The 144,179-nt window shown below is 44.1% G+C and overlaps 3 protein-coding genes and 1 long non-coding RNA gene across 4 annotated transcripts; 1 reads left to right on the plus strand and 3 right to left on the minus strand.

The window, feature by feature from the left end:
* Positions 1 to 29,173: 29,173 nt before the first annotated feature.
* Positions 29,174 to 32,033, minus strand: LOC142477432 (uncharacterized). The gene is made up of 2 exons (XR_012792383.1): positions 29,504 to 32,033; positions 29,174 to 29,402 (listed from the first exon to the last, which is right to left on the minus strand). It is a non-coding gene; the product is annotated as an uncharacterized LOC142477432 (long non-coding RNA).
* Positions 32,034 to 42,752: 10,719 nt separating this feature from the next.
* On the minus strand, positions 42,753 to 83,948 carry LOC142477434 (HEAT repeat-containing protein 5B-like; the record flags this gene model as incomplete). Its single annotated transcript, XM_075582260.1, has 16 exons — positions 42,753 to 46,089; positions 46,425 to 46,530; positions 48,121 to 48,296; positions 49,088 to 49,251; positions 49,633 to 49,742; positions 52,586 to 52,685; positions 53,469 to 53,621; positions 54,254 to 54,365; positions 58,364 to 58,614; positions 59,351 to 59,506; positions 65,262 to 65,511; positions 68,485 to 68,642; positions 69,040 to 69,211; positions 75,685 to 75,834; positions 77,250 to 77,358; positions 83,650 to 83,948. Coding segments are annotated over 16 exons (2,580 nt in total), but the record flags the coding sequence as incomplete, so codon positions are not given.
* Positions 83,949 to 85,129: 1,181 nt separating this feature from the next.
* LOC142477433 (HEAT repeat-containing protein 5B-like) lies at positions 85,130 to 91,785 on the minus strand. Its single transcript, XM_075582259.1, has 2 exons — positions 91,651 to 91,785; positions 85,130 to 85,505 (listed from the first exon to the last, which is right to left on the minus strand). The coding sequence occupies exons 1-2, from the start codon at positions 91,774 to 91,776 to the stop codon at positions 85,365 to 85,367; spliced, it is 267 nt and encodes an 88-aa protein (XP_075438374.1). The 5' UTR covers positions 91,777 to 91,785; the 3' UTR covers positions 85,130 to 85,364.
* Positions 91,786 to 92,774: 989 nt separating this feature from the next.
* On the plus strand, positions 92,775 to 113,249 carry LOC142477435 (protein CEBPZOS-like; the record flags this gene model as incomplete). The annotated part of the gene is made up of 5 exons (XM_075582262.1): positions 92,775 to 92,796; positions 105,356 to 105,478; positions 111,747 to 111,791; positions 112,914 to 112,995; positions 113,075 to 113,249. Coding segments are annotated over 5 exons (273 nt in total), but the record flags the coding sequence as incomplete, so codon positions are not given.
* Between the last annotated feature and the right edge of the window lie 30,930 nt (positions 113,250 to 144,179).

Genomic DNA, 144,179 nt, shown 5'->3' on the forward strand with positions numbered 1-144,179 from the left:
CAATCCCACCTTCCAAAGGTCCAAGCTGTGCTTGACGCAGTCCGGTCTGCTGGACTAACTGCTAACCCCGCTAAATGCATTATTGGTCTGGAGGAGGCCAAGTATCTGGGATATTCTATTGGCAGAGGTTTACTCAAACCCCAAACACTCAAAGTGGAGGCGATACAAAATTGGCCAAGGCCAGTTACAAAAAAACAAGTAAGGACCTTTTTGGGGTTAATTGGGTACTATAGAAGGTTTATTCCCAATTTTGCAACTAAGGCAACCCCACTAACTGACCTCACAAAAGCAAGAGGACCGCTAATGGTAAAGTGGTCCCCCGAAACCGAACAGGCCTTTAGAAGCCTGAAAGAAGCTCTCTGTGCCCAACCAGTGTTGGTCACACCTGACTTCTCCAAAGAGTTCGTAGTCCAAACCGACGCATCTGAGGTAGGGCTGGGGGCGGTACTCTCCCAGGAGTCTCAAGGTGAGGAGCACCCCATCCTTTATTTAAGTAGGAAATTAAATCCCCAGGAGAAAAATTACTCCATAGTAGAGAAAGAGTGTCTCGCAATAAAGTGGGCTGTAGAGACGCTCAAATACTACCTGTTGGGGAGAAAATTCCGGTTGGTCACAGATCATGCACCCCTTACCTGGATGTGTCAAAACAGGGAAAAGAATGCTAGAGTGACCAGGTGGTTCCTAAGCCTACAACCCTTTAAATTTTCTGTGGAACACAGGTCAGGGCACAAACATGGCAATGCTGATGGGTTGTCAAGGATGCACTCCCTAATATCCATGGTCGCTCATCCCTCGAGGTCTGAGCTGGGGGGGAGGATATGTGACAGAAACCAGGGGATGGTAATAAATTCCGTATATAGGGCTCCCAGGATACTAGACAGTTTCTATCCTGTTTGGCCTGGGAGTGCAGCCGTATAATACATACACTCCATCCCAGTTTGGCAAGCGCTGGAACTGAGGGATGAGAGATCCAGACCAGAGTTTGTCTGCTGCCTGATTTGTCACCTGTCATGCTAATTAGGAATCAGGTATGAAAGACTGATTTCCTGTTTGCTCTGGTCTCCCCACAAGAGCCAGGAGGCTGGAAGGCTGCTGAACTACAGAGGGGAGAAGCCTCTTCCCCAAACAGGTTCAATCTTTCTGTTCATTTGTGTAAGACTGCAAAAGTACCGTGTTTTGATGTTGGAAGTGGAAAAGCCACTTCCAACCCTGAGTCAGGGATATCTAAGTTAAGTTATCGCTCAGGTGAGCAGCTTTTGTTTTTGATCTGTTTTCTGTTGTATGCACTGTGGCAGTCTCAGTGCCTGGGACGGAATAAACCAGGCATAGCCTGTTTAAAGGAACAGTACATGACGCCTCATCATTTAACCTACCCTAAAAGACCGTGTTCTAAACAGTCCCGGACAAACGACGGAGCCCCAGAGTAAGCCGTTTGTCACAACACACACACACACACACATGCACACACGCACACACACACGCACACACACACGCACACACATGCATACACATTGCACACAATGCACATGCACACACACATACACATACACATACACACACACAATGCAAACACACACACACACATATATGCACACACAGACACACACACACACATGCATACACACACACACACAAGTCACACAATGCACACACAGACACACACACAGGAGACAGGGACCGGAGCAGAAGGGGGGCAGGGACTGGGGCAGAAGGGGGGCAGGGACCGGAGCAGAAGGGAGACAGCGATTGGGGCAGAAGGGGGGCAGGGACCGGAGCAGAAGGGAGGCAGCGATCGGGGCATCACCCTCTCCCCCCCCTCCTACACACACACACATACAGACAACACACACAACACACACAACACACAACTCCTTCTGCCTGGTAATGGCGGCTCTGTAGGGAACCAGCTGCAGCCCCATTGGATGGGAGCGGTCACGTGACCGCTCCTCCGCTTCCCCGAGCACCAAATATCAGGTTGGCGCTCGGGGAAGAGTTTCTCCTCCTCAGCGCGCATCAGCAGGGAGAAACTATAGCCGCGCTGATAGCAGATGCAGGGGCGTTCTGCATCTGTTCAGCGCGGCTAAGCACGCCTGAGTGCTCTATGGCACGGGCCTAACACTGCATATAAAAAAAGGTCACTGCTTAAACAGTAATTAAAAAGTCCCCAATTCATACACAGAGTACGCACACTGCATGTACTAAAGCAGCGGTGCGCAAACTGGGGGGCGCAAGATTGTTTAGGGGGGGCGCAGGAAGCAGCGGCGATTTTGCCAGGAGCAGAGGGAAAAAAGCCGTCTGCAGCTGCAATTTTTCTTTTGGCCATTAGGTGGCGCTGTGCTGCGCTGCGCTGTGCTACAGTACACAGCAGCATCTCGTTGCTTCCTGCTTCCTGCGTGTGTGACATGGGGAGAGGGGGTGAGTGAGTGAGACTGGGACATGGGGGGGGGGGAGTGAGTGAGACTGGGACATGGGGGGGGGGATTGAGTGAGACTGGGACATGGGGGGGGGAGTGAGACTGGGACATGGGGGGGGGAGTGAGTGAGACTGGGACATGGGGGGGGTGAGTGAGACTGGGACATGGGGGGGGGGGTGAGTGAGACTGGGACATGGGGGGGGGGGGGGGTGAGTGAGACTGGGACATGGGGGGGGTGAGTGAGACTGGGACATGGGGGGGGGGTGAGTGAGACTGGGACATGGGGGGGGGTGAGTGAGACTGGGACATGGGGGGGGGGGTGAGTGAGACTGGGACATGGGGGGGGGGGGTGAGTGAGACTGGGACATGGGGGGGGGTGAGTGAGACTGGGACATGGGGGGGGTGAGTGAGACTGGGACATGGGGGGGGGGGTGAGTGAGACTGGGACATGGGGGGGGGGTGAGTGAGACTGGGACATGGGGGGGGGTGAGTGAGACTGGGACATGGGGGGGGGTGAGTGAGACTGGGACATGGGGGGGGGTGAGTGAGACTGGGACATGGGGGGGGAGTGAGACTGGGACATGGGGGGGGAGTGAGACTGGGACGGGGGGGAGTGAGACTGGGACATGGGGGGGGGGGTGAGTGAGACTGGGACATGGGGGGGGTGAGACTGGCACATGGGGGGGGAGTGAGACTGGCACATGGGGGGGGAGTGAGACTGGCACATGGGGGGGGAGTGAGACTGGCACATGGGGGGGGGAGTGAGACTGGGACATGGGGGGGAGTGAGACTGGGACATGGGGGGGGGACTGGGACATGTGGGGGGAGTGAGACTGGGACATGGGGGGGGAGTGAAACTGGGACATGGGGGGGGGAGTGAGACTGGGACATGGGGGGGGTGGGAGAGTGAGACTGGGACATGGGGGAGTGAGTGTGAGACTGGGACATGGGGGAGTGAGTGTGAGACTGAGGCATGGGGAGGGTGTGAGTGACATGAGGGGGGTGAGAGTGTGAGATGGGGAGGGGGGTGAGAGTGAGTGTGACATGGGGAGGGGGGGTGAAAGAGCTACATGGGGATGGGGATGAGAGAGACATTGGTGGGAGGGAGGGAGACACTGGCAGGAGGGAGAGAGACACACAATGGCTGGAGGGAGAGTGTGAGAGAGACACCGGGTGGAGGGAGAAACAATAGCTGGTTGGAGAGTGCAAGAGAGACACTGGGGGGAGGGAGAGGCAATGGCTGGAAGGAGAGTGAGAGACAATGGAGGGAGGGGGACACTAGGGGGAGGGAGAAAGAAAGAGAGACACACGGGGGGAGGGAAAGAGAGTGGGGGGAGACACTGAGGGGAGGGATAGAGAGGGACTGGAGGGGGAGTGAGAAATACAGGGAGTTGGAGAGACTGGAAGAGGAGTGTGAGACTGGAAGAGGGGAGAGAGTGAGAGACAATGGGGGGAGGGAGAGAGTGAGAGACAATGGGGGGAGGGAGAAAGAGACACACACTGGGGGGAGGGAAAGAGAGTGGGGGGGAGGGGGAGACACTGAGGGGAGGAATAGAGAGGGACTGGAGGGGGGGTGAGAAATACAGGGAGAGACTGGAAGAGGTTAGAGAGGTCCTGAGGTGTTCTAATGTGGCGGGAAGAGAGAGATTAATAATACAGCAGAAATGGGAACGCTATTAGACAAATATTATAATATTTATTTTTAAGTTATGTAATTTGTGCTATAAATACTTTTTTTGTAGACGCGTGGCGGGGGCGTTACAAAGCTGGTTCGCCCTCAATGGCTGAACCAGCTCACGTGCGCTCACGTCATGTGATTTTGATTACATCAGGCAGGGGGGGCCCGAGAAATTTCATGGATGAAAAGGGGGGCTCGGCATAAAAAGTTTGCTCACCCCTGTACTAAAGTATGTACAGCAACTGCGATTTATGAATTGTTTGACAAATGCAAGCACCATTTTAAGAACTTGCTTCACTTTAGGTTATATGCAAATGTTTAACATTGGTATGAATGCCAATTTATAACCCATGAAAAATGTAACCCCCATTTCAGTTAAGAAAATTAAAGGACCACGAAAGTAGGTATTTATGCTTTATTTTTTACCTTCTATGAACCAGATGGTCTTCCATAGCTGAACTGTGACTTTTGTCAGTGTTTCCAAAGCAAAGATGCTAGTAGGGTCAACCAATCGAAAGCTGTAATATCGTCCTCGCTTTTTATTGGCTGCCAGAGTGAGCCCAGTGGCCATATTGTTCCTCCAGAGGGATCCAATTTGTTTTTTTGGATCCCTGTAGCTAATGGAATTCAGCTGCAAGTAATCCCTTTAAAAAATAAATAAATATATATATATAACAACCTTGAGAAAGGTCCCACTGGGGGGACCGAAACGTCGGTTTTTGTGTCTTCTATCAAATATAGAAAATGTATGATTTACTTTACCTGCGTGCTGTCCCTTGATGTCGGGTTGCAACCGGTATCGTATGGTCTATTGTTGCTTTATGGGATAAGCACCAAAACTTATTTACTTGCAAATGGTGTGCCGGCTGTGCATTGGAAGAGAGAGAGAGACAGAGAGACAGAGAGACAGAGAGACAGAGAGACAGAGAGACAGAGAGACAGAGAGACAGAGAGACAGAGAGACAGAGAGACAGAGACAGAGACAGAGACAGAGACAGAGACAGAGACAGAGACAGAGACAGAGACAGAGACAGAGACAGAGACAGAGACAGAGACAGAGACAGAGACAGAGACAGAGAGAGAAAAGAAAAAGAAAATAAACCAAGCAGCCCAGGTTACTGCCTTAAAGCTCTGAGACTGATTTTAATGAAAATATGAACAACATGAACAACATGAAGTTCATCCATATTTGACTCTTAAGATTATGGGGGAGATGTATCATAGCAGATTTGGAGCGAAAAAGATGCATAATGCATCATTTTCATCTTGCATCTCTTTGCTTTAAAGTACCAAGATTCAATTTTAACTTTATCTAATGTGTGCCAAAATTATCAAATAGTAACACAACAGAAATGGATCCTAACGCACCAAAGGCAAATTAAATACTACATTTTTTATTTTTGCACACAAAAAACTTGCAGATGGATCACTATAATTTTGGCAGAATGGTTTTTTTTTTTTTACAACAGAGGATTTAAAATCTGGTGCTCTATTTAAGCAATTTTTCAAGTGACAGTGCAGAGCGATTTATATTAATACAGTTTTCCATACACAATTAGTAGACCCTCTAAAATGAACTTATCCCATTAGTGACCCTATTCTATAAACACATCTGCCTTGTGCTGGGGAGAGCTCTGCTTCACTCAATTGATTCACAGCATATTGAAAAGGAGCCTCTTCAGTAAACTGTAATGATGGCTTTTGGGGGTGGGGGGTGAGAAGCCTGTTTTTTGCATTTTACCCTATTTGTTAAGTTCTTATTGCAAATCCAAAATGTGCAAAAACGTCAAACACGTCTTTAGACGCTATTCGTTTCTAACTATTGAATTCTATGCGATAAGCAAATACGAATGGGGTAAACTCCCCAAATTATACATTAATTGACTATTTATTAAGCTGTGAGTTTGCATATTGCCGAAAAAAAATCATGAACATAAATCACATGGGGAGATGGAAGACATCTGGAGACACACCTCAGAGAGATAGGTACCTGGGAAATATGCAAAGAAGGGATTTGAAAATTTTCTTTGACATTTTTTATTAGCCTTATTTTTAGTTTTCATATTTCCCAGGTGTCTCGCATGTGTCTAGGTATTGTTCATCTCCCCATGTGGAGTAGTGAGTAATGTCCTGGGAGGTATATGCGCCCTATACTATATGAGCCTCTCTCTTTATCTCACATTCACTAAACTCCATCCATTTAACGCTATGTTAACTTGATGGTAATGATAAAGATGTACTCACTAAAAAATGTAACATAGCGTTAACATGTTTATGTCACATTAAAGGCATAACTATACAAACAAATAATGTATGCAGGTTGTATGCAAATGAGCCTCAAACATGTCGGTATCTCTCACTTTCCCTCCCTCTTTCTCTCCCTGAGGAAGAAGAGATTTCTGGTTCGGACTTTCCAGATGGTATTGCAGTGAATCGGGTGAAAACGAGATGTATAACCATAGGATTTTTATGCATAGATAATTCTTAATGAAAAAGTAGTTTCGCATTGAGTCAAATAATGTGTCATTTCCGGGCAGTTTAACTATGTCTTCATTCTGCCAACATAACTTAAACCAATTAAAAAATAATAAGGGATAAGTTGATTACATACAGTTAGGTCCGGAAATAATTGGACACTGATACAAGTTTTGTTATTTCGGCTGTGTACCAAAATAAATTCAAGTTACAGTTAAATAGTGAATATGGGCTTAAAGTGCAGTCTATCAGCTTTAATTTGAGGGCATTCACATCCAAATTAGAGGATGAGTTTAGGAATTACATCTCTTTAATATGTAGCACCCTCTTTTTCAAGGGACCAAATGTAATTGGACAATTGACTCAAAAGCTGTTTCATGGACAGGTGTGGACTATTCCTTCGTTATTTCATCATCAATTAAGCAAGTAAAAGGTCTAGAGTTGATTCCAGGTGTGGAATTCACATTTGGAAGCTGTTGTTGTGAACCCACAACATGCGGTCAAAGGAGCTCTCTATGCAAGTGAAACAGGGCACCCTTAGGCTGCAAAAAAAAAAGAAAATCCATCAGAGAGATAGCAGGAACATTAGGAGTGTCCAAATCAACAGTTTGGTACATTCTGAGATAAAAAGAACGCACTGGTGAGCTCTGCAACACAAAAAGGCCTGGACGTCCACGGAAGACAACAGTGGTGGATGATCATATGATCCTTTCCATGGTAAAGAAAAACCCCTTCACAACATCCAGCCAAGTGAAGAACACTCTCCAGGAGGTAAGCCTATCATTATCCAAGTCTACCATAAAGAGGAGACTTCACGAGAGCAAATACAGAGGGTTCACCACAAGATGCAAACCATTCATAAGCCTCAAGAATAGAAAGGCCAGATTAGACTTTGCCACACAATGTCTAAAAAAAGCCAGCCCAGTTGTGGAACAGCATTCTTTGGACAGATGAAACTAAGATCCAGAATGTACCAGAATGATGGGAAGAAAAAAGTATGGAGAAGGCTTGGAACGGCTCATGATCCGAAGCATACCACATCAGCTGTAAAACATGGTGGAGGCAGTGTGATGGCATGGGCATGCATGGCTTCCAATGGCACTGGGTCACTAGTGTTTATTGATGATGTGACAGAAGACAGAAGCAGCCGGATGAATTCTGAAGTGTATAAGGATATATTGTTTGCTCAGATTCAGCCAAATTCAGCGAAGTTGATTGGACGGTGCTTCACTTTACAGATGGACAATGACCCAAAACATACTGTGAAAGCAACCCAGGAGTTTTTTAAGGCAAAGAAGTGGAATATTCTGCAATGGCCGAGTCAATCACCTGATCTCAACCCGATCGAGCATGCATTTCACTTGCTGAAGACAAAACTTAAGGCAGAAAGACCCATGAACAAACAACAACTGAAGACAGCTGCAGAAAAGGCCTGGCAAAGCATCACAAAGGAGGAAACCCAGCGTTTGGTGATGTCCATGCATTCCAGACTTCAAGCAGTCATTGCCTGCAAAGGATTCTCGACAAAGTATTAAAAATGAACATTTTATTTATGATTGTGTTAATTTGTCCAATTACACTTGAGCCCCTGAAATAAGGGGACGGTGTATGAAAATGGTTGCAATTCCTAAACGTTTCATACGATATTTTTGTTCAACCCCTTAAATTAAAGCTGAAAGTCTGCACTTCTATTGCATCTCAGTTGTTTCATTTCAAATCCATTGTGGTGGCGTACAGAGCCAAAATGATGAAAATTGTGTCAGATTCGGAAATAATTGGACACTAACTGTACAATGTTGGCCAAGAACAGTCACTCAGTATATGCTAGGCAACTTCATTCTCCACCTTCAAATCAAATCTGAAAACACAGCTTTTGTTCTAAGCATTTAATAGCCTCTATCCATGACCACTTCTCTGTACACCCGCAGGGGCACTACTAACCAACCATTGGGTTCAAGCACTCAAATCAGTTGTGCTTTCACCTTACCCTGCTGCCTCTGTAAGCTTCCAAAGTACCATATAGATTGTCAGCTCTCGAGACAGGTATTCCCTTAACTATTCGTTATTTTCATTTTTGTTGTAGTTATTTTATTACAATTACAGTCTCCTTTTGTTTATTTTATAAAGTGCTGCGTACATTGTTGGCACTGGTGATGGTTGAAACTGGTGATGGCAAGAGATGGGCAAAACTGTAAAAATATGTTTCCCAAGCTTTCCATTCAAAATCCGTTCTGTGGTGTAAAATCCATCGATGGATTGTTCCAGTTTGAATCCGTGCAATGTTTTTTTTATCACTCTCAATCCAATCTGTAGATCCCGCAATGAGTTGGAGGAGTTTAAGAATCCAATCCGTGGATTGCGCAAATCCGCCGATTGGATTCTTAAAATCCTCCAATTTATTGCGGGATCCACAGATTGGATTGACAGTGATGAAAAAAAATCTGGAAAGAAAAGACTAATTACCCTTTTTGAGACTGATTCGTGGAAATCCACCAACCAAAGGAAATAGCCAATGGAGGTGGATCCAAATTCTCACCAAAAAAATCTCCCAATTCTCTAATGATGACCTCATCAAGTGCATACTGCTGCGGCCAAGTTTATTCGAGCATTTGCCCGTTCTTGGCCGCAGCAGTAGCCTGGCGTGCGCCCGAGAGTGACGGGAGCGCGCCGAAGCAGCGGAAGAGCGCCCTCCGATCGGGGCGCTCTCCCTACCGCTGCCGGGTCCGCCGGGTCCCCCGGAACCCCCTGCCGCTGTCCCGCGATCGCGGGACACCAGAGCTCCCTCGGGGAGCCCCTGGACGCGCGTGCAGGGGGCGTACGCTCCCGAAGACGCGTGACCGCGCGTCTATGACGCGCGGCACGCCGAGGGGCGGCCACTAGCAAGCCGGGAAATCTCCCGGCTTGCGGATCTGGCCGCAGTGCGATAAACTGTGTCGCCACTGTAGTTACAAAATGGTGTTTAGTGAAGAAGATAAGCACGTTATAAAGTGCTTAAGACAAATCAAGAATTACGTCCCAAAACGCTTACATTAAATGTTTCCTGATAAAGGATGGTCACTAGAAGGACTGAAAAAAACAATTTGTATCATTCAGAAAGGGGAACTGGATCAACGGGTTGTCGATTATGCAATCAGACAGTGGCGTTTCCGCTTTTGGGTGTGCATTTCAGCAGGAGGAGGACATTTTGAACACATACTTTGAACTCAAACGTTATAGTAATCTTAGTTTTTCAGATTAAATGACAACAGTTGAACACATTTACAAGCTACGAAGGAAAAACTCCTATTTCTCGGTCAATGAACATGAACCCACCGCAGTGCATCTGGTACTTGTTAACTAAATTGATGTCACTGTATTGTCTACTTTGTACTTCTTTTATAGTGTTAATCTATATAACAGACCCACAATTGTGCACATTTTCATGGGGATTGAGCGAGAAATATATAGGCTATGATGAAAAATGAAAAAGTTCCCTTATTTCCTGAACACAGTGTACATACATATACAAAATGCAAAAGGTACAGTAAAAGGCAAGGCAGCATAACATTTCATCAACCCTTCCAAACAAACAATAAATCACAGTCATCTTTTACCTAGAGAATTGTCCCCATAGGAATAATGGTAAAATGAATTGTAATCCATTGCAGACCCTGAATTCAAATATCAGATTTCTGAATACATACAGTACTTACTCTGCCTAATAACAATCACTCATGTAATGCCAAGTCAGACTGGGTTTGAAATACTGAAAAATGTTTATGGACGTTTTAATACAGTATAAAAATGGTTCCAGTTTTGCTCTGATGTTTTGGACATTTCACGGATAGTTATTTAAAATATCTGATGGTCTTTGTATTCCAATACAAGTGAAAACCTTGCTCGTTGTTTTTCTAATGTCACTCATCCCCACAAGATAAAAATATTAAGTGGCACCTTATCACTCATCCAGAATTGATTTCAAAGCTTTTATGCATTTTTTTAATACAGGGTGTCTGAAAGCTACTAAATATTAGCCCTGATACTCATCAGGCATAGATCATTAAATTTCTGGTAAAATTCTGACAAATGAACTACATTCTGAAAGCTTTCTGGGTATATTCATAACAAAGTTGAATATGCATTAAGCTTTTAGTAGATTGTTTCCAGGCATGCACTTACTGTAGTTTATCGAAGGATCAAAGGCAGAAATAGACAGGTTGAAACTTATCTCTGTGTCATTCCTAATGTAGAACGAAATGTTAATTATATTGCAATCATTTATCTAACGTAGTCCGGTTGCAAATATGATCTATAGTCCTTTCAAGAAAAAATTAATTGGAATATTTAAGAGTGATGGCACCTACCCTCTTAAGTTGTATTCTGTTGCTTTCAGGTATCAACAAATTGATTAAGGGCAGTGATTTATTGGGTCTGTGAATAAGAGTAGAGTTGCAGCACCCGTTATTGCACTCGTTAATGCAATGCGAGGCTTTAATGCTACCACATTATTTATCACAATAAATACCACAGCTCCATTGAAAACAATGCAGAAAATATCTACCATTTCCATTGAAATGATACCTACTCTACCTGTATGTATAGTATTACATACTGTACATAATGTATTTATTTTTAAATATTTTGAATAGGAACATTACATTATGCATCGTGTTTGCATGTTTGTATACGGAACCATAGGATAGAGAGGATACTGTGCAGATTTGTGTTACATTTTATATTAATTAAAGCAGCAATACTACATTCTCCCTTTTCCCCCCGTGTCTTATTTGAATATGTAAAGCATCCGACAATGTACAATTCTACATTCTTACCTAAGCTGGTAATCGTTTGGTGCTCCTGTTATATAAATCTCCTAAAATCCTGATTGTGTGACTAACATAATGGCCACCTTTCAGTTTCAATTAATCCTTCAGTCAGTGTAACTCAGCAGCTACAGTATTTACAGTTTGCAGCTCAAACTGCTGGGAACATTGTCAACAAATTATCACAAATAGGAAAGTTCTATGAAGATGTTGTACTGAAGGGGAGGTGGACTAAAACCTGCTATAGAAATCAAAGCATGCTCAATATATTAAAACTAATGAAAAATGGCATTAAGAATCGAATTTAAAAAAAAACAGTCACTATTGTCTAATATGACGTAACTGATTTATTTAAAAAAAAAAAAAACCCATAAGATATCACATGTTTTTCTGCTTTAAGCACATGATTATAGAAGTGAATGTACATTTAAAAAATAGATTTACTCTGAAACCAACTGGATTTACACAGGGAAAGTGATATTGACTATTTAACTTGTGGGATGATTTCAACTTTGGCCTACGACTGAAATACCTCATTATGTAATAATAACTGTTGAGTGCTAAGATTACTTGTGTGCTTCTCAACATGCCCTGAAGAAACTTGCCCACTGACAAAAGAAAGCGCATTAAGTGGTAAAAATAGCTATTGAGTTAAAAAGCCATTGGTGATGCCTATTATGTGAAATTGGCATCTGTGGAATAACCCAACGAAAATACCTTTGTATATTTGCTGCAATTCCCCTTTAAAATTGTAGACCTAATTTATTAGCAATGCCTTTGTCAGCTACAGTAAAGAATCAAGTGTCTTTTATGTGGTCATAATAGAAGTAGTGGTAATAAAAATTTTTCACATCTCTACTTTTGAAGCCCAATTTATTAATCTCTCCCTTTTCTAAGTTACATCCATCCTAATACTAATAACTGTGTACCTGAATTGTTAAGTGACAGTACAGATCTCATCAGTTTAATTACTGCCACTCAACATCCACATAGTGGGCTTTTATTTTATGTTGCAATATACATACTAGAGTCAAACTGTATCAAACATGTTTGTGATAGACACAAGGGAACCCTATAAGGGTATATCTTGTACAATCTATCATTTTATTTTATATACCACATCTGGTGAGCCAAATGACCCGTATCTGTTGTTAATATTTCTATGATGTGCAGGACTTTGAAAATACACCTTTGAGGTTTTTAATGTGTACCACAATAGTCAAATAGACCAGTGAGATTTTGAAAGGTCTGCGCTAAATTTTCTTTATGTATTAAATCTCTACAATAAATGTTCTTAATTTTGTACAGGCATACCCCGGTTTAAGGACACTCACTTTAAGTACACTCGCGAGTAAGTACATCTCGTTTAATAGGCAAACAGCAGCTCATGCATGCGCCTGTCAGCATGTCCTGAACAGCAATACCGGCTCCCTACCTGTACCGAAGCTGTGCGCAAGCGGGGAAACTATAGAGCCTGTTACACATGTGTTATTTACATCAGTTATGATTGCAGTACAGTACATGCATCGATAAGTGGGGAAAAGGTAGTGCTTCACTTTAAGTACATTTTCACTTTACATACATGCTCCGGTCCCTTTGCGTACGTTAATGCGCGGTATGCCTGTATTACTAATTACCAGAACCTAAAACAAATCTACACTTCTTCAGTGCAAATATCGCTAACAGAACTTTGCACTCTAAGTATTTGGTACTGTACACCCAAAGATAATGCTTTAGTTTATGTAACTTCTTTATAAAAGAAGGATATGTGGTATCTTACAAGTGGAAGAAGAGTGATGGCAATAGGTAGAAGGAATTTAATTGCAATTGGAGGCTGAAGGTGAAGAAAAAAAAGAAGTTAACTGAAAGAGCACTATGAACAATTTTTTTTAAAATATTATGTTTGGTAGGATTGCAACTTAAATTTTATTTTTATTTTTTATTAACTCATTAACCTTTCAAGTATATGTGAAACTTTTCCACCTTAGTTGTAGCAGATGTCATCACAATTTATCTTAATGGCAAATGGCAGAGGTCCTTTATACGTATTATGTATCTGTGTATGCATGTCCGAATGTGTATATATCACTGATTATCTTCACTTTACAGACGTAATTCAGGAATATAGAACCCAAATAGTGAAACTGCATTAAAAAAAATAAATAATGAATAACGATGTAAGGAACAGAGATGAGGAAAAGAAGAGAAAATGGAGTTGAATAAACATACTGCAAGGGGTGAACGCAGAGCTGATAGAGCAGGCTTTATCAGAAGTTGAAAAATATATATAATAAATAAATAAAAACTAGAAAAAAGAGACAAAGACGTACATGCAAGTGACAGGCCTATGGGATGATATATTACTAAATAACGAGCACCAAACCAAGAGAATATAACAGAAAAAGTTGTGATCGTTCCCCCTACCCTTTCACGCACATGTATGTTGATGAACGGAAACTGTAAACTTAAATATAATTTGTATAACCAAATATGTATTATTATTTTTTAAACACCAAGGCAAATGTATACAAGATGCATGTGACTCAAATAAAAGTATTTGTGGAAAAAAACAAAAAACACTGGGAGAATGGAGCCCTACTTCAATTTTTTTTGAAGTGGTATGTAAATAGACTTAAAGTGACTGTGGAAGTAGGAGTAAATTAATGAATTCATAGAGCACATCATAGATGGAAGACAAAATATCTGGTATGTGTATCTCATAAAAATTCTTAATTCTCCCCTTAATTGTTTTCAAATCTTAAGGATTGAGGAGCTTAACAAGCAGTGTGTGACAGAGCTTAGAACCAAGTGAAATATGCCAATGCATGTGTGTCAGGAACGCCATGCCTGTGTGCACGTGTCTGTGCATATCAAAGAGGTTAAAACAACCAGCAATCCAACAGACTCACTCACCTCCTGAGGGTTATCTCCCCAAAATCCGTCACACTACACCTCAATATGCTACCACCATGGATAATTTACGGTCCTCAGGAGTTCTTGGTCCCGTTTACTGGAAAAATATGTAATTAACACAAAAACCCAATTTAGTTAAATGTGTTAAAAAATGCAGTTAATCTCTTCAAAAAGTTATTAGGTTCTATTAGAGCACAAAGACGTCCTTATCCAATTTTAGAGTTAATATACGAAAACTGAACAGTGCTTGTTTACTGAGGAACAGGTAAATAAACGTCAAAAGGAGGTGACACCGGGAATTGAACTAGGTTTCCCTGATTCAAAGTCAGTGTTATTGTTTACAGTCAGTGTCTTCACTTGCTAAACAGCTCCTTCAGACACCATGACCAGGAGACAGAGAATAATTTTTATTAAAATGAAAGTTAACCCCTTGGTTGCTGTATTTGTTGACATACCTTAACATATTTGTCAATAGGGTGACAATACAGTATGCCTGTTCCAATTTTGTTGAAATGGTGGGTTTTTATAACTAAATCTATGTGGGCTATAGTATTGGACAGCTTTCACTGTTATGTTGATCTTTATGAATTTCTATATTCTGGTACATTCTACCTGATTAATACTTAAGCTGACTCCAATTTAGACAAGCAAGGATATGTAGATACTATTCTCGTAGCTGATAGGTCACCATTTATAGTTGATTTATATTTAGTATAAGGAGTGGTTCAGTGAGTAAAGACACTGAGTTTGCAGCTGGGGAACATGGTTCTTGTGACCTTGGGCAAGTCACTTTATCACCCTGTGCCGCAGGCACCAAAAATAGATTGTAAGCTCCATGGGGCAGGGACTTGTGCCTGTAAAATGTCTCTGTAAAGTGCTACGTAAAACTAGCAACACTATACAAGAACATATTATTATTATTAGTATCAATAATTGCCACAGCCATTTCTCTCCCAGTATCCTAATTCCTAAGTTTATTGCCTCTCCCTTCCAAGTGAGGACAGTGTCATCATCAGACTAGAATTTCAGTTTATTTCATTCTATTCTGCTACGTTCCACTATCCTATTTCCTCTTCCTGAAGGTAAAAAAAGCAATAATTATTATGCAGTTGTTTCTTAAAGGGGATAGCACCTTTATGGTTATCCTTTCCAATGTGTCATAGCAAAAATTCCAAAGCTGTGACATTGTGTAGCAATACATGTTCATTGTGTAAATGTAATATTCATTGATTTATTGATGTTTAGAAAATGTAAAAAAATTATGCTAAATGGCCAAATACTAAAAAGTATACTTCAATACAGTTGCAGGAAAAAACATATAGGCCAGGATTCACCAGCATTAACGGTCATTGAAGTCCATGGCAGTTAATGCCAGAGTGGTGTGCAGTTTCCAACATTGGAGCTTGAAGAATAGCCCCATAGTTCAATAATTCTACTTACAGTAATACTAGAATTATGTGATCAATCTACGAATAACTAAATCAAAGTTGCAAAATCTCTCTTAAAAAAAAGAGGGAAATTCCAAAAATGGCTATTACGGTATGCATTTAGGTAATGGCTAAAATATATGTTTTTTGTAATAATAGGAATTGGTGCACCGGTACTAAAAACTGTAAGCATCGGAGGGAAGGGGGAAGGGTACGAGTCAGTCAGTTGCTGCAGAGGGTACATCACTTCATAGAGTCCTGTCATCAATTTAGGGAATAGTTTACGAAGAGAAGTTCAGCATGCAAGCAGTGTCTGATCTAATTAAGTATTGTGCTAAGTTGGAAGACAAGATTGGATTTCCCAGCCTTGCAATGGACTTTACCAGTATACTGTTTCCATGATGCACTGGGGTTCTGAATAAAGTGATTTGCCTGTGGTATTGGGTTAAGCTGGTGAAGCAGTTCTGCAAGCTGTTTAGAAATAAAAGTGGCTATTGTTTTTATAATGCAGTCCTTGTAGGAAGCAGTGTGTGTGGAGGAGGGGATTGGCAGCATTGAAATCCATGGTGCCTTGCTCAGCTTGCTGTGTATTACTACTACTTGAGGTGCAGCAAAATCAATCTAAAATCTTCCCTAGAGTATTTATTCTAAGTGCCAATGTCTGGTATCATATTCTGATCCGATCTTAACTGCTATGGAAGTCAATGGCAGTTAATGTGGAATCGAGGTGTGTTACTGACATTGGGTCTTTGAATACCGCCATTTAAAACTTATATAGTGTATTGCTGCTATTTTATCTAATGAGTAATTTCTATCATTCCATTAGGGAACCATCTCAATAGTGAATAACAAAAAAGCACATTTATTAAATAAAAAACCTATAATAGGCAATGTATGTGTACATAGATTTTTTAAGGCATTTTAAACTGTTTTGGTTTCCATAAGTATCTGGTACTTTTCTACAGTAGATCCCTATTCAAGAGGCATTTTCCATGCTAGAGATAATTTGCTAAATTCCTCTAGCACAGAAAAATACAGATCTTTCTGTGATGTCTATTAAAATAACGTCAAATCATCTTCATAATGTAATTTTCCAGAACCACGTGAGCACAATTGTGGAAAGTTATTTGTTAAAAGCACTTTTGCATTAACCAAAGAAACATATTGTACTTAGATTGCCAAGTATACTCTTCAAATGTAACTCATTCTAATCAACTTTTTCTGTTGTCCAATGAGGAAAATGCTTCTAGGATTATGTTATGTTTAACCCTTTATTAAGCATATATTTATTATGTTTAACATTATTCAACTCTACGTAACCCTACCGTTCCCTTTGTAATATACATATGTTGTGATTATAATAATAGCTAGAAATATTCTAACACTGGAAACTAAAAACGTTCTCTGTATTAATACTGAAACAGGCTATATATAGCACGGTGTATACTATAAGCACTAAATAAAAAGTAATATCACTATTATTTTCAAGCCAATTTGCCTATAATTTCTGTAATTTTTTTGTTATAAAGATAAGCTGGCTACCTTCGCTGCTTTTATTTATCATAAACTCCTATAACTCTTTAAAACATATTTGCTTAGGATTCAGGAACTCGTGCAAAAGCACTACACACAAAAATGTTTTATATATATATATATATATATATATATATATATATATATACAGGCATACCCCGTTTTACATACACCCACTTTACGTACACTCGCAAGTACGTACATTTTTTTTTAGTTACACCATACCCCTGTGTACGTACACGTGCTTCGCGAGTACGGACACCAGGGGGCGGCGTGCGTGCGTGCGCACCTCCAATACAGCAACCTCCTTCATTGTGGTCCCTAACTGAGTGGGAGTGCAGGTAAAGGGGAACGGGGAACGGGGCCGGATGGCAGGGGGAAGGGGGAGATCGGGCGCGCCATCAATCAGCTGCTATAGCAGTGATTCCGCCCGCAATGCAGCTCCTGGCTTTTCTCCCTCCGTTCTCCTCCTCCCTCCTCCCTCCTCCCTCCTCAAAGCTCGATCTGGCCTGCTGCTGCTGAACGGAACTTTGCATGTGAGTTACAGGCTACGGGGGAGGAGGAGGTCCTCTTCTACTGCATTCTGTGCTTGTGTGTGTGTGTGTGTGTGTGTGTGTCTGTCTGAGTGTGTGTGTGTGTGTGTGTGTGTGTGTGTCTGTCTGAGTGTGTGTGTGTGTGTGTGTATCTGAGTGTGTGTGTGTGTCTGTCTGAGTGTGTGTGTGTCTGAGTGTCTGAGTGTGTGTGTGTGTGTGTGTCTGTCTGTCTGTCTGTCTGTCTGAGTGTGTGTGTGTGTGTGTCTGTCTGTCTGAGTGTGTGTGTGTGTGTGTGTGTGTGTCTGTCTGAGTGTGTGTGTGTGTGTATCTGAGTGTGTGTGTGTGTGTGTGTCTGTCTGAGTGTGTGTGTGTGTGTGTGTGTGTGTGTGTGTGTGTGTGTGTGTGTGTGTCTGAGTGTGTGTGTGTGTCTGAGTGTGTGTGTGTGTCTGAGTGTGTGTGTGTGTCTGAGTGTGTGTGTGTGTCTGAGTGTGTGTGTCTGTCTGAGTGTGTGTGTCTGTCTGAGTGTGTGTGTGTGTGTGTGTCTGTCTGAGTGTGTGTGCGTGTGTGTCTGTCTGAGTGTGTGTCTGCGTGTGTGTCTGCGTGTGTCTGCGTGTGCGTGACTGAGTGCCTGTGCGTGACTGAGTGCGTGTGCGTAACTAAGTGCGTGTGCGTGCGTGATTGTGTGACTGAGGGAGTGCGTGAGAGATTGTGTGACTGAGGGAGTGCGTGAGAGATTGTGTGACTGAGGGAGTGCGTGAGAGATTGTGTGACTGAGGGAGTGCGTGAGAGATTGTGTGACTGAGGGAGTGCGTGAGAGATTGTGTGACTGAGGGAGTGCGTGAGAGATTGTGTGACTGAGGGAGTGCGTGAGAGATTGTGTGACTGAGGGAGTGCGTGAGAGATTGTGTGACAGGGAGTGCGTGAGAGATTGTGTGACTGAGGAAGTGCGTGAGAGATTGTGTGACAGGGAGTGCGTGAGAGATTGTGTGACTGAGGGAGTGCGTGCGTGTAAGCCAAGCTGATCAAGGACCTGAGTAAGGCCGTGCGTATAGTGCCGGCGATGCCGCCCAAAAACAAACACATTGCCACCGCCGCCGCCGCGTGCGCTTATAGTAAGCGCGAGAGCGGCAATGTGACGGAGCGGACTTTGGAAGCCGGGAATATTTGATTTTCAAGGGCTGTCACACCTCATGTGACAGCCCCTGAACAAATCAAATGTCCGGGAGTCTGCGATGCCGCCGCAAAGCGAAATATAACTTTCGCTAGCGGGGATGGGTGATGTCGCCGGTCGCGGGCACTATACGCACGGCCTAAGGAAGCACAGCATTGTAAAACACTGTACAGTATTGTACTGTACTGTTTTCACCAAAGTCACAAAAAATAAGTCCCAAAAATATATCAGTCAGTCAAATAAATGCACCTCACCTTCATGCCCTTTCAGTAAAAATACTGTACAGTAGAAGATATGCCCTCTCCTTCATCCTTCCTACATATTTTTAAAATAATTTTCCATTCATCCATGTTGTATCTGTCAGCACATAAGAAAAATCAGCTGACATTAAAGATTTTATTTCAATAAAGCCTACTGTATTTATTTTGGTTACAAATGCGTTATTACATCAGTTATGCACGTATATGAGGATTGCAGTACAGTACATGCATTGTAAAGTGGAAAAAAGGTAGTGCTTCACTTTAAGTACATTTTCACTTTACATACATGCTCCGGTCCCATTGCGTATGTTAAAGCGGGGTATGCCTGTATAGCAAATGGAAATATTACTCTATGCTCATTTGCATGTCTTAGACAGGTCTGCAACCCTAGCTTTCACCATTATCACCATTATCACCATTATCACCATTATCACCCAGCACACAGCACTTCCACTGCAGCAAGAGATTCTGGGAAATGACACGCAAATGAGCACACAGTGCCACCTTTTGCTTCAAAACCATTAACATGGTTCCCTATAGGCTAAAGCTTGCAGCATGGTTATGTTAAGGACCCTTTACCCTTCAAGTGAAGAAACTCCTGTGAATGTGTCTCTGACTAGGGAGTGACTATCATTGTTCATTTAACTGTGTGTACCATTCCAATTGTTGCTGGACTTACATGCTGGACTCATATGTTGTACTCAAGTGGTAATCTCTATGCGTTTGAATACATATATGATCAGATGACCGCAGTTCAATGCTAAATCCTCCATACAGTAATTTTAAACTCACATGGTCAAGGCTTGCATAAGGGTTCCTTTCTGCTTCTTGTTCACTTTACTTTACTGGATTAAAGAAAGTATTCCGGATTTATATCAGTGGATTTCTTTCTCTATAGTGATTCTCATATATTTGAGCCCCAGTTGTTTCCCCTACCTAGGGTAATCTAATGCTTAAAACATAGCGTAGACTCCCTTCACGTGTCCGCAAGAGACTTCAAAGATGCACAAGCCAACAACAAAGGCATATAAATACTCAGTATATAAATGCATGTAATAGGTAGATAAGAGTAATAATACTCAATAGTAAGTTTACACATGAAAGAATGGCAAGAGCAAGCGCCAGAGTGGGTGATGTGAACGAGCTCAGAGGGAAACCCGGGCTTCTTTGGTTGTCATGGGATGCGTCACCACGTTGGTAACTCCTTTAGCGGACGACGTCACTCACGATTTGAGATGGAAGGTGAAGGAGATCGGAGCAACATCTGATGCATATTAAACTAGCTGATTGTTCCCGTTTTGGCGCGAAGCTTTTCTTTTAAAAATTGCATGTCGCTCTAGCTGCCTTACCACTCCAAGTTTAAGACAAGGGTCGAAACATGTAGGAGTGGGAGCGCCTGGTGGGACCCCCTGCTTCTCTCTTCTTTGAGAGCACGTAGCTATACCCCATGTGACTTTGATGCTATGCACCCTCAAGATTGAGATGGTTATAATTGCAAGACTGTTATTTTGCCTGAATACTCTTACTGTGTTTATTTGACATCTTTTGACTGTGACTTTTTCCATTTATGGCCAGTCATTACTTACATTGTCAGCGTGACCTTAATTATTTCATTATGGCACATATATGCTAGCTTTAGTATGAAGAGCAGTGTATTTCACCACAGTGTGGATAAGACATAATACACTTCATAATGTTCATTTTCTTACATCCATTTGTCTCTGTTACGTGTCACTATACACCACAATAGTGTCAGGTTAGGATCGCTCCTTTATTTACTACCTATTTGCAGCAAATAGTTGGCTATCAGCCTTGCCATTCTTTCATATGTAAACTTGCTATTGAGTATCATTACTCTTATCTACCTATTACATGCGTTTACATATTGAGTATTTATATGCCTTTGTTGTTGGCTTGTGCATCTTTGAAGTCTCTTGCGGACACGTGAAGCAATTTTTCCGTATTGTGTTCTTATGTCATATGTGATACTTAATACATTTTGGTTACTTTGGTAAACCTGAGTGCTTCTTTAGGGACTCTTTCTCTGTTGCCACACATATATCAATATATATATATATATATATATATATATATATATATATATGAACAAAAAACAAACAAAAGCGCAAGCTCCATAGCACGTAACTGAGTAAAAAATAAGGTACATTTATTTAAAAAATCAGCAACCCATAAGAATGTGCACTTACAGGATTTCAAACAGAACCATTCGTGGGAGAGAAATCTCTATTGTGGTCATCTGCGGTGGTATGGTGAGTCCCAGGTTTACAGAGTGGATGTAAACAGCCCAGGTTCACCATGAATTGGCAGCAAGATATAAAGGCATCCAATGCCTGCACGTCCTTTGCTCCCTCATACAATGATTGCTAACACTTGAAATTACCGCCAGCCGGAGCGCAGGGAAGCCAGGGACTCCAAATACACCAATACAATCGCGATGACGTCACAGCTCTACGCGTTTCGTCACACTGCAGACATGCATGCATGGAACTATTGCAACTAGTTTGGACTGACTCTTTAGCTTTATCCGATATATTTAGTATCTGATTGTGCGCCTGATTGCCAAGGTGCAATTAACTACATTATCTGCCAATTAAGTCTTATACAGTGACCAATCTACTATGTGTGCCATTTCTGTTATGCATGGTCTGGCTCTTACCTAATGAAGCCACACCAGTCAGGTCATTAGTTTGTATGATGATTTATTTATGGATATTTTTTAATTAAGCCAGAGCATCTCAGTATATATATGTTCACATTTATGGGTATCACTGTACTGCATTTTATTATGGGTGTTGTTGTTTGTGCCACATTTTTCATGCTTGTTTTATTGTAATGACCAGCCTATGATGCCATTGGCCAATGTTGCTAGCATTGACACTGTATTTTACCCTTATACAGCATTAGGCATTTACACATGCCTTTATTCAGCCTGTTTAGGCTTATTCCCCCTCTTCCTTGATTAAAGCTAGTTGCTACACACAGTTTAACAACTGTTTATGAGTTATCACATTAGTTAGCAAGCAACATGATCACCATTCATGCCCTGAGACGCTCAGATCGCGAAGGACCACTTCGCCTGCAGTTGCGCTTATTATTTATTTAATTCCCGTGGTTCGCGCATGCGCAATGGTTATCCTGTCAGCTCCACACGCATTACACTCTCCCTTCACCAGCTCGCGGCTCGCGCATGTGCAGACATGCGTTTCATTGGTTACATGCGCCCCCTCTGGCTCTGAGACACGCGACGGAGATGATTTGACTTATAGCCTATAACCCTTGACCCCTGCATGCGCAGTGAGTGCGTTTCACGGGAGGGGTGCATCATTGCGTTTCAGTTAACGCCTGATGGTTTGGTTGCAATGGGAGGGTCCCGCATTTAGCATGTAAGTTATTGTTTGAATTAAATTATGTGTTGCACCTGTTTGTCATGGTTTGGTAGGGTATTTATATGTGTTCTATTGCACTCTGTATGTACATAACCTTCAGAAAGGTCCCATGTGTAGGACCAAAATGTTGGATATGATGTCTCACTAAATACAAATGTTTTTTGACTACCTCGTGGAGTGCTGCCTCTGATATTCGCTCATACGGTATCGTATTGCCTATATATATATATATATATATTTATTATATATATATATATATTATAAAAGAATACAGTGCTTTAGATTACAGAAAAAGATCATTACAAGAACATACAATTACAGTAAATGCAGTACAGTTTCTTAAAATAACAGGATAAAACATAAAACAGAAATCCCAATACATTACGTTACCATATGTCAGGGTTTTCTCCAGAGAGGTCACTGGTGTAGAAAAATGGAAATCCAAGTGTTTCATCCCAAAACATCCATCATACCTCTGTTGAATTCTGATTTTCATAATACCCTGCTAAGACTTATGTACTATGTTTTTCCCCATTGAAACCACATAAACCCACCCCTGTCATAAATCAGCTGCTAAATTGATGGTTTTACGATAGAGAAAAAAAACCTGCTCTAAAGCGGCATTGAGAATCTTGCCTCAAGATTTAAATGCTCATAGCTTAATTTCCCCCAATACTTAGACAGACGTGAGCCATATCAATAGATTCAGGCGATTATGATGGCTGTAACAAGCTTAATTTTGAATGACAAATGGATGTCTGTCTTTGGCACCTCTTTCTCATGTCATATGTGGTCTCATTGCATGCGTCTCTTTATAATATTCAGATATCTGTAATCGTTGCACTGTAGCGTAGAGGTTATCACCGAATATCCTAATTTCCAATAAAGTCCTCCAACTAAGGCGTGACCTGTGGGTCACCTCTCTCTGGGATTCACCAGTAATCATTCAAGAACGTTTATTTTTCTTTAATGCTGAGAGCATAGTATCTGTCTATCATGTATTGCCTTCTAAATGACACGTGTCACTTTTAGTGATGCCCCCCCCAAATTAAGTCCTGTTGACCTGCCATGACCCCAATATATTGTATTTTTAAAACTGTACAGATGCAGTCACCAGTATCTGACCACTTGCCTTGGAAAATCTGGGGCAATCTCCCAGAAAACTGCAACATTTCGGTGAGATTTCTGCAGCCAGATGAATGGCCCATTGAATTAACATCGTGGGGGTCCCTGAAGGTCCCATTCAAACTGAGACCCCCGCTGTGTTAATCCGATGGGCCATTAGTCTGGCTGCAGAATCTCACAGAAATGTTGCAGCATTTACTGTGAGATTGCCACAGTATTTTCCCAGACAAATAGTCAAATACTGGTGGCTGCATCTGTAGCTACATTAAACCCTGAAGCACAAGATTGACTAAAAGACTTAATATAAAATACTGTAAGCTGCAGAAATTTAGACGTGCATAGACATTCTCATCATCATTTTAAAATATGTAATATTCATGGGATAATAAATATCTAATCCCCTGAATGTACAGAGACGTTGAAGTGTATACCATATCATCCTCTTCACCCCTAGTCGATCCACTGCTGGATGAAGGCCTCCCCAATAATCTTCCAGGTAATGTGGTTGCAAGACACTCTTCTCCAAGTTGCTCCAACAAATATATACTGTTAATTTTCCCATCTCACTTTTGGTCATCGTCTTAGTCTTTTACTTTAACTTGGAATCCAGGTGAGTAATATTATTGTCCAACAATGGTAATTTGTTCTTGAAATATGTCCTGCCACTGCCATTACAAAACGTTTACCCTTGTAATAGTGTCACAGACTTTTGTTTGGTTTTGAACCCATTCTATCATTCTCATGTCTCTTCAGGTAATACCCAGAATACATCACTCCATACTTCTTTGAGTTGTATGAAACTTCTGAATGATCTTTGCATTTAGGGTCCAAGTTTCACGTATGTACGTGAGAACATGCAGAACACATTGGTCAAAACTTTTCTCTGCAGGCACATAGGAAAATCTTTCAAGGGAACTTTCCAGTTTGTTCCAAATTCATTTAATCCCATCTTCATTCTCATGTTGAGTTCATTCAATAGGTTCCCATTCATTGTTACTTGCCAGTCATGTAGACATAGGCCCTTATTCTGTAAAATGTGATAGTGCTGATGAAAAGCCCCATTAAAGTCAATGGGACTTTTCATGTGATAGCACGTTATCTGCACTTATCACACCTTCCAACGTCTTCTACTTCTATTCCATTTATTTTGCTTTTTTCAGAGTTTACACATTTGTTGCATATCCCTTGGTCTTGTTGAGATTCATGTGGAGTCCCACTTTCTTACTTGCTTCGGTAAGTTCTCTGATTTATTGCTTGAGGTCTTCGGAGCTTTTGGCAAAAATAAAAATCTCATTTGCAAATCATAGGTGGCATGAGAATTAACCGTTGATTGTGAATACTTTTTCTTCCAAATCCAATCTCCTGTCTTGAATAATTTTTCAAGTGTTGCTGTAAAAGGCGTTGGTGACAGTGGGGCCGATTCACTAAGCTACGTTAATTAGCGCTGAAATGGGTTACATCACTCGGGCGAAAAAGGGTGAAGCCATAAGCGCTATTCACTAAGGCTGTTTGCCGCGTTTTTGGCCTGCCTTGCCCAAAAGGGCCATATCACGCGATCACCTTCTTCCCCCCCTGATATCGTGCTTAAAGTTAGATAGCATGATAACTATTATAAACAAAGCAGCCTGTAAGAACTGTATGGAGACGCTGCGTCTCAATGCACGGCTCTTACAGGCGATCGTGCTGTACAAATATGATTTTTAATACTAGTGTACATGAGCAGGGGGTCTCCTGAGCTGAACCGCATTGGTTTCAGGTTTGGGGACCCCCTACTTCAGGAGATATAGGCCCCGTTATGGGGTGCCGGTATCCCCTGCAGAATGTAAATGTCACGTGACGCGGGAGCTTTACAAGTGCAGGGGATACCGGCACCCCATAACGGGGCCTGTATCTCCTGAAGTAGGGGGTCCCCGAGGCTTAAGTCAACCTGCTTCAGTTTAGGAGAGGTCCTGCTCCCGTGCAGTGTGATTACAATCCATATATTATTATTGCTAATATAAGTGAACTGAATTAAGTTCTTACAATTGTGTCCCGTAAAGTTCGTGTATGTTCATTTTTTTCAACGGTGTGTGACAGTCTATGGAAGGACTCAACCACTTCACTATAATTGTGTTTTTACTTCTTTTAGATATGTTTTAGTTCACAGCATAGCTATGGTACTGTAGGGGTTAAGTGCTGAACTGTTGATCTGGTGAAATGATGAACTGATTAAATGAGGGAAGCACACGTGAGAATTTATAATTACACTTTGGCGGGATCATTTCTAATACACCCTATAAAAGCCGCCCGACAACATGTGGTCTGCAGCCCCTGAGGCTGCTGGGACTTGCAGTTCCCAGCGGATCTATGGGTGTAATGGTCGCCGCTGGCATTATACTGCGCATGCACCTGGTGTACAAAGATGGCTGCCGTAACTCTAGATACTATCTGCGCATGCGCGAGACTTCTCTGCACATGCACGCGCACACATAAAATGGCGGCGCCCTCTGCGGAGCACCGGCGACCCGCTCGCCAGTTCACAATCTCCCTGCAGCAACCACACAACCATCCCACTCATGCAGCCTGGAGGTAACAGGGGGACCTGGCAACATACTATATGTATCAGGATAACTATAACATTGCTCAATTGCTCTGGAATATTCCTGTTCTTCCACCAGCATCTAAAGAGTTTATGCAAGGATTTTCTCTTCTTCTTTCCTAGATTCTTTCAATATTTCAGTAATTCCATTTCCCCCATGATCCTTCCCATTCTTCATGGATTTTATTGCTTTTGTATTGTATTGTATGTCTTTATTTATATAGCGCCATTAATGTACATAGCGTTCACAGTTGTAATACATGTGGTAATCAAATAATTAACAGAAAATATAAATAACAGATCATGGGAATAAGTGCTTCAGACATAAAAGTAACATTAAGGAAGAGGAGTCCCTGCCCCAAGGAGCTTACAGTCTAATTGTTAGGTAGGGAGAACATACAGAGACAGTAGGAGGGAGTTCTGGTAAGTGCGTCTGCAGGGGGCCAAGCTTTATGTATCGTGTTCAGAATATCCACAGTGCTATTCATATGCTTCTTTAAGCAAGTGTGTCTTAAGGTGGGTCTTAAAGGTGGATAGAGAGGGTGCTCGTCAGGTACTGAGGGGAAGGGCATTCCAGAGGTTTGGGGCAGTCAGTGAAAAAGGTTTAAGGCGGGAGAGGGCTTTAGATACAAAGGGAAAGAAGACTTCCTTGAGAAGAACGCAAGAGTCTGGATGGTGCATAACGAGAAATTAGGGCTGAGATGTAAGGAGGGGCAGAAGAGTGTAAAGCTTTAAAAGTGAGAAGAATGGAGTGTGGGATGCGGGATTTGATCAGAAGCCAGGAGAGGAATTTCATGAGGGGAGATGCTGAGACAGATCTAGGAAAGAGTAGAGTGATTCTGGCAGTAGTGTTTAGGATATATTGTAGGGGAGACAGGTGAGAGGCAGGAAGGCCGGACAGCAGGAAGTTACAGTAATCAAGACGGGAGAGAATGAGGGCCTGAGTCAGAGTTTTAGCAGTCGAGCAACAGAGGAAAGGGCGTATCTTTGTGATATTGCGGAGGAAAAAGCGACAGGTTTTAGAAATGTTTTGAATGTGAGGAGGAGTCGAGTGTGACCCCTAGGCAGCGTGCTTGGGCTACTGGGTGAATGATCGTAGTTCCAACAGTAATGTGGAAGGAGGTAGTAGGGCCAGGTTTGGGAGGAAGTATGAGGAGCTCTGTTTTAGCCATATTGAGTTTAAGGCGATGGAGGGCCATCCAGGATGATATAGCAGAGAGTTTTGCCACTTCTTCTGGAAGTACGCATGGTACATCATTCATGGTTTATTTTCACACATCGTCTGTTAGTTAAAACAGGGTATAATCTGTGTTCTCATACAATTTCATGTTCTGTGTTCTCGTACAATTTCATGTCCTCAACGCATTTATGATAAGCACACTGTCTTTTATTGTTAATCCATCATCTTGTTTGAATGCAGTGATATGATTGGGAAGAAGCAAAAGTCGCTGCTTTGTCTTATTTAAGCTTTTATTATCTTCGATAATCTTCTTCACTGTATCGCAGTAAAATTTTGTTACATCTTCCATTATATTTTTGCGGATTATTTTACACAAATATGCATATTCAATTCTTGTTCTTGCATGTTGGAATTGTTTTATTTCATGTTGTCTCCTCTGTAGTTGAATGTGCAGAAAGCAATTACCATCTTCATAAATTCGTCATAATTGTTTGTTAAAGCGTCCCCATATATTTTGTGTAAAATTAAATCATTTTTCAATTCTAGATTAAATTCTCTGCTATTGTTCATGAGGTTATTGATGTTGATTGGTTTTGTCTTCTTTTTAAACAGTTTTCGTCTTTCCTTCTTTGGATTCAGATGTAATTTGCAGCTAACCAATCTGTGATCACTCCTTCTGTCAAAACTATTAAGCATTTTGCAGTCTTTAATCACGTGTTTCTTGTCAGCTAGGAAATAAGCAATTTCATTCTTGATCCCATTGGGTCTATTCCATGTCCATTTTCTATTTGGATTCTTCTTGAACTATGAATTCATGATGTAAAAGTTTTCACATTGTGCAAATTCTACCAATCTGTCTCCACGTTCATTCCTTTTACTTTATACTTACCAACTGATGCTTCATCTTTCTGCTGGGCACCCACCCATCTTTGCATTGAAATCTCCCATAAATAACTTGAGGTGATAATTTCCTTTGTTGCTAAAGTGGTTGATTTCTTAGTAAAAAGATTCCCCTTCATAGCCTGTGTGACGTGATGCTGGGGCATACGCTTGGAAACCTGTATGTCTTTGTCAACTGAATGAGGATTGTGGCTTCTCTTTCTCATTAGCTTTCATACTCCACAGTTGTTCTCGTGTTAATGATGAAGCTTACTACACAAATTCTTCCATTTTTTTACTTCTGTAATAGAATAGGTGTCTGCATTTGAGCTGAATGCAGCCTTCATCTTTTATTCGTACTTTAGTAAAGCCAGGAATATCCCATTTCATCTTTTCAACTTTGTCTTCCAGTTCATGCAGCACTGCTTCACTGGAGAGATTCCGGCAGTTGCCGGTTGTCAGATTTAGGTTTGAATGACAGCTTTTGTTTAACTTCTGGGGATTCTTAGCACTTTTTGCCTTCATGCCTTGTTCCTTAATGCTGTCAGGCCCAGGGACAATCCAGCCTCAGGAAAATGAGGGCCATTGATTTTCGGTAACTTCCATATTTGGTGGTTGTGGCCTTACCGTTCTTGGCAGCCATCCTTATTTGAATGTATATAAATACCTTTCCAACTTTATGCCAAGTATATTTTTCAAGTTTTCATAGTATGGTTAAACCTACCTACACAAGTGCCACTATACTTCTTCTTGAACACCTATTGCCAACTTCCCATCACTTAGAGATGTTAGATAAGCATTTGAGAGAAGAACACCATTTATATACAGTATGTTACAAGATATATAAATACAAAAATAGACATAAACCTGGCGCATGTGTAAATACAGTGAAATGATGTGAAATGATATTAAAGTCCAAATATACAGACTATTGTTCCCAATCTTGAGTGGTCATCTGGTGATATATGGTATCAAAATCACAGTTCACAGAGCAAAGAGTGAACAGTCCTCCTCACGATATATTCAACCTGCAGATGTATGACATAGAGCAGAGAAACAGGACATTGCGCAGTATATCTAGTTGCCAAATGTGCCCTTATGATCAAAGCTCAATGAAATGCCTACTTACTAGAAGTAGATAGGATGCATGCAGGGGAGAGAATCTGTACTTGGAGCCTTCTGAGTCCTGGTCGCCTCTGGTGTAACACGAACCCCTCGTGGTATCCTCTGCTTCCGTGGACGTCAGGCAGGTCTCCCTTTCAGGAACGTAGTTTCCTGGATCTGCTTCAGGGTTCCTTCAGCCTCTTATTTCCTCCAGTGGGGACAAAAGAGGGCAAAGGATTGCGCAATAATAAAAAACTTTAATGACGCCTACCTCTAACAAATAAAATACTCACAAAAGACGGTGAGTGTAAAAACAAAGAAGTGCCCGACCCAGCACAACACAAACGCTGCACTCAGTCTTTGAATGTCCTCCTCGGTGCCGCGTGTACCTCGCGGGATTCCGGCGCGGTTTGGATGACGTCACCGTCTCCTCTTCAATGACTAGCAGCTTGAGTGTGTGGGGCAGTAGCTCTTAGGCTCCTCCCTACGCGTTTCGTGACGGGGAACGTCACTTCGTCAGGGGATTGTGGAGCCTCATCAATCCCGTGTGCAATATATAGCCCCAGTTTAACCCCTCGTATACAGGAGCCACTTTGGGCCAAAAACTAACAGGGTGATTCCACTTGCTGATAATTACCATCAGATGGGTATGAGCTTAATCACCTCTGAAGCGACTCCCTGACTCAATTAGGATTCATGGGATCACTTAATGCAAATACAGTAAAAATGTATAAAACCATGTATAAAAACATATGAAATTACATTGGATGAGAAAATAAATGATTGGTTCCAGTGCATCAAAGGAATGATGCTAAATCAAAATCGATGTTTAACCCTTTCGGGGAGAGGGTCTTGAGAGTATAGATCCAGAAGGTTTCTTGCTGTGAAACCCTCTGTAGTCTATCACCCCCTCTGATACCCACCTTGGGGCAATCTATGCCGATACATGTGAGCCCCTCTGGTGATTGATTATGGTGCAATTTAAAATGGTTGGAAACACTGTGTGTTTCCAAACCATTTTTAATATTGTACACATGTTCGACAAATCTTCGTTTCAGTGGTCTCCCCGTCCTGCCCACATATTGTAATTTACAGGGACATTCTAAAAGGTAAACACAGAAATTAGATTTGCAATTAATAAATGAACGGATTTCAAAACTTTTACCAGTTACATTGGATTTGAATTCTTTACATTTTGATCCATAACTACAACCAATGCACTTCTTACAGGGAAAATAATCTTTAAGTTCTTTTAACCACATTGTTTGTACCAATCCTTGATGTTTCTTAGGGCAACTAGGGGCCAGCTGGGATTTTAAGTTTTGAGCTTTTTTATACACAATTTGCGGTTTGTCAGGTAATATGGATTGTAGAATAGGATCTCTTTGTAGGATCCCCCAGTGTTTATTAAACACTTTGGATATCTCCCTAGACATACCGTTAAATTGTGTGATGAAAGGGAGAAATACTTTATTTGCATTGGCAGCTACTTTTTTAACCGGATGGATCAAGGAAGCCCTTTCTGTGTTGTTAGCTTGCTCAATAGCATTTTTAACAACTTTCCCATTGTATTTCCTATCTTTAAACTTATTACCCATGTCCTCAATTTGTTCCTTATACACTTCCAATTGTGAACAGTTTCTTTTTACCCTAAGCGCTTGTCATTTTGGGATATTTTTTAACCAATGGGGATGGTGGTGGCTGGATGCCAAGACATAGGAGTTGGCATTCACCTCTTTGTAATAAGTTTTTGTGTGTATCTCATTATTAACAGTGTAGAGGGTTAGATCCAGGAAGTTTATAGACTGTGGACTAGTACTAAACGTGAATTGTATATTATAGTCGTTTGTATTAAGATGTTCTTTGAAGGCCTCTAAATCTTCTTTAGTGCCCTTCCAGACGCATAGCACATCATCGATGTAGCGTTTCCAGAGTACCAGGTTTGCACCATATGGGTTGTGGTTAAGGATGTAATTTTCTTCCCACATGCCCATAAAAATGTTAGCATAACTTGGTGCAAACCTGGTACCCATCGCGGTGCCACACGTCTGGAGGTAATAGTAGCCATCATGAGAGAAATAATTGTGGGTGAGTATATACCTGATGGCTTCTATAATGAATATTTTAACTGAAGATTCCATGTTGGTATCTTTATTCAAAACCCACTCTATGGCCTTCAGACCCTTTTCATGGTCTATAATAGTGTAAAGGGACACCACGTCGCATGTGACCCAAATCAGATCTTCTTCCCATGTTAGATCTTCAATGGTTCGTAACACATGCGACGTGTCCTTGAGATGTGATGGTATTTCTACCACATACTGCACCGACACACTTTATTCGAGCAAATACCCAGTATGTACCTGGCAGATACCTGGAATGCGCCGCTCCTCACCTCTGACAAGCCCCGTTGTGTTTGCCTTCCCAGCCTGGGTTCATGCCTGGCTGACGGGCGGCTGATCAGTTAAATGATAATGATTAGGATTTAATAGGCTGCAATGCTTCGCGTGTCTACCAGATGGCATAAATTCATGAATTGTAATGCAGTATATATATATATATATATATATATATACTGTGCAGTATTGCAGCCAGCGGGAATAAAATGCTTCAATCCCTGCCTGGAAAATACCTCAATGCACTCGGGCAGAAAACAGTCACAAACCTCAATACACCCGGGTATACCCGAATTCGTGGGACTAGCTGAGCTCGAATAAAGTGTGTCGCCAGTGTACTTCTGTAATAGATGATCCACAAATTGAGATAGGTTGGATGTTAGGGACCCTACCCCTGAGATGATAGGTCTACCTGGGGGTTTCAAGGGATTTTTGTGGATCTTCGGGATAAAATAGAAGAGTGGTGTTTTAGGTTGTTCTATCAATAAGGACTCCAACTCTTTTTTACTGATAATACCCGTATCATACCCTTTTGCCAGCCATTCTGATAACTGAATACCATATTCCTTTGTGGGGTTATTTTTAAGTGTTTGATAGGTTTCCCCATCACTTAATATTCGTTGGGATTCTTCCTGATAGTAGTCCCTGTTCATGACTACTATCCCACCACCTTTATCAGCTGGCTTGATCACTATCTGATGATTATTTGATAATGATTTTACTGCTTCCTTCTCATTTGTGGTCATATTTTGTTTTTTACATTTGAAGTCTTGGCTCAAGTTTTCTAAGTCTCCTATGACCATGTCCGCAAAGGTGTCTATAAACTTCCCTTTACACATCTTAGGGTAAAATGTTGAACTTTTCTTAAATGCAGTCAATGGGGACTTCACTGCGTTTGTACTTGCTGTGTCCATGTTAACAGCTCTAGTGACTGCATCTTTGATAAAATACTTCTTTAGTGTTAACTTCCTAACATATTTATGTACATCAATAAATGTTTTAAACATGTTAGGTCCCTGGACTTGAGCAAAAGTGAGTCCCTTTTCTAATACTTTTGTCTCAACACCTGAAAGTTTGTGATCACTAAGATTAAAGATATTCTGTTTTTTTTACCAATCTCTGCCTGCATTTGTTCTTTTTCTGTTTTCTTGTTCCTCCTCTCTTTCCTCTGAGACGTCTGCTCGTGATCTTTTTCTTTCTAACTCCCTGGGTCCTTGCCACTCTCTCCTGCTCTCTCTCCTGGCTTCGTGAAAGGGCTTGTGACTTCTGCGTTGCTCTAAAAAAGGAGGAACAAATCTTTTATTACTTTCTCCATCTCTATCTTCTCTTTCATTTGATCTCCATAGTGGTGATCTCTCCCTATATTTTCTACAAGTTTGATCTCCCTCAGATGTCTGTGATCTAAATGATTCATATCTTGTATGACTGTTTTCTGGGTTCTTCAGATCTTTTGTATCTTTTTTATCTGTCTTTGTCTCATTCTTCTTACTTTGAGCATGTTTAGAATTGGAGTTTTTATGAGACACTTTACTTGTTTTAATTACCGGTGGTGCTGTATTAATTACTCCTTCTACATTATCTGTTGGGACTGTCACCTGTTCTCTTTTCCAGTTACGTTGTTTATTTTCGTCATAATCTTTTTTGTCTCTTGCAAATTTAATTTGCTTATTCAATTTGGTTTCTCTATCCAATTTTTCTATTCTTAAAATCACTTTGTCCTCTAGTTCCTTATATTCCTTTAGTTCCATAAAGGGTTCCAGATTCTCCTTAATCTGATTAATCTCACTGTCAATGATCTCCAAAGTAGAGGCTCTTTGTTTGATCACTAACTGTATGAGATTAACCGAACATTGGTCCAGATAGAAATTCCACTCCTCCATGAAACTTTCTTTATCTTGATCTAACGTGGGGACTTTTAAAACTCTTAAGCCCCATGGGATTCTCTTGCACTCCAGATATTTTTTAAGAGCGTAAGAGTCCCAAGTTTGCTTAACTTCCTGATGTAATAGTTTCTCTAATTTTGAGAACTGCGTTTCTAGATTTTCTATTTCCAGATCCATACAGTCTGGATTTTCATCAAAGACCCCATCAAAATTGCAACCTCTAAGTGCTCTATTAGTGAAAAGAGCCATACTAATGACAAAGGTGAAAAGGGTATTATGTGAGGTGAGCAGCTATACAGTGTGAGATAACAACAATAAAAATACAAAATATACTGTGACAAGCGCTATACCTAAATTAAAACTATGCAGTGCACATGTGAATTAATAAGTGCACTGCACAACTAAAGCAGCCTGGTAATCTACTGAGGAATATCCCAAAATAAACCTCAAAGCAAGAATATAAATACAAAAATAGACATAAACCTGGCGCATGTGTAAATACTGTGAAATGATGTGAAATGATATTAAAGTCCAAATATACAGACTATTGTTCCCAATCTTGAGTGGTCATCTGGTGATATATGGTATCAAAATCACAGTTCACAGAGCAAAGAGTGAACAGTCCTCCTCACGATATATTCAACCTGCAGATGTATGACATAGAGCAGAGAAACAGGACATTGCGCTGTAAATCTAGTTGCCAAATGTGCCCTTATGATCAAAGCTCAATGAAATGCCTACTTACTAGAAGTAGATAGGATGCATGCAGGGGAGAGAATCTGTACTTGGAGCCTTCTGAGTCCTGGTCGCCTCCGGTGTAACACGAACAACTCGTGGTATCCTCTGCTTCCGTGGACGTCAGGCAGGTCTCCCTTTCAGGAACGTAGTTTCCTGGATCTGCTTCAGGGTTCCTTCAGCCTCTTATTTCCTCCAGTGGGGACACTGAAGCAGATCCAGGAAACTACGTTCCTGAAAGGGAGATACGAGAGGAAATCCGGTCTGTGCACGAGTTCCGGAAGACCCCCCTGCTGTTAACTGCATCCTCGCATTACCATCTTACCAGCTGGAACAGAATCCACAAGAGACAACCAAATATTCTGGAGGATGATCTGTGGAGTCTGGAGACACCTCCTCTCTATGCCATTATTTATTGGCCGCTTGTTAGATTTCAATCTCTTTTTAATTTGTTGTTAATAAACAGTGTTATACATTGTTTCCCTTCTCTTCCCTATTTTGAGGTATCATCAAGAGGTCCCCCCCATCCCCATTTGAAGATTTGTTGTTCAAATGTAAGTGTGTTCTCTATAGAACTTCATACGTTTATTATTGTCTCTTAACCACCCCTGATTGTGGTCCCTCTCTTTATTTTACTTTGCATGTGTCCCGGAATCACAAGTGGAACCACGCGCCGGAGGATCCCCCCCTTTTTTTGACAAAATTGTTATAGACTGCACAAAAAAAACCTTTTTTTTGGTTTCTTTTTCAACCTAATGCAGTTTGGAAGTAAAACAATATTTTATACTGCTGCGGCGCATCTGAGTCTAACACATCACCGGTTTTTCCCTGGCTTTTTCCTGGAATTGGACACACTTCACCTGGAGCATGCCGCATTCATTTTGCGTTCTCAGCCACAGGTCATGTGCGGTTGACGCGCGGTTGATGCGTTTATTGAGAATGGTTCGGATTTAATAGGTTGCAATTCTTCGCGTGTCCACCAGATGGCAGATATTCATGAATTGTAATGCGCATGCGCTTCAGTAATGTGTCGACTTGCAGGTGTTTCATTTAAAAAAGATACCACACTGTGCTATTGTAACTTGGCCTTGAGACTGAAGGAAGAGGTTGCAAAAATGTATCAATTTAGGCTTTTCATATTAAAGAAAGATAAAGACCAGTTTCGGTTACAGTATTCTCCAGAGACCCGCCCGCCATGAGTGTTCAAGTGCAGCCCGTTTTCCAAAAACCCGACAGAAGTTACGCGTATTTGATATGGGCCGCGATTAATGCAACAGATGATAAGATGGCAACAGTTGTTAAAATTTATCAGTATTTTATCGAAAACTATGACTTTTACAAATTTTCGCCAACTCCTCATACATGGAAGCGTGCAATAAGGAAAAGGTTACACTGGCGACACACTTTATTCGAGCTCGGCTAGTCCCACGAATTCGGGTATACCCGGGTGTATTGAGGTTTGTGACTGTTTTCTGCCCGAGTGCATTGAGGTATTTTCCAGGCAGGGATTGAAGCATTTTATTCAAGCTGGCTGCAATACTGCACAGTATATATATATAAACTGCATTACAATTCATGAATTTATGCCATCTGGTAGACACGCGAAGCATTGCAGCCTATTAAATCCTAATCATTATCATTTAACAAATCAGCCGCCCATCAGCCAGGCATGAACCCAGGCTGGGAAGGCAAATGCAACGGGGCTTGTCAGAGGTGAGGAGCGGCGCATTCCAGGTATCTGCCAGGTACATACCGGGTATTTGCTCGAATAAAGTGTGTCGGTGCAGTTATGTAGCGATCCCTGTTTTTATCATATTGAGCCATAATTTGTTGGAGGGTATTGGTGTGTATCACCGGCTTTTTCCTGTATCTATGATCAAGCAGACGGCAAAAGGCGAAGGGCCGTGTTAAAACCAACTAAGAAACGACAGTCGCTGCCAAGCAATGCACCAGCACCGGCTTCCAATGACGGTCCCGCCGTCAGTGACAACCCTGAGCCTGAGCCGGATTTCGCGTGCAGTTTCAATCAAGCTTGCATGTACCTAAGCAATTTCCAGCCGCATCAGCTGACTACAGGTGGACTAGTCCCGCTGCAAACTATCGACGTGGATGATCAAGAACACTGGACTGGCAGTGGACCGCCGCCGGCGCCAGCTGAATGTGAAATTCTGTGGTGAGTATTGTTGCCGTATTATTTTCTGTGTTTTTTTTATTTTGACAATACAGTATCAATATCGGTGCGATTCAAAAGTCAAGCGATTCTCCTGTAAGCAATATGATTGGCTGAGCGGCTTCTACAGTACTGTACTGCAGATACTGAACTATTGGTGGAACGCTAGGCGCATGCGCAAAGGAACCTTCTTGAAACGCATACAGTTTGAGTGTCATTACATCAACGGTAGGCGCATGCGCATGTGAACAGGAGATTCTCCCCGAGAAAATTATTGGTGGGACAGGCTGGGAACTTCTTTAGACCATTACAGTAAAACTTTTATTTTTGTTTTTCCTCAGAAAAGAAAACGGCTAATGGAGGGAGTTCAATGGATAATATCACTTTGTGTATCAATGCCTGCACATTACTGAATCAGATTTAAAAACCCACGTACCGGAGTCTACAGTTTAGTGGCTGGTGTATACTATGCTGATGTTTTGCGGCCGTACAGTATACAATACTTTTTTATAAACCGTATACTGTGTAATAAACCCGGAAAAAAAACTATGCATTTATTCTACATGTATTACAGTACTGTACATACAGTATGTGTCTTCTATACAGTGCTAGTACATACAGTACAGTACAGTATTGTATGTGTCTTCTATTATTTTTTTTAATACTCATGTACTGAGCATGCCTACAGTATACAGTACAGTGTGCCTGGACAGTAGTGTACATTCTAGAAACACTGTATTTTGTTACAGTAGCAAAGGAGCCAATGGAACAATGTAAAACAAATCAACATGTTTTTTTATTGGTGGAGTAAGTACAAAAACCTTTATTTACAAATACTGTACAATGTAGAAACATTTTAAGTGCACAGCAATTCAAAACATCAACAGGTGTATGGTTTACTGCTACAGTTGTGAAAACATTTATGTATAGAAAGTAAAAACATTTACAGTCAGTCAGTATGGTTTACAGTCACGTTTTAAAAACAAATTCTTTATTCAAAATGCAACATCTCCTTTATTAAACAACGGCAAGTCAAAACATATACAGTGGGATGGTGTGCAAAACAGTCTGCACCAGTACAGTCCTCGAGGGCAGCAGACAGGCCCGGTTTTCAGGACAAGCTTGAAAACAGTGCCTGTTTGCGGCCCTCAGGGACTGGAATTGTGCAGGTCCTGTGTGTGTGTACAGCAAGTTAAAACATTTCTGTATAAATACAAGTTAAAAAACACACAACAACATCTTCTTTATTTAAGTACAGCAGGTCAAAACATGTACAATACAGTTCAGCACAACAGTATGGTCTTACCTGTGATTAAAAAAAATTCTTTATTCATAAAATACAGTATACAAAACGCAACATCTACTTTATTAAAGAAACATACAGTATACAGTACAGTGGGATGGTGTGCAGGATTGCATCTTCACTGACGAGTCTACTGTGTCGCTGGAGAGATTTGCAAGCTTTGCATTCCACAAAAAAGGCCACATATCTTTGAAACCGCGGCCAAAACACCCCGTGAAGCTGCATGTGTGGGGTGCCATCTCTAGGCGTGGACCAGGATGCATTGTCATCTTTCAAGGTAAACTATATGAAATATAAGGTAGCCTTATGCACTGTACTTTACTAATGTAGCCTTACTGTATGCACTGTACTGTACTATTGCGCAGTTTTTTGAGCACTTTTCTTTTCTTTATATAGGAATCATGAATAAAGCTTTCTTCCAAGACAACATTGTCCCTGAGATAGTGCAATACATCACACGTGAGTTCCCGAATGGTCACCGCTTCTACCAGGACAACGATCCGAAGCACACCGCGTCAACAGCGCATATCCTTGAGCGCGGTATCAACTGGATCAAGACGCTAGCAGAGTAAGTGCGGTAACCGTGTCTCATTTTTCCCCCACAGTTTTTACTGTGTACTGTATCTCTTAAACTAATTGTCCTTTTTTTCCAATGACAGATCGCCAGACTTCAATCCGATCGAAATGGTCTGGCATCAGCTGAAAGACCATATCCGGAAAGTGGCGAAACCCTCCAAAAAGGACGAGTTGTTGAAAGGCATAATGAGTTTTTGGAACGATGTACCCATCGTGGAACGCTGCAATAAATATATAGAACATATTTCCACTGTGTTGCCCATTGTGATCGCGCGTAATGGGCAAGCATCAGGAAAGTAGTACTGTGCTGTAGTATTGTAAGTACAGTATGATACAGGTAAGTATGGCACAGATTTTTTCTTTCCAGATAGTCAGAGTATACAGTAGTTACAGTTTTTTCTTTACAGAGAGCAGCACCAGCCATCAGGTTACAGTACATAGTATTTAACAGTAGTCAGAGTATACAGTAGTTCCAGTATAGACTAGTTTGACAGTACTACAGTAACTGCCTACTAACTGCTCAATTTTTTTCTTTCCATACAAAGCTGCACCAGCCATCTATAGTAGTACTACACATCACACAATGCCATAATACAGTACGCACATAACTGCACTAATTTTTTGTTTTCTTGTCGTTTCAGGGAAAAAAGGGTGGCCTGGGGGCAGGTGGGGTTTTGTGTCCAGTCTAATCTGTTTGTACAGTAAAATGTACAGTATATAAACAGCAGTAATGATGTACACAAAACCTCTCCTCTTTCAATGAACTACTGTACTGTACACAGAATGAGGAACAAGATAAAGACGGAAAAAATAATATTACTATATATATATATATATATAATACATTACAGTATATATTATTAAATAATATTCTTATAAATGTGCATTATTCATGTTTCCCCATGTTTTAGAAATGTTTTCTAAATGTTTATCCAATTTCAATCTGCCAAAATAACTTAATAAAGACTGCATTATGTATTATTCATGATTATTTTTATATTTGTATTTTTTGGTTCCTGATAAAATAAATATTTATTCACATTCCTGCTAGTCATAATCATTTACAACAACCACAACCCTTTCCCCCACCCCTACAGTACACCAATGAATCAGTTAATGGTTTTTTTAACTCTCAATTCTCACAATGCTGTGCAAATCGGATTTACATTTCAAAATCGAGAAGGGATTTTCCAAAGCGTTACCGTAAACAAAGCCTCAAAGGGTGGGGGGGGGGGGGGGTGATTACACGCAGGCGCACTGAGGCTTTGTAGCTCGGCTATGGATGGATTAAGAACACAATGGCAATATTCAGAAAATTAACGACTCTGTGAAGAGAGGGGGTTGGGTGACTCAGGCGCAGTAAGCAGCAAGCTCCCATCTCTAAAAGGATTAGAGTACACGCAGGCGCAGTGAGGCGATTGACGCCCGGCTAGAGATGGATTAAAAACACAATGACTAACTAACTTCAGAAAATGAATGACTCTGTAGAGGTGTCTGTCGATAAGAGTTTGTGTGTGCGTGGGGGAGGGATGAAGGATTAGTTGTGCAGCAGTTCAAAGAAATAACATACTGTACTGTAGAGTACAGTAATTTCAAAAGGCAGTTCATCATAATACTGTAATTTGATCCATACACCCCCCAAATACAGTACACAAAAAGCACACAAATAAACCATGTGCAGGCAAATGCACAGATTTAATATCGTAATATCAAGATTGTTTTTGCAGGCTTGTGGATAAAATAATTTTTTGGGGGGCACTCAAGCAAGCAGTGGTGGGTAATGTTACAGGCGCATCTCAAAGAGAATTACACGCAGGCGCAGTGAGGCTTTGTAGGTCGGCTATGGACGGATTCAGAACACAATGGCAAGATTCAGTAAATTAACGACTCTGTGGAGAGGGGGGGGGGTTGGGTGACTCATGCGCAGTTAGCAGCTAGCTCCCATCTCTAAAAGGATTACACGCAGGCGCAGTGAGGCTTTGTAGGTCGGCTATGGACGGATTAAGAACACAATGGCAAGATTCAGAAAATTAATGACTCCGTGGAGAGGGGGGGGAGGTTGGGTGACTCATGCGCAGTAAGCAGCTAGCTCCCATCTCTTAAAGGATTACACACAGGTGCAGTGAGGCTTTGTAGGTCGGCTATGGATGGATTAAGAACACAATGGCAAGATTCAGAAAATTAACGACTCCGTGGAATTTCAAATCCTTGAGCTAGCGTTCGTGGGGGAGGGGGCTGCAGGGTACAGCTGCATGAAGTTCAAAGCTAAAGACATACTTTGATTCCAAAAGGCAATTCATCATAATAATACACCCCCAAATACAGTACGTAAAAAGCACACAAATCAACCAAGTGCAGTCAAACGCACAGGGTCGCAGTCAAAAGCACAGATTGAATATCATAATACAGTAAGATAGGTTTTGCAGGCTTGTGGAGAAAAAAAAATTACAATAATTTTTTTTTTAATTTTTAATTTTTTTTTTGGTCACTCACTCACTCAGGCAAGCAAGCAGTGGTGGGCGAAGTTGCAGGCACATGCGCAGTAAATTCCTGCTGTCAAGCAGGGATGTGATTGAAACCAGACACACGTTCAAAGGAATGGTGTGGGAGAGATGTACTGCATTGCACAGAAGATAAGAAGTTGAAATACCCTGCAGTTTAGTTAATTATCCTGAGCGAGGGGAGAGCGCTGTATATGCCGAAATGTGACACTGTTACAGTACTGTACACACCTATGCGTTTCAACAATTTTCAAATGTGACATACCATACAGCAGCACAGCACTGCAAATGCATGTATACTTTAAATATGCAAATTTACAATTACTGCGCGCGCACACAGACTGTGTACTGACGTATGTTGAACCGCAAAGGTATTAGACTTCCAAGACAACAGCTCCCCTGAGTTTTTACACGGCATTGCAGTATTGCTAATATTACAAGCGCGAAAATAACGCAGTTCACTCCGGGTGAAAATGACAAAAAAACGCACCTAACCGGGATAATCTGAGAGCCGCTGATCTAGCCATTTTAGACTCAGATCGGCCGCCACTGTATTTATAGCACAGAATACAGATATGAGCAATATAGAAAAGGCTTAACCATGTGCTAAAACTATTGGTTGTAACATATTAAAAATGCACTTCCTTTGCTATGTTTACAAAATTACTCACATCACAAATGTATGGTGTAAATGAGCTGAAGTCTCTGTGGCAATCTCAGTACCACTCCTAAACCATAGTGTATGTTGGCTCTGACTCCTGGAGTTATTATTAGCTGACTTTTGTGTTATTGCAGTGACCTATTGTATTTTTTTTTTTTATAAGTGACTATGTCTTCCTTTGTTTATGGCAAATAATGTCCCTCCTTTTAGATACTATAACTATATTGCTCTTAATTACTTTTTTTAGGCCCAATGCCAGCTTTGTATGACCTTGAACATGTGACTTTAGCTTCCTACTCTTGTGGTGTTAAAAAATGAATTGAATGCATTGAAAACTCTTTGTCTAGAACAGGGGTGCGCAAACTGGGGGGGGGGGGCGCGGGATTTTTTTGGGGGGCGCAGAGGGTTGCAGAGGCCCCACGCTCTTCCCCTAGGCTTTTAAATTAAAGGCCTCTGCAACTTAAATTTACCGGGATTCAGCTGGCTTCTGGACGAATCGCCATGGCAATGCGGCATCAAATGACGCAGCGGGGTCACGTGACGTAATGTCACATGACCCGTCATTTGACGCCGGTTCACACGAAAGGGGGGAGGGGGCAAGTGCCGGGGCTGGGAGGCAGGGGGGCGCAGCGCAGAAACTTTGCGCACCCCTGGTCTAGAACAAGTGCTGTATTTTTCAGTGTGTGCAATTTGAATTAAAGTACATTGGTACCACTAGATATCATAAACTAATAATTATTTGAGTTTCTTATATGTAAATTTGGAATGTATACTGTTATCAAGTATTAGTCAGAAATGTTTTTCTTGCGTAAAGTTCCTAAATATAGTCAGTATAATAATTCAATATATCTGAGCAGGGAGTTTAAACTATGGGGATCTGCAAATCATTTACTAATGAATCAGACAGATTGTGTAATTTCTCCATTGTCAAAAATCAACTAAAAAAAATGCCCATATTAAAGACCATCATTTTTTACATCTCGACATAACCAAAGCTTTAACATAACAATGTAAAAAAAACTAAAAATCATAAGGTCAAAACCCACTGATTTAATTTACAATTTTATTTCACATTGTGTATGTTTTATGTATTTAATTTGAGTAAACTTGAATGCAGATTGCTGGGAAACATCAATAAAGTATATTTATGCCAGGGTGCCAAAGGTAGAACACAATGATCATAAAACGATTCATTAGATTGGTGGGGAAAAACATACTACCCTTTCCCATAAATAAATAAATAAATAAATAAATGTATGTACAGTATTTGAAGCACATGGAAATACATGGAGGAGCAGTATAGGAAGCACATGGAGGTACAGTATATGACGCACATGGGAGGTGCTGTAAGGAATCACATGGAGTTACAGTATAGGAACCACATGGAGGTACAGCATATAAAGCATATGGATGTACTGCACTGTATTATTTTATTTATAAAATGTTTTACCAGGAAGTAATACATTGAGAGTTACCTCTCGTTTTCAAGTATGTCCTGGACATAGTTAATATGACAAATAATACATGGTTACAAATACAGTTACATAAATGAACAGGGTATACATTATATACTGTACAATAGATTGCATGCACAGTTAGAGAAGATGTATATTATAAGCTTATGTAACAGTTACAGACCAGATTAAAATGTGAGACAGCCTTAGTTTTGAAAGAACTTAGACTGGTGGCGGATGTGAGAGTCTCCAGTATGTTTTTCCAGTTTTGGGGTGCACGGTAAGAGAAGGAGGTGCGGCCGGATACTTTGTTGAGCCTTGGGACCATGAACAGTCTTTTGGAGTCTGATCTCAGATGATAAGTGCTGCATGTGGTAGGGGTGAGGAGCTTGTTCACACAGATAGCTTGACCAGAAAGTATTTGAAGGCAAGACAGAAAAGGTGAACTTTGCACCTAGACTCGAGTGATGACCAATCTAGTTCTTTGTGCATTTCGCAGTGATGTGTGTTGTAGTTGCATTGGAGAACGAAATGACAAATTGAATTGTAGAGGGTGTCAAGTTTGCTAAGGTGGGTTTGGGGCATATAAAGCACATGGAAATACAGTATAGGAAGTACATGCAGGAGCGGTACAGGAAGCACATGGAGGTACAGTATATGAAGAACATGGAGGTACAGTATAGGAAGTACATGTTGGTACAGTATACTAAGCACATGGAGGTACAGTATAGGAAGCATATGGAGGTACACTATAGGAAGCACGTAAAGTACAATATTGGAATCACTTGAAGGTACCGTATGGGAAGCACAATGAGATACTGTATAGAATCAGAAGCCCATGGAGGTATAATTATTAAGTACATGGAGATACAGTATATGAAGCATATGGAGATACAGTATATGAAGATCATGAAGGCACAGTATATGACACACATTGAGGTACAGTATAGGAAGCATATGGAGATACAGTATATCAAGCAAATGGAGATACATTATATGCCACCACAGAACTGGCAGAAAAACTTTCTTGTGAAAGTTGGTGTCAAGATGCTTTCTAAGTAAGATATTCATAATTGATGCTTGATGAATTTCAAAAATCCTCCAACTTTCACATATTTCTACTTCTTATCTTCTCTCAATCACATACGCTGATAAAGGTAAAGCAAAATAAGTTCACAATAACGAGATACTAATATAGTTCCCAGGCATAATGAATTCCAGACTCAAACACCTCATATGATGCATGTCTATGCCGTCTAGAGAACATAAACAATAACATATATTTAAAAAGTTGACAAAAAACAGAATAACTATTTGAATTACTCTTCACTTTGCTGGAGATTGGTACAGCTCACCAGATACTTGATATCACATGTGCTGAAAGGATAATTTGAATTCTTTATGGTATCACAGGTCTAATTTGAGTTAATTTAGGCTGTAGTTGAAAACAAAAGTACATACTAATGTATCTTTCAGGTAGCGCACATACAGTAAAAGTAAGCTATTCAAAATTAAATTACCATGCAAACCGCAACTTGCCTCTTGCAATGTTACATATATTTCCATAAACTCTTCTTGATACCGTAACCGGTTGAGATAACTTTTTTAATAGAGCAGGCTTTATTATTTAAGTTACAATTCCCATTTCCCAAGGCCTTAGTGTATCTTCAAACTGCAATATTGTTGCTTTCATTTTTATCTAGAATATGGGCAAACTACTAATGTACCATATGCAAACCAGCCAAAAAATATTAATGATCTCTATGCTGAAAATTGTGCTTTAACAGTTCAGGCAAGGAGCAGTGCAGATTCATAGTAGTATAATGCTCATGGTCATACCAAACTAACCTTACCCACTTGCAGTGCAAATATGACGATGTTACTCTGTATTTCTCAGATGGGAAAAAAACCTTACAAACCGATCTCTCGTATACAGTATATTTTCTCAATTGGATGGACCAAAAGCAGGGAGCCCTGACAAAGTATCATCTCATAATTCAATACATTTGAACTTTATTACTACATTTTTTGTTGCTTCCGCTAAAATTTCTAACGTCATCTGTAAAAATGTGTGCGTTGTTCATCTAGGATCTTGTCATCCTGTTAAAAAATCCACCCAGGTTAGAACAGATGTAGAAGATTTAATTGCTCCTGCTGATAACATATCACACTATAACGCAGAATATCCCACTTTAATGCAATAAACTTTACTACATCTGTATATACTAAGGATGGACACGGTCCAAATGGAATTTTTGTCAAACCAAAACACGAAAATATTTTACAACCAAAACAAAAATCAAAACATAATTTTTTTTAGCTCTTGACATTTTGACAATAAATATCATGTGATATTTGTAGCAACCGGACATCCACTGACAATGCGCATTGTAACCTGTTGAGAAGTTTCTTGATCGATTTTAAGGATGCATGAATACATTTCTCTTTTATGCTATTCAGCACAGTTGTCACAGCCTAGTGGAAAAATTCTGAAATCCTTTGTGATGTACTCATGAGGAAACAATTTTTTTACTGTCTGAGAAATACAGAGTGCCGCCCTATCTTTGTCCTACATGTGGGTAAGGTATGTTTCAATATAATCAATAACAATTAAACTGGTATCATGTTAGTAAAAATAGTAATTTTAAATTAGCCAATTTTACTGCATGTAATGTTACAATATAATCATTGTGTCAGTACGAGTTTAAATTATTGTGATAACGAAATATCTATCCATTTGTTCATCTGTTGTACAGATGTAGCCAGACTGTCGCCAGAGCCGGACGAAGAAAAGCAAAATGCTGTTGCTCCATAAAAGCTATGGCTCTCTGTGTGTGGGGGGAGGGTGGTGGTAACTTTTTTGTTTTTGATGGATCCCCCATGGAGAGATTTCCTGCTGCCGGGTGATGTTACACTGGCTACTTCTGTAGGCCTGTAAAAAAGATTGAAAATAATTTGGAACTTAAAAAAATACACTGCTCCCTCATTATTCCTGTGGATTGTGCAGAGGAGTGTTCCATTTACGTTCAAGACCCTTCCTGTTTGTATGTTGATCTAGAATGGGAGCTTAACCTAGGGGTATCACTGATTGCCACTAAAAGTGAAATAAAATGTATAGATTGAAAGTATGTAGACGATACACAGGTTATGAGCTGTAAGCCTCAAAGAAAACCTTACATTCTTGAAATATCCTCTGTGCATCACAGAGAGAGGTGATAAACATATGTACATTTTACATGTTATTTATCTGTATGGTATTGTCCCTACCTTTAGTGCACTAAGCACAGCTGTGAAAATATTCAGCTGCACAGCCTGCTGGCGAACTCCTTTAGCTTGCTTGACACATTCAGCAAAATGATCCAACATTTGCAGCCTGTAATAAACACAAAAACACAACAGCAACTTGTTGCAATGGGTCTTACACAGCAAAATTCGACACTAAACAGACCATTCATTTCATATCCATCATTTATTATTACTACCCGTAGGCACAATGAGAAAGCAGGAATTGCAGCAGCAGCTGAACAAAATGGCCAAGTAATGAAAAAGGAGACCACATTATACAGATGTAGCAAGAGTAATTGTTTCCCGGCACCGGGGCAAGCTGAAGTTGTGCGTACCACCTCGTCACCAGTCGATTACATCAGGGGGAGTGACGGCGCCTGTGCATTGGAGTGGAAACCTCACAGCTGTGTCTGTAGTTGCATCAACTCCAATGCACAGGCCCCGTCACGCCCCCTAACTTAATCGACTGGTGACTAGGTGGTCTGAATCGACAGAGCGTGCTGTGTGACCAGAGACTACTTACCATTCGAACAAGCGGCGTCAGCCGACATGGAGCAGATTGCTGTATTGGGATGTTGCTCACAGCGCTATTTTACTCTGCCAGATTGTAAGTGGCATTTTATTTTTGGGTAGTAAACCTTTTTTTTACAGTACTTCACCATATTGTGCTATTATTAATTTTCAGGACCGGTTTTCTTCTCTGTTCATTGAATTGGACATTCACCTCGACTTAGTAGAATAGTCTTCATTTTCCCTTATTACTATTTATTTAGTATGTATATCTTTTTCCTAGTTATTTGCGCTTCTGTCATTTCTCTTTATATTTCTCTCTTGAGGATCTTGTGGGACCTTAGATAATAAGCAGCACCTACTAGGAGCACTATTACATGTTATATTATTCTCACGTGTAATTTGGAGGTGTTACAGGTGTGCACACCAATTCTTTTGAGAAATATATATATATATATTTAGTAACTGGGCTTTGTTTTATAAATGCCAATGTTAAGAGTTACATAGCTGAACGCAAAGTAGGAGCAAATTTGAACGTGTCAACATTGCAGGAAAAAAAAACCTGCAAAAGGTATTGTTTAAAAACAAAACAAAAACACAGAACATTAAAATAAAACAATATTAAAATTCAACGGCAAGAGAGATTTTTTTTTGAAATACAACAAGAAATTATGTTTTTAAATTGATGCTCTAAATGTTCTTCCAGAACGGAGAATAGGCCTGATCTCCCCCCCTGCTCGCGCCCCCCCACCCTCCTCCCACTCGGCTCCGGCATCAAATGACGAAGCAGAGTCATGTGACGTCATGTTGCCATAGCAACACAACGTCACGTGACCCCACAGCGTCATTTGACGCCGGGTTGCCATCGAGTCATATTGCTGGAAGCCAAATCAAGGTAAGGGAATTTACAGAGGCCTTGTGCGGCCCCCTAGCATTTAATTTAAATGCATTCGGGGAAGCACTGGGCCTGTGTAAACACGACGTCCCCCCTAGGGGGCGCACCCCCCAGTTTGCGCACCCCTGGTTTAGAGCTTGAACTAGCATCACATTTTGCTAGGACGTCTCCTTTGCAGAAACTCTGCCTTCAGTAACACTCACCTGAAAGTGACCCAGTTGCTTTAGCAACTGCTTCCCAATTTGCTGCCGCAAATTGAAATGCCACACTGACCTGTGCTTGGATGACACGTGAGGGAACACCACCCCAAAGAGAGCCACAGAAGCATCGATCACAGACACTCCTAGCGGGAGGGGGCCAGGCACAGCTTCTCCGGCTGGGATGCGCAGATATATTGAGGAAGGGTCATGTTCTAAAGCCCCACTTCCAGATGCACTGTTGGGCTGCAGCTGCACAACATGCAAATATCAATTAATAAAAGCAGCAACAGAATAAAACATCTGTGTCACAATCCCCCATAAACCCTCTCTGCCCCCTCCCCCCCCTTGAAGGTTGCGAGTACTGTACCAACCAATGAGAAAACAATTCTCTGGTCTTAAGATGGAAGCTGTACAGCCAACTGGGAAAAATAAGACTGCCCTTACAAGAAACAAGCCAAAGACAAGTCTTAGGCCTTGTCCAGGGTGGCGCTGAGCGGGCGCTCCCGCTGGCCGCGATGAAACACATTGCTGCAATGTGTGTGGCCAGCGTGAGCAAGCGTGGCGCTTACCTGCTTGGCGAGACAACCAAATTTGATATAGCTGCTCACTGATGCGTCACGTGAGCAGCTCGCCCAATGAGGGCGAAAGAATAGGAATAATTATAAAGAATTCTAAAATACGAACGCTGAAAGGGGGATGACCCAATCTGGTCTGTTCCATCACAGGGGTAAAATAACCAGAATTATACATGCCCACTGAATCAAATGACAAACTGGGAAACTGGAAATGTAAGCAGAAATAAGGGTAGTAAACCCCATCATACACTTCCAGCGACAGTGCCTTTTCACAATAAGCTTACAAAAATAATTTAACACTCATTTCGGTACGATTGTTTTGTGAAGGCATCACCCAGCTTTAACTTGGTTCGTTCAATTTGGGACCACACTGATCATGCAACAATCAAGATCATTCGCTACCTTTTGTAGGGGGAGGGGAGGGGGGTGAGAAATATTGTTTGTCACTCCACATCAATCCCATACCTGATCTTCAATGGATTTGTGGTCAGTCTCCTGCAGCCACGAGCCAAGCAGCACACTGTCATCATAGTGACACAGAGAGCGGAGGAGGGATGTGGTGGTATTGGAAGAGTTGTCGGTTAAGGTGAACTCTGCCACTAGCTCACGAAGAAGCACGTTGAAGTTTCCTATACAAAAGAATGGATATTTAGGTATACATGAATATTTAGAAGAGATAAGAAAACTGTTAATAAATAAAAACAAAATACCATTGCAGATACAAATTAGAGGCTCATTCTATGTTCCTATCACACAGGATGTGAGAACTGGGGGGGGGGGGGGGGGGAGAGGAGAGGGGTAGGGACCTTTATTCGTGAATACCAAGGTCAAAAACAAGAAGTTGAGAATGACAATTCCAATACGAGAATCTTGTCACATTTTATTGTTTCTTCCTGAGGCTCAAAAACATTGTTGTTCCCAGTTAAGATCCTGGAGCTAGAAGTCCACCAAGTTTTCTATATTAACTTAGCCATTCTTAAAAAAAGAGAACATTAAGAGGTTATCTTTACCTTCATACGTCTTGGGGGGCAACAAAGCCAAAATGTCATACAGCCTCAGACGGACCATTGCAGCACTTGCCTTTAGATGTGTCCCATGTGCTTTAATTACAGAAAGGATGCTATAGAGTTAAATCAAGAGGGGAAATAAAAAGTTTGCATTAAACACAATAAATGATTTCAGAAGGACAGTTTATACCGAACTAGGCTCTCTTATTGCAACTAAAAATAAAAAAAAATCTAAACTATCTTGAATAGTCAACAGGTTTATTAGATGTTTGAGCACAGCTTCAACAGTTTCATTCATTGGTTCGTAACTCTGTCTTCAAGGCACCGTAGCTGGACCAAGCTTCCAGTAGCATCAGATTATATTCTAATAATATTTACACCAAATTCATTCAGATGTGACTGGCACAATCGGGTTAAAAAAAAACAAAACAAAAAAAAACAGTGTACTGGTCCCTTGGAGCAGCTGTTCCAGGGACCATACAGCGGTGGCAAGTGTGAGCAGGTGGTTTCTTTGGCGTCTCAGATTGCTAATCTGAAGAGGCAATTTGCAACATTGAGGGCCATTGACAATCTTTAACAGAGTTTAGTGCTCACAAAGCAAGCCCTAGCTGGGACTAGTGTTGCAGATGGTGGAGCTGTGAGTGAGGAACAGGTAGGTAGCTGGGTAACAGAAGAAGAAGCAGGGGCAATAGGGAGAGGCAGGCCAGTTCTGAGTTGACAGATCCCAATAGATTTGCCAGATTGAGTGAAGATATTAGGTGTGTCATGGCAGGAATGGCAAGGCTGGGGAAACCGATTCCTTTAGCAGCCCGGGGAATTGTTCATCCAGCACAGAGGACAGGATACTCAGAACAAAAAAGTCTGTGGTGGTAGGTGACTCCATTATTAAGAGGGTAGGTAGAAATCTGTTGTTGTGAACACATGAACAGAACCAACTAGTCTTCCGCATGGCAGAAAACTAGTTAGTAAATATATCTGTTGTATCTGTGGTTCCTTAGGGATACAGTATGGCTGTGAACTACTGGTTTAACCTAACCCATTTTTTCCAAACGCCTAAAAACACTTTGCAGGACACACAGTACGAACAAGAATACTTTTCTCTTCTAACCAATTATATGCGGATGTGGCAAAATAATATATTCTATAAAATAATAGTGGAGCACACCTGTGTGCCTCTGGTAACACATGTGTATTGTGATACCACATGTCAGATGTAAACAAACATTGGTGACATCACAGTATTATCAGCCACACAGGTCATTTCAAAACTACTTTTGTCATTTAGAAAAGAATAGAAGGGGGAAAAAAAAATGACACTAACTTGTGATTGGTGCCAATAATTTAATTAAAATAATCTCCTAAAAGCTTTTTTCACCCAGTTTAGTAGTGTGAATAGACCTATATTTTCCGATAGCAATGTAACTTCAGTTTCAGGGACAATATATATTTGGAATGGTCTGCAGTTCAAAAATTGCTCATTAATATATTTACTTTATAATGTTACAGGCGGTGATCAATAAAAACAGAATGGTATATTCTATATTCAAGCAGTGTGAGAGGGTAGCATTTATAATAAAATGCAATCTAGTCCAGGGGGGCGCAAACTTTTTTCCCTGCGCCCCCCTGACGGCTGTCCCCTCACTCCCGCGTCCCCCCCAACCCCAACTTACCCGCGCTCCGGCGTAATGACGTCACGTTGCCATAGCAACGTGACGTCACATGACCCCGCAGCGTCATTTTGACGCCGCGTTGCCATGGCGCTGCAGGGAGGAAGCCGCCGGAGCCACGGTAAGTTAGGTTTACAGAGGCCCTGCAGCTCCCCCGGCACTTAATTTAAGTGCCTTCGGGAAGCGCGCGGGGCCTCTGTAAACCCCGCGCCCCCCGTCGGCAGTGTCGCGCCCCCCCTGGGGGTCGCGCCCCACAGTTTGCGCACCGCTGATCTAGTCAGTAGTTCTGACATCAGTGAAACACTCCACTATTTGGAAAACAGAGTTTCATTAGCTTGTTACACTGAAGTATAGATGCAGCGGCCGTTATTCGAACAAATCTCGAAATGGATTTCGAGATCTCACCGTGATCCGCACAAGTTTTGCCGGGCAGACTATAATGGCCCATCGGATTAACACAGCAGGGGTCCCTGCTGTGTGAGTCCTACCGGGGTCTGCCTTTCTGTAATAGACGCACAGTAAGAGATAGGCTGAATCAGTCACACTCACAGTGCGCGCCTCTCACAGGCGATCGCGGGGGGTTTATTTAATTTTAAACATGACAGTAATGTAGCAGGGGGTCTCTGGAGCTGAACCGCATTGATTTCAAGTCCGGGGACACCCTACTTCCCAAGATACAGGCCCGTTATGGGGTGCCGGTATCTCTTATGCATGTAAATGTCTCGCGTCACGTGATCGGGACATTTCCATGCATAGGAGATACCGGCACCCTATAACGGGGCCTGTATCTCGGGAAGCAGGGGATCCCCGGACTTGAAACCAATGCGTTTCAGCTCCGGAGACCCCCTGCTACGATACTGTAATGTTTACAATTAAATAAACCCCCCCGTGATCGCCTATGAGAGGTGCGCAGTTAGTGACTGATTCAGCCTCTTACTGCGCGTCTATTACAGAGAGGCAGATCCCGGCAGGATTCACACAGCAGGGACCCCTGCTGTGTTTATCCGATGGGCCGTTTGCAGCGGCAAAACTTGTGAATATATCGCAGCCTACACGCGGCACAACACAAAATGTACCCAGGTAAATGTTCGGATAATGGCCGCTGCATCTGTAGTAGTTACCAACTATTTGTCTTTTCCACCAAATTTCCCTGGTTCCAATTACAAGCACGCAAAAAAATAAATACAGATTCAATGGTGCAGGTTCCTGATTTAAATGAGATTTAGATGTAAAGACTAATTAAACTGCATAACTTAAGCATTTTATCCAGCCATGCCCCAATTACTTACTGTGACATCATGGTCAAGGCACATTCAATGGGTGTCATCAACTTCCTGATCACATCCTCAGTGAGCAGCTCAGGGCAGTGAGCAACAAAACTCCGCATAGCTTGAAAAAAAGTCAATGTTTCATCAAAATATATTAACATAGATGATTCATGATTTAGTCTGCTGTACAAATGGAAAACATTTAATTAATGGCATTTATAGATCCAACTGAAACATTACTGAAATTAAAAAAACGTGTGTATAATACACAAAACAATGTGTATACTATACATTTATACACACATATATACATACATATACACATATATATACACATATATATATATATATATATATATACACATACATATATACACACACACATGCATACATCTTTATAGCGCCCATCCAAGTACATAGCGCTTTGCAGTAGTAATACACCTGACATCATAATAAGATACATGATAGGAATAAAAGTAGACATTAGGAAAAGGAGTCCTTTCCCCGAACAGCTTAAAATGCTTACATATTTAAATACAGGTCTATTTTTTTATTTATTTTTTATTACTCAGACTAGACCCATATTAGGCTGTGATACCTTTTAGCGGACAAAGAGTTTTTCATAGATTAAGTTAGTGTACAGAGGTTTAATTTTCATTGTACACTAGAAAAATAAACTTTTGAAGTTTCGAAAGCTCTGTACACTATAATTTCATCTATGGAGGACTCTTTTTTTCCACTAAAAAAGGTATCACAGCCTACAACACATTTACACTTCTCCAGCACCAATGCGGCTACTAAAACGTTGAACTATAGAATTACCCAATTAAACATCAATTCATTTTTATTCCTAAATCGGACTGCACCAATAAGGAAATCGGGGGTGTACCATCCTGCTTCTTACCACAGAGAGCTCCAGCGCGACCTTCCAGAGTCACCTGCCAAGTAAAAGAGTCTCCTCTGGCTTTCTCTGCCTCCAACTCTTTTAAGGAACGAGGAAACACATTTCGCCAAAGCAGAAGCATCTTAGGGAGATGGTATCGCACAACTGAGGGGCCTGTGTAAGTTTGAGACAAGAAATTGGTGAGAAGCCATAGGGACTATAGCAATGGACTGTGAACGGAAAGGATGTGAGCAGACAAGACTTGTCTCCATGTATGTTTGGCAAGGATATGACAAGCTTTTACTACAGAGAAGAACAAAAACAAACAAGTACTCACAACACTCACATTTATTTGTAAAAATGCGGGGACTATGGGGAGCTATATAAGAGGGAGCTTCAGACGGTATAACCAGTGCAGTACTCAGCTTACAGCAGCCCATCTATTCAGGTTCTGAGAGAGAGTGTTAGCTTGATGATAAATCCAAAGGAAGTAGGTTTATGGATCAGGCACCACATTATATTATCACTAACCCAACTACTCTGTTCCCAAAAAGCGCCTATGAGCGATGCACACTTTTCCATTATCCTTTTCTATTATTCCAAGTTACAGAAATTCAACTTTTGCCATAGAAATGAGTTACATAGCAAGACAGGGATTCATCCGGCTGTGATGCAATTACCAACGGATTGGGGTGCGATACCCCGATGAACCCCAGCCAAAGGCAGGTATTCCTTGTGCTTGGTTTCTACTTTGTGCATCTCTCAAACAAGAAGGGTACAGAGAAGATGCAGAGCAGCGTACGTACCTAATGTCATTAGAGCTCCAAGCAATAGCCATCCAGCCTGCGTGCGTTGTAACGATAGTCTGCTATTTTGTGAAGCAGTGCGTAACAAGTCTTCGGCTATGCTGACAACCATCTGCAACAACAAAATCAAAATAATGAGACGGACTTCATACAGTATACAGATTGGCAACAGTAATACTCAGGAACCAGAATAACCTTCACTAAACTGCTGCAGTGCATAATAGCATGTGTTGGATTGCTTAGCATGGGTTTAGTTGCCATGGAAGTGAAGAGACCTAGAGCATGAGCACAAAGTAGATTGCATTTGAGAAATAACTTGGAAATTAGGTCAGAAAGGTGAGGAAGGGATGTAGATTGGCAATATTGCAGAAATGGAAACAAAATTTGGCGAGGTACTGATTGTGAGGGGTGAGGGAGGAGTACAAAAATGACACCCGTGCATCTAGCTTGGAGTCTACAAAGTATAGTGGAGACTTACAATTCAATTGAGAAATTAGGTACAGATGTAGGGTTAGAAGGAAGGGAACTGATAAGCTCTGTTTTTGACATGTTAGGTTAGAGATGATAATGGGACATCCACGAGCAAATAGCAGAAAAACAGTTACACACAATTGGAATGAAAGAGGAGAGGTCAGGAGATGAGAGGATTGAGAGAGAAAATTGTAGAGGGGGGGTGAGGGGAGAAGATGGGAGACTTTCTCCTTGGTAACTGGTGTGGATGTGGCTTGACAAAGTCGTGTCGAATAGCGTTGATTTCATCTCTAAAGTGGTTAGCTAGATCTTGAGCTATAAGGCCAGAAGTGGGACCTTGGGTGGAAGGACAAAGAGAGTTGAAAGTTGAAAACAGACATTGTGAATTGGTGGATAGTAGATATGTGAGAGTAAAAGTAGTTTTGTTTAGAAAGGATTTGGGCAGAATTACAGGCAAAGAGAATTAATTTGCGGTGCATAAATCAGCTTTAGAGAGTGATTTCCTCCATTGACATTTAGTGAGGGAACAGAGACAACAGAACATAATATTAAGCAAGTAACCATCACAATGTGAAGCAGAGCTGGACAACCGCTCAGAGACCAAAGAATGAGGTCAAAGAGGAAATAAGAGGAAGCTGGAGTATTAGGGTTATCAATAGGAATATTAAAGTCTGCTAGAATGAGTGAGGAAGTCAGGAATGAGCAGGTGTGGAAGCCAGGCAACAAAATTGTCTGCAATACGGAGAGACAGGGGAGTGTTTTTTTCAAATGAGGGTAACGAGAGGGAAGGACAAGGGGGTATTACTTGGAAAGTGCATCAATGAGAGAGAAGAAGGCCTCCTCCACCATGTCTGCTCCCTGGTCAGGGGTATGACTAAAGGAAAGGCCACTGTAAGACAGTGCAGCAGGTGAGATAGTAACAGGTGGCGTTAGCCAAGTTTCAGTAATGTCTATTAGGCTGAACACATATAAATACAGGCATACCCCGTTTTACGTACACCCGCTTTACGTAAACTCGCAAGTACGTACATTTATTTTTAGTTACACCATACCCCTTTGTACGTACGCATGCTTCGTGAGTACGGACACCAGGGGGCGGCGTGCGTACCTCTCATCAATACTGCAACCTACTTCATTGTGGTCCCTAACTGAGTGGGAGTGCAGGTAAGGGGTAAGGGGGAACGGGGCCAGATGGCAGGGGGAACGGGGAGATCGGGCGCACCATCAATCAGCTGCTATAGCAGTGATTCCGCCCGCACTGCAGCTCCTTGCTTTTCTCCCTCCGCTCTCCTCCTCCCTTCTCCCTCCTCCCTCCTCAGAGCTCGCTCTAGCCTGCTGCTGCTGTAGAATGGAACTTTGCATGTGAGTTACAGGCTACGGGGAGGAGGAGGAGGTGCTCTTCTACTGCATTCTGTGCTTGTGTGTGTGTCTGTCTGTGTGTGTGTGTGTGTGTGTGTGTCTGTCTGAGTGTGTGTGAGTGTGTCTGTCTGTGTGTGTGTGTGTGTGTCTGTCTGAGTGTGTGTGTGTGTTTCTGTGTCTGTCTGTGTGTGTTTCTGTGTCTGTCTGTGTGTGTCTGTGTGTGTGTGTGTCTGTCTGTGTGTGTGTGTGTCTGTGTGTGTGTGTCTGTCTGAGTGTGTGTGTGTGTGTGTGTCTGTCTGAGTGTGTGTGTGTGTGTGTCTGAATGTGTGTGTCTGCCTGAGTGTCTGAGTGTGTCTATCTGAGTGTGTGTCTGTCTGAGTGTGTGTGTGTCTGTCTGAGTGTGTGTGTGTCTGTCTGAGTGTGTGTGTGTCTGTCTGAGTGTGTGTGTGTCTGTCTGCGTGTGTGTGTGTCTGTCTGCGTGTGTGTGTGTCTGTCTGCGTGTGTGTGTCTGTCTGCGTGTGTGTGTCTGTCTGCGTGTGTGTGTCTGTCTGCGTGTGCGTGTCTGTCTGCGTGTGTGTGTCTGTCTGCGTGTGTGTGTCTGTCTGCGTGTGTGTGTCTGTCTGCGTGTGTGTGTCTGTCTGTGTGTGTGTGTCTGTCTGTCTGTGTGTGTTTCTGTGTCTGTCTGAGTGTGTGTGTGTGTGTGTGTGTGTCTGTGTGTGTGTGTGTGTCTGTCTGAGTGTGTGTGTGAGTGTGTCTGTCTGTGTGTGTGTGTGTGTGTCTGTCTGAGTGTGTGTGTGTGTCTGTCTGTGTGTGTGTGTGTTTCTGTGTCTGTCTGTGTGTGTTTCTGTGTCTGTCTGTGTGTGTTTCTGTGTCTGTCTGTGTGTGTGTGTCTGTGTGTGTGTGTGTCTGTGTGTGTGTGTGTCTGTCTGAGTGTGTGTGTGTGTCTGTCTGAGTGTGTGTGTGTGTGTCTGTCTGCGTGTGTGTGTCTGTCTGCGTGTGTGTGCCAGTCTGTCTGCGCGTGTCTGCGCGTGTGTCTGCGCGTGTGTCTGCGCGTGTGTCTGCGCGTGTGTCTGCACGTGTGTCTGCACGTGTCTGAGTGCACGTGCGTGCGTGACAGAGTGCGTGCGTGACTAAGTGCGTGTGCATGCGTGACTGAGTGAGAGTGCGTGAGAGATTGTGTGACTGAGGGAGTGCGTGAGAGATTGTGTGACTGAGGGAGTGCGTGAGAGATTGTGTGACTGAGGGAGTGCGTGAGAGATTGTGTGACTGAGGGAGTGCGTGAGAGATTGTGTGACTGAGGGAGTGCGTGAGAGATTGTGTGACTGAGGGAGTGCGTGAGAGATTGTGTGACTGAGGGAGTGCGTGAGAGACTGTGTGACAGAGGGAGTGTGTGCGTGACTGAGGGAGTGCGTGCAAGCCAAGCTGATCAAGGACCTGAGTAAGGCCGTGCGTATAGTGCCGGCGATGCCACCCAAAAACAAACACATTGCCGCCGCCGCCGCGTGCGCTTATAGTAAGCGCGAGAGCGGCAATGTGACGGAGCGGACTTTGGAAGCCGGGAATATTTGATTTTCAAGGGCTGTCACCTCATGTGACAGCCCCTGAACAAATCAAATGCCCGGGAGCATATAACTTTCGCTAGCTATGATGGGTGACGTCGCCGGTCGCGGGCACTATACGCACGGCCTAAGCAAGCACAGCATTGTAAAACACTGTACAGTACTGTACTGTACTGTTTTCACCAAAGTCACAAAAAATAAGTCCCAAAAATATATCAGTCAGTCAAATAAATGCACCTCACCTTCATGCCCTTTCAGTAAAAATACTGTACAGTAGAAGATATGCCCTCTCCTTCATCCTTCCTACATATTTTTAAAATAATTTTCCATTCATCCATGTTGTATCTGTCAGCACATAAGAAAAATCAGCTGACATTAAAGATTTTATTTCAATAAAGCCTACTGTATTTATTTTGGTTACAAATGCATTATTTACATCAGTAATGCACATATATGATGTTTGCAGTACAGTACATGCATTGTAAAGTGGAAAAAAGGTAGTGCTTCACTATAAGTACATTTTCACTTTACATACATGCTCCGGTCCCATTGCGTATATTAAAGCGGGGTATGCCTGTACACACATGCACAGACACACAGTTTGTGAGAGACATAAAGAATGAGCAATATTTACCAAGCGGTGCTAAGCTGCAAGGCTTACAGTAACCTAGTAATTATGGCCCATTAAGTATTGAAAGACCAGATACATTTTGTTTCTTACCTTTCCTTTGGCGTGAGGAATACCCAAAGGACACTGATGTACACCGCCTAGTAGAGCAGCCATTGCAAAGCTGTAACCGCTAACCGCTTCAGGGGAATTCTTCAAGTTGTTTAGTCTTTCTACACACCTGTCCAGCAGCGGTGTAAGCTGAAAGGGTAGTGCCACAGCAACACAGCGCAGGCACCATGCAGCTGCGAGTCTGGCTGCCATGCTGGGGTGAAGGAGGACAGACGTTACTGTGTCCAAAAGTCCTAAATACAAACGGCAAAAGGTTGAAACACTTCATAGCAGTGCAAAGGGGAAACACGAAGACAAACTGCACTCACATGGTAGTTTCAGCTTTATGTGCTAAGCAGTTTTCTTGATTTGGCTTGTTTTAAAAATAGCCTTTGGGGCAACGCAGGTGTAGGCTGAAGAGGTTCAACATAGAGGGGTGTTAGGCCAAATAACAGGTGGATTCTCATATTTCTTCATATCCTCTTAAGGACTTTAGCATGTGAGAACGTATTTAAGTTTTCTGTTTTTATCCCATTATTTTCTGAAACGGTCTTTGAAACGCTTTTTCTTTAAACAATCACTTTACCACTTTTCGTACATTATACCTAAAATGGAATAAGTACTGTTTTGGAGCTCTAATTGAACCTTGTAACCTTTTAGAAGAGATAAACTGTATTTTCTGACACATTTTGCTACATTGTTACATATTTTTCCAGTAAACATGGGCTGTGAACTCCAGGGAGCAAGCCCTTCATTTATTCTTAGTGGTGGCAGCGTATTGAGTTTTTTTGGGGAGATATTGCTCGTTTTGAGGGCCTTGCGGGAAGGTTGGCAAGGCCTCCCTTGCGGGAAGGTTGGACCGCCAGATGTATTAACCCTTTTCACACACAGAAATCATGTGCTCAAGGGTGCGGCGTACGTGACAAATTCTTATCAATACAATCTACTGTTTGTATAAATTACGCCTGCTGTGCATCTGGCTGCAGTTACCTATAGAAGGCTCCAGTATGAGAGGTGATGCTGTGGAGTTCAGGCTTTGTACCAGACTCCCCAGCTCCTGCAGGGCACACACCATGACATGCTGAGTGGCAGAAACGTCGGCAGATCCGCCTTTATTTTCATTGTTGGCATCATTCACCACAGCTTCTAAACAACAACAAAAAAAACACGAAACAGCACAATTACACCGCAAAAGTTGATATGTCATATCGAGCACGACCATAAAAAGGATCTAAATAAACAGGAGTAAGATTCTAAATTGTTTATGCCAATATTGGGCATTACATAAAATGTAGGACAGTGCAACAAATAAGGTTCTAAGAAAGAGTAATCGTATCAGGCTAGGAAAATCAGCTGTTCCAGTATTTCCATGAAGGGCCGCTGCTCTGTAAATGAAGATAAAATCCTGGTAACCAACCAACCGGCAAAAAGGTGCAATCCCTTTTAGGATGAAAGTGAACGAAAGGCAATTACATGTTTTAGAGGCCATATTTATGAAGCAGTGCTAAGCAATAAAGCACCATCCTGCCCATTCAAGTAAATAGGAGTGATTTACTTAAAAATAAATATAAACAAACACTTGTACAGTACGTATTTGTATGCACTTTTTAAAGTTAGGTTGTAAACATGGTGAGCGGAGACAGAGGACGAGGACTTGTTGAACAGGGGCCTGCGCGGCTAACTCCCTCCTTCCTTATCTTTACTGCCCGTCAACAGGGACATGTGTGAGCTAGGGGTAAAGAAAATGGTCGAATTTCAAGCTCTCCATTGTTCAGATTCACCCATTGAAAAAGAAAACTTCTCTTCATTTCCAATTAAACCCGCACAGCCAAATGTTTGCTATAATCATGGCCAGTGTTCGACAAACCTATACATTTGCTCGCCCCGGGCGAGTGGATTTAACCCCCGGGCGAGTAAATATTGGCCCAAGCAGCACACGTTTGGTACTAGGTGGCGAGTAGATTTTTTTGTGTGGCGAGTAGATTTTTTGGTGATTTGTCAACCACTGATCATGGCAATTGAAGAGAGTACAGGGAAAACGGCGGTGCATCTGCTGCTGCTGCTGCTGAAGATTGGAAACCACAAACTGCAAACCACAAAATATCCTAGGTGCAAAAATTTATTTTAGGGCATAGTAACAGCCAAAAAGAACACTCTGACGCGTTTCCCGTGGTATCCCACGCTTTATCAAAGAGTAAAATCACTTACAACGATCACATACTTAAATACCCACAATTCCCTCTCCTCTCCTATGACGCTGTGTAATTTGGGCCAATCGGAAGCGTGGGAGGCGTCACTCCCCTCTAGCTGGTGTAAGGCACATTAGCCTGAAGCAAACCCAGCTGTGCTTCACAGTGCAATTGCATGGGAGGTGAATGTATCCTCCCCTTGATGACGCGACGTCCCTTCTGGCCAATCATAGGCCTTAAAAAACGGGACGTCCTAAATGTAAACAAAGACTGACTGACAGCTTTATCCAAGAAAAGGAAATGGTGGGTATACTCCTAAGAACAAATAACATTAGGATCATCGCTCAAGACACATTAAATCAGTATGTCTAGCACTGTTCAACACTGCAATATATAAAGGAACAATGATCCATATAATGAAGTAAGACAATTAAAAAACCACTATTAACACTATAGTGGAGTAGTACATAAAAACACACAAATTGCTGTGTATTACCCTCACAGTACACAAAGAAAATATATACAGTTAGAACCTAAGTTAGGAATAATTGCCACATATGCATGATATCTAGATCATGCTAAATCTTTCTAGTTAAACATAATGATATTCAAAATGACATTGTAGTTTAGCAGGATAGGGTCCTATGGACTATATGGTTACAAGAAGATCAAAAATGATTGTACCATCAAACACGGATCTAGGTGCAGTACAATTTACAAGTTTAAGCTAAGATAAGGAATTAATTTCAATACATTTGTATTCTTGAAATAAGGACACTTAGCCTTGAATATCATTTGATTAAAATAATCAATTTGATAAACTCATTATACTGTGGTGTAACTTTCAATATTAGGTATAATTGGATCAAACAATATTGCACGTATTCCAAACTTGTGTCTTTTATAATCACAGACTCTTTACTTAAGTCATTCTTTTACCCTCTTTATAAAAAATGCTGCAGTTCCCAGTCTACATTGAGCCCTTGAGGGGTCCTGGTATTAAATTTAAACATCCAATACATCTCACGTTTATTTAAGATGTTTAGCCTGTCACCCCCTCTTTTTAACATTTCTACATACTCAATTGCCATGAATTTGAAATTTAATAGCCCGCCCTGGGGACATTCTACAAAATGTCTTGACACTGGATGTTGTATGTCTTTGATTCTGATGTATCTCACGTGTTCCATTATTCGCTGTTTTAATGGTCTTATTGTCCTGCCAATGTATCCCTCCTAGACCACCACATAAGACTTACCTATATGGCTAGTGGCATAATCTATGGGAGTGTGTTTAACATTGGACTATCTGGAATCCTGAGTCTTATGAACTGTCCTATGCTATGAAGATGTTTATATTATTATATTTTTATATCATGATCAAACATTGCCTACTCCTGGTTAGCATCACAAGTGGGAATTAACCCTCCCCTTCCCTTTCATATAATCATGGCAACAATTCTTTAAAGGAGACAATTTCATTGTTATGTTGTTAAAAAAAAAAAAAATAGCATGTTAATTGAGAACGATTGTACCTAAAATCTTAGCAGCTTTCAGTAAATCTGCATTTATGGGCAATTGAGAACACAGAAACTACATTGTACGTATCCCCAATTCTTATATTCAAGTGGCAAAAAGGCAAATCATATTTCAGCCTTTGATTGTTGTACTTTTTTTTTACATAGTTACATACATAGTAGAGGAGGTTGAAAAAGACATATCCATCAAGTTCAACCTATGCTAATTTAGGATGACAAATACTTATCCTATATTTGTACTTGCAGTTTATTGATACAGAGGAAGACAAACAAAAAAAATGATTTAAAGCACACAATCATCTTTGTAACTAGAGACTTTCCCCCCCTTATTCATCCTACCTGGGCGATGAGGTGTGTGTCCTCCTTGACGACTCTCAGGATTGCCTTCCACATAAATAGACTGTTTACACTCCATAAAAAAGTTATACTTGCTGATGTCTTTACTTGAGCGCTATAACATTAAACTGCTGTACCCCTCCCACCCCCAACTCCCCACTCCATTCCCTCATTATTTATGTATCCTTACCTTTACATCCCCCCCTCCCTCTTTTGTTATACCTTGAAAACCTCAACAAAAACAGGACGATAAAATAAAAAATAAACACAATCATCTTACCCACGGATTTCATCTGCTTACTGATGGCCTGGCAGATCTCCTTAGCCGCTGCGTTTTGGGCTTTCTCCCCTAGTAGACTGCCCACGGTGGCTCTCAGGATAAAGGACACGCACCTCCGGGAGTACACGGCCTCCACATGCGTCTGGGTGGCACTGGGGTGTGAGAGCAGGTCAAGCACGTGAGACAGGAACGTGGCAAAATTGCGCTCCAGCCACTCGCCTCCTAGTGTCGTGACAAAAATCACGTACGCCTGTGACCAACAGAAAAGTCAAGTCAACAAGTCACTTTAAAAGGATGTTATTAAATAGAAACAGTTTTAAGAAGCATTACATGGACTGTAAAAAATAAAAATATTAAATATATATATATATATTATATATGTAGAGGTATCAGTACCGTGTTAGCCGAGCTTCAATAATCAAAAAATAAATAGACGATACCGTTCTGTGGCTAACGAAATGCTTTTATTTGTGCGAGCTTTCGAGATACACTGATCTCTTCTTCTGGCGATGTTACAATGAATGAAGCATGCAAAGGGTATACTTAAAAACAGTGTCTCTAGGAATGTTATCTGTGCTCGTCCCTCCCCCGTGTGTGGATGTGATTTATGGCTAGAGGTGTTAAATGGCTCCTGAAAGTTAGTGATGTAAGAGTGTGTGTGTGAATCTGTATGAATATAAATGAATGGAGAGCCCACAGTGTAAACAGTGCTTTACAAAAGGTGTGTGTGGAGTGGGAGTTAATATAAATGATGTGGGTAGGTATTCAGCAGCACAACTGAATGCGGGACGAAACCATGCCAAGACGCAAGATGCAAAACCTGCACAATGCTCTACACAGCGGACACACATTTTAGTGCACCGTCAGGCCCAGTCAAATTAATACATCAAGGCTAAGCACCGTTTAGTAATCTGGGCCATTTAGGTCTTTCAATTCCATATAAAAAGCCTAGTTTAATGGGATAGTGAGCAGCCAACATGCATTAAAGATCTATAAACGGTCAGTAAAAGTGGTATCAACCCATGGTTACAATTCCCAATAAACCAGTACTTAAATGACAAAACAAAGCTAACAAATTGAACAAGATTTGATTCCATTATTATTCACAACACCATTCTTTACCAATAGAAAAAGCTTGCAATAATGTGACCAGTCAAAAGGCCATTTTGGTTTTCTTCACTGTCTAGTGCAGGGGTGCACAAGATTTTTCTGGTGGGGCGCAGGCGGTTGCAGAGGTCCCACACTCTTCCCCAAGGCATTTAAATTAAATGCCGGGGGACCGCGCAAGGCCTCTGCAACTCAACTCAGCCATGGCATGTGACATCACATGACCCCACTGCGTCATTCGACGCCCGTCATGGCAACGCAGCATCAGGGTCACATGACCCCGCAGCAAAAAGGTAGAGGGGGGGGGGGGGGGGCAGCACCAGAAGTTTGTGTACCCGTGATCTAGCATATTATTGTAGAATGTGGAGACAATTCTGCATGTAGAACAAGAGTAGCTAAAACAAACATGAAGGAGAGACATTATTTTGTAATAAACCTTAGCATCACGTGGGATTTTAGTTTACTGCAAACCCAATGAGCATCCCATAAAAGTGACCTAATGAACTGACAGTATGCACAGTACGATTGTGTTTTTCTTTGTTGATGGCCGAGATCTCTCCCTTGTGTCCTCATTGCATGGAAGTCATGTTTGAAGTAGTTACAAATTACTGGCGAGTGTCACCTCTGTGGTGGACACGAGGACAGGTGATCCCCTAGTGAAAGATCTAGTGTAAGCTTCATGTGATCTCAAACAAATTACTTTCTGTGGTGTGTACTAAAATTAGGTCAAGCTCTTTGGTAGAGAAATGCATTGGCTTGGTTTCATTGTGTGTACAGCCAGGCTCTTCAACTGCCTGCCCATAGGTCAAATGGGGCCCGCAAAGAGCCTTCATGTGGCCCTTAAGACTCTCTGCTCCTGCTAATTTCATACTACTAGTTGCTTAGGCAGCTAAATGCAGTTTTTTCAAACTGAAAACACTTGTAACTTAAGGTAGCTTAAATATGTATTTAAATACAAATTGTTGTACTTTTTTTTTACATAGTTACATACATAGTAGAGGAGGTTGAAAAAGACATATCCATCAAGTTCAACCTATGCTAATTTAGGATGACAAATACTTATCCTATATTTGTACTTGCAGTTTATTGATACAGAGGAAGACAAACAAAAAAAATGATTTAAAGCACACAATCATCTTTGTAACTAGAGACTTTTCCCCCCTTATTCATCCTACCTGGGCGATGAGGTGTGTGTCCTCCTTGACGACTCTCAGGATTGCCTTCCACATAAATAGACTGTTTACACTCCATAAAAAAGTTATACTTGCTGATGTCTTTACTTGAGCGCTATAACATTAAACTGCTGTACCCCTCCCACCCCCAACTCCCCACTCCATTCCCTCATTATTTATGTATCCTTACCTTTACATCCCCCCCTCCCTCTTTTGTTATACCTTGAAAACCTCAACAAAAACAGGACGATAAAATAAAAAATAAACACAATCATCTTACCCACGGATTTCATCTGCTTACTGATGGCCTGGCAGATCTCCTTAGCCGCTGCGTTTTGGGCTTTCTCCCCTAGTAGACTGCCCACGGTGGCTCTCAGGATAAAGGACACGCACCTCCGGGAGTACACGGCCTCCACATGCGTCTGGGTGGCACTGGGGTGTGAGAGCAGGTCAAGCACGTGAGACAGGAACGTGGCAAAATTGCGCTCCAGCCACTCGCCTCCTAGTGTCGTGACAAAAATCACGTACGCCTGTGACCAACAGAAAAGTCAAGTCAACAAGTCACTTTAAAAGGATGTTATTAAATAGAAACAGTTTTAAGAAGCATTACATGGACTGTAAAAAATAAAAATATTAAATATATATATATATATTATATATGTAGAGGTATCAGTACCGTGTTAGCCGAGCTTCAATAATCAAAAAATAAATAGACGATACCGTTCTGTGGCTAACGAAATGCTTTTATTTGTGCGAGCTTTCGAGATACACTGATCTCTTCTTCTGGCGATGTTACAATGAATGAAGCATGCAAAGGGTATACTTAAAAACAGTGTCTCTAGGAATGTTATCTGTGCTCGTCCCTCCCCCGTGTGTGGATGTGATTTATGGCTAGAGGTGTTAAATGGCTCCTGAAAGTTAGTGATGTAAGAGTGTGTGTGTGAATCTGTATGAATATAAATGAATGGAGAGCCCACAGTGTAAACAGTGCTTTACAAAAGGTGTGTGTGGAGTGGGAGTTAATATAAATGATGTGGGTAGGTATTCAGCAGCACAACTGAATGCGGGACGAAACCATGCCAAGACGCAAGATGCAAAACCTGCACAATGCTCTACACAGCGGACACACATTTTAGTGCACCGTCAGGCCCAGTCAAATTAATACATCAAGGCTAAGCACCGTTTAGTAATCTGGGCCATTTAGGTCTTTCAATTCCATATAAAAAGCCTAGTTTAATGGGATAGTGAGCAGCCAACATGCATTAAAGATCTATAAACGGTCAGTAAAAGTGGTATCAACCCATGGTTACAATTCCCAATAAACCAGTACTTAAATGACAAAACAAAGCTAACAAATTGAACAAGATTTGATTCCATTATTATTCACAACACCATTCTTTACCAATAGAAAAAGCTTGCAATAATGTGACCAGTCAAAAGGCCATTTTGGTTTTCTTCACTGTCTAGTGCAGGGGTGCACAAGATTTTTCTGGTGGGGCGCAGGCGGTTGCAGAGGTCCCACACTCTTCCCCAAGGCATTTAAATTAAATGCCGGGGGACCGCGCAAGGCCTCTGCAACTCAACTCAGCCATGGCATGTGACATCACATGACCCCACTGCGTCATTCGACGCCCGTCATGGCAACACAGCATCAGGGTCACATGACCCCGCAGCAAAAAGGTAGAGGGGGGGGGGGGGGCAGCACCAGAAGTTTGTGTACCCGTGATCTAGCATATTATTGTAGAATGTGGAGACAATTCTGCATGTAGAACAAGAGTAGCTAAAACAAACATGAAGGAGAGACATTATTTTGTAATAAACCTTAGCATCACGTGGGATTTTAGTTTACTGCAAACCCAATGAGCATCCCATAAAAGTGACCTAATGAACTGACAGTATGCACAGTACGATTGTGTTTTTCTTTGTTGATGGCCGAGATCTCTCCCTTGTGTCCTCATTGCATGGAAGTCATGTTTGAAGTAGTTACAAATTACTGGCGAGTGTCACCTCTGTGGTGGACACGAGGACAGGTGATCCCCTAGTGAAAGATCTAGTGTAAGCTTCATGTGATCTCAAACAAATTACTTTCTGTGGTGTGTACTAAAATTAGGTCAAGCTCTTTGGTAGAGAAATGCATTGGCTTGGTTTCATTGTGTGTACAGCCAGGCTCTTCAACTGCCTGCCCATAGGTCAAATGGGGCCCGCAAAGAGCCTTCATGTGGCCCTTAAGACTCTCTGCTCCTGCTAATTTCATACTACTAGTTGCTTAGGCAGCTAAATGCAGTTTTTTCAAACTGAAAACACTTGTAACTTAAGGTAGCTTAAATATGTATTTAAATACAAATGTTATCAAAGGTTTGTAAAATATTAAAATACATGTTAAATATTTAAATGAAAATTTTTATATATATATATAAAAATTTATTTAAATATTTAACATGTATTTTAATATTTTACAAACCTTTGATAACATTTGTATATATATATATATATATATATATATATATATATATATATATACACAAAGAAACAGCGCACAATCCTAGGGCATTACCAGAAAAATTGGATTTATTATAAAAAGTAGGGGGGAAGACAATGCCCACTTACAAGATGGATTAAATAGAAATCACATTCTTTATAACTGTGTCGTGGTACGGCTTTAAATGCCCACCGCCAGCTGAGGGAACCTCCGGATTGTAGCCCGAGACACCATCTGCCTCTCGGGCTACGACACACACACACACACACACACACACACACACGCACGCACGAACGTGTAACCTTTCCACTCCAAAATGTTGTCCGATATGGAGAACTGGTTGAAGGGTCCCTGTGTGTACAGGTCAACGTAAGAGCAGAATGCACAATAAAAATATTCATTACTATTACTGTACTAAATTAAACTGATGCCAGGGAAACCACAATGCAGGTTTCAATCACTAAATGAATGGTAAAAGCAATTATTTGGAGATGTGGTGCAAGGCTTGGGAGACGAAGCAAAACAAAAACACACACCTCAAAAATAACTAGTTTAGAAGCCTGCTTCCATTATTTAGACTTTTAAGGATATTTTAGCAAAGAATTACAATGTACGTCTTGCTTTCTAATACATCCACACTATTACTGCCCTCACTTACAGAACAGGTACCTTGAGTAAAGTTCGGTAGTAGAATTCAGAGTTGATAATGGTATTATAGAACTCCAGGGTTATCACTTTGTAGGATGTATTAACCATCTCTTAACATTTGAGAATTCATGTATGTGCAGCCATGTAAGTTTTTCATGGCAGGGACTACCCAATCACATTGTTTTCAAAATGATTTATTGTTGACACTGTTACTAGCCAAAGTTGTATTTTTCATTTCCAAAAATGCTAAAAAATAAAACTCTGCTTCATTGTTGTACAGAAGTAGAAAATAATACACACAAGATGTTAATGGCTATTTTTTACTTTCTAGGCTATGTACGGCTGCTTATAGGTTTATACATATTGCAGAACAAACCTGTGTAACGCCAACTCTCACTTCTCGACTGATTGATCCTCCGCCTTTCAACATTTCTCCTCCACTCTTAAGGAATCCGGAGCCTCCCCGCAGAAATCCTGTGGCCATAAGTTCCAACACCTCCTCTAACGTGGCCCTCTTAACATTCTGTCGCATGACTTTAGTGAATAAGATAAAAAGTAAAACAAAACAAATTAAAAAAATAAATCTAACTTGAAATGTACAGGTCATTGACGATGGCATTAGGAATGGAGCTCTTGTAGAGAAATAGAGATGTGCAAAGACAGCTGTCTAGGGATTTACACTAATAGTGTCTTCATCCCTCATTGGACTCTGGCTTTACTGCTGGGTTTCCTAATCCAAGAAGAAGTTTGATGCTTTGTTATTAAGCCGCACATGGCAAGACTCTACAATAATGAATTTCTGAGAGATTTCTCCTTGACCACTGGAATTTTACTAGAAGTACTTTGCTGGTTACTGACTGGGGATTTTGGTTATTCCCACCCACCTTCTGTACGAGTCCTAATGAATGCAACCGAGCTGCTGTAAACCTACCTGTTGCTTGCTTTGGCATTAATGCCGTGGCCATAACCGTTCCCAAGAGTTTAGAAACTGCGACTCTCACTCCATAGTTGGAGCCTTCTAAGGCCTTAAAACAAAGTGTTGCTACGTTCTCCAGCTCGGCTGTCCACATGAAAACGGCCTCGGTCTGCAGCTCCAGCAGGCACTGCGAAAAAAAAACATTACTTAAGTAATAATCTCCGAAGAACAGGGCATTACTGGCCAATAATTCCCTGGCTGGAAGAGTTGAAGAGTTGAAGGCCCGAGGCGAAGCCAAGGGACTTTAACCCAGACAGGGCATTATTGGCCAGTAATACCATGTTCTGAGGGGATTATTACTATTATAGGCTAAATGTAGGCTAATTATGTTTTCTTTACATTTTTCATAAAAAAAGATAGGACACTTTTGTAGTCATATTGATTTTTATCAGCATGATCATCTACATTCTTATGTTTTTACTGCAAGTTTATTAAAAGAAAATTGTACATACACACAACCACCCTTTATAAACACACACACACACACACACACACACACACACACACACACACACACACACACACACACACACACACACACACACACACAGCAGCCCCCCCTATACACACAAACACACTCTGCAACCCCCCTCTATACGGAAACACACTCCCTCTCTCGCTTACACACACACACTCTTTGACACATGCTCTAACACTGACACTCCCCCCTCCTGTACACCCACAAACACACACAGCAATGCCCCCTGTAAACCCACAAAACTGCAGAGACACACACACATACCAAAACACACTCAACTCGTATTAACTCAATACGGCATAAACTGCAATACTAGGCAAGCTCCACAGGCAGTGAAAGGGTTACATTTAAAATGTTGAGCATTTCTATATAGCCACTTCATAAATCTGTTCCTGATCAACCCCATCCATAGAGGAGGAGCATAAATAAGTCTCAAATACCTTTTTTGTGCTCAAATTCAGTTTTAATGATCAGTACACTTAAGCCTTAAAGAATTTTACTGAGTTTTTAATGAAAAAAAAAAAAGGCACCTTTACAACAAATGTGAAAATTGAATATTCTCTAAAAGTAAAGTAGTAGAAGACTATGAGGCTTATTTGATAAGCTCCAAAGCACACCGATGTTGAAGTCTCTGGCATATATGGTTTAGTACTAAATTAAAAAATCTAACCCACGTGAATAATTGCGATAGGTATAGTATCTGACATAGTGTTGAACAATTATATCCAATAGTGTCTTTAGTATGTTGGTTCTTTCTTCAGAAATTACGAAGATACCTCTCAGATCTTAAGCTTAAATGCAACAATATGCAGGTAGTGTTTGTTATCCAACGTTTCTCTTTTGCAACAAATGGAATATCCAACGCTTTACAATGCAACCCTAAGGGCCGGTTTTTTAAGCCAGAATGCGTTATCCGATGCCTGAATGCGTTATCCAACGCTCACCGCCACTGATTAACATGGGACTCACTTTACAACGGTTTTACAATCCAACGCTACTTCCAGAACAGATTCCGTTGGATAACCGAGGACTGCCTGTACATGTATAATTACTTTCGTTCTACAATTGCTATTTAAATCTGAATAAAATACTGCTTTTTCACCAGAACAAAATGGTCATTTGCTACAAATTTGAGATAAAGCTACAAGCATCATCAGAAAATCATAAAAAGATTGACTACCCATTTGGAAGTTCATTAGTTATGTTATCAAGCAAACACAATAATATCCATTTAGTATTGCTTTGCATGATTGTCTACACCAGTGATTTTCAACCAGGGTTTCGTGGAACCCCGGGGTTCGCGAGCACCCCTCAGGGGTTCCACAGCCGCCATGGGGGTTAGAGCTGGGAGAACTCTCCTATGCTGTCCCAGGGCCCCGCGGCGGAACCCCCACATAGCAAGGACCCGGCGGCTACGGAGCTCAGCAGCAGCCACACGGTCACTGCTATCCTTCCTCTCCCTGCGTCGGAAGTCGTGTCAACTTCCTGCTGACAGGGGGGAGAGGAAGGATCAGGCAAGAGCACGCAGCTCCCTCAAAGAGAGAGAGAGAGGGGTGTGTCAGTCTCTGTGTGTCAGTGTTAGAGCATGTGTCAAAGAGTGTGTGTGTGTAAGCGAATGGGGGAGTGTGTGTGTAAGCGAGTGGGGGAGTGTGTGTGTAAGCGAGTGGGGGAGTGTGTGTGTGTAAGCGAGTGGGGGAGTATGTGGGTGTATGCGAGTAGGGGAGTGTGTGTGTGTGTGTGTGTATGAGAGTGGGGGAGTATGTGGGTGTATGCGAGTGGGGGAGTATGTGGGTGTATGCGAGTGGTGGAGTATGTGGTTGTATAAGCGAGTGGGGGAGTGTGTGTAATGGGGGAGTGTGTGTAATGGGGGAGTGTGTGTGTAAGCGAGTTGGGGAGTGTGTGTGTGTAAGCGAGCGGGGGAGTGTGTGTGTGTAAGCGATTGGGGGAGTGTGTGTGTGTAAGCGAGTGGGGGAGTGTGTATAAGCGAAGTTGGGGAGTGTGTGTGTGTAAGCGAGTTGTGGAGTGTGTGTGTGTGTAAGAGAGTGGGGTGTGTGTGTAAGCAAGTGGGGGAATGTGTGTAAGCAAGTGGGGGAGTGTGTGTGTAAGCAAGTGGGGGAGTGTGTGTGTGTAAGAGTAGGGGAGTGTAGGTGTGTGTGTAAGCGAGTGGGGGAGTGTGTGTGTATAAGAGAGAGGGTGAGTGTGTGTGTATGCAAGTGAAGGAATGTGTGTGAGCGACTGGGGGAGTGGGTGTGTGAGCAAGTGGGGGAGTGAGTGTGTGAGCAAGCGAGTGAGGAATGTTAGCGAGTTGCGGAGTGTGTGTGTTTGTGTAAGCGAGTGGGGGAGTGTGTGCCAGCGAGTGGGGGGAGTGTGTGTGTATGTGTAAGCGAGTGGGTGAGTGTGTGTGTGTAAGCGAGTGGGGGAGTGTGTGTGTGTGTAAGCGAATGGGGGAGTTTGTGGGTGTGTAAGCGAGTGGGGGAGTGTGTAGGTGTGTAAGCGAGTGGGGGAGTGTGTGGGTGTATAAGCGAGTGGGGGAGTATGTGGGTGTATAAGCGAGTGGGGGAGTATGTGGGTGTATAAGCGAGTGGGGGAGTATGTGGGTGTGTAAACGAGTGGGGGAGTGTGTGGGTGTAAGCGAGTGGGGGAGTGTGTGGGTGTGTAAGCGAGTGGGGGAGTGTGTGGGTGTGTAAGCGAGTGGGGGAGTGTGTGGGTGTATAAGCGAGTGGGGGAGTATGTGGGTGTATAAGCGAGTGGGGGAGTATGTGGGTGTGTAAGCGAGTGGGGGAGTATGTGAGTGTATAAGCGAGTGGGGGAGTATGTGGGTGTATAAGCGAGTGGGGGAGTATGTGGGTGTATAAGCGAGTGGGGAAGTATGTGGGTGTATAAGCGAGTGGGGGAGTATGTGGGTGTATAAGCGAGTGGGGGAGTATGTGGGTGTATAAGCGAGTGGGGGAGTATGTGGGTGTATAAGCGAGTGGGGGAGTATGTGGGTGTATAAGCAAGTGGGGGAGTATGTGGGTGTATAAGCGAGTGGGGGAGTGTGTGTGTGTGTGTATAAGCGAGTGGGGGAGTGTGTGTAAGCGAGTGGAGGAGTGTGTGTAAGCGAATGGGGGAGTGTGTGTGTGTAAGCGAGTTGGGGAGTGAGTGTGTGTAAGCGAGTTGGGGAGTGTGTGTGTAAGCAAGTTCCACAGCCGCCATGGGGGGGGGGGAGCTGGGAGAACTCTCCTATGCTGTCCCAGGGCCCCGCGGCGGAACCCCCACATAGCAAGGACCGGCGGCTACGGAGCTCAGCAGCAGCCACACGGTCACTGCTATCCTTCCTCTCCCTGCGTCGGAAGTCGTAGTGTGTGTGTAAGCGAGTTTGTGTGTAAGCGAGTGGGGGAGTTTGTGTGTAAGCGAGTGGGGGAGTTTGTGTGTAAGCGAGTGGGGGAGTTTGTGTGTAAGCGAGTGGGGGAGTTTGTGTGTAAGCGAGTGGGGGAGTTTGTGTGTAAGCGAGTGGGGGAGTTTGTGTGTAAGCGAGTGGGGGAGTTTGTGTGTAAGCGAGTGGGGGAGTTTGTGTGTAAGCGAGAGGTGGAGTTGTTGTGTAAGCGAGAGGGGGAGTTTGTGTGTAAGCGAGAGGGGGAGTTTGTGTGTAAGCGGGAGGGGGAGTTTGTGTGTAAGCGAGAGGGGGAGTTTGTGTGTAAGCGAAAGGGGGAGTTTGTGTGTAAGCGAGAGGGGGAGTTTGTGTGTAAGCGAGAGGGGGGTTTGTGTGTAAGCGAGAGGGGGAGTTTGTGTGTAAGCGAGAGGGGGCGTTTGTGTGTAAGCGAGAGGGGGAGTTTGTGTGTAAGCGAGAGGGGGAGTGTGTGTGTAAGCAAGAGGGGGACTGTGTGTGTAAGCGAGTGGGGGAGTGTGTGTGTAAGCGAGTGGGGGAGTGTATGTGTAAGCGAGTGGGGGAGTGTATGTGTAAGCGAGTGGGGGAGTGTATGTGTAAGCGAGTGGGGGAGTGTATGTGTAAGCGAGTGGGGGAGTGTGCGTGTATGCGAGTGGGGAAGTGTGTGTGTAAGCGAGTGGGGGAGTGTGTGTGTGTGTATGCGAGTGGGGGAGTGTGGGTGTATGCGAGTGGGGGAGTGTGTGTATTGTATTGTATGTCTTTATTTATATAGCGCCATTAATGTACATAGCGCTTCACAGTAGTAATACATGTGGTAATCGAATAAATAACAGATAATATAAATAACAGATCATGGGAATAAGTGCTTTAGACAAACATAACATTAAGGAAGAGGAGTCCCTGCCCCGAGGAGCTTACAATCTAATTGGTAGGTAGGGAGAACGTACAGAGACAGTAGGAGGGAGTTCTGGTAAGTGCGTCTGCAGGGGGCCAAGCTTTATGTATCATGTGTTCAGAATGTTCACAGTGCTATTCGTATGCTTCTTTAAGCAAGTGTGTCTTAAGGTGGGTTTTAAAGGTGGATAGAGAGGGTGCTAGTCGGGTACTGAGGGGAAGGGCATTCCAGAGGTGTGGGGCAGTCAGTGAAAAAGGTTTAAGTCGGGAGAGGGCTTTAGATAAAAAGGGGGTAGAAAGAAGACATCCTTGAGCAGAACGCAAGAGTCGGGGTGGTGCATAGCGAGAAATTAGGGCTGAGATGTAAGGAGGGGCAGAAGAGTGTAAAGCTTTAAACGTGAGGAGAAGAATGGAGTGTGAGATGCGGGATTTGATTGGAAGCCAGGAGAGGGATTTCAGGAGGGGAGATGCTGAGACAGATCTAGGAAAGAGTAGAGTGATTCTGGCAGCAGCATTTAGGATAGATTGTAGGGGAGACAGGTGAGAGGCAGGAAGGCCGGACAGCAGGAGGTTACAGTAATCAAGACGGGAGAGAATGAGGGCCTGAGTCAGAGTTTTAGCAGTCGAGCAACAGAGGACGAGAGGGGGAGTTTGTGTGTGTATGTGTGTGTAAGCGAGTGGGGGAGTGTGTGTATGCGAGTGGGGGAGTGTGTGTGTAAGCGAGTGGGGGTGTGTGTGTGTGTGTGTATATGTAAGCAAATGGGGGAGTGTGTGTATATGTAAGCGAATGGGGGAGTGTGTGTGTGTAAGCAAGTGGGGGAATGTGTGTGTGTAAGCAAGTGAGGGAATGTGTGTGTGTGTGTAAGCAAGTGGGGGAATGTGTGTGTGTGTAAGCAAGTGGGGGAATGTGTGTGTGTGTGTAAGCAAGTGGGGGAATGTGTGTGTGTGTGTGTGTAAGCAAGTGGGGGAATGTGTGTGTGTGTGTAAGCAAGTGGGGGAATGTGTGTGTAAGCAAGTGGGGGAATGTGTGTGTAAGCAAGTGGGGGAATGTGTGTGTAAGCAAGTGGGGGAATGTGTGTGTAAGCAAGTGGGGGAATGTGTGTGTAAGCAAGTGGGGGAATGTGTGTGTAAGCAAGTAGGGGAATGTGTGTGTAAGCGTGGGGGAGTGTGTGTAAGAGTGGGGGAGTGTGTGTGTGTAAGAGAGTGGTGGACTGAGTGTGTAAGAGTAAGAGAGTGGTGGACTGTGTGTGTAAGAGTAACAGAGTGGGGGAGTTTGTGTGTGTGTGTAAGCGAGAGGGGGAGTTTGTGTGTGTGTAAGCGAGAGGGGGAGTTTGTGTGTGTGTTTAAGCGAGAGGGGGAGTTTGTGTGTGTGTGTAAGCGAGAGGGGGAGTTTGTGTGTGTGTGTAAGCGAGAGGGGGAGTTTGTGTGTGTGCAAGCGAGAGGGGGAGTTTGTGTGTGTGTAAGCGAGAGGGGGAGTTTGTGTGTGTGTAAGCGAGAGGGGGAGTTTGTGTGTGTGTAAGCGAGAGGAGGAGTTTGTGTGTAAGCGAGAGGGGGAGTGTATGTGTAAGTGAGTGGGGGAGTGTGTGTAAGCGAGTGGGGGAGTGTATGTGTGTGCAAGAGGGGTAGAGTGAGGGGGGAGGGGAGAGTGTGTGGCGGAGGAAAGAGACAGGGGTAAGGGGGTGGGGGAGAGAGACGGGAGCGACGAGAGAATGGGGGCGAGGGTTGGGGTTCTTCAGAATTTCAAAATCGAATTCTGGGGTTCCCCAACCAAAAAAAGGTTTAAAACCACTGGTCTACACAGTATATTATTTGTTTTGTAGCTTCATGCAGTTCTTATTCACATTACACAGTGGTTACTCACCTTGGCTACAGCACATCGTACAGCCATGGACCTGTCAGTCAGAAGGGAACGAGCGTTCTTGTAGATGTCTCTGTGGCTGGAAGATGCAGCCCCTCCGAGACCGCCAAGGATCTTCTGCAAACTCATTAGGATTTCACTGCGACCCTGCGACTTAAACGGCACAAGAGAACAGTCACAATACCAGATAACGTAGGACAACTTAAGCTTTATACAGTTGCATTCGCCCTTCTGTCTAAAAGGAAGTAAAGATAGATAATTGCAGCGACTATAAATCATAAATAAAAAAATTAAAAAAGTTACTTAACACTAGGTTTTAAATAAAAGAAAATAGCTACTTTATACCAAACTGAATATAGCAAATTTATGTGGAACTCTATTTTGATGTTATTTTCAGTGTATGTATGTATGTATGTATGTATGTACCGTGTATGTGTTTCACTAGATGTGCTAAAACTGAGCTTTGTCTGTGTTTTATGTTCTGTCTCTGGTTTTAAATATATATTGCCATGCTCTGTAGCACTCCTCTGTGACACTCATGTGCTTATATATATGTTGTGGTTATTTTGGGGGTTCAATAGGAGCTTGTTAGGTGTCCAGTATATATATATATATATATATATATATATATATACACATTACCGCATAGCAGCAAAAAGGAGACAGCACTCAGGTGAATGAAAATGAATGTATTAAATACAGCACATAACTTGGAGTATAACTTGGAGTTATGTGCTGTATTTAATACATTCATTTTTCATTCACCTGAGTGCTGTCTCCTTTTTGCTGCTATGCGGTAATGTATACTTTTATTATTTATATGGGACATGCACCTATTCATTATTGAATTTCTATTGGAGTGCCAGTGATTTTTTATCACATATACATACATACATACATACATACATACATACATATTTTACATTGAAAACCGCATGCAGTCGAGTTGATCATAGTTTAGTCGCACCATCCTGGAGACACCTTCACTAGACTGATGATTTCCAGAGGTTAGATATGTTTCAGATCACTGCTTAACCAATAACGGAGTGTGATGGCATCTTTGGAAAGATGACTATGAGCACATGACTTGCAAACACACTGTTCCGCGTACTCCAGCTACATCAGAGGTACTTGTAAAAAGCCAAAAACAGCTGTTACGATATGACTGCTCTTGAGAAATGTCCTAAGGGAGGACCGAAATGTTGAAAGCTTCATAAATAAATTGTATTATTCATGCATCGAGACCCGTCACCCTGCTTATATGATTTTGTGTTCAATTTTCATTAACTTCTTCTTACCAAGGCTCTAGAGCAGGAGTGGCCAACTTCAATACTCAATGTTCACCAACAGGTCAGGTTTTCAGGCTATCCCAGCTTCATCACATCAGTGATCAATCAGTTGCTCCGTTAGAATGGCAGCCACCTGTGCTGAAGCAGGGATATCCTGAAAACCTGGCCTGTTGATGGCCATTGATGAATGGAGTTGGCCACCCGTGCTCTAGATATTCGTAGAAACTGGGATCATAAACTCGAGAAGTTTTTAGAAGGCCATCTAATTGTGCATCTTACCTCAGCACTTTTCAGTGACTTTAAGAGGTTATTCACGGTTTCAGGAAAGGAGCTTCCCAGCATCCTACCCATCTTCTCATAAAATGCTCCGACACAAGCAACAGCGGCCCTGAAAGAGGCAGAAGCTATCAGTACCCATTTCAAGTACATACATCAAAACAAGCGTTTAGAATAAGTGCTAATGTATGGTCCCGTGTGTGACCCGGATATATAGATACAGATAAAATATACACAGATGCTGGTGACCCTGATAGTACCTCAGCAGAACAGTTTTGTCTGTAATTAGCATTCAGTTATGCATTTGTTACAAATTGTTGCCAGAGAAGGACCGCGGCTGATTAAATAGTCTGCTTCAGTATGTACAAGACTATTAAAAAGAATATTAAACTAAATACCTCCCAGTCCAGTGTACCAGACTGGTTGCAATATGGATATGAGGGACCTTGTAATAACTGGCACATGCAAAGATAGATGGATAGCTTGTGCCTCAGTGTGGTATATATGTTGGAACCAGTCTCATGTCTGTCAATGATGTACCGGACAGACAGCTGTATATATAACCACAACTGATTGAATGGTTACTCTAAGAGAGTACACGGTGGAGTTAGTAGTGAGTGATCAGTGCACAGTATCTCAAACTCACATACTAAATATTTCCAGAGGTTGGTATACCTAGAAATAGTACTCAAATCTTAAGGGTAAACAAAATAAATGAAATAAAAAGGTCCTTAAAGGCGACGCAGGGTATTAAAAATGAACACTAAAGCTACTGATTAGCTAGGGAAAAGAGGCTTCAAAGTGGGAGCCTTAGACACCCTAATGGGTTAAGTATACACAAGGTCTCCCACAAGGCGCACTAACAGTATCTAGTTAGTGCCATAGATAGCCTAAGCCTATGTGGAAGCAGTGAAACAAATGTATAAAACAAGCTAAACTGTAAGCTGCTTCTCAGGGTCCTCCGTGGAAACAGCACAAATAGTACAGTAGGGATAAGCAGGTATCTGGGTATATTGCTAATATGTCAGTAGGTGTTTAAAAAGATACCCGAAAACCAGTTGGTAATAGTGACCTATGTATAGGGTATGTATATATAAGTAGTGTCACCCAGGTTGCTCAGGGAAGTGGACACAGTTCAAAGGGTATCAGGCAATCAGACTTATCAGTTGACCTGAATATATACACTATTCCACATTTAATGTAATGGAGATCTATACAGGTCGCTGGGTATATACTGTGCATATGTGCAGTGTGGGTGCAGCGGATATGGTCTCCAATATACTCAAACATGTAAAAGTACCAAGATAGATAGTACCTGAGTGGATGAGACCAGAATGCGTTATGAACACTGCATCAATCGGATTATATCTACAGAGATTCCACCCGGCGTGGTGTATTCATGAACACCACAGAACGTTAGCTAGCCGGGTGGAGAGAAGTATATCTCATATAGCAGCAAGCCTAGATATAGCTCAGCCCTGTGAAGGCTGCCACGGGGCTACGCTAGACGCCACCGCACTGACACATGTGCTGACGTCACAGAGGAGTGGCCACCACCGACGGCCGTTTCGCGTCGCACTGACGCTTTCTCAAGGTGGCCACGCCTCTATGGTAGCCGAACGTTTAAATAGGCGAGCGTTGCCTTGGCAACAGTGGCGCTAAGTTAAGTATATGTGTTAGTAATAAAACATGTGTTTGTGTTGCTATTTATTTCTGTGAAAGTTCTGGCTGGCTTCCTGATAGAACCTGAGTAAATTCAGAACAGTAAGGCAGCAAATGAAGGGTTGCCGAGACGGATAAGCGAGTGATTGTATGCAATAGACACTAAATGGTAGAATGGAGGCATATACCATCAGGGGTAAATATGTTTACAAATATATCAATAAATCTATAAACATGTGCCATCCAAGAGGCTCATGATGATAGGGAACAGAGAGATAGTACCTAGCTGTAAATGTGCCAGTACATAATGCTGGGATATGGAGTGGATACAGTATAGGCTATGGTGTATAAGGGGTGTTACAGCCCAAATGCTGGAGCCAAAGTGAATATCACACTTACACCCCATGGTTATCAGATCCTGGCAGTATGAGTACATATGGTCTTATCGTGATGTCAAAAGTGGCATAAGGTATAAAAAATATTCTAACCAATAAATGGGGCAAACATAAATCCCTCATTTAAACCCTGCGGATAGAGTTCCTAGGGTATAAATCCACTTTGCCTCATTTTTGAGGAGTTCTCTGTCCCAGTCACCCCCTTCTGATTGTTTCTGGGAGTTGGTATATGCCCTTAAAACGTAAGTTGGAAATGTCACCTCCATGTGCAGTGTTAACGTGTTTGGCAAGTGGGGTGTCAGTTTTATTGCGTATGGTCCCTATGTGTTCTAGGACCCTACGTCTTAGCTGCCGACTTGTTTTCCCCACATATTTCTTGCCGCATGTGCACACTGCTTGGTAGATCACCCCAGTAGTTCTGCAGTTCACAAAATTCCGTATTTTAAAGGTTTTACTATCATCCCAATTACCAAAGGTTTTGGTGACCTGAGCGTACTGACATGCACGGCACCCCTTGCACTTATAGTTACCCGGAGATCTTTTGTCTAGCCAAGTGCCTGAAGTGATGGGTTCAAGATGGCTATGGACTAGAAGATCCCTGATGTTAGTAGATCTTCTGCTGACCATAGTTGGTCTGGGTTTCAAGACTCCCCGTAGATCCGTGTCCTCTAAGAGAACATGCCAATGTTTGTTGACAATGTTAAAGATGGTTTTCCATTGTCTATTATAAGTGCCAATGAGGCGAATTGTTTTTTGCTCACGTGGTTTGGGTTTGGGATTCAGCAGAGATGCCCGGTGTGTATGCTTGGCTCTATTATAAGCCTTCCTAACGCTGTTCTTACTATAACCTCTCGCGAGCAAGCATTGGCACATAGATTGTGCTTGTGATTCAAATTCTTCATCATTCGAGCAATTTCTCTTAACTCTCAAATATTGGCCAGTTGGAATGCCATTTATGAGATTCTGAGGGTGATGACTATCAGCGTGGAGTAAACTATTAGTTGCGGTGGTTTTACGATGAATTGTAGTCTCAATTCTACCATTGGTTGCACAAGTTATTTTAAGATCTAGGAAGACTATGCTGTCAGGCCCTATATCGTAAGTGAGTCGAAGGTTAAGGGAATTACAGTTAAGTTTGTTGATGACGTCAACAAACAGTGTACGAGGTCCCTTCCAGAGAATAATGATATCATCAATGTATCTTGCCCATAAAATAATATGGGTAGTGTAGATATCATTTTCTTCAGAGAACACTATTTCTGCCTCCCACCACCCCAGGTACAGGTCCGCATATGAGGGGGCACAAGTCGTCCCCATTGCAGCCCCCTGTACCTGGTGGTAGAGTTTGTTGTTAAACAGAAAGTAGTTCTTCGTCAGTACAAACCAAAGCAGTTGTTCAATGAATTTGTTATGGTTATTGTACAATAGGCCCCTGGTTTTCAGAAAGTACAGTGTGGCATTTATGCCATGTTCGTGTATGATGCTCGTATATAAGGCCTCAACGTCCATGCTAATGAGTGTTTCATTATCAACCACAATATCATCAATTCGTGTGAGAATATCCGTGGTATCTCTCAAATAGGACGGAAGTGCTACCACGAACGGTCTCAGTACTTTATCCAAATAGACACTTGCCTGTTCACTCAAGTTGTTAATCCCGGAGACAATTGGTCGTCCCGGTGGTGGCCTCGTAAGCTTGTGGATTTTTGGGAGGCTATAGAATGTGGCTATTTTAGGGACCTTATTGTACATGCCATTCAATTCACGCTTGTTGATCACTTTATCTGCTAAGCCTGTATTGAGGATGGTGAGTAATTCCTGATTGTACTGAATAGTGGGGTCCTTACTCAGGACCTCATAGCAGGTTCGGTCGGATAGGAGTCTCAGGTTTTCTTTGATACAGTATTCTCCTCTCTTCCCATAATCACAATGTTCCCCCCTTATCAGAGGATTTGATGACTATTGACTAGTTTGAACGTAGATCATCCAAGGCCTTTCTTTCCTGAGCACTAAGGTTACCAGTGTTGGTAGCATATCTAATATTTTCCAAGTCGGTAACCACCAACTTGGTAAATACCTCCACATTGGGACAAATTCCTAATGGAGGAATAAACGTGGCTCTGGGTTTGAGATCTGTGAATGGCCCCTCACCAATAGGTCTATTGGACTCTTCTTCAAGTGAGGCCAGGTTGAGAAGGTTCTCACGGTCAAGTTGGTCTAAGTCAGGTAGGCTTAGGTTCTTATTAATAAAGTCCTCTCTCCGTTTAAAGAACTTATGTAACAATAAATTACGCCCAAAAAGGTTAACGTCCTTCACCCATTCAAAGATGTTACGGTCGGATGAAGGGGAAAATGACAAGCCTTTTGAGAGAGCTTTCAAGTGGAATTCGTCAAGGGCTAATTGAGACAAGTTAATCACTTGACTATTCTCCTCCTGTGATGTTGTCAATACCTGCGCCTCCTTCTCGACCGCCTCCTCCCTCCTTGACCCCTGAAACCCCATTGGTCTCTGTCTTGAAGATCTACTCCTCTTACCCCTTCGTGTCTTGGATTTGGAAAAGGAATTACACTGTCTGTATCCTTGCCTAAAAAAGAGTTTTGCCCACCTTCAACTCCTGTATGTCTAAGTTCTAATTCGCCCTCATCGTTGGAAGTGTCCCAATCAGTGCTGGAATCATTGGGTGGGCCTGAATGTTTTTTTAGGGTTATCGTGTTTGAACACATACTCATCCACTCAGGTACTATCTATCTTGGTACTTTTACATGTTTGAGTGTATTGGAGACCATATCCGCTGCACCCACAATGCACATATGCACAGTATATACCCAGCGACCTGTATAGATCTCCATTACATTAAATGTGGAATAGTGTATATATTCAGGTCAACTGATAAGTCTGATTGCCTGATACCCTTTGAACTGTGTCCACTTCCCTGAGCAACCGGGGTGACACTAATTATATATACATACCCTATACATAGTTCACTATTACAAACTGGTTTTCGGGTATCTTTTTAAACACCTACTGACATATTAGCAATATACCCAGGTACCTGCTTATCCCTACTGTACTATTTGTGCTGTTTCCACGGAGGATCCTGAGAAGCAGCTTACAGTTTAGCTTGTATTATACATTTGTTTCACTGCTTCCACATAGGCTTAGGCTATCTATGGCACTAACTAGATACTGTTAGTGCGCCTTGTGGGAGACCTTGTGTACTTAACCCATTAGGGTGTCTAAGGCTCCCACTTTGAAGCCTCTTTTCCCTAGCTACACAGTAGCTTTAGTGTTCATTTTTAATACCCTGCGTCGCCTTTAAGGACCTTTTTATTTCATTTATTTTGTTTACCCTTAAGATTTGAGTACTATTTCTAGGTATACCAACCTCTGGAAATATTTAGTATGTGAGTTTGAGATACTGTGCACTGATCACTCACTACTAACTCCACCGTGTACTCTCTTAGAGTAACCATTCAATCAGTTGTGGTTATATATACAGCTGTCTGTCCGGTACATCATTGACAGACATGAGACTGGTTCCAACATATATACCACACTGAGGCACAAGCTATCCATCTATCTTTGCATGTGCCAGTTATTACAAGGTCCCTCATATCCATATTGCAACCAGTCTGGTACACTGGACTGGGAGGTATTTAGTTTAATATTCTTTTTAATAGTTTTGTGTGTCTATTCCTTCATTCATTTTACCCTTATATACTGCACCGACACACTTTATTCGAGCAAATGCCCAGTTTGTACCTGGCAGATACCTGGAATGAGCCACCCCTCACCTCTGACAAGCCCCGTTGTGTTTGCCTTCCCAGCCTGGGTTCATGCCTGGCTGACGGGCGGCTGATCTGTTAAATTGTAATGATTAGGATTTAATAGGCTGCAATGCTTCGTGTGTCTACCAGATGGCATAAATTAATGAATTGTAATGCAGTATATATATATATATACTGTGCAGTATTGCAGCCAGTGGGAATAAAATGCTTCAATCCCTGCCTAGAAAATACCTCAATGCACTCGGGCAGAAAACAGTCACAAACCTCAATACACCCGGGTATACCCGAATTCGTGGGACTAGCCGAGCTCGAATAAAGTGTGTCGCCAGTGTATTAATAAAGGTCATTTTATTCATTTAAGTTCATTACCACACGAGTGCTTGTTTAAAAGGGGTCCTTTCTTGCCTAGGCAAGCGTAGTTTTTGTTACCTGATTTCTTTACCCCTGGCACCGTCTCTTAGACAGTAGCTTGAGGTTACATCCCCTCTTCCCCCCATCCCATTTATTTTCAGTATGTACAAAACAGATGGTCACCCTACTGCAGCCTTCAAACTTACAGTTTAGTTGGTAGATAGGCAGCAGTGTCGTCTTTACTCTTGATCATTTCATTGCACTTGTCCAGGATTTGGAAGACAGTGAAAGTGTCTCCAATGCTGTAGAGCAGGCATGTCAAACATGCGGCCCGCGGGCCGCATGCGGCCCCCAATGGATATTTTTGCGGCCCGCTCACAACCAGCGCGGCGGCGGTAAAAAGTTTTGGCCGCGGGAGAAGCGAGCGCGGGTGTTGGGGAAGCGAGTAGCACGGGCGGAAGTAAAATCTGTCCTGCAGGGGCTGGAGGCGTACGGTGGCCGGGTGCAGTCAATCTGCACTCGTGCCGTGTGTGGGAGGGCATGGGGGCGGAGTCAAAACCCCGGCGGAGAGACTGCATTCTCCTTGAAGCCTGGTAAACCAGAGAGATCATGGCCGCCCCCCTCCATGAGGTGCAGAAAGTTCAGCAGTTCAGTGGAGATCCCACGGACAGGGGTATGTCTTCACAGCAGCCCCCCCTCCCCCCTGTCAAATCTCTGTGTGAGCTGCACGTGCAGAAGGAGATCTGTGTGTGTGTGTGTGTGTTTGTTTGTGTGTGTGTGTGTCTGAGTGTGTGTGTGTGTCTGAGTGTGTGTGTGTGTGTGTGTCTGTGTGTGTGTGTGTGTCTGAGTGTGTGTGTGTGTGTGCGTCTGAGAGAGAGAGAGAGAGAGAGTGTCAGGGAGAGGGAGAGAGTGCCTGTATCCATGTGCCCCTGTCCCTCTGTCCCTGCCCCTGTGCTGCTGTCCCTCTGTCCCCGTGCCTGTGTCCCTGTCCCTGTGCCTGTGTCCCTCTGTCCGTCTCCCTCTGTCCCTGTCCCGTGTCCCTGCCCCTGTGCCCCTTTGCCTCTGTCCCTGTGCCTCTGTGCCACTGTGTCCCTGTGCCTCTGCCCCTGTGCCTCTGCCCCTGTGTCCCTGTCCCGTCTCTGTCCCTGTGCCCGTGTCCCTGTGCCTCTGCCCCTGTGTGCCTCTGCCCCTGTGTCCCTGCCCCTGTGCCTCTGCCCCTGTGCCTCTGCGCCTCTCTCTCTCTGCCTCTCTCTCTCTCTCTCCGCCTCTCTCTCTCTCTCTGCCTCTCTCTCTCTGCCTCTCTCTCTCTCTCTCTGCCTCTCGTTTTTATCTTAACTGCCCTATACCTACACCGAAATAACCTATTCTGCTTTCTTCCGGATCTGACTCAAGTTTCACGCGGGGGACATCGGAAGACAGGTAGGAAACACCTCCCCTGCAGTATAGTACCTTGAGGGACTGCGGATCAGGTAAGATTCCAGGCGGGATTGCTGCTTTGGAAATCAAGAGGGGCATCCTGACACTGGTTAATGGGTTCAGAAGTCATTCACATCTGGCTTTTTTAGTTTTTATTTTCGTTTTGTGAGACAGACAGACAGACAGACAGACAGACAGACAGACAGACAGACAGACAGACAGACAGACAGACAGACAGACAGACAGACAGACAGACAGACAGACAGACAGACAGACAGACAGACAGACAGACAGACAGACAGACAGACAGACAGACAGACAGACAGACAGACAGACAGACAGACAGACAGACAGACAGACAGACAGACAGACAGACAGACAGACAGACAGACAGACAGACAGACAGACACACTACTTTTCGAAATAAACCTACGTTTCTATGAAAATGTAAGTTTTTTTTTTTTTGCGGCCCACCTAGACTTAAACCTTGTTTATTTGGCCCTTGTTAGCATTTGAGTTTGACATGCTTGCTGTAGAGTGTGGCAAGGTTCTTGGCTAATAGTTTGCGAGTGGGCGGTCCTGGGGAGCTGCTTATGAGACCGGTGACCTGTTCCACGAGCTTCTTCTGGTTGTCTTTGATGTCCGTCTGTGATAGGAATGTACTTTTATTTAGTTTACATCTCGTGTATGCAGCACAATACAAGAAGTTTGCAATCTACACTTTAGTTCCTGAAACACAAAAGGGTCGAACAGCCTTGCCCACGGTCACAAGGAGCAGACCCACAGCTCACCAGTTTACTGAACAGTGCCTTAACCCTTCATTGCCAGAGAATAAGCAAAATATTGGTAAGTGAGAGATTCCATGTTCTAAATATACACATTGAATAAAGCATTGCCAAGCAATAAATCCCTTTCACTAAATTGGTATACATAAATTGAGAAACAAATGTCATGTGAAAGGCTTCGGGGACAATATTTAGCTTTGTCCATTAAGTGAAATGCAATCAATTGTGCTGCCTTGTTTGCAGTAAAAAAAAGCAGTTAATGTATTTGTGCTAGTCATTGTGCCATCAAGAAATAAAATATGGGTGGTATTCAGCACTCCAAGCTGGATGACATTTAAAGGGTCAAGTCCTCAGTAGGAACCAAGTGTATTGATGGCAGTGACATGGTTAAGGGGTTACATCTGGGTGATCGATTACTTGAAACCACAATCTGACATCTATAAGTATTTATAAAGACATTTTTTTTACAGTTTGTTTGGAAACATGAGCTGCGACTCAGGAGGTGTTATATTGCCTCTAGTTACTACCTTCTGTGTTTATCACTGTTTCCAACATGCATTTGTCCACGCAAAACTCTCCTCTTGCCCCTCTCCTTATCTTTGTTGGCTCTCTGATAAGGACAGTGAGGGCTATGGGTAAATTAAATACTTCATTGGAAAACTCACACTCATTCAGAACGCCTTAAGACATACAATTTGTAACTAACTTCAAATGCAACAAAAGTAGCCAGATCTTAGCTTTTAGCATTGTTACATGTATTTAAGGAGGCAAATTTAAAATGGTTAAAAAGTGTTTTCAAAAACGATTGTGGTTGGTTACATGGGATTTAACTGTTTCCAAAGAGATAACACACAAATAATGTATTAGAATGTTAGAAACAGAAGGAAATATAGAAGATACTAGCTGATATACCCGGCGTTGCCCAGGCGTGGAAGGGCAGGGGGCATGGAGTGGAAGGGCGGGGGGGGGGGGGAGGGGGTGTGGAAGGGTAGGGGAGGGTGAGGGGCGTGGAAGGGCGGGGGGAGGGGCGTGGAAGGGCGGGGGAGGGGCCAAGGGGCGTGGAGGGCAAAGGTCAGGGGGGCAAAGGGCAGGGAGGGGCGGCAAAGGGCAGGGGGGCATCACAGGCACCCACTGACACGGGGGCATCACAGGCACCCACTGACACGGGGGCATCACAGCCACAGGCTGCACCCAGACACAGGGAACTTCACAGCCACAGGCTGCACCTTGTCCCACACAGAGCTGCACCCACTACCAGGCTAAGGACAGACCCAGTCACGTTCTGTACAAAGGCCGTGGCACTTACACACCCCCTGCACACAGGCCGCGGGTGGCACTGACCTGCCGGTAGCCGCTGTCCGTGGGGTTGAAGTCGCTGCCCCTGGGCCGCAGGGAGAGCTGCAGGTGTGGGAACCCGTGCAGCCAGTAAAGGAGGCGGGTCACAGTGCGGAGAGTGCGGGGAGAGGACACAGCGGCATCCCTGGGAGGAGAGCGTGGGGGCGCGCAGCGCGTGCACACAATTGAAAGCCATGGGGGGTGTCCCGGGCGCTCGATCCGCTCCCCCGCTGACTGTAGCGGCCCCGGGGGGGGGGGGGGGGGGGGTGGTGGTGAAAGCGCAGGAAACAGGGAGACACGGGGAGAGGTGTGCGTATGGCATCCCGGGGAGGAGAGCGTGGGGCGCGCGGCGCGTGCTTGAGAGCTGTGGGGGGTGTCCCGGGCGCTCGCTCCGCTCCCCCGCTGACTGGTGGGGGGGGGGGGGGTAAAAGCGCGGGAAACGGGGAGACACGGGGAGAGGAGGAGGTGCGCGCGGGTCACGATGAGTTGTAGGCTGATGTTCGGGGAGGAAGAGGCGGAGCCTCCGGAACCGGCGGGTAAGAGAGCGGGAGATGTGTGTGTGTGTGTGTCGTCACTCCGCCTCAGGCCAATGAGAGGTGTGCGGGGGCGGGCGGCCCAAGGGACCAATGAGATTTCCCCTAGGGACACAGGAGATGCAGACAGGCATACAGTGCTTTCACAAATATATAATAAGATATGATGTGACTTCAGTCAACTAAATGCATTATTGTATAATGAGAATTAAGAATCTATGGGCAGCACTACTATGTGTCACGGGAGACCAGGTTTATTAACACCTTTTTATGCCGGGATCATTGATTGAACAAAGCAAGGAGGTAAAAGAAATTGTAATTTATTTCAGGAAAAGACATACACACAATGTAACACAATTTACAACGTTAACACACTTACTGGGAACAGGGCTAACGAATACATCTATCCTAAGAATGAAATTCCCAAAAATGACCTCTGTAGGAACCCTTTTCCTTGACCGGTAGGTACTCACGAAAGTCCTGGAACTGATCTCGGCGCAATGTCAACTGCGACCGCTACGTTCTCAAAAAGCGGGACTTAGAAACTTTTCTGAGTTGAAAATCTTTAAAGCCGGCTCGAGTCTATTCAGTAGAGAGCATCTTTGAATTTGCCGCTGTTGGTTTGGCACTTGGAATCTGCGCTCCTGATTGGCTGCAAGTCCCTTTATGGGTTTCAGTGTCTCCCTCACTAACATCTGCAGCCTATCAAAGCGTGGGAATTCTCCTGCCAGCCAATCACCGATTTGCCAGTATTGTAAAGCTGGGTGGGCACCTTTCTCAGTCTGTCAAGGGGCATGCGCCAACCTGGCACCTCTGCCTTTTTGCATACTGAGCCCACCCGCTGTCCAGGCTCCACAGAGTATGGGTTCTGGCAAACGGTGGTCGGATAGCCCCGTGTTAGCCCAGGAGGCGGGTACTCAAGCAGAACTGCAGTACCCCTCCTGTTCTAACACCTTGGCATCCCTGAGACTTTCAAGTCCTGACTTCTCACAGACCCATAGGCACCAAGCGTGGTAGCCATCTGGTCTGCTCGGAAGCCATGACTTGGAAATCCCACAGTTCATTTACAGGTTACCAGTACATATACCTATTAAATATAATCCTTTAATAAAATATACTGTGTCTTATGTGTGGTAAAATATATAAGTCTCTGTTCTGGTGTCAGGGATGGAGTGAGTGTATATAGCACCTACCCTCACTAGCCTCATACTTGGCACACTTTAGAAAAATAACTTGTAAAACTTTTACACACACGAACCACTCTCAACTTTATCACTTACCTGGAGTGCCCCCTGAACCGCAATACTAGGTGCAGGGTACCTGGGCATGTATCTGGGTACCACTCTTTATACTAGGGACCCCATGGGTGACCGTAGGTATACATTAGCCCCTTCATGCCCGTTTACCTTGTCTGGAAGATGCTGCAGCAGGAATCCTGGCGGTGAGTCACAATAGCGTTTTCAGAGTCAGGGTTTGCCCGGAGCAATGTGCTTGGCTGTATCCGAGAATCTCACTCGATTCCCGGATCCAATTCCTGGGGTATCCCATAACTCTGGAACCCCGATACATAGCCACATTCTGTGAAGAATTTCTCCGACAAACCAGCTCTGAAACTTACAGCCTAGAAACCTCCCGATCCCAGCATCCCAGGAAAGGCAAAACACACATGATTCTTTATTGTCGCATAATTTGCACCCAGTCACAGTAATGCATTTAGGACATCTGGGTCCAAGAGCTGACACTCTAGGACCTCAACTCACGGATCAGGGGTAAGCAAGTGGGCTGAACCTTTATTAGTGAGCTTGGTTAACCCCTTCACCGTTACACTATGGTGCTCAAAACTTCACAGACCAGTGTTTCTGTGCAGGCAATACATATTACTTCTTTGCAACTTTTTCTGTGTACATCAGTGCCGCCCCAAAAGCGGGCGCCTGATGGGGTTCTCCCAGACCTGCTCCCATCTGCACAGAACCAGCGTGCCAAGGATTAACATTTGCTTGTACTATGTGGAACATCAACTCTACCCAATGGAATGTTAATGAGCCAAGAGGGCAAAGGCCTTTGAATTCACAGCTGCATTCAATCTGAACCATTTCACTGTACATCTGTGTCGCCCCAAAGGCTGACAGACTTTGGCGCAGCCGTTGGACAGTCAAAGGGTGTGAGCTGTTTGCTGATGTTAAAGGTTCTTATTTCAATCTGAAACTCAACAGCCCTTTTATCCCCTCTACCCAATTTTCCAACTCGGTCCATGAAATGTATAACTTCTGTTCTTGTAATGTAACCATATATTGTAATAACTCTATGCCAAGGACAAACCTGAAAACGAGGTTACTACCTGGTAAAACATTTTTATAAATAAAAAAAAAAACTGACCTGTTGACCTAAATAATTACCGCCTCATTTTTTTAAATACTCTTACTTTTCAATTAAATATAATTTTCCAGAAGTAAATAAAACACAAGGATAGGATCATTGTTGAGCCTTGCAGCCACAAATCTACCATGTAAAAAGTGCTTACAAAAAATATTTGAGGAACACTACTTGGCTCAGGAGTTGCTAGGGCAAGTCCAAAGCTGCAGAGACCAGGGCTGAGGCATTCAAGGAGCCGTCCTACAGGGCAGCAAAAAAGTGAAACAAATTATTAATCATGATGACTCAATGAAAAACATGACTGAGGTTCCTATGAATAATGTGCATCTTTCTATTATCACTAGGTCCTACGTAATGGCTTGATACAGTGGCTCAGTGAGTAAAGACACTGACTTTGATAACGACACAGAGTTTGAAAATGGAAACTGAGCAGGGGTTCAAATCCCGGTGTCAGCTCTTCGTGACCTTGCACAAATCACTTTATCTTGCTGTGCCTCAAACTAAAAACAAATTGAAAAGCTCTTCAGGGCTATATACAATGCTGCATACTGTGCACTATACTGTAATTGTGAAGTGCTTTGTGTTTAGAAGAAACGGGCTATATGAAATAAAGTTATTATTGTCACCCACCTTTGATACGTGAATGAGACCGCAGTCACCATTATTAATATATGCACAGGAGTGAATGACAGGTGCTACAAGAGTATTTATACAGTAGTACCAGTGTTGATCAAAAGAATGATCAGAAAGAATCCCCTTATATATAGCACTCAATTGTCATATATATTATTTAGAGTGGACACAAATGGTCCTGCTGTAAATTACAACAAGTCTATTGTTGTAATTTACAGCAGGACCATTTGTGTCCACTCTAAATAATATATATGACAATTGAGTGCTATATATAAGGGGATTCTTTCTGATCATTCTTTTGATCAACACTGGTGCTACTGTCACCCACCTTTATCTGTTTGGCTAATAACGATAGCATAATTAGTTCTTAAATAGAACAGCTGCGTTGCACAGCGACATATATATTCCCAATAGCGCTATGTACATTAATGGCGCTATATAAATAAAGACATACAATACAATAGTGGTGCTATTTTTCTTGCAGAACCTAATCATCAATACAATAGCTGTAATGAAGTCACTAGGATAGCAATATAACCAAGAAAACTTCCATAACGAAAAAGTAGCCGACACGGACATTCTACCTCATGGCTTTTTGCTATAGGACTTTTCTGTAATGTGTTTCATTTGACTGTGCATATTATTTTTGGTTTCGATTATTTATATGATTTATCAAAGCGCGATACAGAGTATCACTCTCTTTCTGGCTGTAACTGCCATTCAAATGTTTTTGGAAGTTTCTTACTTTTTTTGCCTTCGTTACAGTTTACATGCAAAAAAAATAAAATAAAGAGTGGGTCAGCAATTTGCTTGTAGGTAGAGCTCACAATGGGTCTTATCCCTAAAACACACCAGAGCATTTGGTTACCATGGAAATACAGTATGTCCAGCAACAAATATACACATACTGTACTTGTGTTACATTTAACCGGTTATCTCTCTTTGTCCTTATCTAGGATTGCCCTTTAAGCACTTTTTAGATAGAATACTAGTTATGTAATTATTCAAAGGAAATACAACCGATTTCCACATAAAACATGTAATGAATGCTGAACACAGACTTCTTGGTGTATTAATTAAATGCATTGACAGAATGGGTGACAGTTTATAAAATGGTAATCAAGAAACCTACCCTGTTTGCAGCGGTAAGTACTTTGTCCAGGAACCGCAACCATTCAAAGATGAAGACAGACTTCTTAGCCTCTGTGATCTGCACCAAGGCATCTTCCTTCAGCAGCAAGCTGTGAGCCAGCTCCATTCCTGCTCTGATGCTTTGTCCACCTCAGATCCCTGATGCCCGAGGAAGACAAACAAGTTAGCACCTATTTACACACAATGTCTTACTGCTCTCTCCTGGTCAGACACCCGCTAATGATTTGTAATGGATATAAGAGCCCCTGCTACCACTCCCCTGGGTATTTGCATCTCTCTAAATCCTCCCCAGATTATGCACCCTCCTTTATTACCCTTCCAGGTTACACTCTCCCCCATTATTATCCCTCCCCAGGATATACAGCCCCTTATCTCCCAAACCTCAGGATATATACCCCTCTTATTTCCCCTCCCAAGGATATATGCATCCACTTTTTTTTATCACTCCCCATGATATATACACACATCCCTTATTCCCCTTCCCCAGGATGGGTGGATACATCCATCTCACATTAGCCCTCTCTGGTTATACAGCTGCTGTCAGATGCCTCTGCGGATTCCTCTTCCAGGAAGCTTCTTCTCTCCCTTCACCACACGTCTTGAGCGCGACAAGCAAAAACGCGTCATGAGCGCGACAAGCAAAACCGGCTGCTGGTCCTCGGCCGCGCGTTGACACAATCACGTTTGCGGTAGCCATCTTGGATACGGTCAACTGTGCTCCTGACAGCCTCGCTCCCCGGCAACAAATCAATAATATAAAACCACACACTAGATGTGACAATACAGTAGTTTGCACCACTGACACTGAGATTTTTAACACCAATAAATATGTATTTACAGTGTATCGTTTTAAACACAATCTGTACTATAGACACGAATACACGGTTATCTCAGCATATGAATCTTTCATGTCAACTCACTTCTTGAGGCGCGGCGGGCAACGTCTTATTTTGCCAGAAACAGTGATGACGGGAGAGTTGTTTTGCCAGTAACAGTGATGGCGGGAGAATTGTTTTGCCAGTAGCAGCGAGGGCACGTTCGGTGCGGTCACGCGTCAGATATCATACGTTGCAGACGTCACCTCGCTGACATACTTGACTATAACTGCTGCCGTCGTCTCCGCGTGGTAAGAACACGGGGTCACGTGGAAGGAGGGGGCGGGGTGAGGTTATATAAAGCCCCGCGCAGTGTGACGCTGCTGCAGTTGTTGTGTTGGGGAGAGCAGTAGTGTGTTATACGGCACATGCTGGCAGGGTTTACGCATCATTATAAGGACACGTGTTATCTGTAGGAGATAAGTGGAGGGGGTGACATTGACCTGATGGCAACGGGTTTGCTTTATTAATGCAGTCCATAAAAAGTAGCCCTCCCACGAGGGAAACATAACCGCAGTGTATAGCAATCCTCGGCACGTGCGCAGCAGATACTGTGCTATCTCTAGTAACCCAGCAAGGCCCATGCACCGGCTGAAAGTGTTTCTGTAACATGCAGCATGGTGGCATTCTGTATTTTAAGTTGACCTTGATAACAGGGCTGGGTTTTCAAGGGAAGTGAGCGCCATCGCCTTATGTAAGCAGCTAACCAGAAACTAAAGTGATTTGTACAATTATTTGGAAGGGGGATGAAAGAAATACAAATGAGCCTCTCAGATATTTCTATATTAAAGCTAATTTATTTACTGTAGGCTTAGATCTGTTCATTTCCCCCCCTCAGGTTTCTGGCAACTTATTTCCCTACAAAAACACCACTGACCTTGACAGAAACAGAGAGGCTTTTCTTAAGAGAAGGATCAACCCATGCTTTGAATTAAGGGATATTTTTAACAGATGGCAGAGGTATATGGAGTATAAACAGTACTGGTGGATTATGTACATGACTATCATCAAACTAAGTAGTTGTCTAGGAGCTCTTCATTAGGCTACCACATAGAGACAAGTCTAAGGGAGGCATTTCTGTATTAAAGATTCTCCCAGACAAAATATAAGTACCGCGCCATAACTACCTTTTATGATGTTTTATTATCTAAAATAAATAAGGCACATCCAGTGACCTAGGGTTTGGAAATATAAAAAACTACAATAATTAGTATAAAACAAATGTGATCCATATATGTACAATAGAAAAATATATCAACTCTTAATTATTGGGGGGGGGGGGGGGGAATCTATAATGTATAAAAGGGGAAATGTAGAAGGCATTGGCTCTTAACATTTATTACAGATTAAATGTTTTTTTTTTTTTTTTTATCAATTTCATTTTAAAATAAGTCACACTTCCCCCTGTCCTTGAACATTAGAGATGGGTGGGGAAGTGATTAAGAGGCAGAGTGCAAACACTGGGCAAAGCGATCCTCCAGGGGTGTATCACTGCATTTGAGGGTTGGGTGAAATATAGGGGTCCAAAGATCCTGGTTTACTTGGCGGCTCTGCCTTCTTTGAAGATGCCTCGTCTGAAACTGCATATTACTAGCTTACCTTAAAATGTCAACAATTACTATGGCTGACTGATACAGCAGTAATAAAAAATGTACATATCGACATCGTCATTTTTTTTATTATTGCAATATTACTATCATATCAGTATAACGCCCAACTCTACAGTGACGGTTGAGGGATTAAGTACTTGGCCTAATATGGTATGCCAATAATGAACTGATCAGTGACAATCAGTTTTATGAGCACAGAGTGGGGAAATCGTTACTACTATAAAGGGTTTTTTTTTTCTGTTCAAAGCAAATTTGTTGTTGACTGGGCCTTAGTATTAAGAAATAACTTTTTAAGTGCAGTTTGGGAATAAGTCCAATTAATAATATGTTCTTGTATAGCGCTGCTAGTTTTACGTAGCGCTTTACAGAGACATTTTGCAGGCACAGGTCCCTGTCCCATGGAGTTTACTATCTTATGTTTTTGGTGCTTGAGGCACAGGGGAGATAAGGTGACTTGCCCAAGGTCACAAGGAGCCGACACGAGTAAAGAGTTTTAGTGCGCGCTGGCTGTCAAATGTCTCCCTGGAGATCCCTCTTCAATGCTGCTCCCCGTCTCCCGTGATCAGCGAGGCTTGAGAGGACTCACACACATATAACAAAAAGAATGGGGGCGCAGAGAAGAAGGAAAAGAATCACTGAAAGTGCATAAGTACATTTGTAACGGGTTTTCCCCCCCCCAATCGCAGATTACACTGTGTGGGTGCAGGAACATACAAGGTTACTCAGTTGTGGTGCATTACCTGTTGGCTCACAGGAGGGCTGAGCTTCCGCCACGGGGAACCTAGGGGCAATTATATTAGGGGTATTCACATACGATGCAGCGCCTCCACCTGCGATGGCTCCCACCAGAGGGGGAGTGGTTCTTCGCAGGACAATCACAATAACCAAATACACATGTGTGAGATAACCAAAGAGCTTTTAGTTGGGAACACAATAACACACTTCATATAACACTTGTCCCTCTCTAGAGGAGGCACTAATCACAGCCTATCACACCACTCTACCTATGCTCCACAGCGGAAGCCCACACTTTATTCGCCACGGCGGACGCTAACGCTTGTACAAAGAGATCCCTCCCCAAGTCCAGTAACCCCAACCCAATGTCTCGTACTCCCAAGTCATAAACCAGTGTATGTGTGTGACTGCGCAGCCACTATGTCTGTTGATAGGCCATGTTGGTGCACGTGAGGGTGTGGGTTACCTGCCGAGCACTCCTGTACTCGGACCTGCAACGGCTTCTCAAAGGGTCTAGGCTAACTCCTACACGAGTTCCGGATCCAACACAGGCTGATTCTTCAGGGGCGATCCCACCCTGATAACCTTTATTATTACTGTCCAGTAGCTAATGGGGCAGATCCCTAACTTAGGGCCTGTCCCTACAATACTTCACTAAGATGACTCAGGGCTATCTGGGGCCTAGGGGAATTGCTGGCCTAGTGCAGAGAGTCACTGACTCCCGCACCCTACCTCCTTCCCCTAGCTGCTCCGGTCACCGACTGACGTGTGCAAAAACCCCGCGAAAAGTATCTATTCCCTGCAAGCAGGGAGCTCCTCCAGCCCTATTGGCTCCCTGGCGTCACATGGGGTTCCCTAATGCTCCTGGTATCTGTAGTCCCTGGCCAATACCTTCCCTGGTAGGCTAGGGCTTCGCGGGCTTACTTCTGCGCATGCGCGAGCTGACTGGAGTTCTCCCGCACCTGCTCTAACTGCGCATGCGCGAGCTATCTTTCAATGGCGGCGCCTGGCTCCGCTAGCCGCCGGGACCCTAACGACGCGATCGCGGCCTCGGCAACCGGCCCGATCGCGTCCCCGGCAACCGGCCCGACCGCTTCCCTAGCAACCGGCCGCAATTACAACCATTTGCGGCTCGCGTGCTAGAAGGAGGGGGGTGAGTACGTGAGGGGGGACCTGGCTACATCCTCCCCCTGGTAAAATCCCCAATGTCCTCGCTTGGGACACCATGCAGTGCAACTATATACAAAAGTTATATAATGAAAATGGCGTAACATACTTATATAATGAAAATTTCAACAACCAACCGTGATTTCACTATTATCAGCTCTAAATCAGATTGCACATTTCATTGAACATCACAATAACTGACTGTACTTTGCTGCAAGCCCATTGCTGAGCCTCATAATGGGGTGCCCCAACTTGATCATAGGTTACCCGGTTTGGAGGGTACCTGACTCTTTGGCTCCTACGGAGTTGTTCTTTTGCGACTCCTTCGGGGGAGTAGTAAACACAGTCCTGAGGCTCAGCCTCTTCCCTTGAGGGGATAATTGTCTCTGAACAGTCTCTGTTAGGCACAAAGCACGGGCTCTGTGCATCCAAAGGCTGGCCCGTTGGGGCCACCTTAGTAGGCATTGGCCTACGGGGCCCTTTACCCGTAGCTCCTCCAGGAGATGCCCCTTCTGTGGGGAAGTACCTTTGAGAGGGTCCCTCCATAGGATCCTCAGAAGTTTCAGAGTGGGTCTCATTATTGACAGTCTCTTGACCCATCTCTGACGACTCGGACTCACCGTTGAGCGGTGTGGCCAGTATCTCTGTCTCTTCATCTTCTACTTGTGGAATGGGGAGAAGATGATTGCGGTGCCATACCTTTACCCGGCCATCAGTGTCTTTGATGCGATAGACCGGGAGGCCCGGCATCTGGGATTCTATTTCATACACTCCGTCTCTCCATCGGTCGGCCAATTTGTGCTTTCCCGGGACTCCCAAGTTTCGAAGCAATACCGCATCCCCAGGACGAAGTTCCCGATATCTGACCTTATGGTCGTATCGCCTTTTGTTGTCAGCGTTCAACTTAGCTGTAGCCTTCTCAGCTTGTTGATAGGCCTGCTGTAAACTGTCTTTGAGTCTTTGTACGTATTTAAAATGGGTAGCATTGTGTATCCCATCTGTCGACACTCTAAGACGTATGTCCACTGGCAGTCTTGCCTCTCGCCCGAACATGAGGAAGTAGGGGGAGAATCCCGTTGATTCGTGTCTAGTGCAATTGTACGCATGCACCAGGGCCTCTACGTGTCGGCTCCATTCAGTTTTCTGAGCACTGTAGTGTTCCGAGCATATCCAGTAAGGTTCGATTAAAGCGCTCGGGCAGTGCATCTCCTTCGGGGTGATACGGGGTTGTTCGAGACTTGGTGATATCCAGCATTTTGAGTAACTCTCTGATCAAAGTACTCTCAAAGTCCCGTCCTTGATCGGAGTGCAGGCGGTTGGGGAGACCGTAGTGCACGAAGTACTTCTCCCATAGTATTTTTGCCACGGTGATGGCTTTCTGATCTTTAGTGGGGAAGGCCTGAGCATACCGGGTGTAATGGTCCGTGACGACTAGCACGTTGCATATTCCCCGGCTGTCAGGCTCAATGCACAGAAAGTCCATACACACAAGGTCCATGGGGCCCGAACTTTTTAGATGGCCCATGGGGGCTGCTCGTGTAGGCAGAGTCTTGCGCTGTATACACCTAGTGCAGCGGCGACAGTGGCGTTCGACGGCCTCTCGCATCTTGGGCCAAAAAAAACGATCTCTGACCAGCCCAAAAGTCTTGTCTATACCCAGGTGTCCATGATCATCGTGTAGAGACTTCAACACCAGATATTGTAAGTTCTTAGGGAGGACTAGTTGTCGCCTATCCGGGTGGTTGTGGTATTGCACCACCCGATAGAGTAAGCAATTGTCTATCTCGAATTTGTCCCATTCCCGCATGAGCAAGGCCACCAAGTCATTGGGTGCGCGTTTCAGAAGGGCTGGGTTCTGCTTTTCAACGGCTCGCCTGATGATACTCACGACCGGGTCTCGTATTTGGTAGTCTACTAGATCCTTCCACCGTAACACCTTGTCATGCGTGATGTTCATCCCTTTTGGGTCGCAGTAGGCGGCTGGGACAGCCTGCGACCGGCATCCCACTGAGTCGGCCACTCTTAATTCTGAAAAGGCCACTTGGTCGTTGACGATAGCGGCCATGCTACACATAGCTCGCACTCCGGGTCCTGGGATTTCCTCCCATTCCTCGTCATCTGGATTAGCACTTCACCCTGGTCATCTGGATAGGGCGTCAGCCCCTATATTCAAGGGTCCCGGCTTATACTTCATGGTGAACCGGTAGCTGCTTAGAGCGGCCAGCCAGCGGTGTTTAACTTAGCAGAGGTGTTGACATAAGTGAGGGCATTGTTATCCGTCCTTCGAAGGTAACACCATACAGGTAGTCGTGGAGCTTCTCGGTGATAGCCCACTTGAGAGCCAGAAATTCCAGCTTGTGGACGGGGTATCTCTGTTCACTGGGTGTCAGGCTGCGGCTGATGTAGGCTACAGGCCGAAGGCCCTCAGGGTGCTTCTGATGCAGGACGGCACCCAGTCCATTGAGACTGGCATCCACATGTAGAACGTAAGGCTGTTCGGGGTCAGCATACGCAAGCACCGGTGCCTCAGTTAGACACTTCTTCAATTTCAGGAAGGCCTGCTCGCACTCAGGCGTCCATTTATCACCAAACGGTTGGCGTGCCGATGCAGCTTTCCTCCCGGTCTCTGAGGGATATATCTTCAACAGACTGTTCAGGGGTTTAGCTCTACTAGAGTACCCTTCCACGAAGCGACGGTAATACCCACAGAACCCCAAGAAGGATCGCAGCTCCGTGACATTCTCGGGACGAGGCCAGTTCACTACTGCTTCTACCTTGGCGGGGTCGGTGGCGATCCCTTGGGCGGACACGATGTGTCCCACGTAGGTTACTGAGGTATGGCAAAACCGGCACTTGTCTAGGGACAATTTCAATCCTTCGTTTCCCAGACGGTCGATCACTTTGAGTAATCGCTCTTCGTGCTCTTCCAGAGTGCTTCCGAAGACGATGATGTCATCCAGGTATACAAGACACTCCCGCGGGCTCATGTCCCCGATAGTCTTTTCCATCAGCCGTTGGAAAGTAGCGGGCGCCCCACATATACCTTGGGGCATACGTGTAAATTGGTAGAATCCCAATGGGCAGACGAAAGCTGTTTTCTCCTGATTTTCCGTATTCATAGGTACCTGATAGTACCCGGATCGGAGGTCGAGCACGCTAAACCACTGACTTCCATTCAGCGCATTCAGTATCTCTTCAATGCGCGGAAGGTTGTACTGATCCGGTATTGTACGATTGTTCAGAGTTCGATAGTCGACACACAGTCGTACGGATCCGTTCTTTTTACGCACTACCACTATGGGTGATGCGTAGGGCCCCCGAGACTCCGTCAAAATCCCGGCATCTTCCATATCGTGAATGGCGTTCCTTACATCGTCCACATCCCGTGGGGCGATGCGACGAGAGCGTTCTCGGAACGGGGTGACATCACTCAGACGAATGGCATGTTTGGCGCTGCGACTGCACCCCACATCCATCTCACTCGTGGAGAACACCTGTCGTCGTCGATTCAACTGGGTTGTCAGCCGCTCCTTCCACTGGTTGGACAGTGTCGACTCACCGAAGTTGAAGTCCAGCTTGACTAACCGTTCATCCACGGCCACCGCCTTCACCTGAGGCGTGGTTTCTACAGGGCTGACTGGATATATGCAACCTAACTTCTGGTCGGCATCAAATTCCATCGGGAAGGGGGAGAGGTTCTGGACATACACGTGGGTTCGGAGTGGGATCTTGGTTGTCCACTCCCTCACTTCGGGTAGTACCCTATACCCTCTCTGGACCTCTTCTTCTTCAGGCGCATTCTCCAGAGAGAACAGCTGGTCGCTCTTATCTCGTTCGGGATAACAACACCAGACGTCCATCTTTTGCACTCCCCCTGGTAATATGGTCGTCAGTCCCCGTTGACGGTTGTAGAGATCCCCATGGCGCTCCAGGGCATATACCCGGTTGCACTCTTCTCGCAGGACTGGATCTAGGAGAGCGGTGGCTAGCGGCAGCTCGTTAGTCTCTTTCAGATACGCTCGGATCACCGCTTGTACTATGTCAGCGTTGGTGCCCAAGATGATCGGGTACTTGCACTGGTCTTGGGGCTCCGGACATACCAGGGCCGCCACATGCATGGGGTGCCTCTTGCCGGTATTCAGCTGGAGTATTTCCATTTGAACCCGTACAATCCCATCGATGGGGTAGTCTTCATTACTTAGCCCCCGTACGGTCACGTGATCAGCCGCTCTCAGGGTGCAGTGTCGGAGGTGTTGTTCATAGAACGGGCGGTATATGATGGTCACTTGGGACCCCGTGTCCAGAAGAGCCGACGCATAGATCCCTTCTAATAACACCGGTATGATAGCTGCAGGGCCCACTTGGCTGTAATCTTCCCGGTTGGAGGCGTCATCCCCTGCGTCGGCATCCGCAGGGGCCTCGCCTCGGTGGTTCCCTGAGGGGTCTCCACGTCAGACCCGGCGGTTTGTACTCTGCATACCATCGACCGGGCTGTGTTCCTACGGTCGGGAGTGTTGTCTCCGGGGAGGTCCTCCCTTTCTGGGCAATCACGGAAGAAGTGGCCCGTATTACCGCAGGTATAGCAGAGGAGGTCTCTGGGCCCAGAGCGGCCCCTAGGCGGGGAAGATGGCTTACGGGCGGCTCTAGCTTTAGAGGCTGAGTCCTTAGTTGCGACCTCCACGTCCTGGGTCGGGGTTGTCTTGGCCTTGGCCCCAGCGGCCTTAGCAGGGTCACGGGTGGAAGGCTCCTTAACCTTGGTGGGAGTATGCAACCGGGCGTAGGCCTCGTGTTCTTTGATCTCATCCATTAATTCCTCCCAGGAAGGGGGGTCACCTCGCATCAAGGAGCGCTTCATCATAATTACAATATGATGTTCGGGTAGAGCTCCTCTCAGAAATTGGTTACGGCAGTATTCGTCCACCTCGGCGGCCGTAATACTCTTCCTTTTTCGCATCTCCCACAAGACTGCTTGGATCCGCTGTAGGAAATCAGATAGCTCCTCCCCGTCTTTCTGGCACAGATTGAAATACCGCTTCATCAATTGCCCTATGTCCTCGGTTCGCCCATAGGCCCGCACAAGAGTCTCTAGCATTTGATGAGCGGTGACGTCCGCGTGCTGATCTTTAGCCATCTGTATGGTGGTAGATGCGGGAGGGCGTAAGCATTCCATTATGCGTTGTCGCTTCACCGGCTCAGAGCACGTCCACTCTTCTAGAACCTGAGACGTGTATTCTCTCCAGGCGTCAAACGCCTCTTCGCCCGTCGGGGTCGGCTTGGTTCCTGAAAAGATTTTTAGCTTGCGATACTGTTGTGAGGTCTGAGCTTCGGATCAGGACGGCCCTAATTCTAGGAGTGCCTGAGCTAGCATTCGGATGTCATCCCCAGGTTTATAGGACGAGCGGGCCATACTTAAGGGTGGACTATGGTCGGTGAGAGCGGGCCTGTCGGCCCCGCAACAACTTTCAGAAGGAGAAGGTGATGTATGCATAGCAACCTCTTGTAAATTTGTGCGGGAGCTGTCGGGTTCTGATTTTACGGACAGTTCAGGATAGACAACAATACAGCAAGAACCGGTTGACGTTGCCAGCCACAAGCTGGACGGCCCCTGATCTTCGGTTATATCCTTCCCTACACTCACTAGCACGGAGCAATACTCCCGGTCTGTATCCTTGCGTCGCTCTAACACTCTTATTTTGACAGCATCCCGGATATGTGGGTGTTGCCTCAGGGCCAGTTGTATGGATGAGGACGGCTTATCAACAGGGACCCGGCTCACCGCGAGCGTGTGAAGCGGCGGCACTTGTAGCTCCATGGCCCAGTCGCGTACTTCAGAGCGAGACGGGGACGGTAACGGGGATGACATTTTGAGAAAAAGAGAAAAAAAATGGAACAGGGCACCCCAGGTCTAAGCTCTCAGCAGCGCCTCCAAATGTAACGGGTTTTCCCCCCCCCAATCGCAGATTACACTGTGTGGGTGCAGGAACATACAAGGTTACTCAGTTGTGGTGCATTACCTGTTGGCTCACAGGAGGGCTGAGCTTCCGCCACGGGGAACCTAGGGGCAATTATATTAGGGGTATTCACATACGATGCAGCGCCTCCACCTGCGATGGCTCCCACCAGAGGGGGAGTGGTTCCTCGCAGGACAATCACAATAACCAAATACACATGTGTGAGATAACCAAAGAGCTTTTAGTTGGGAACACAATAACACACTTCATATAACACTTGTCCCTCTCTAGAGGAGGCACTAATCACAGCCTATCACACCACTCTACCTATGCTCCACAGCGGAAGCCCACACTTTATGCGTCACGGCGGACGCCAATACCTTATGCGCCACGTCGGACGCTAACGCTTGTACAAAGAGATCCCTCCCCAAGTCCAGTAACCCCAACCCAATGTCTCGTACTCCCAAATCATAAACCAGTGTATGTGTGTGACTGCGCAGCCACTATGTCTGTTGATAGGCCTTGTTGGTGCACGTGAGGGTGTGGGTTACCTGCCGAGCACTCCTGTACTCGGACCTGCAACGGCTTCTCAAAGGGTCTAGGCTAACTCCTACACGAGTTCCGGATCCAACACAGGCTGATTCTTCAGGGGCGATCCCACCCTGATAACAGTCCAGCTCGTTCCGCGAGGCACGCAGTATCCTTTATTATTACTGTCCAGTAGCTAATGGGGCAGATCCCTAACTTAGGGCCTGTCCCTACAATACTTCACTAAGATGACTCAGGGCTATCTGGGGCCTAGGGGAATTGCTGGCCTAGTGCAGAGAGTCACTGACTCCCGCACCCTACCTCCTTCCCCTAGCTGCTCCGGTCACCAACTGACGTGTGCAAAAACCCCGCGAAAAGTATCTATTCCCTGCAAGCAGGGAGCTCCTCCAGCCCTATTGGCTCCCTGGCGTCACATGGGGTTCCCTAATGCTCCTGGTATCTGTAGTCCCTGGCCAATACCTTCCCTGGTAGGCTAGGGCTTCGCGGGCTTACTTCTGCGCATGCGCGAGCTGACTGGAGTTCTCCCGCACCTGCTCTAACTGCGCATGCGCGAGCTTATCTTTCAATGGCGGCGCCTGGCTCCGCTAGCCGCCGGGACCCTAACGACGCGATCGCGGCCTCGGCAACCGGCCCGATCGCGTCCCCGGCAACCGGCCCGACCGCTTCCCTAGCAACCGGCCGCAATTACAACCACCCGCGGCTCGCGTGCTAGAAGGAGGGGGGTGAGTACGTGAGGGGGGACCTGGCTACACATTTATAAATTCATATTAAAATAACAAGTACACAACTTACGATAAAAGTGGAATCATATGGATCCAAGTACACAGAATGGGTATATCACTCAAACGGAAGGTCTGTAGTCCAGGCAATATCCCCCTCTGGATCGCAGTTGGCGTGTGCTTAGGGGAAGTTCTAAACTGGCGTCCACGTGTAGTGATCCCTGCACTCATGTAGGCAGTGCTAGGCGTATAGCGTTGTCACGTAATTACCCAGCATGCAATGACTATCCTATGCGTTTCGTGTCACACTTCATCAGGGGGACAGGGAACAGGTTCCCCTGCTTCAAACTCCGTGCCAGTCAGTGTCTTTACTCACTTAGCCGCTCCTCCAATTGACAATAGTTTAAAAATAATGTTGCTCTCTTTCTCCCTCCTTTTATCTATTTTTGATTTAAAAAAAATTATTTGGGATTTCTTTCTTTTAGACACCAAACATTCACAAAATATGAATGTAATTGAGATTTTTGTTGCATGAAGTGATTGGTTTATATACACATCCTCTCAAATTTTCAATGTGTGAGTTATCTGAGTGACCCTTACATCTCACTTTTTGTTTTGGGTAATTCCAGTGTGTTACCTCCATATGTATAGACTTGGGTACGGTACCTCGCATCAGCGGCTAGAGAAATATTCCTCAGGCTGAGGTCTCCCCTCCCCCACCCCCCCTTTGCTTCAAGGAATCAAAATTAGATTGTGAAGTCTGCAGAGATTTAAAGTGTCTACTGTATTTTGACTTTTACAGAATATTGCATAGTTTGTGTTATAAATCTACATATATCAGTTATAATACATTTTGCACCATACGAGGCTTGGCCAAGTATACATAAAAGGGTTGAATGTCTTTCTACTTTAAAAAAAGGCTTTTTACCAAAAATATCCAGGTATACGACTACATTGAGAACAAAGATTTAATCTAGCCCATTGGTCTGCAATTGGGATTTGTGAACAGCCAATTCATGTACACAACGCAAAAATATGTTAAAATCAAGTGTCTGATGTTTGCATCAAAATAGTGCTGTGCTATTAAATGTAGTTTTCCAAATTCCTTGTTTTATTCATTTTAGTAATGGGTACTAGAACACAATGGGTGATGCAGTATGTATGAAGACTTGCAAAATGAAGCATGACTCAAATTAAGTCCTGCAAAAATGTCTATCATTTTTACTCTGTTTTCACTTTGCTGGCACCTTTAGTGAGTGGTTTGGGGAGTTGTAATGGCTGAAGAAAATGGATTAATCTTGATAAACATTCCCATGGTCAGATGATAGCATGACAACAATCTACTGTACAACAAACTTGGAAACGGGAAAAAAAACTAGAATGCATTTGCTATATAAGGAATTAGGGTGTTATCCGGTTCTAAGGAAAGTTCAAAGTTTCAGCACTTATTCTAATTATATTGTGTCCATCTTCTGCTGTTGTACAGTATTACATAACTGCAGAATAATTAGTGTGCATATTAATCATTTACTCACATGGTGCAAATGCAGCACAGGAGTATATAAGAAGCAAATCAGTGATGTCAAGATAACTTCTTAGAAAGCAATATATTTTGGTAGAATATACTAATATAACATATTAAGTCCCTGTTTTTAGGGTATTACAATGTAGATTAGTGGTTAGAAACCTACATTTCAAGATAAATCAACCTGTGCCCCTTCCCGTCTGTCCAGTTTTTATTTCTATTTAGTATAAACGTACAGGGGGTTATTAGACTGCAGCAGATGTAAGTTATTTGAATAATGATGAGTGGTGTCGTGAAAATGTAGATGGACTACCGCTTTAAAATAAACCTTAAGACCACTATTAAGTTACGTTTTAAAATCGCTTACACAGAATGTGCCAAAGGTGTATCGTAATTGTATTTTATGCATACATCGATAATTTTATGCATACATCGATAATTTAGTGTACAGTATGTTTTTTCTTAAAAGGTTGTACTTTATTCATAATATACATTTTTAAGTAAATCAAACTACAGTTTAAGCACAACACCCCCCCCCCCCCCCCTGTTATCAGATTCCAGGTTGGTCGTCAGCATGGAACCCGTCGCCAAGAAGATCTTGAAAGGCATTATATTGCTGGAAGTGGCCGGTGTGGTTGGGGCATACGCTCTGTTTCATAAATTGAACGTGAGCCAAGGTAGTACTGAGGTGCACTCAAAGTTACACAACACAAAGCACCTGCAAGTAAAGACAACTGTATGCAGTCTCGTACACAGAATAGCACCTGCAACATACATATCTATTTTTTTTTTTAATGCGAAATAATATCAAAATGTGAATTTTCATCTTTGGGTATTTATCTTGATTTAAAGGGGCAGTCCCACGTGGCAGGTAAAAAAACATGAGTATATTCCACTAACTTAGAAAAATTAAACTAATCTTAAAGTAAGTATCCTGTTAAAAAAAAGCACGTTTTACTTTTCTCCAGGCCCATTGAATTCATGCATACAGGTAGCAACTTATCTGTTTAATCAATGATGGTTTTGTAGCCCTTTTTCTGACGCCTTCCTAAGGGACTACTGGTACTGTACACAACCTGCGGCTCCAGGAGATCTGAGCCTCCGCTAGCTGGGAGCCTGGGGTAACGGTTCTAGCGCAGAGCCTCCACTTGCCCAGGATCCCCGTTATGTAAGATTGCCCTGGGCAAGAAACATACCATACAGTGCGTGCAACCAAGTTTTACTATGCATAGGCAGTCTTATCTTATTCTCTATATAACATCACACATAACTTGCATATATATTATAACGTTAGAGTCCTTATACTATAGTGGCTCAGCCACACCTCTAGGGAATTTGTCCGGTATAACAGTGGCTCCGCCACGCTCTTATAGAGGTTGTCCTTGTAAAGTATTGGGTAGTATGCTCAGTCCGCTAGCCACTTGCTAGTGTCACTACAGAGGTATTCCTAAGGCGGGATCAGCGCCTGATGAGCGGTGTTGGTGCACTTTCCATTACAATGTACCTTCCGGTCACGGCGGTGACCGTTCCTTCTTCACAAAGGATCCGTGCCTCCGCTCCTTGTCCTCCTGATGTCGCGGTGTCCCGCCGTCTGATCCCAGATGACGGCGACCAGCCACAACTCGGTGCGTTGTCCCTAACTAAAGTGACAATTCCTTCCGCTATCGAGCGTCCCTGCAGTACCGCAGCCTACGGTGACTCGGAATTCTCCTATGGGCCTGAGGGGAATAGCTGACCTATGCAGGCGGGTCACTGACCCCCTGCACTCACACTACCTCCTCCGGCTCTGTCCTCCTCTCCTCCCTAGCGTGGTCTCCCTCTCCACTTCCTCTTCCTTCTAATCCCAGCTTTCTCATTGGCTCCTAGCGTCAGGTGACTGATCCAGAACTCCTGGAAGTTGTAGTCCATTAATAGAGCCTTTCCCTTATTGGCCTGGCGTTCGCGCGCTTCCATCTTTGTTAGTGCCCTCTGCAACATTGCGCAATAACATGGCGGCACCCTGTACTATCGTGCCGTCGCGGAACCTGCCGCACTCCCTCCGCGCGCACACATAAAGTACCTAACACACCCTTACAGTTTTATACCTATTCTTATACCCAAAAGGTCGAAATAGATGTTGCCTGTGAGTAGGTTTACTGGCTATGCACTTCTTTGCCCAGGCTGTGCTGGAAAGCTGTGTAATACAGCAGGCATAAGCTTTTAGGTCCATGTTACAATGGATAAGAAGTAAAGAAGGACACTGCTCATTTGCATGTCATTACCCAGAGTACCTGGCTACAGTGGAAGCACTGTTAAGCGATAATGGTGAAAGACAGGGTTGCAGACCTCTGAGCTATGCAATTTCACCACATGGCATTTTTATTTACTGTATGTACGGTGGAGGGTTTTTGTCAATTTTGTTTACCCACCATAACTATTTTTTGTCTGGTTATACCTATTTCACAAACAATGGACAAAACAAATACACAAATTTACCTCTAATTTTGAGAAGAATAAGATAAACAATGTAAAGACCAACAGATTTGGTTAAGGCCTACCATGGAAAATACGGTTAAAAAAAGATGTGAAATATTTTTTTTTAGATTGTTCATCTCCATTTAACCTACTAACATGCCACTGTCCTTCGTTCTTTTTTTTGACTCTGCAGGGACTGTTCCTTTAAACTCTGTACGTTGAAGTGACATGGTGTTAGTTAGTTTTGTTTAGACTGCTTGTACAATTATCTTAAAAAAATATTGTTTTACTCTGGTTTCCACATGGTTTGATAGATCCAAAACAAGGGATGATTGACTCAATATGTAATAAGGTGAGAGATAAAGAGGATGAGCCCCAGCTCAGCTAATACAGTGTTAATATGTTCTAGAGGGGTGCTGTCAGGGAATAAACATGAGGCATATACAAGGAAAGAAGAATCCATAAATGACTCACCCAACCTCTTCCAGATTAAATAATATATTAATGTTAATAATACTTTATTAATGGTTAAAACCTACTAGGTCCTTCAAAACCAAGTGATAACCCCTGTTAGGGTTTATGGTGTAGAAGTGTCCTTACATTTAAAACCTCAATAGCGCTGGCATGTGGCATAAAGCCATGTATGAGACAGTTGGTATGACAGCCCACCCATGAAGAAGTTCCTCCCGGAACGAAAAGCGCGTCGGGTGATGTGCTGCTTTTCACGTCACTAAGTGTGACTGAGACGCAGGTCTCAGTCAAGGCATTAGACAGGCAGTGTGTTCTATTACGCTAAGCTCTGGCTAACAATCTATAGCTAGATAAAAAGATGTGGACCCACAAGGTAAACACTAGCAGTCAGTATATTAAACCAATACTGTCTATGGAGCACTAACTCGATTTCAGTATACCATTACTCAAGCCGATACACAAAATATAATCTGTCCGGTAAATAGAGGCAGGCATGTGAGACACAGTACGCTACAGCGTCTATCAATAGTAACAGCCTACCCTCATCTTTACTATTTGGATAAGCATTCAATTAGAATGATAAATATTTGATGGTTGTGACAATTATCCACACACCTATTTTATCTGTATATACATTGAACACGATCACTCTTCTGGAACCAGGATCACATGTACAGTAGGATGTGAATGACTCCAGTGATTTAACGCAACCCCTTTTGAAAGCACACAAAGTCCTTCTATATTCTTTAACTTTATTGGGGGAGTCAACAGAAATATAAAAGGTACTTGAAGATGGTGTAATGTAGTGCGTGTGCTTCAATAGCTGATGGTGCCTTGGTATAAAGGGGGGGGGGGTAAAAAAGGATGGCCTTTGCAGGGGTGTAATGGAGGAAGAATGTACTCACTAAGCCAGCTAGTTAGATCTAAAGCACATGTTCCTGTGACAAGCAGGAAGAGTCAAAGGACCATTCCATAAACAGAAATGGGTAGGGGAACAACAAGGCTAAACCAAACGCATGGTAATGAGAATGGGAGGTTGCCGTAAAGATAGAAAGTGTCAATAATGTATCTTTACACATGCAGCTAGCTGCTGGAACAGGGGAACTAACAAGCAGCTGAATTAAGGAGACAGAAATCTGTGAGCTGCTAAGAGACACAGAAAATGTGTAATCCTGTTCCAGGACAATCACAGATGTATGTCCCAGTTACTTCCTGACACAATCCATGAGACAGTTTTTTTTCACGGTTTTTTTTCTTTCATTTCTGGGCTCTAAAACGGCCCATGACTTATTTTGTATATATACCGTTCACATAATTATCACTAACAGTATCACAAAATTGGCTATTACCAGTCTCGCCATATATCAACTTTAGAATATCAATATATTATACAGTGGCTCTCTTGGGATCAAATATTATTACTAGGAATGCTTTAACATCCTATTACTGCTCTTACTGATCATACAGACAGTAACATTAATTTCTAACTGACCCTACCAATAGAGACACCAATATATAGGATTCAGTATACTGACTCTTCAAAGGTCACACCAACTGTGTGACAACCATACATGGCTTTATGCCACATGCCAGCGCTATTGAGGTTTTAAATTTAAGGACACTTCTACACCATAAACTCTTACAGGGGTTATCACTTGGTTTTGAAGGACCTAGTAGATTTTAACCATTAATAGTAGTTCTCAGTAATAAAGTATTTACATTAATATATTTATTTAATATAGTAGTTTCATAAAAGTTATTGTAATTTGTTTTAAGAACTTTGTAAATCAGCAAAATGTTTGAGGGAAACTTGTTGATTTGCACTCAACACTTCTCAATTTTTGTATAAAAATATTGGAAAAGTTGACAAATTCGATTATTTTCAGGAACATTTCTAACAAGTGGCTTTCTACGTAAGGTATTTGCTTTTGAGGATTTTTTAGTGAAGTTTGATAACTTTAATAACTTTTTTGGAAACTGCAAATGGCCAACATTTGCTAAGCTTCACCAATCTGTAGAACAGGTGTGCAAACGGGGGGGGGGACACACACAAAATGTTGAAAGGGGGGGCGCTGCGCTTGCAAAGGCCCCGTGCTCTTTTCCACAACATTTAAATTGATTGCCTGGGGAAGAGCGCCGGGCCTCTAAATTGCTTCTTCCGTTCTCTCCAGCTTCTCTTGACACTCGTCGCTATGACAATGCAACAAAATGCCAACGCATCACATGACAACGCAACATCGCAATGCCATGACGATAACGTCTCAACGTCAGAGAGAGATGCCAAAGAGGGGGGGGGGGTGTGGAAGTTAAGAGCAGGCAGAGGATGCTACTTAAAAATTTTGCACACCCCCTGCTCTAGAAAATATTTTCCTTTCGATCTCTGGACTCTCTCCGTTTCTATTTTTCTACTTCTGTCTAAGTACTGTAACGGATTTTCTGACCTGGCCTGACCCACCCAATCCCATATTGGCCCCTGTGGTCTAACCAGTCCCCATTACAGTGTGATGTCCGGTGGTGCACCTGTTGGCAACAGGACTCCTGAGTCTCCCGCATGATGTTGTGTGGGGATTGCCAACCCAGACAGGCAGCTGAGGTAGTGTGCTTGAGTCCTACCTAGATCCAGTGCAGCGCCTCCACCTCATCAGGATTCCAGCGTGAGCTTGTGGATGGTCCTGGTGAGGAACTCCTCTGTGGTGCTCCTCTCTGTGCAATGATTCCACACTTACACACGAGAGTGTCTTTAATCAGGAGCATCTTTATTGAATACGGTGGGCCAGCTGCCCTCCACAATGGGTGTATTTAGCCCTCCATTGTTCACCGTACTTCCCTTTGAAAGGTATAGTCCTCCTAATGTAGGGATTCCCTATCCCCGCAGGGATATCTACCCTGTGCCAGGTCCCTGGTCACAGTCTCATAAGCAGCAGCTTAGAACAGAATCACTCTTAACTCCTTCCAGAACTGGGAAGAACTATTACCTAATCCTTCAACAGCTTAGCAACTACTTCTGAACTCCTAACTTTTGATCAGTGCTGTGCCTTATGTATCCTCTGGGGGCTGACACAACTCTGACATCACTAATTATGGATTCAGAGCATGTGACCACTCCCATCCATACATAGGGCACCTCACCAGGGTGTGAGGGCAAACCTCCATAATTACTGCTGGCATGCCCATAATTTACGAGGCCTTATTGTCAGCAGGAGAGATGACTGCAGCCATTTTACAGCATGGTTACAGTACTCTCTGGGACTGATTGTAAAAACTCCAAGGCCAGTCGCACTTTGGGTGAAAACTCCAATTGACTTGAATCAGCGTTTCTGCCATCAGCTGATCCGGAGTTTAAGGAATCAGACCCTTTATGCTCAGTTTGTTTTCTTATTTGTGACTCAATGGGATTAACTTTGCTCCTAATCTGTTTTTCAAGTCTAGGTTGTACCCTGGCTAAACAGTAAATGTATTTAAATTTCACCCAGCATCCATCTGTCTAAGTCTTCTGGTGCATGTGTGAGACAGACCGGGAGTCATAAAAATGCAATGACGAATGTCACTCTCAGTCTGACAGTATCTCCCGATAAAGTAATTTGCTCGATACCCTGCATCATCGTGTTTGACTATCCCGCATCGTGCTTTGATGACTCCGGCCTTAACTTCTAACAACAAAGCTCTGTAACACCATATGTCATAGGTGGCAAATAAGTGAAAGACTGTAAAGTACCATCAACTCTAAAAATAGGTCAAACATCATACAATAGCTGTTGTCCTATCATCTTCTTGTATTTGTTTGTCCATTTTTGGTACCGTTTTAGCCCCAGTTGTTTAGATCTTGTACCATTTAGACTATTGAGGCATTATGTGGACCTAAAGTAAGGGGTGGTTACATTTAGAAATACTCACCTTTTATACAAGTATTCTATATTGTGTGATTGTTACAATAAATATAATATGAATATAGGTGGGTTTTGTACATTTGATTGTAATGTGTTCCACTGATAAATCGCTAATCTTTCTGCCTTTCACTAGATTTCAGGTATACAATGAACAGAAGATTTCCCTCTGTTTTAGAAGGTACATTTTTTTCTTCTGCTTTTATATAGTTCACGGTGGCACTGCCTTGCAGTCTGTGCTGTTATAATTGGTAGGTTTGTGAGTTAAGTCTCAAATTCTGTAACGATTCGAAATTCACTTCTTCCTAAAAGTCAGATAAAATGTAGGCAATAGAAAAGCAGAAGAGTGGTAAGGGGAGTCCCTGAAATGAACTGTGGAAAATATAAGGCCAATCACTCGTAGGTCAACATTGAAATAAACAGAACTTTTTTTTTTAACACAACTTGTCACTGTAGAATCACTTGAGTTATTATTTAAAAAATATGTTTTCTGTTTTAAAATGATGGCTTCACCATAATAAGTTGATTGTATTGAAGTACCACATTTTCTGTTTGCATTGAAGGTTTTTGAATGCACTACGATAGCACTACTGAATGTGGAGTTACTGGACAGAAAAAGGGGAGGGTGGCTGATTTTCTAAGCATGGCCTACAGGCATTGTCTTAATTTTTAACCTTTTAGAGTGACATTTATGAAGGTCCCTGAAAGCCACAAGGGCCGGCACTCCAGGGACCCTGAATGTCATACCTTTTTTTGCTCGTTCTCGAATGGGAGATTGCATTCATGATTGGAAAGGAAAAACACTCCTATTTCAGTCATCGGAATGCTGGTTGTAACTGATTGCTATTGAAGTGATCACGTGGTTGCGATCCCTGTATCATATAAGTTAAATTAAAGCAGCAATACGGGTTTTACTTTATTTTTTTATTACAGGATTGAAGCAGGGGTTTTCGGAGCTGCACTGTATTCATTTCAGCTCATTGGACCCCCTGCTTCTAGAGATAACGTCATCCAGTGCGGCATTCTATTGGCCCGCGTGACTGGGATGTTTAAACTGAAAAGAGATAACCGTCACACCCTACAAAGTTAATTCTGGAAGTAAGGTGTCCCCAGAGCTGAAATTAACACAGTTCAGCTCTTCGCCTATAATAAATTTAAACAATGATACCTGTATTGCTGCATTAACATATTAGTAATGTGTTTAAATATTCATATATAAATCACACTAGAAAAGTTGTTTTTCACCCGAAGTAAAGAGTGGCATGAAACACCTAATCTAAAAAAACCTTTTGTTCATATATAGTGTACTATAAATCCAATGAATGGTCTGGAATATATGGCACACGGGAACTTGATGCAGAAACGTGGTCTACAATAAAAAAATAGTGAGTTTTGTTGGTCATAGATTTTATGTTAAACAAGTATTTTAGAAAGTTTGTAACAGTAATGTGTCTTTTTTTGCAGGTTTTTTGTGATGGTTATTACACAAACTTCTGCTGCATTTACAAAATCAAGCAATGTAGGATTATTCAAAATAGTCAAGTGAAATCCATCTTCATCCACATGAACAGTGTGACAAACATGTGGCTAGTATTTAGCCTTTGTGTTGATACGTAGCCGAATAAACTCGAGTTGTCCACTTCTGTCATTTATTTGCGAAAGAGAAGGGTTTGCCTTTTAAACAGTGCTAATTTTATTTAGTACCATTTCAAAGGCACTTAACAATTAAAGATGGAGAGATGTAGCCACGTTGGCTATAGTTTTGTTCTGCCTGTTGCATATACTCGCTCCACAAGGCTTTCTGAAGAGTTCCTCAATAGTGCTGTTCAGCTTACAGTTTTGTAATTTCTTTTTTTGTGGCTTAGACCCCTTTTATATGTAGAAGTAATATTGCTATTAAGAGCAAGAAATTACAGTTTGGTATATATCCCGTTTAGTAGATCAGTCGATTAAAACCATAATGCTCATCATTGCATTCGATCCGCGACTCGCATAAGCTACTTTCATTTGCGCGTCCCCATATTTCTTGCGTAAGGATCACTACAAAACTCCAATAGAAAAAAGGTCCAACGCTCAAATGGATATACATAAAACATATACAATAAATACCCTATACATTCAGGTATATGTGCTTACACTTTCAACCTATGACCCACCTGTCAGGCTATCCCTAGACACAGGAATAAGGTTTAATTGTGCTAAAAGATACCGTAGCCGGTACGAACACTTGCAAAGTGCCTATTTCCACACCGGCTCACATTTGGGATTTTCTAGGAATGCACCGATCAAAAGCATATCTCTTTCTCCTCACTTGTTTATACATAAAACATACATTTGCAAAAACAAACAAACAATTTATTAAACAAAAAACACTAAAATAAGAATCTCACAAGGGTGGTGTATGGGGAAGAGAAAACAAATATCCGCAGAAATTCACTTCCCCCCTCCCCATAGAACAGAATAGGAGAAAAGCAGGAAGCAGCCTAGAAGACCCAAATCCAAATGAGGACTGGCACCATGTGTCACTATCGACCCTTCACTTGGCCCTTTGTAAAATAAGCCATCGACTCGCTATATGTACACCTACAGTGCGTGACGTCACCGCGTCAATTGTGTGACCATGAAGATCAGTTAAGTGCTCCCTCTGTGCAACAAAGACACGAGGAAGAGACTGATCAGGGGCGCCCCCCAACGCCAGCAGGCCAGTACCACCCTGCACAACAGGCGTCTATGGGAGCATCCCATCACCCAGCAATGGAGCAAGCCACTCAGGTTAAAGCCCAGAGTCGAGCTGTGGGAGAAAACCACGGATCTCCATACGCATACTCCGCAGCCCTTTTTCCCTCTAGCATGAAGGGACTACTGGTGCTGGCGTTACCTGTGGGCTCACAGAGAGCTGAGCCTTTGCCACTAGGAGCCTGGGTTAACAAATATATAAAGTGGCAGCGCCTTCACCTGTACAGGAACCCAATTATATGAGATAACCCCGAAGAGGAACCAATAATAACAGCTCACAGATTATGCAATAACCTTTTACTGTCATATAAACTAATCAACACAGAGGATATAATTACTACTGGTTACAGTTATCACTAGCCACGCAGGGCTTTGTCCCACCACAGTATACCCCACACAGTGTCCACAATACCAGGAGAGTCCCGGGGTCGCCTCACCCTCTGTGTCCCCCAAAAGATACCCTCCCTTCTAGGTGTGATCAGCGCCTTACTGTACAGTAGTGTTGGTGCACGTTTGGTGAACAGGTACCTGCCGGTTGTATCCGCACCCTGGTGCACTGACAAGAAGAGGTAAAGGGATCTGCCGATCCTGCGATATCCTCCGCTGGCTGAACACCTCCCACTGAAGTGACACTTGCGGTGATAGTAGCTCCAAAAGCAGCTGTGGCCCTAATCTGGCTAACCAGTAAAGGCAGGGTCCCTAACTAATGGGGCCTTCCCTAGAGCAGCCACAATCTAGGGTGAGTTGGGTATAGCTGGGGCCTAAGGGGTGTCTCTGGTCTAGTGCAGAGGGTCACAGACCGCTGCACCTACACACCTTCCCCTCTCTGAGTCCCGGCTCCAACTCCAACTCCAAGAGCCAGAATGGCCGCCGTGGAGGAAAAACAGGAGGATCAAGAAAACAGGACAAGAAGGAACAACCTCAGGTTCAAAAACATTACAGAGACGGTCACAGATCTGGAGAGAGCAACAACTGAATGGCTACAGACCCTTCTCCCGGAAACGCCCCCAGCATTACTGATCCTGGACAGGGTGCATAGAGCGCTCAGACTGCGACCACAAGCCGGAGATAGAGATCGAGATGTAGTGGTGAGGATGCACTACTTTAAAACTAAAGAAGCGATTTCTAACCTGGCACGGGAAAAAGGAGGGCTGAAATGGGGAGATGTGAAGATAGACTTGTACAACGACCTAGCCCCATCAACGCTGTTGAAGAGGATGGCCCTGAGACATATCACAAAAGTCCTGAGAGACAATGAAATCCGATACAAGTGGGGGTTCCCATTCCGCCTCATCGCCACAAGGAATGGAACGCAAGCCTACATGAGGGATCCAGAGGAGGGAGTGGACTTCCTAGAAAGACTGGGATTGCAACCACCAGACTCCATGTCCAGCGAAGAACACAGACCGCCTCCCGTCAGACCCATATGGAAAGAAGTGGGCAGAGGAGCCACTCCACACAGAAGAAATCCAAAGGAACCCCAGAAATTTTAAAGCTTAGGTCTATGCAAAACCTGTTAAAGTGGAGAAGACCCGTAAATCCCGACATAAGGAACTATGCCCAAATGATAGACTGAGATGTGTTATATAAATCCAGATAAGAAATAAGAAGGGGCCAGCATCATTCCCTCCCCCATGGTTGAGCGGGTAATCCGTAAGGTAGAAGTAGAAGTACTGGTGACAGTACGCAGAATACATGTAGCTAGGCAAAAATAAATAAATGAAACAGAAAAAATGTAGGAGGGGGGAGTTGTAGACAAGATAGGGTAAATGTATGATCCCGACTGTTGAGTCATGCTTGCTGTATATAAAGTGAATGCAAAAATGGGGTGTGGGAAATGGGAAGGGAAAGGAGGTGGGTGGTGGACTGGGCGCTCCCGAATGGTAAACCAATAATGTTGATAAAATACAACTGAAATACACAAATCTATCTCACACCAATAGTGATAAAATAACAATAAAAGTGTAAAAATAGGCAGCTCAACTTCCTCTGATGGGACAGTTCCAGATCCCCGGATGGTAAACTTGTATTGCTTGCAGATGAGGAGGAGCGCAGGAAAGTGTGATGATATATGAAAGAAAAAGATATCATATATAGTGCAGATTGTAAAACACTGCAGTTATGGATTAATTCAGTAGAATAGAACTCACAAAAGTCGTAGATAATTTCACATGTCAGAGATCCTTCTCTCTCTGACTGGAGCCCTTTAGACAGTAATTGCCAGGATGTCCCTCAGTGCACAGGTATATGCAAATAAAGAGAAGCCACAATAGTGCCGCCTGGGACCGCAGTACGGTCCGTACACACCCAAGGTTATGGGTGTTGGATTAGCGCTACTGCGCAATCGCAGAGAAAGTTCGTTCACGTCCAGTGAACACACAAATCCAGGCTATGTTAGTCACCTGGATTATCCTATATATGTTGTTTTATTTTTGATGTTTACATGTTTGAATGTTGTCATTACTGTACGAGGTGCAAAGATACCCTCCAGGCCGACCTTCAAGGGAAACCAGAAAACGAATCCACTAGAGAAGAAGACCTCACACCCAGTTAAATACAAATGACACTAACACTAATATCACATAACACCAAGGGATTGAACAATGTGGTAAAAAGGAAGCTAGCCATGACAGAATATAAGAGACTATCAGGGGACATAATATTCCTACAAGAAACGCACTTCACTGCTGGCTCCACCCCCACGTATTGGGACAAGTTATACCCCCAGATATACACAGCTTCGGCAAAGGACGAAAAGAAAAGAGGGGTGGCCATACTCCTAGCAAGGAACTCTCCATTCAAGGTAGACAGGGTAAGAAGGGACCCAGAAGGACGATACCTAATAATCACGGGGAGCATAGAAGATACACAAATAACCCTAGTTAATGTGTACGCACCAAATGAAAATAAGAGAATATTTTTCACAAAATTGTTTCGATTGCTGGGCACAACCTCCCGGGGCCGCCTGGTCATGGCGGTAGACTTTAATATAGCCTTAAATGAAAAACAAGACAGATCTAAACCTGCCCTAGCTAAGACAATGGCTGCCCGAAAGGGGGAGAGAAAAACCCTAAGAGAGGGACTTAAAGAGTTTGATTTAAGGGATGCATGGAAGGAGATGAATCCGCAGAAAAGGGACTTCTCTTTCTATTCAGCCCCCCACAAAGTATACACAAGGATAGACTACATATTTGTAGATTCCTTACTGATCCCAAAAATTACAAAGGCTACAATACACCCTATTACTTGGTCAGATCATGGTCCTGTTGAAGTGCACATTGTCGACATACACAAAAAAACAAGTAAAGGGACATGGAGACTAAACGAGTCTCTATTAAAGATGCCAGAAGTCATAGTTGAGATCAGTAACGAGGCCTCCAACTACTTCCAAATAAACGAAGGTAGCGTGAACTCACCCTATATCCTTTGGGAGGCCCATAAGGCGGTGGTGAGAGGAAAATTTATCAGCGTCGCTTCGCATAGAAAGAGGGAGAGACAGAAACAAACAACAAGCCTGCAAGAAAAGATAAAGACCCTAGAGGAGGCACATAAAGTAAACCATAGTATAGCCAGGGAGACTGAATTGCGGGACCTCAGAGGGAAACTAAATTTACTACTTATGGATAAAGCTGAGAAGGCCATAGCATGGACAAAACAAAAATTCTACGAGAAGGCCAATAAGGCCGACACAATGCTGGCCACAAGATTAAGGAAGGATAGAATGCAATCTAGAATACATAGCATTAGAAGAAAAGATGGAGTGTGCACAACAAACCCACAGACAATAGCTAATGAATTCACCACATATTACAAAGAGCTATACAATGGAGATAAAGTAGAAAAAGGGAACACCACCATGAAAAAACAGAGAGCTTTTCTCAGAAAAATAAATTTGCCTAAACTCACAGAACAGGATATAACAACACTATCCCAGCCAATTACGTCGACAGAGGTATTAGATACAATAGCGGGGTTGAAGAACTCCAAGGCCCCGGGACCAGATGGTCTATCCAACATTTACTATAAAAAATTAGCCCACATATTAGTTCCCCAACTACTAAAGATATTTAACAAAGCTCTTGAGGGAGAGCAGTTTTCTCAAACGATGCTGGAATCAAAAATAATATTAATACATAAAGAGGGAAAAGACCCCACCCAATGCAAAAGCTACAGACCGATATCCTTGATCAATAACGATCTCAAAATATTTTCCAAAATACTAGCCACAAGATTGAATACGTATCTTCCGCAACTGATATACGCAGATCAGGCAGGATTCATACGAGGTCGTCAGGCAGTGGATAATACACGAAGAACAATTGACTTAATCCAGATAGCCAAACACAATAAATCGCCTTCGATGCTACTATCTTTAGACGCTGAAAAGGCTTTTGATCGTATTGATTGGGGATATATGTTTGAGACACTTCGAGCATTTGGGGTAAAAGGCAAATTTATGAATGCTGTTACATGACTATATGGAACACCCACAGCTAAAGTATCCTATATTAATATGCAGACTGAGAAAATCCACATAAGGAATGGCACAAGACAAGGCTGCCCGCTGTCACCCCTATTGTTCGCATTGGCGATAGAACCGTTAGCAGCCCAAATCAGGGCGAACCCAGATATCGGGGGGATTAAGGTCAAACAAAAAGAATACAAACTGGCATTGTTCGCCGATGACATATTGTTAACCATTTCAAAACCCTTCACCTCACTCCCAAACTTATTTAGTAACTTATCACAGTTCCAGAAACTATCGGGGTTTAAAATAAACAACGAAAAATCCGAAGCCCTAAATATAAACCTCCCTCAGGAACAACTAAAGCTAATAAAAATAAACTTTGATTTCGCGTGGAAGACACAGGCCATAAAGTACTTGGGAATATGGTTGACTAACACACCCGACACTATATATGAGACCAACTACCCATCACTAATAAAAACGCTGAAAAAAGAATTAGAAGAATGGTCCAGATATCATACTGTATATCATGGTTGGGTAGAATAAATGCCATCAAAATGAACTTATTGCCAAGAATATTGTACCTTTTCCACACACTTCCAGTACAGGTCAGAGCCAGGGACATGCATGAGCTGCAGAAAGCTATCACAAAATTTATATGGAATAACAAAAAAGCGAGAATAAAGCTGCCCACATTATATAGATCCAAACAGTCAGGAGGGCTAGCTTTGCCACACTTGTGGCAATATTATCAAGCGGCGCATGTAAGCCAACTGGTTCACTGGCATGCACATAAACAGAGGAAAAAGTGGGTGGAAATTGAGTCCGATGTGATATCTGGGTCATCCATAGAAATGATACTGTGGTTAACAAAAAAAGAAAGACCAGCTCTGAGGGTGCCCCTGGAATCGATCACACACTCGCTAACCATGTGGGATTCATTGAAACTTAAACATGGGCTATCCACCTACAAATCTCAGATGGCACCACTATTTGACAATATTAGCTTTATCCCGGGCACGGAACCAACAGCGTTTAAGGACTGGAGCAAGGCAGATATCATAAGGGTAAAAGATCTATGGGCAAACAACGCTATTAAGACGTTTGAGGTAGTAAAGAGAGACTGGCCTCCCTGATTCGGCCTTTTTTAGGTATCTTCAATTGAGGGATCACATACAGAGGACAGGTCCGTATAGCGACTTCACAACATTTGAGGATTTGTGCCTCATGGGGGAGGACAAAAAGGGCCTAATCTCTAAAGTATACAGCATACTTGCAGAAGGCAAACAGGAATTGGAGATACAGACCAAATTGAGGACGAGGTGGGAAGAAGAGCTGGGAGAACTAGATCAAGAGCAGTGGGATAACATATTTGAAGGAATAGCAAAGAGCTCCACATGTGTATTAATAAAAGAAAATGCATATAAAATGCTCCACCAATGGTACTACACCCCACTACGATTGTCCAAATTTTTCAGAAAGATGTCCCCGGTGTGTACAAGGGGGTGTGGCCAGCAGGGATCGTTTATACATATGTGGTGGACGTGCCCAAAGGTAACAAAGCTATGGAGGGCCACACATGATATGGCGCAGACAATTCTTGGGTATGACTTCCCCCTGGACCCCTGGAAGGTACTGCTATGCAGGCCAATTGAAAACATAGAAAAAACTGACGACAAACTCCTGACACACATATATACAGCTGCCAGATGCGAAATAGCCAAAGCCTTGAAACAGGAACAGCAGCCGGCCATACACGCTGTAAAAGCAAGATTATGGAGGATCTGTTTTATGGAAAAACTGACGGGGATACAAAACGACACAGTACAGAAATACATAGACGTCTGGGAACCGTGGAGAACCTATATAGGAAATAGATATCTTTCGAGGGCTACTCTCCAGTCCCGAAAATCAAAAAATGGGTGAGGTAAAAACACACTAGCTAGGGAAATTAAATAAAAGAAAAAAAAGAATCAAGAGCTTCACTACTGAGACAACCTTGGTGTGATAGGAATCGTAATTGTATAAATTGCAGTGGTGAGCCTGGAGGGTATCCAGTATCCAGTGTCGGATACTCTACAAATGCATGGAGGTTAAGCTGGTATGACAACAAAAGAAATGAATATTCTAAAAGCAATGACATTTCCTTCTTTTTCTTTTTCCCCTTTTAAGTCTTTTGAGTTAATTTTCTGTATTCACTACTTTAAACACTGTAATAACAGTGATGTCATTATTGTCTCCCCATTGAATGTGTTATCCACATGATACAACTGTATGTGACTCGCAAGTAACATGTTCCCCTTTTTGTGTTTTGTACCCCACTCCCCACTTTTCTTAACAAAACAAAAAAAAACAAATAAAGAATAAGTTTACAAAAAAAAATGCAGATCATATATACATCTTACCATATACATCAGCTCTACATAAGATTATACATTTTGCTGAACATCACTATGACAGATCTCACTTTACTGTGAGCCCACTGCTGAGCCTCATAATGAGGTGCCCCAAATTGATCATAGGTCATACTCATTGGAGGTTAACCAACTCGTTGGCTCATGCGGAGCTGCTCTGCGGTCACTCCCTCTGGAGAGTGAGTAGCATAGTCCTGAGGCTCAGCCTCTTCTCTTGAGGGGATCAATATCTGCACAGTCTGTCTGATGTACAATGCACGGGCTCTGTGGATCCAGAGGCTGACTCACTGGAGCCACCCTATTTGGCGTTTGTCTATAGGGCCCCTTACCCGGAGCTCCTACTGGAGATGCCCCGGTGGTCTGGGGGCCCCTTTGAGATGTTCCCTCCATAGGATCCTCAGAATCTTGAATACGATAAACTGGGAGGCCAGGCATCGGTGACTAAACTTCGTATACTCATCTCTCCAGCGAACAGCAAGTTTGTGCTTCCCAGGAATCCCTAGATTATGAAGAACTGCGTCTCCAGGACGAATTTCCTGATGGCAAACCTTATGGTCGTAGCGCTGTTTGTTACTGGAATTCAATTGAGCTGCAGCTTGTTCTGCTAATTGGTAGGCTTGTTGTAAACTGTTATGCAACCTTTGTACGTACACAAATTCCTTCCTGTTGGATACCCCATCGGTAGATATCCTCAGACATATCCACCGGTAGCCGAGCTTCTCGTCCGAACATCAGAAAGTAGGCAGTGTACCCTGTGGATTCCTGTTGAGTGCATTTGTAGGCATGCACCAAGGATTCCACATGTTTGCTCCACTTGCTCGTTTGAGAGCCTGTCAGAGTGACGACCATATGGAGGAGAGTTCAGTTAATCTTTCCGGCAGAGCATCTCCCTCCGGATGATAGGGAGTCGTTCGGGACTTAGTAATATTTAGCAATTTAAGCAATTCCTGTATAAGCTTAATTCCCGACCTTGGTCGGAGTGCAACCGATTGTGTAGTCCATAATGAACAAAGTACATTTCCAATAATACTTTGGCTACGGTATCAGCCTACTGATCTTTGGTTGGGATAGCCTGTGCGTACCGAGTATAGTGATCTGTAATCATGTACATTATTGATGCCTCTGGTGTCAGGCTCAATACAGAGAAAGTCCATGCATACGAGATCCATGGGCCCGGAGCTTTTCAGATGCGCCATTGGAGATGCTGGTGGGTAGGGTCTTCCTTTGGACGCACCGGGAGCATCGCCGGCAGGGCTGTTCTACTGCCTCGTGCGTGGCCAGAAGAACCGAGATCGTAGTAGCCCAAAAGTTTTGTCCACTCCCAGATGACCATGATCATCATGCAATGCTCGAAGAACCATAGGTTGTAGGTTCCGGGGTAGAACCAGCTGTCTTCTATCGGGGTGATTGTGTTACTGCACCCCCCTGTAAAGCAGACAATTGTCTAGCTCAAATTTGTCCACTTCTCTCATTAGAATAGCCACTGTGTCCTTGGGAGCACATTTTAGTAAGGCAGGATTATGCTGCTGAAGGGCTTGACGGACGATACCCGCCACTGTCCCGGATTTGGTCCTGGATGTGATCCTTCCACGCGATAACTTTGTCGGGCTTGATGTTCATTCCCTCAGGATGGCAATATGCAGTCGGAATAGCCTTGGACAGGCATCCCAAGGAGTCCGCCACCCTCAGCTCCGAGAAAGCCACTCTATCTTCCATGATAGCCGCTGTGAAGCACATAGCGCGTATTCCTGGTCCAGAGATCTCTTCCCAGATGCTATCGTCGTCGACAGTATTCAGCCCCGGGCGTCGGGACAGTATCGGCTCCAATGTTCAGAGGCCCTGGTTTGTATTTCAGTGTAAACTGGTAATTTGAGAGTGCCGCCAGCCATCGGTGGCCAGTGGCGTCCAATTTGGCGGACATCATTATATTGGTTAATGGGTTATTATCCGTCCGTACTTCGAAAATCACGCCATACAGATAATCATGGAGCTTGTCCACTACAGCCCACTTAAAATCTAGAAATTCCAATTTGTGTACAGGATAATTCTGTTAACTAGGGGTCAAACTGAGGCTGACGTAGGCCACTGGTTGGATGCCAGCCGGATACTTCTGATGCAAGACGGCCCCCAGTCTGTTGAAACTTGCGTCGACATGCAGAATGTAAGGCCTCTCAGGGTCAGCATACGGCAGGACAGGTGCTGTGGTCAGGTTCTGTTTCAATCCTATAAATAGACACATAAATCCAAGGGGCAAGAAACCTTGGGCTGCACTCACGAGAAAAAGTGGGAGGGACCAATAAGTCCCGGGCCAATAGCCCTGTATTATGCAACGCAAAACAAAAAAGGTTTATTTAAATATATATATATACAAGGAAAGGTACATCAGGGGGTGTGGGGTAAACGGGGAAAGAGAAGTGTGTTAAAATAAGAGGAGGATAGGTGACCAGGGAAAAGTAAGCTCCCAATATCAGGTATGCTAAAGGTATATATGGGTACCCAGTATATATGATACTCAGGGTATTAGCTGACTTGAGATTTATATGGCCAAGACGGACAGAGTGTATATATTTATAGCAGTTTAGCATTCAGCTGAGGTACATATATGCAGAGCTAACACCAAAGGTGTATATCTTAGCTGTTAATGTCCTAAACTGACATGAGATAGGGACATCTAGTAGACGCCCATACATCTGCGCTGAAGCGGGTGCATATAAATGTACAGATAATCCCCCACAGTGGGGCACCGCAGACATAAACACCCTCCTGCAAGAATGCCAGCTGTTCCGGTCTAATACACTTTTGTATAACGTGCATACAGTATACAAGCACACAATCCCCACTGGTGGGAAGCCCTGGATATAAATAGCCTCCCACAAAGGTGTCATACAGTGCTGCAACACCACACACAAAGTTGTATGGCTCGTAAGGTAAAGACTCATACAACCCGTTCCGCCGCGTGTCTGCTGCTAGACCCGGTACACAAAATATCCTGGTCGCCTCCACCTATGTCAAAGGGATGACGTCATCTAAAACCGACGGACCGTTTCGCATAGGAACCTATGCTTCGTCAGGGATTAAAGTGGTAAGTGAGACTCACTTCACTAATCCCTTAAATACCTGTTTTAGTAACAGGAAATGGGTGGTCCCCTGATAGTTAACTCCTTGTTGACATCTTAATGTGGATGTTTGGTGGCATATTCCTCACAAAAAGGTTTGTAAACCAACTACAATGTAATGCTGCGCTAGAAGTGTCCTGCAGGTTCCTGCAAGAGTAATTAGTAGAGAATGTATGGAGGATTTCTATTTTCCTCAGACCTCCTGTTAATTTACTTAGTTGCATACACAGAATATTGAGAAAATAATCCAGTTGATGGTTACTGTATCAATGTTGGTATGTGCCCAGTCCTGATAAGTAGCACTTACCCCAGAAAAAATCATGAACATGGTGATATGCATTAAACATACTAAAAACCATGGCTGTTGTTATTGTGTCAGAATTGAACTCAAAGGGTATGTTGCATGATGGGATGCGTGTGAATGGGGTGTAGGAGTGTACGCCCTTATATGGAATATGGTTCCAAAGGAGTATATGACACATACATATACAAGATGTACATAGTAACATGTATTCCCATATAACAACTAGTGTGTTGAAACCTCGTAGGAGGTAAGCGCCCCATCCTGATAATAGCATATATCCCCAAATAGCCATAAAACATGGTGATAGGCATTAAAACAAACTGAAAACCATGGCTGTTGTTGTTGTGTCAGAATTGAACTCAAAAAAGAGGGGATGCTTGTTAGTGTGGTGTAGGAGTGTTAGCTCCTATATTGAACCACCTCTAAAGTCAATATGGTTCTGACAGAGTACACTACCGACACGTTTAATCCGAGCAGGGCTAGTTCCGCAAGCCGGGGGATGCCCCGGCTTGCTTGCCCCACTCCCTCGGCGTGACGCGCGGTCACGCGTCATCGGGTGTCAGCGCCCCCTGCACGCACGTCCAGGGCTCCCCGAGGGAGCCCTGGTGTCCCGCGATGTGGGGGACGGCGGCAGGGGGTTCCGGGGGACCCGGCGGACCCGGCAGCGGGAGGGAGAGCGCCCCGATCGGAGGGCGCTCTTCCGCTGCTTTGGCGCGCGCCCGGCACCCTCCGGCGCGCGCCAGGTTACTGCTGCGGCCGAGAACGGGCAAATGCTCGAATAAACTCGGCCGCAGCAGTATGTAACTCGTACAAATACAGGATGTAAACAGTATCATGTATTCCCACATAACAGCTTGTGTGTTGTAACCTCATTAAAGGTAGGTGAAAAAGGGGTGACATGTAAGGTTAATCTAATAGGTCTCATATACATGTAGGGTGTAGGAGTGTAAACCCTTGCTTGGAGCCACCTCTAAGAGTCAATATGGTTCCATAGAGTGTATGACTCAGTTAACAAAATAGATCACCGGATCCCATAACATGTTAATATACTGTAGGGGTTCATAAGAATGGAGTGTAAATGAAACCCTCATTGAGACCATCTGGGTACAGTGTTTTAAGTGTGTAGATCCACTTGCACTCAGTTTGCATTAGACGGCGATCCCAGTCACCTTTCCTTGGTCCCCAGCTTACATCTTCAATACCACAAAAGGTTAGAGCATTCAAGTCACCATCGTGGGCCACGTTGACATGTTTAGCCACAGGCAGGTCTTTGCTGTTTCTAATGGACCCTATGTGTTCAAGGATCCGAGTTTTCAGGTGTCTGTGAGTTTTCCCCACATATCTCTTTCCACATTTGCATGAGATCAAATAGATCACCCCCGTGGTGAGGCAATTAATGTATTCCCTAATGAAGTAGATTTTAGATTTAGGGCCCAAAAAGGTCTTGGTCCTGGGCATATAAGTACACGCTTTGCATCTACCACACGGGAAGGAGCCAGTAGGCTTTGTATCCCCTAACCAAGTTCTAGGTTGGTCCCCACGATAGTGGCTATGTACTAACGTGTCCTGAAGGTTACGGGCTCTTCTACAGGTCATTGTGGGATTTTCTTTAAGTACCTGTCTAAGGTCACTGTCCTCCATTAGGACATGCCAATGTTTGGAAAAGATTCTCCTGATATTCTTCCATTGGTTGTTGTAAGTCCCAATATACCTGATGACATGTTTGTCAATGTCTTGATTCGTTCTCTGACCCGTCACTAGAAGTTGCTCTCTTGGTGTTTTTCTAGCCCTTCTATAAGCTTTTTTGACAATCCCTTTGCTGTATCCCCTTTGCAGAAATTGTGTGGTCATATCTGCAGCCTGATGGTCAAACTCCTCTGTGTTAGAACAATTCCGCCGTAATCTTTGGAATTGTCCTATGGGGATGCTGTTTATCATATATCTGGGGTGGTGGCTATCAGCTACCAAGAGGCTATTTGTGGAGGTCGCCTTCCTAAAGATAGTTGTTTTCAGGGTCCCATCCTGATTCTTACTTATGGTTAAGTCTAGAAAGTTGATTTTGTGACTGTCTACTTCATAAGTGAGTTTCAAGTTGTGGTTATTAGTATTGAGGACCTTTATGAATTCCCAAGAAGTTCTTCTGTGCCACTCCACAACAGTATGACGTCGTCTATATAGCGGGCCCACAGAACTATGTGACCCGTATATGCAGTGGTCGACAAATCACCAAAAAATCTACTCGCCGAACAAAAAAATCTACTCGCCACCTAGTACCAAACATGTGCTGCTTGGGCCAATAGGAGCTCGCCACGATGTTAAATCCACTCGCCCGGGGCGTGCAAATGTATAGGTTTGTCGAACACTGCGTATATGTATCCAGGGCCTCGCTGAAGACCACAGTTTCCTCCCACCAGCCTAGATATAGATTGGCATAGGTGGGGGCACATGTGGTCCCCATTGCAGTGCCCTGGATCTGGTGGTATAGTTTGTGGTCAAACAAGAAGAAGTTCTTAGTACGTACAAATTGCAGTAGCTTCAGGGTGAATTCATTGTGTAGGGCAAAATTCCTGCCTCGGGATCGCAGGAAATGTGAGACTGACTGTATACCACATTGATGTGCATTACTGGTATACAGTCCCTTCACATCAAGTCCCACCAGTAGAGTGTCTGGTTCTACTGTGATTCCCTCCAATCTCAGTAACACATCCTTAGTGTCCTTAAGAAAGGAGGGAAGCGAATGGACGAACGGACGTAAAACCATATCCAGGTATTGGCTGGCGTGTGATGTTAGATTACCAATTCCCGAGACAATGGGTCTTCCCGGAGGGGGGGATCTACCTTTGTGTAGCTTGGGTAAATGGTAGAATGTCGCTAGTTGAGGATTGGCAATAATTATAAAGTCATGTTCCTGTTTAGAGATAACGTCATTGACTAGTCCTTCTGATAAGATTTTTTTGAGCTCTGTTGAGAAGGTAAGTGTTGGGTCATGAGGTAAAATAGTGTAGCATTTTACATCACTTAAGAGGCGGATGCATTCAAGTTGGTATGCCCCTTTATCAAGGAGTACGATGTTACCCCCTTTATCTGAGGGCTTGATAACAATGGATGTATCACTCTGTAAATCCTTAAGGGCTGTACGTTCTGGGTTTGTCAAGTTACTAGGGCCAGTGTATTTGGACAGTTTCTCGATGTCTGCTGTAACCAATTTTGAGAATACGTCCACATTAGTACTTGTCTCAATAGGTGGAGTGAATTTGGACTGATTTCTCAGATCAGAGAATGGTCCCTTGCCAGGTTCCCTATCACTTTCTTCCAAGAGACTGTTCATGGCCCTCAGACAGGAGAAGTCTGCTACATCAAAATTCTCTAGTGGTGTGTTACGATACTGATGTCTATTCCGTCGTGAAAAGAATTTATGTAGTAATAGCTTACGAGTAAATAGATGTATATCTTTTATACATCCAAAGATATCTAGGTGGTTAGTGGGTGAAAAGGATAAGCCTTTTGCCAAAATACTCATGTGCGCAGGACTGAGGGTTTTACTGGAGAGGTTGCTCCACTGGGGGCTTTAAAACCCCCCCTTTGGATTTATGTGTCTATATCAGTTTTTTACCCTATGCACCATGAATGAAAATAGACTTTATATTGAATAGTTGGAGAGCGATAAGCATTTGTGTGGTTTTTTTCAATCATATAAATGCCGTTTCACAGGCGGTTGTCCACTTGTCGCCAAAGGTTGCTTGAGCGGAGTCTGCTTTCCGGCTGGTGTCTTCTGGATATATCTTAAGACAAAGAAAACAGTGAATAATATTAAATAACACCTGTTCGACATCCCAGTTTCATTTGCAACACTACAACAGGTGTAATGATTTCCATCCAGATGGTAGCAAAAACCATCCATCATTATCCAATAAGTGTCCTTAAAGAGGACAGAAAGGAGTCGGGGGCGTGGCCAAGACGTGAAGCAGGGAAGACGTGTTTCAGAGGAGCTCCGTCCTAAAGATCCCCAATACAGGGTGAAAAGGGTCCAAAAAAACCCGATCTTCTCCCCCCGAACTGATTTTACTACTGGGGGAAGACCCCCTCTAAACGTGGAGGGCTCCATACGGGCTGGAAAATAGTCGGAGTAGAGCCCAGAGGCAAAATAACAGTCCCCGGAGGCTTCCCTGGCAGGCCGCCAAAAATCTAAGATGGCTGCCGTGACTGAATAAGAACAGCAAGTAAAACCTCTCAAAGTAGTGAAGCAAAGCAGCCGGAGGCAGTTGGAGGGACATTTATATCTACTATATAACTACTATAACTACTAGGTAAAAAAGTGGTACCTGCCAAATAAAAATCCCAAAAGGTCACCTCCCGGCGTCCACACTGTAAGGGGGAGGACTGAGGCTGCTGGTGGGGCCTGCGGTGGTGGCGCGGGGCTCCAGTGCGGCTGAAGGCTAACGAAAATGGCCGCCATGGCGCTGTAGCAGCACGCCGTGCTTTCCTCTCCCGGCCGGCAGTAAACCCGAACAGCGCGCCTTCCCGCTATCCCCCCCTGCCTCCCTGTGCTGCCTTCCACCTGCCTGCACCGTCGCTGCGAGGAGAGGGGCTGAGAACAGCTGCTGCCTGGATCGGAGCTGTCTGGCTCCTTGCGTTTCAGCCTGCGTGTCGGCAAAATCCAAGATGGCCGCCGCAGGTTGGATTTAAAGGCACATCTCCCCCCAGTAACATAAATAAATAAATAAACACCACAACATAGAAAATCCGCCTAATCCTAGCCCAGGGGCTGCTGAGGCAGGAGAATAATAAAACAAAAGCAGTTACACATGCCCCGGCCACTAGGCAATGTCCGTATAACCCCTGAAAACCCAAGCATAGATGCAATAAAGTGGCTCGCATACAGAGGAGCAACACAGCAGACACTGACACGGTTAAATGACTTTGCCTCATTAAAAATGTTCTAAAGAGGGGGCGTGTCCAGGACGCCAACAGGAATGGCTGTGTAAGACAGGAGCTCCGTGGACCCTGATAACCAAACCTAGCTAAAAGCGCCTTTCCCCCCAACCCCCAGACCCCCAAAATCCCAGTAACTGCTGCCGGAACAAGCAGGGATGAGTTCCAAGCAAAAAACACAACCCGCACAAGGGGTTACGAAGTTCTTCTCCCCCTCACAGAAACATGCTGAGGGGGCCGGCAAATCACACGATGGCGCCGGCACCTCAAACACACGAGGCACAAGGCCACAGGCCCAGGATCGCGATCAAGGAGAGGACTCGCCTAACCCTGAAGCTACCCTTACCCAAGGCATGATGAAAAACATGCTGGATAGCCTGCACGTGTCCATCCAGAGCGATCTGCGAGCAGCGGTAACGGAACTGCGCCAAGAAATCACTGGCCTAACTGAACGCACGACCGCTCTGGAAGTAAAAATGGGGGAAACACACCAGGCACAATCGGTCGCAGAGAACGAGATATTCAGGCTGGGACGGGAGATAAACACTCTAAAAGACACTCTGGAGGATCACGAAAATCGTGATAGGAGGCAGAATATCAGGCTAAGAGGCATCCCTGAGTCTGTCCTCCCCGGCCAGCTGCAGGCATATCTCACTGACCTGTTCACATCTCTCTGCGCCGATCTGGAAGTAAAAGACCTGGAGATGGACCGGGCCCACCGCACCTTAGGACCGCGTTCAGACGACCCAAACAAGACAAGAGACGTCATAGCACGTCTCCACCGGTACACGGTCAAAGAAAAGATCATGCAGGCCAGCAGAGCAAAAGAGCCTATAACATTCAGGGACGACCATCTCCAGGTCTATAATGACCTGTCAAAGATAACGGTAGACAAGCGACGAGACCTCCAACCACTAACCAGACTAATGCGGGACCAAGGGATTAAATATAAGTGGGGCTTCCCGTTTAAACTGATCGTGAACCGAAACGGGAAGTTCCTCACAATCAGGCACCCCACAGAGATGACCCGCCTAGCCAAAGCTGTGGGCCTCGACCCCCCCCCGGCGTGGGACTCAGACACATCCGAGACCCAGAGCAGGGACGCTGACGGTCCCACTGTGAGAGCATCGCAGCGCCTGGCAGGCCAACGGCTGCAGCAGAGATAAAAAGCTCAGGACTTACCTTTGTTCCCTTGTTCCCAGTTGTAAGTTCAGCCCTAATCAGACCCTACCCTGCAGTGCGGGCGACAGAGGCCCCGGAGACCCGAAGCCAGACGGACGGAATGGACATACGACCCCAAAGCACCAAACGCCCTTGAAGCAAGCTGTGCGGCCATCTTTGGAAGGATCCATCGGCTCCTGGGGGAGCAACAGAGGAGAGGCAGATGAAAGATGGCCGCCGACGCAGCCGGGATCCCCCCGGCTCCCCGGATCAGCTACCGGGCCCGGTCCTCGGGGCGGGGGGGTTTCGGTGGGCGTGTGGGGGGGGGGGGAGGCTAGAGGGGGTTGCGCCTGTCCCCCCCCGTGTTGCGTCCCCACTTGGCCACTTCCCGGATCCCCCTCCTGCCCATGGGGGGGGGGGGGAGTCCCTGGAGGCCTAAGGACGGAGGCCGCGGAGCTGTTGCCCGCGGAGGTAAAAGGCCGAAAGGCGGAGACTGAGAACTGATCCCCCCCGCAATCGTGAGTACAGCGCCCCACAAGCCCCGAAACCAGAGCTCTTAAAGAGACAGGCGCCTGGCATGGTTTGACAGACCCCCGGCATGGTTTGACAGACCCCCACGGCCAATGAGCTGAGGGCCTATTCTGATCACACTGGCGGCCTACCTGCCACTAAACCAGAGCACAGACATGTCTAGCACAACAACTGCTACCGGAGCTAGCCCCCCCTTGTGTTCCCGTGCTCCCCCCCATGTCCCTACTCCCTCCCCCTCCTCCCCCCCCCCTTTTCCCCTCATACCCAATAAGAAACTATATTCGATAGGGAGCCTACCTAAGGTGTTAGGCTGGGGGACGCCGGGGCTGGCCTGGGAGCCGCAGCGGGGCCCACCCCTTACGGCAAAGCACACAAAATGACAGGTTAAGACTCGCTGTATGTGGAAGATCTATCAAAATGTAACAAGCATGTATACCGCTCTGCCTACCTCACAGTGTATAAGGAGGGAGAGGCTATATTAAAGAAGATGCAGGCACCCCCTCCCCACCTATCCCCCCCCCTCCCCTCTCCCCTACTCCCCACCCCCCTCCCCTCTCCCCCCTCCTCCCCCTCCCTTCCCCCCGGCACCTCCCCCCCCCCCAACCCCCCCCTTACCTGAAGAAGATGCATGTACCTCTGCCAATTACCAACTCCTCCCTCGAGCTGGCCTGAATCGAAGTCCAGATTATACACAATGTTGTAAACATGCGACACAAAAGCCTAAGAGAGGGGACGCGGCCCCCAAAAAGCAGCGAGAAAAGAATCCCCCCCCCCTTTCTCCCCCCCCTTCTCCTCCCCCCCACCCCCTTCTCCCCCACCCCCTGCCCCCCCTCTCCTCCCCCCCCTCCCTGCCCCACCCTTCCCCTTCTCCTCCCTCCCCCTTCCGCCCCCCCCACCCTCCCTCCCCCTTCCGCCCGAGGCCCCCCTTACCACCTCACCTACTTCTCCAGCCTGTCCTGACGAAAGGCCTATAAGAAAACAACACGACCTAACCAGAGGGCCCAAGCCACATCAAGCCATCGATAGAGTGTCCACCTAGGAGGTCACAAGGTTGACAGAGAAGGAGATGGGTAATAGATACGACCCCTGGGGGGGCAATAGAGAGTGAACAATGAGAAGCCTCCAAGGCGGAGCATGAAACCGAACAGAAGGGAGCGTCCCTATTTGACCCGCACGGGTGGCGCGCGACCTCCCCCCGTCCCTCCCCACTTCCCCCCCCCCTACCCACCTCTCCTCCCCATTTCCCCCTCCCCTCCTCCCTCCACTGCCCACCCTCCCTCACCATTCTGTCCCTCCCTCCCACCACCTCCCCCCCTCCCTCCCTCCCACCTCCCCTGCCCCCTCCCTCCCCCCCTTCCCCGAGCCCGCCCTTCCCCCACCCCACCGCACGCGACTCACAAGGTAGCCTAAGCACTCCGAGAAGGAAACACGAGGGCTGGCAACAGAGCTTAAAGAGGGAGGCAAGAAAGCCTGCTCTACCTAACGCCCAAGGGCGACACTGACCGAGTGCCCCTGGCGAGGGCCCCGTCCTGCGAGCTCGCAGGAACAAAATAGCTCGTCACTGCATGATAGGGAAATGAAAATGTTATACATTAATGGTTTTTACAGTGTTTAAGATACCCAAGGGTATTGAAATGGTTCAGTATGGTTGTTTATTTCAGAGCCCAACATTGAGGACCAATGTCACAAGGTTCCTGAACAAGGTTTACCCATCCCTCCCACACGTCTTTAGTCCCCCTGAGGACTTTTCCACTCCCCCCCCCTCCCTCCCCTATCAACCCTGTCCCCGCTCAAAGTTTTATAGGATAGATCGTAGAATTAGAACAAAAGGGTTGAGAGGGGCAAGGCGCATCACGTCAGCAACAAAAGGTCCGGACCACCCTGTTGCGCACAAGCCACTGTTGCACCGGACCCACCCCAGTAGGGCACGTATTGCCCAAAATGCCGGTCACATTGAGACCTGGCAGCAACATGTTGGGACCCGACAGGGCCCAAATTCTATCTCTTCTTTATCTGCTGGCTCTGTCCCAGCAGATCTATCCCCCTCCCCCCTCTCCCCCCTCACCCCTCCCCCCTCCTTGACAGGCCTTGCCCACCCTCCAAACGAAGTCTAAAGAGCCCCCACCCCGCCCCTAGGGAAAACAAAAAACTAACTACGACAAACCCCCAACAACCACATGCAAGACCCCTCCCAGTGGGAAGGAGGAGGTCCCAAGACCCCACACAGCAAAAAACAAACAACCCACAATGACGACCACGGCCCCCATTAAGGTTCGGTCATTGAACGTCAAAGGGTTACAAAATAATAGAAAGCGCAGACTAGCCTTACAGGACTTAAAAAAATCAGGAGGAGACATCATATTCCTGCAGGAGACCCACTTCACATCACAAGACCCCCCAAATTTATTCAAAAAAGTGTTCCCAACATGCTTTTTTGCATCATTTAGTAGTAAGAAGAGGGGTGTAGCTGTCCTAATCAGGCAGGGCACCCCATTTAATCATACCAAAACGACAGAGGACCCAGAGGGTAGATTCCTAGTGGTATATGGCTCTTTAGCGGGCTCGGCTATTGCTCTGATCAATGTATACGCACCAAACGAGAACCAAACGGAATTCTTACAATCAGTTCTCGAGGGCGTTGACCCAGGATATCTGTCGTCGATGATAGTGGGAGGAGACCTAAACATGGTCTTAAATCCCACCGAGGACAGATCAACTACAAAGGGTCCCCCCCGTACAACCCACTCCCAAATCACAGGGAAAAGGTTCAGGGATATCCTAAGCGAGTTCTCCCTAGTAGATACTTGGAGATCCCAACATCAGGGCCAGCGAGACTACACCTTTTACTCAGCACCCCACCAGACCTACTCCCGGATTGACTACTTCTTGGTCACCAAAAACGTGATGGCGGCAACCATTGAATCAGACATTGGCTCAATCACGTGGTCCGACCATGCCCCAATCACCCTGACGCTCTCAATACCCTTTGAGAAAACAACAAATTACTCTTGGAGACTGAACGATTCCCTATTAAACCATCCCGAAATAGAGAGGGAAATAAGAACCTCACTTAAGGACTACTGCACCGACACACTTTATTCGAGCAAATGCCCAGTTTGTACCTGGCAGATACCTGGAATGAGCCACCCCTCACCTCTGACAAGCCCCGTTGTGTTTGCCTTCCCAGCCTGGGTTCATGCCTGGCTGACGGGCGGCTGATCTGTTAAATTGTAATGATTAGGATTTAATAGGCTGCAATGCTTCGTGTGTCTACCAGATGGCATAAATTAATGAATTGTAATGCAGTATATATATATATATACTGTGCAGTATTGCAGCCAGTGGGAATAAAATGCTTCAATCCCTGCCTAGAAAATACCTCAATGCACTCGGGCAGAAAACAGTCACAAACCTCAATACACCCGGGTATACCCGAATTCGTGGGACTAGCCGAGCTCGAATAAAGTGTGTCGCCAGTGTATTTCCTTCTCAACACAGGAACAGTCTCCTCTCCAGCAATCCTGTGGGAAGCCCATAAGGCAGCTATCAGAGGGAAATTCATTTCCATCGGATCCCACAGGAAAAAAGCCCGCCAAACCCTAATCAAGGAACTAACGGACAATATTAAAACAATAGAACAGGCCCACAAAACCAACCCCTCGAAAAAACTATACAAAACTTTATTAACAGCCAGAGCAAAACTTAAGCAAACTCAGCTGGAGGATGTTGAAAAGGCCCTCAAATGGACCAATCAACAATACTATGATAAGGGTAACAAGGCCGACAGGCTCTTGGCCAGCAAATTAAGAGGGGTACAAAAAAGATCACAAATAACGGCGATCAAGAGTAGGTCTGGTGAGATTCAGTATAGCGATAACAAAATCGCAACAGAATTTACAAATTATTATACCGCTCTTTATAACTTAAGAGCCAAAAATGGGCGACCGGAGCCAATAGCTCCAGAACTCATTAAGCAATATCTAGACAAATGCCACCTCCCCACACTAACAGAGGAGGAAAACACAGTCCTCAATTCCAAGATTACAAAAGAGGAACTGGAAGAGGCGGTCAAAACGCTGAAGGTCACAAAGTCTCCTGGCCCTGACGGGTTCACCAACGTCTATTACAAAAGGTTCTTGCCCATTCTTTCCACGCATCTCCTAAACACCTTTAACCACTTTATGGAAGGGAACCAAATCCCTCAATCAATGTCTCTCGCCAATCTAGCTATAATACATAAGGAAGGTAGAGACCCGATGCAATGTGGAAGCTATCGCCCAATCTCCCTACTCAACTGTGATCTCAAATTGTATAGTAAAATATTAGCAAATCGATTGAACCCCATCTTACCGAGATTAATCAACATAGACCAAGTAGGATTTGTCGCAGGCAGACAAGCCTCAGACAATACTCGGAAGATAATCGATATTATCGATCATGTCCACCTCACAGGGACCAAAGCACTACTGTTAAGCCTGGACGCAGAGAAGGCGTTCGATAGAATAAACTGGCAATTCCTGGACCAAACTATGCGTAAATTCGGCTTCAAAGACGCATATCTAGAGGGGGTCCGTAGATTATATCAAAACCCGTCAGCAACAATAAAATTACCAGGGGGCAATAACCAGAGATTCGAGATTACCAACGGAACTCGACAGGGATGCCCCCTATCTCCTCTCCTTTTTGCACTTACAATAGAGCCACTGGCCTCGGCTATAAGACTCAATAGAGACATCCAGGGAATAGAAATTGGAGACAGGCAGCACAAAATATCCCTATTCGCAGACGATGTCATCCTAACCCTTACCAATCCTCAAATCTCCCTCCCCAATCTACAAAAAGAACTCCGAGACTTTGGAAAAATCTCGGGATATAAAATAAATACTGATAAGTCAGAAGCCCTGAATCTAAGCCTGCCAGAGCCAGAGGTGCAACTCCTCAAACTAAATTTTAACTACCGTTGGAGCTCCTCTTGTATCAAATATTTGGGAGTCAAGATATCGAGGACCTACCAAACATTGTACCAGCATAACTATCCGGCGTTGTTCCAAAAAATAAAGCAAGACCTAGGGAAATGGGGAGGATACCAAATATCATGGATCGGGAGGATGATCTCAGTTAAAATGAATATTCTCCCTAGATTGTTATACTATTTCCAGACCCTCCCGGTCCACATCCCTGGCTCAGAATTGAAAAACATCCAAAAAATAATCTTCCAATTCATTTGGCAGGGTAAAAAACCCAGAGTCCCGAGAACAGTCCTCCTGGCTCCAAGGAGGAGAGGAGGAATGGGTGTCCCGGACATCACAAAGTACTACCTAGCCACCCAATTGCGACAGGTGGTAGTCTGGAACGCGAGCCCACACCAATATGGCTGGCTAGACATAGAGACACAATATGCCGGGACGCCTTCACTGCCGGCCTGCCTTTGGTCACTGAGTAGAGAGGACATGCAGAATAGCAAATTCAAATTAGGCCCGATGAGACACACCTGGGAGACCTGGGCGAAATGCAAACTCAAATTTAAGCTCACCACACCCCAATCTCAACTAATACAAATTCACGAAAATCCAAAATTTCCTCCTGGATGTGAGCCCAGGCAATTCGACCAATTCAAAACCAAAAACATCAGGGCGGTAGCCGACCTCCTGAGCTTTGGGAAGTTCCTGAGCTATCAAAATCTTCAAACCAGATATGAAATGGTAGGATTAAATGTTTTTAAGTACCTACAAATTCGGCACTTTATCCAAACATTGTCCCCAACGTTGGAATTTCCCCCTCTCACAGGATTTGAGCGGCTATGCAGAGAAGCAGGCCACCAACGAGGTCTAATAACACAAATTTGTATAGAACTGGAAAGGGCCACAGATCCCCCCCACTCATGATTATATGCAGCATTGGGCTGCAGAATTGGATATAGTTATAGACCGAGAGGACTGGGAAAGTATTTGGGAAAATGCTCCAGGAACTTCCATATGTACTACAATCAAAGAAAATATATATAAAATACTGTTCCGCTGGTATCTTACTCCAGTTAGAATAAATCAAATCTACCCACTGGCATCCGACCTTTGTTGGAGAGGCTGCGGTCAAAAGGGGGACATGGCCCACATATGGTGGTCATGTCCGGAAATTCAGAAATTCTGGGAAACAACACAAAAATTAATAGAGGAGGTCACAGACCTCACAATACCTATTGACCCGCTGACCTACTTGTTGGCCAGGCCCTTAGACTACCTGGACCGGCCAACGAGAAAATTAGTCTCCTTCATCCTAACGGCGGCTAGATGTGCGGTGGCTGCGGCCTGGAAGAAGGTGTCTCCTCCCTCAAAACAAATAATAATACAAAGAGTACAAACAGTAAAGGACATGGAAAGACTGTCAGCCTTCCTGAAAAGGTCTTCCTTCACATTTAATAAAATCTGGGACCCATGGGAAACCCATATGACTCTGTTATGCCGAACTCACCCATAATAACCCAGAAGTAGATAAAATGCCACGACACAGCCAAGAGCCGACAAGGAGTAGGAGAGTAAGACCTGTCTTGGTCGTACCCCTTCCCCCCCCCTCCCCTCCCCTCCCCATCCCCTTTTTCTGTTTCTACACTCACGCCGCCCCGATGGACCAACTAAGGCCAGGGGGGACGTTGAGCCTTTCTTCTTTCCCTTCAGTTAAAAAAAAAGAAAAAAGATGTATTAGGCCCATACTCTGCATTACTGTATTGTCAACACTCTGTAAAAATATGATTGCCTAATAAAAAAAAAATTAAAAAAAAAAAAAAAAAAAAAAGAGGACAGAAAGAGCAAGAGAGATAGAGGGGGGTTTGGGGGGGCAGTGAGAGAGTGGTAGGGGAAGGATACTGGATCCCGCTTGGTCGCCCAGAATTATCACAGATAATTTTGTTTTTAGATCAACTCCGATCACCGACTCAGCCATGGGTCCCATGTTTTATAGAATTCATCGGTTGACTGCTTCAAAAAGGGGGTCAGTTTCTTCATCAGCATCACCTCATTTATCTTTCTCTCAACAGTTTGTCTAGAGGGGAGAGATATCTTCTTCCAGGAGGCCGCCACAGCGCATCTAGCTGTTGTCAGAATAAGTTATATCAGCCTTCTTATTGGGCAGCCAATATCTTCAACTGGTTTAGCCAAAAAAATAGTCAGTGGGTCCATAGAAATGGACACATCCGTTCTTTCTTTTTTTAATAGATTGGATAACGATCCAATATTTCTATTGCCGGACACGTCCACCAAATGTGGACCATATCGCTTCTCTGCCCACAACCCCTCCAGCACAGATCAGACACCACAGGGTAGATTTGCTTCAGCCGCCAAGGCGTGAGGTTACCAATGAATAAAATTTTATATATATTTTCTTTAGTTGCTGTGCATATGGAAGTTTTTGCAGCAAACTCCCATATATCCTCCCAATCATCCCTGTCAATTTCTATTTTCAAATCCGCTGCCCATTTGAGCATGCAGTCATGATCATGTGAATTGACCAAGGCCTCCAAACTGGCTTATATTCTAGTTATCAAACCTTTTTGGTTACTACCTCTCCTACATAGTGCTTCAAAACTTGTGAAGGGAGTGAATTCTAATTTTGGGGACATTTTTGGAAAAAAATTCTGATCTGTAGATTTTTAAACATACTAAGGTCTGGTGCCTCATACCTAGTTAGGAACTCTTGGAAACTAGAAAGTTTTCCTTTATGCACTAGGTCGGCAACTACTCTAATATGTTTAGCTTTAATTTGGTCGAATTGTTTATAATCACAGCCTGGGGGGTAATTGGGATTATTAAAAAGCGGAGTGAGTTGCGAAACGGGAGACACAAGATTAAATTTGCCCTTAGACAGAGACCCCGCCCCCAGAGTGAGACGGATGGCAGCTTAAGCCTTGAGCTCCATCCCTCATCCCCGACAATACACTCATAAAGCAAGCAAAACGAACCTTTATCACCCCTAACTACTTTCACAATACCATTAAAACATTAGAGATGGCACCGATGCAGGCAAAAAAGAAGGAGACCTCCGCAAATTTCTGGGCCGATCGAACTCACGGAGCGTGGCAGCAACAATGGCGCCGGATTCAAATGCAGGATCAGAGTCAGAACGCGATGAAGACACAGCGGAGGGACCGGAGCAATTACCTGTCCGCCGCTGTGATTTTGAGAGGTTGTATAGAGACATGAAAGCCCTTATACACCTGGAAATGCAGGACTTAAAAAAGGAGGTGCAGGGGCTCGGTGAGCGCACCGGATCCCTGGAAGAGAAAGTCAGCACCAATACAAAACTGATTAAAAAAGCTGACAAACGATCCACATACTTACAAGCACAAATTTCGGAATTGGCTGACAGACAGGAAGATGCGGAGAACAGGGACCACAGGAATAACATTAGGGTACGGGGGATCCCTGAAACCGTCACCGATGTGGAGGATTTCATCTCAAGATGTATGGCGGAGTTACTCCCTGACTACCCACCCAATGAAAGAATAATAGATCGCTGCCATCTTGCCCAAAGAAGCAAACCAGCAGCAACAGAGCAGCCGAGATATGTAATAGCCCGGCTGCACCATTATCGCACCAGAGATGCTATCCTACAGAAGGCCAGAGTGGCAGAAGCCTGCAGATTCGAGGAGATCACAATGCAACTCTTCCAAGATCTCTCACCGCTTACCCTGGCCAGGAGAAGGAAACTCCAGCCCATCACCCGCACACTGAGGGACAGAGCCATCAGATATAGGTGGACCTTTCCGTTTGGCCTGCTGATCATCCGCAACGGAAGGGCCATCTCCATGAAGGAGATAGAAGAGGGAGCTGAGTTCCTACAAAAACTAGGGATCAAGGAGAACTCACCCACGAGCCCTAGAGGAGAAAAGCCCAGAGAAACGGATTGGCAAGTGGTGGGGGCTGTGGGCGAAAGCCGGGAAGCTCTCACATGAGCTCGCTTAAAGTCTCGTATCTTGAAGTTACCTCATGGTTAGAGGCTAGTTAGTAAAGTTATATGTTGCTCCTGAACTGTCTCCCCCCTTGATTAACCCCGAGTGTGACGAACAAGGAGCTGGCTGCTTACGTGGCTATAGCCGGACTCAACACTACATGTTATGGGACCCTGCAACCCTCCAAGGCATTCCTGCAAGAAACACCAACTAAAAAGTGAAAAATCGTACCTGCATACATCATGGCGGCGGGCGGTGGAACGCAAGCTGCCCATCATGGCGGAAGAGCTCGATGGAGTCCACGAGGCGGCTTCACGGAAGTGCTGCAAGTTTCGGCGAGAGAGCTAGGGGAGTGGCGACCTTCCTCGAGGGCTTTAGGTGAGAAAATGGCGTCCCCCGGAACAGCGTCACCGGATGTGTGCTGGGCGCCATCTTGGAGGAGGCAAAAGAGAGATTACCGCTGACGTCATCTCGGAGCGCTGAACACCATCTAGTCTCGCGAGAAGAGACTGACTCATAAACCGGGTAAGGAAGAGGATAAAGTACCAGGAATGCAGCAGAGGGACAACTCTCTACCTGATGGCGGAGGAAGAAGAGAAGGCGTGGACTACATCCTACAGCGATCCGGAAGGAGGGCCCACAAACCACCACACCACCACGTTGCAAGCAAGCAAGGCCCATCATGCAAGCAGCGGAGTAGCGGAGATAATAAACACTGTCCCCAGGCAAATGTAGCTGTGTGCCCATTCATTCCCCTAGGGCCCCCCACCCAAAGACACGATACCAAATTGTGGGTGTTGGGAGGGTCATAAAGCCACACTAGCTTATTAAAGTGGCAGTCCCCCTTGAAAAAAAAAAAGGGGGGGGGAAGAAAAAAAGGGGGGGGGGGAATAAAAACAAATATATAAAAAAAAGACTCGGGACCGAGAGGGGGGGGGGGGGGGGGGGAGTTGCAGTATCTCAGTTAAACTGCCAAAAGAAGGGTTCTGTTTTTCCGTTTCTTCATTTATCTATATTATCTATAATGAAGATTAATCACCTAATATTGTCGGGGGGAGGGTGGAGTGCCCTCCAGTCTCAACGAGGGCATGAGCCTCCACATGGGCGCGTCGGGTAACTCCGTCCGGCGGCCCATGAAAGTCCTCACTGAACCAGCAACGAGGAGCAGTAGAGGGGGATGGAGGTCCATCCCGGACTACGCTCGTGCTGTACGTTTAGGAGAGGCAGAGAAGGCACTTGGGGAGGACTGGTCTCGCCCTATTGCCGGATGTGCTAATTTTGTGTTTTTATGTTTCGTTACATGTGTTTATCTGTTCCCCCAGTGTACTTTCCCTTGTTCATCCCGGCTGCAGTCCGAATCCTCGGAAAGAAATAGAAGATTCTCGACGCTGACACCATGGGCTCGGACGGTTGATTACAAACAAGTAAAGGTTTGGAAATACACTCATGAGTAAAGAGATCACTATTATTTCACACAATGTGAAAGGCTTTAACAGTCCAGGGAAGCGCAGTCTAGCTATGGCGGACTATAAGAAAACAGACCCTGACGTAATTCTATTACAAGAAACACACTTTTTGAAATCCAGTGCCCCGAAATATATTGACTATAGGTTTAGGAATTGGTTCTCAGCTTCATCCAACAAAAAAAAAAGAGGAGTAGCCATTCTACTACATAACCGTTTGCCCTTTGCGATTAAGACCATTAAGAAAGACAACAACGGCCGATTTCTGATTATAAGCGGCGAAATAAGAGGTCAGCCGATCACATTGGCAAACGTTTATGCTCCAAGTGAAGGCACAGAGGCTTTCCTGGAAAGGTTCTTCTCCATCCTCCAGAGGATGGCACAGGGATGCGTAATACTAGGGGGCGACTTTAATCAGACACTAGATCCAGTAATGGATAGATGCACCCCGAGCGGTAAAGCTAACTCAAAGATTAGACAAACCTGGAATAGAGGGCTGAGAACTAATAATCTTTTAGATATATGGCGGGAACAGCACCGCCAGGACAAAGGATTTACATTTTACTCCCACCCGCATGACAGATATAGTAGGATAGACTACCTCTTTGTATCCAGTAGAATGGTTTCACAGATCTCCCACTCGGGCATCCACGATATTTCGTGGTCAGATCATGCGCCGATAGAGCTGCGGTGCTCCGATTTTATTCTGGACAGACCAGGAGCGAACTGGAAACTTAACGAAGTTTTACTAAAAATCCCCGAAATTGCACAAAATGTGGGGGATAGAATCAGGGAATATTTTCAGGAGAATATGGGAAGTGTGACTTCGCAGGCTACCCTATGGGAAGCCCATAAGGCGACTGAGAGGAGAGCTCATAAGTATTGCAAGCAGGCGAAAGAGGGAGAAGGACAAAAAATCAATCTAGTTACAGAAGGAATTGGCAGTCCTCTCAGCTCGACATAAAAATAACAAAGATGGAATGGCCCTTAAGGAGTTGCTAGACACCAAAACCAAACTTAATATCTTGCTGACCTCCCGTGCTGAAAAGGAGCTGACATGGTCTAAGCGGAAATTTTTTGAGAAAGCAAACAGGCCAGATACCCTACTTGCCGACAAATTACGAGACAAAAACCACGTCTCCCAAATTCAGATAATTCGAACAGAACAGGGGGATCTGACCTCTGACCCCAAAAAAATAGTTTATGAATTTAAAACATATTATGAAACCCTATATGATGGGGCGAAGGTGGCACACACGCCAACCACAAAAGCACGACAAGACGTTCTTAACAGAGGCTCAATTGCCTAAAGTGACCAGAGAGGAGAGGGCAGACTTTACTATCGAGGAACTCCTAGAGGTAATGAAGTCATTAAAAGCAGCCAAGGCCCCAGGCCCAGATGGCTTTTCCAATCTCTATTATAAGAAATTTCGCAAAATATTAGCTCCTCATCTACTAAAACTGTGTAATTCTTTCCTGGATGGTGCCCCCATCCCGAGCTCGATGCTCCAGGCGTCTATCTCAGTAATCCACAAACAAGGAAAAGACCCAGCGGACTGTAAAAGCTATAGGCCCATCTCTTTAATAAACTCTGATACAAAAATCTTTTCCAAACTTTTAGCTAACCGCTTTAACCAGGTGTTGTCCAAGTTGGTCCATCCTGATCAAGTGGGGTTCATATGTGGTCGACAAGCAGCTGATAACACCAGACGGATTATAGATTTGATTGATCTGGCGCAAAAAAAACATCCCGTCTATGGTGCTTAGTTTAGATGCAGAAAAAGCGTTCGACAGAATTGATTGGCCCTACTTGAGGGAGACGCTATGAGCGTTCGGCTTGGGTGGGAGAATGATAGAGGCAATTCTCGCTCTGTATCGGGGACCGACAGCGAAGGTCAGGCACCAGGGCTTCCCTTCGGATGAATTCCTGATTAAGAGCGGCACCAGACAAGGCTGTCCTCTGTCACCCCTTCTCTTTGCGCTATGCATCGAACCCCTAGCGGCGCACATCCGCCTCAGCCCGAATATAGCAGGAATCCAAATTAGTTACCAGCCACATAAGGTGGCCCTATACGCTGATGACGTGATACTCACGTTATCACAGCCCCTCACCTCTCTGCCGAACGTCTTTCAATTGCTAGGGGAATTTAATGCGATATTTGGGTTCAAAATTAACCAGGCAAAATCAGAAGCCCTAAATATCAACTTACCTAAGGCCACCGAGAAACTGATCACGGTGAACTTTGAATTCAAATGGCAAACCTCCTCCATAAAATATTTAGGGATAAATATCACGAAGCAATCAGGCACCCTTTATAAGGCGAATTACCCCAGACTAATACGGACACTGAAGAAAGATCTACGGAAATGGGCAGGGTACAACATATCCTGGATTGGCAGGATTCAGTCTCTAAAAATGAATCTCGTTCCCAGAATTCTGTACCTATTTCAGACTCTTCCGGTCCCTATAATCAGGGAAGAGATCCTTCGGTTACAGTCCGCA

The sequence above is a fragment of the Ascaphus truei genome, unplaced genomic scaffold, assembly GCF_040206685.1.
Source record: "Ascaphus truei isolate aAscTru1 unplaced genomic scaffold, aAscTru1.hap1 HAP1_SCAFFOLD_209, whole genome shotgun sequence".
Classification (NCBI taxonomy): domain Eukaryota; kingdom Metazoa; phylum Chordata; class Amphibia; order Anura; family Ascaphidae; genus Ascaphus; species Ascaphus truei.

What these genes read in the sequence shown, in the direction of transcription:
- LOC142477433 (XM_075582259.1), bottom strand. Translation starts at nt 91,776, where the DNA reads ATGGAGCTGGCTCACAGCTTGCTGCTGAAGGAAGATGCCTTGGTGCAG. An exon ending in TACTTACCGCTGCAAACAGG is followed by an intron (nt 85,506 to 91,650) that starts GTAGGTTTCTTG and finishes TTCCTATCACAG; the next exon opens with ACGGACATCAAAGACAACCA.